This window comes from Mustela lutreola, chromosome 10 (genome assembly GCF_030435805.1).
Source record: "Mustela lutreola isolate mMusLut2 chromosome 10, mMusLut2.pri, whole genome shotgun sequence".
In the NCBI taxonomy this organism is placed as follows: domain Eukaryota; kingdom Metazoa; phylum Chordata; class Mammalia; order Carnivora; family Mustelidae; genus Mustela; species Mustela lutreola.
Genome location: NC_081299.1, coordinates 27,002,236 through 27,145,861, shown reverse-complemented (window position 1 = coordinate 27,145,861; position 143,626 = coordinate 27,002,236). Strand labels below are relative to the sequence as shown.

The window sequence follows — 143,626 nt, the reverse complement described above, 5'->3', positions numbered from 1 at the left end:
AGAAATGCGTGTCAATTGAAAGTTAATATTTGAAATAAATTGCCATTGTGTGTGGTATCTTTTTTAATAAGAATTTTAAAACTCTTTATTATTCTTTTTTTTTTTTTTTTAAGATTTTATTTATTTATTTGTAAGAGAGAGAGAGAGAGAGAGCAAGCACAGGCAGACAGAGTGGAAGGCAGAGTCAGAGGGAGAAGCAGGCTCCCTGCGGAGCAAGGAGCCCGATGCGGGACTCGATCCCAGGACGCTGGGATCATGACCTGAGCCGAAGGCAGCTGCTTAACCAACTGAGCCACCCAGGCATCCCGAAACTCTTTATTATTCTTAAAGTGAGAATTCACACACACACACACACACACACACACGCAAGGTTGTGGGTGGGGAGTTAATGTCACAAAGGTCACTGAGACTCTGAGGGCAGCCAAGTGTAGGCAGTTAGAGAAAGCAAGATTAAACATAAGAGAAACCAAATCAAGTTCAAATGACAACCAAGTCTAGGGGCCAGGAGCTAGATCAAGGAAAGAGATCACAGAGACTAGAGTTCAGAATAAGATAAGACAGGGGCTCCTGGGCGGCTCAGTGGGTTAAGCCTCTGCCTTCAGCTCAGGTCATGATCTCAGGGTCCTGGAATCCAGCCCCGCATAGAGCTCTCTGCTCAGCAGAAGGCCTGCTTCTCCCTCTCTGCCTGACTCTCTATCTACTTGTGATTTTTCTCTCTGTCAAATAAATAAATAAAATCTTAAAAAAAAAAAAGAATAATATAAGACAGAACCACTGGGAGAGCAAAACTTAGGGTGGAGGGTGTTCAAGTATTACCTCCTTAAATATCTGTGGTAATTTGTGGATTTCATGTGTGTAACATACATTAAAGAACATCTACTATGTGCCAGAGGTTATGTGCCAATTTCACAAAAATGAAAGACAAAGTATTAAGCAGGCTAAATATAAAGATACCTAGGCCCTTTTATAGTAAAAATGTTGAAAATAAAAAAAGAAAGAGAAGATACTAAAAGCAGCCAGCAGAAAAAGGGCAGTTACCTTCTTTATTAGGAAACTCCGGAGAAATAGAACTAACGGAAGATATATATATAGAGAGAGACAGATACAGGTATTATATATATAATAGGAACTATGTGTATAATAGGAATTACATATACATATAATAGGAACATAGGGCTCACGCAGTTATGGAGGCCCAAAAGTCCCAAAATGTGCCCTGTGCAAGCTGAAGAACCAGTCTGAGCTTAAAGGCCTGAGAACCAGAGGCCACTGGTGTAAGTCCCCAGAATTGGAAACTCTTATGTCCAAGAATGTCTTAGCTCAAGAAGAAAGAGAGTAAAGTTGTTGTTCTTTGCCTCTTTGTTCTATTTGGACCCTGAATTTATTGGACGACACCTGCCCACATTGATCAAGACAGGTCTCTTGGGGCGCCTGGGTGGCTCAGTGGGTTAAGCCGCTGCCTTCGGCTCGGGTCATGATCTCAGGGTCCTGGGATCGAGTCCCGCATCGGGCTCTCTGCTCGGCGGGGAGCCTGCTTCCTCCTCTCTCTCTCTGCCTGCCTCTCTGCCTACTTGTGATCTCTCTCTGTCAAATAAATAAAATCTTTAAAAAAAAAAAAATAAAAAAATAAAAAAAAAAAGACAGGTCTCTTTACTCATTCTATTGATTCAAATGCTGATCTCTTTCAGAAACACCCTCAACACACACCAAGAAATGATGATTTACCAGCTATCTTGGCATCCTTTAGTCCAAGCAAGTTGACACATAAAATTAACCAACAGAACTTCAAAGGAGTTGACAGCTGAATTCCCAACAAAACAATGGAAGATAAAAGACAATAAAATAACATTTTAGCAACTTCGCAAGAAAAAACTCATCAAACTATATATTGCCTATCAAAGTAGTCCTTCAAAAATTAGACGGCACAATTCAAAAATGGGCAAAGGACTAGAATAGACATTTCTCCCCAAAAGATACACAAAATGGTTAATAAGCACGAGAAGATGCTTGACAATCACTAATCATTAAGGAAATACAAGTCAGAACAACAATGAGATGTCATTTCATACTCATTAGGATGGCTATTATTTAAAAAACTAAAAAACAAAAAGAGATAATAACAAGTGTCCCCAGTATGGATGAAATGGAGAAATTAGAGTGAGAAATAGAGAAAGGAAATAGAAAAATTGGGACCCCTGTGCATGGCTGGTGGGAATGTAAAATGGTCCATATGCTGTGGGAAACAGTATGGCAGTTTCTCAAAAAACTACACACAGAATTACCGTATGATCCAGCAACTTCACTTCTGGGTATATACCTAAAATAGTTGAAAGCAGGGTCTCAAAGAGATATTTGTACATCCATGTTCATAGCAACATTACTCACAATAACCAAAAAGGAGAAGCAACCCAACTGTCTGCAACTTGGCTAATCGATGGTGGTATATCCATACAATGCACTATTATTTAGCAGTAACAATGACACAGCTCTGCTATGAGCAAGAACATGGACAAATATCATAACTACATAATTGAGCTAAACAAGCCCGAAACAAATGAGTACATTCTGAATGATCCCATTTATATGAACTCCAAAACAAACAGAACTACCTAGTCAAGATAGTGATTATCATTGGGGAGAATGGGCTCAGGTAATGACTAGGAAGGGGTTTTCAGGGGCTTCTGGAGCATGGTAGACTTGTGTTTTCAAATATGAGTGGGAGTTACATGAATGTGTTTGCTTTGTGAAAATTTGAGCTACATATAATTAAGATCTGGATACTTTGCTGTATTACACTTCAAAAAAGTTATAGAGGACTGTACAGTATGGCTTCCTCCCTCTCCCAGTTTTTTCCACTTGTACATTGGATCTCATTCCCTCCTACTTGCTTCCTGTTCTCTCTCCAACATTCATCTTTTTTCTTTCTAATATTGCCAATTTTTCCTTCTCCACTGACTCCTTCCCTAGGGTGTCAATGTGCTCAAGTCTCTCCCATTCTGAAAAATGAAACTACTTCTCACTCCAGCCAACATCAGAATTCATTTCTCTCCATAATCCAAATTGTTAGCTCTATATTCTACAGATTCTTCAGATCTCTGTGGTTGGGCTTCAGCCCCCTCCAGATGTTGCTTCCACCAGAGTCACCCATGACCTCCGTGCTGCAAATTTCAATGGGCACTTTTCAGACTTTGCCTTGCTATATGACATTGGATAGTTGATCATTTCCTTCTTTGTAGCTTACATCTAAGTGCTTCCAAGATTTTTACATATACTCACTTAGTACTTAAAACTCCAGAATGTAAGTACTAGTACTTTGTACTTCATGAATGAGAAAACTGAGGTTAGAAGAGGCTAAGTAACTTGTCCAGTGTCACACAGTAACTCCCTATCCTATGTATACTTAGTGAAACACTCTTTTCCTTTAATTTCTAGGACTAGTTCTTTTTTATTTCATTGTGCATTTCTTATCCTCCTTTGGATGTGCTTCTTCCTGTGTCCACACTTTAAATACTTGTCTTTCCTGGGAGTCCATACTTCTCATTTCTTCTTGCCCTGAATAATCTCCCTGAACACACGTGTGAATGGTTTTCATCACCACCTGTATACTGATGGCTCCTAAACTCTCCTCCAGACTGCATGCCCTGCCTTCAAATCCAATTTGTCCCAAACTGAACTTAACTTCTTCCTTCCCACAAATCACAAATTTGCTTCTTCTTCTTCTGCGTTCATGCTGTTAATGGCATTATTATATATCTGGCTATGCTAGCCAGAAACCTGGGAGTCCTAAGGAATCTGCCTTCTTCCCCTCACTCTCTATGTCCACTTTGAACAAGTTCTGCCTTTTCTACTTTCTGAGTATCTCTTGTGTACATTCTTTGTCTCCAAATGTACTACCACTGCTCAAGTTCAAGCCTCATCCCCTTCTGCTTGGGCTATTACAATAAAACTCCCCTTCAGCAAAATTTCATCTTCAACCTATCCACAGCACTACTGTTGGCATAACAGACACCAGTCAGACTGTGTTATAGCCTTGCACCTGTGGATAAACTTTAACCACCCCCCCCCTTAGGGTGCCATTAAAGTCCTGTCCTATCAGGAACTAGTGCTTGCCTCTATCATCCAACCTTACCATCCCCTCTTCCTCCCTCACCCTTTATAATCTAAGAGTACTGAAATCACTTATAGTTCATCCAAATAAGTCATAATCTCTCTTTTCTCTTTGTGACTTTGCCCATGACAAGAATTCTTAGAATGCCTTCTTCCACCTTGTTAATTTATAAAGCACATATTTATTCTTTATGGGTCAGCTCAGTCATCACTTCCTCCAAGAAGCCTTCCTTTATCCCCCATCACTAGGAGAGTTAGGAAACTCTCCTAGTGATACCACGGTTCCATGTGTATATTTCTCATGGCACTTAACTCTCAAAGCTACCTTGTTACATGTGTGGCCCCAAGATTACAAATGAACCTGTCCATGGCCAGAACTTGTGTCTTTCATCTTTATGATTTCTACTGTATAATAGGAGCTCCAGAAATGTTTGTTAAACTAATCTATTTTCTTCTCCAGTCAACTTGTGATATAGTTGCTACTTGCCTTGTCTTCCTTTGTCACTTTTCTCCTTAAATATTTGCCACTAGCTTCTGGAGAATAAAGTCAACATAGAGGAAATCAGAGCCAAGAAATGGAGAAAGAGAGAGGCATGTGGCTTGTAATGGAGCTGATCAGTCTGTGCCTCCTCTACTTAGTGGCTACACTGCCCCCCTCCACATACTCAAAGGAGTGGACACACCAGCTGGTGCACATCCCCCAGGGACTGATTCAAGGATGGACATGAACATAACACACATTGTGGGGGACAAGGTAGGAAGGTCATTTAGAATCACCTGAAACACACACACACAAATGAGATTCTCATAAGAGATACCAATCACCCAAAGGAGAAATAAAGGAAGGCATTTGGATAGACAAAAATTGTATCTACTACAATCTATAAGGGAATAGTGTGTTTAGCAACCCTTTATCCTCTCTTGTCAACCCAGCAAACTCCTGCTCACCTATCCCCAAATTCACCACCACTGTAAAAAGTCTTCCTTGACTCCCCAAGCAGAAGTTGTTTCCCTTTCTAAGTTCCCATCATTTTGTGCTCAACCGCAGAGGGTAATAATTCGATAGGCCTGGGTTCAATTCTAGGAAACTGTGATTTAACCTCTTTGAAGTGGGCTCCTCATCTTTAAAAAGGGGATACTATTATCAACCTCAAAGGACTGTTGCTGGGATTAAAGACATCAATATAAATTGACTGGTTATACTTGGCACTCAGGTAATGCTAATCTCATTGCCTCCCTGTCTCATGCCATATTCAAATGAACTCTTTGAGGGATTAAGATTTTACTCTTCTAGGGGTGCCTGCATGGCTCAGTTGGTTAAGCAGCTGCCTTCGGCTCGGGCCATGGTTCCAGGGTCCTGGGATCGAGCCCTGCATTGGGCTTCCTGCTCAGCGGAGAGCCTGCTTCTCTCTCTCCCTCTGCCTGCTGCTCTGCTTACTTGTGCTCTCTCTGTCAAATAAATAAATAAAATCTTTAAAAAATAAAAAAAAATAAAGATTTTACTCTTCTGGGACATCTGGGTGGCTCAGTCGGTTCAGCATCTGCCTACAGCTCAGGTCACGATCCCAGAGTCCCTAGATCGAGTGGGCTCTCTGCTCAGTAGGGAGCCTGCTCCCTCTGCCTGCTGCTCCCCCTGCTTGTGCTCTCACTCTAATAAATAAATAAAATCTTAAAAAAAAAAATGTTCCCAGCACCTAGGCAGAGCTTGGTATATGTACTGGGTTTATGATGTTTGGCAGTGGATAGATACAGAGAGGGGGATGTTGTAGGGATGGAAAAACCAACTACCTGTAGTAAAGTTAATTATACGCAGAACGTGCTCTCTGGTAAACCATAAATTCCCTGAGCGTAAGTGTCGTACCATGCAAATCTCTGCATTATTTCTGCTGTGACTCACCCTAATGTGGTGAGAATTTTTTAAAGACTTGTGACTGGATAGCCCCAGGTTGGGTGTATTTAGGGAGCTCCTCTGGAGAAGTCAGTCTTTTTTTTTTTTTTTTCTTTTTTAAGATTTTATTTATTTATTTGACAGACAGAGATCACAAGTAGGCAGAGAGGCAGGCAGAGAGAGAGGAGGAAGCAGGCTCCCTGCTGAGCAGAGAGCCTGATGTGGGGCTCCATCCCAGAACCCTGGTATCATGACATGAGCTGAAGGCAGAGGCTTTAACCCACTGAGCCACCCAGGTACCCTGGAGAAGTCAGTCTTAAGTATGTGGGCCATGTGCCCTCTGGAGACTGTAAATTTTTCTCAAAACTTCACTTAGATAGATCTTCCCATTAAGAGCTATACCCAGAACCCTGATGAATCTTATAAAAGTTTTCCTTTGTGAAATTTTGCTGAGACGCTCTTCTAAAATTCCCAAATATCAATTTCTAAAGATAAGAAGACCCAGGAGTTAAAAACACAAAGTTTCTTCTCTGTTCTTTCTCACATTTCTTAAATAGAGGAAACTTTTTAAAAGCAACCATGCATGTTACCATTACAGTATACTCCATATGTATTAGACAACTGACAAGAAAAACAACTTTTGGCACAAGAATGCCAGTTTATTCTCTTTTGGACACATGAACACAAAATATCCCTGCAGGCCAAAAAAAAAAAAAAATCGCAAAATTTAGACAACCATCATCTTATCTCAACATGGGGATACCACCCCTCCCTTAATAGTTTAGAAAGTACCTCGTATTGCTAAAGACATACATCCAGTCCAAAGTTAATAAAATACATTTTTAAAACATTACAGGTCTAACAATATAGAAACCAAAATTACACCATTAGTCAAATGAACAAATGCAAACATTTCAGCCACTAGACACAGAAAGAGCATGAATGTCAATAGCAAGGGATAAGAAAATGGTTAATTGATAATAAGATCTTCCCTTTAATTTTATAAGGAAAAATCCTTGGAGTTGAAGCAGTATTGATACAATGCCCTCAGCCTCCACTTCCTTAAAATGAAAGCAGAGCTACCACCTTGCTATTGAGCAAGAAAATCTTATAGCACATCCACAAAGGGTCACAAGGGCAGGGCAGAGAGGGTGAGCCTTCTTAAACAGGGGTTGCCTTTTCCCACTGGAAGGATAGAGAGCTAAGCCAGGTAGGGAAGCTCTGACATAGGCTGGGCACCAGATCTTAAAGTATAGACCATATAGAACCTGTCAATCATCACTTTGGAAGCAGCAAATAGAATTTACAGTAAGAATGAATATGTTCTACCTGCCCAGACTCTGGCTGCACAAAGCCAGCTAGTTCACTCTAGAAACCACTCAGGCTTCAACAGCTAACGACAATAAGAAAATGTTATTGGTTCAACATTTGGATCTTCACCACTCTCCTGAGGTCCCTACTCCTTATCCCCTAATTGTTACTCTTTAGCATTGCTACATTTCAATCTTTCACACCACATGACAGTGCCTAAACAGGCTGCATTAAAAAAAAAACAAACAGCCTAAATCTACTTCTAGAGAATGCACACCTCCCATTGATTGACACATGCATAACGATTCAGTCAGTCCCAAGGGGCTATCCTATTCAAATCGTCAAGCCAAATTCAAATTATGCATTCAGACTTGCTTGTAACAGTATTGCTGCAACTCTGATTCTGTAGTGATTACCGCTTCAAGATTCACCCCCTTTAGCAGGTTTTTTTTTCTCTCCCCAATAATGCTAGTTCTTCCATATTTCTTTCCTTTCATCCAAAATGAGTGCATTTGCTCCCCCGTTAAAGGTACTGTTTCCTATAAAAATAGGCCTCCCGGCTTTTCCTCCACCACCACGCTGATTTGCCCCAGTATGTAGGACTGACTGAGGTTGTACAAACTGTATAGTTCAAGGTCAAGCATATAGCCCAACTGCCGGCAAGCGAATCAGGGCTTCCTGGCACTCCACCTCACTTCCTGCTCCATACGTGCCAGGAGATGATGAGAAGTGACACTTCTGTGCGTTAACAAGTGAGCCCGAGGCACTCAAGGGCAGGTGTGGTGCCCGCTGGCCAGCCAGCCAGCCACCAAGAGTTCTTCACAACCTGGACGCCACTCAGTCCTCCTTCTCCTAAAGAAGCTCCGTTTTTCTTCCTCTTGGGTCCAGGGTGGCCATGCTGAAGGGTATTTTCTGAGATCTCCCTGAACAAGCGTGAATAAAAGTAGCAGCCAGCCCCTCGCCAACATGTCCTGATCTGTAGTATCCAAGTGAGGTATTTGCAGAAAAGGAAAATCGTAAGAAATTAACATCTGCCATCTCTTCACTCCTGCCTGTGTTGTGCCTCAATTACAGAGCTTGCTTTCATCCCACTATATGCAGAGAATAAGGATGTCTGCAGTCATCTTAATGAGCTACAGGACACAATATACATTATAAAACTCTTAGAGACCAGTCTCAGCAAAGACGGGTGGCGCCGCTGACCAACAGCACATGGAAATGTAAACTTCAATGTATTTACAAGCTTCTTTAAAAGACTGAAGAAAAAACAGTGCTTTGTATTGCTGGGATTTTGAGAAGGCTAGTTTAAGAGATTTGGACCGGCTAATGAGTTCAAGCAAACACCCTTCACCATCAGATCCAGTGTTCCCACACCAGCAGTGTCCAGGCAGAGGGGGCAAAACCGTTTTCCCACACTGTATCTGTCTCTTCCCTCAGCACCTTCCTCAGCCATAGGGACTGTGGCTCTGGGGATTCTACCCCCTTCCCTAGCTCTCACTTCTGAGGTTCCAGGATAGAGAATCACATGTCAGTAAAATCTGGGCTGGGAAACACTGGCTGGAACTACCAAGACTCTATGTAACTGTTGTCCATTCACAAAGTGTTATCTACACTAAATACAAAATGTGTTTTTTCCCTACACTTTCACTGACGCTTGCTTTAGATCAGCTCCCCTTGTTTGGACAAGAAAGGAACCCGTCTCCTTGTGAGCGGGATCTAGAATCTCTTAAGAAAAATCAACCTTTTCTATGCAGTTTTAGTTTAGTGAAAGGAAGGAAACCCCACCAACTACATTTCAGATTGAAAGAGAAACACAAAAATTTGCACTGCACATGACTGTGTGAGTAACCTTGATTCCCGGGAAAAGAAGTTTTAAATGCTGGTACATCTGTGCAGGTCGCAGCATCACTCAATATACCTTAAGGATTGGCAAAGCCTATCCGATAAGGAAGCATCCTGGTTCTAGCTTATTTTAAAACAAAGTGACAGGACACCAATGGTGACTATAAAACAGATAAAAACAATTCTTTAAAAAGTCATGGAAATATATGTCTTTTCTGACCAGTTTCAGAAATTGCCACATTATGATCTATAAGAAATAGCTGATAAAATCATACCGAAATCTCATCTAGAAAACTACACAGTTGGGGGAGGAAGAGAAGGGACCTTAAAAAATGCTTATTGCCAAAGTTAATTTTCTATGAGAAAAGTTTAAAAACTATTTAGATCTAACAAACCACACAGCAGCATAAAATGGGCACTTTTGAAAACTTTGAAAAATACTAAAAGCTAATTTTTTTTTCCAAAAGGGGGAAACATGAGTACTTTTACCATGGCAGTGTCATCTGTCACTGTGACATGGATTACATCTGTTTGTGCTACACATTCACAAAAGCCAACCAAATCAGAGAGCTGCTGGTCTGAATTTGCAGCCAAATATAGTGCAATTGCCTGGCAGCCTGTACTTGCACCAGCACGAGTCTGTAGAGATCAAGAAGATAAAGTAGGAAAACTAATAAAACTCTGTAAAACTTTTAAAAATTAATGCTCGTTAAAGGCATTTACAGTGGCGAAGTCAGAAATCTCCATTAAAAAGTTTATGGACCTACACAATTAAAAAGTTAACGCTGAACTGAAGCATATTGTTTGGTTTTTCTCTCCCACTTACGCAGACACCCCACTCAATGAGTACAGAAAACAAGGAGTGATCTTCTAAGACTAGAGGGATGCGGTGAACACCACAACGAGCAAAATATTCCATAGAAACCTTTCTTGTGAAGTCCTTAAGGAAGTTCAGGCTGATCAGCCTTTGCAAGATGAGGTAAAAATTCAGTCCAGTGCATCAGAAAAGACAATCTATGAGTATCTATTACTTTTAAAAAATGGCTCAATTTTGTTGATGCATCAGACAGTGCTGCGAAGTAGAGATTCAGTGCAACTATTCCAAGCTGCTCGTAGAAGACCACCTGAAGTCAACTTGGCTCTCTCTAGAGGCGGTAGGCATTTGAAACATTTTGAGGCTGCATGGGGTGCCCAGTTGGTTGAGTTCTTTTTCTGAGACTCTCAGGCAAAATACATCGTGTGCTGGGTATCATGGTGGATCTGCACTGCCTTGGCCAAGGCCTGAGGATCCCGGCCATTGCTCTGTCCTGACACATGACTGCCTTCCGCGCTGTAAAGAGAATAATGCAAAAAACCAGGTGTAACAAAAGATCACTTCAAACTTCACATGTTTCAAATAGCACAAATACTACTGGATTCAGGAAGACCTTAGGCTCAAGCTGTGGCTCCTTAAATAATTTGTTGTGTCTCTCTAACATGAGTTCACTCAACTAAAAAATACATACAATTTACTGAATGGGCTGTTGCAATAATTAAATAGAACAAGGTCTCCAAAGACCCAAATCCTTAACAGTGCTTATGTTAGGACTCCCACTGCCTACTATGTCTAGCTAATGCTTACTTGTCCTTTAGGCTTCAGTCAAAATGTCATTTCTCTCAAAGGAATCTTTCACTTCCAAAGTTCAGGTCAGAGGCACCTGAAACATACTTTCACAGAATCCTCTACTTTTCTTTCATGGTACTAAAAAGATTGAAATTAATTTTTTTTAAGATTTTATTTATTTGACAGACAGAGATCACAAGTGGGCAGAGAGAGAGAGAGGAGGAAGCAGGCTCTCCGTGGAGCAGACAGCCCGATGCGGGGCTCGATCCCAGGACCCTGGGATCATAACCTGAGCCGAAGGCAGAGGCTTTAACCCACTGAGCCACCCAGGCGCCCCTGAAATTAAATTTTTTTTAATTTTTATTTTATTTTTTCAGTGTTCTAATATTCATTGTTGAAATTAAATTATTAATTGGATAGTTATACATTCCCCCCCAGGAAATGTAAACTCAAAGAATGCAGTGACTATCTTACTCACCACTGAACCCCTGGTGCCCACACGTAATATAGTCTCAATAACCATTTGTTGAATGAATTCCTCAGCCTAGTATAATGCTGGAGCATACTATGTTGCTGTGCAAATGTTACTGTGCCAGGAATCTCTTCTCATTTCCTCACTAGCTACATGACCTTGAGGAAGTAACAACTCCTTCAAACTTTGGTCTTTTATGATAATAGTAACAACTTCTGAACATAACTCTTAAGGGTTCCATAGGATATAAAGGGCTAGGTAAATTGTAAATCACCAAACCTCTTCTGACTTAAATTATTACTTTAGCTATTTAATTATTTTACTAATTAAATTATTATTGCCCTTACCATCTAAGCTCACCATCTTAGTCGTCTTTAACTTCATCCTCTTTTCCCACTCATGCCCAATTAACAGTTAAGGGCTATTTTGGCTCCAAAGTAGCGTTTCACATTTAACAAAGAAAACCTGCTCTAACACTTTTCCAGCTTCGTGCCTGCTGTTCCCCTTTCATACACTCCAGCCAAAGAAAACTTGCTATTGTCTAAACATATCCCTTGCTTTCTCTTTATAGCCATTGTTCCCCTCTGCCTGGAAAATCCTTTTCTCTTCTTTCTAGAGCCAAATCCCACCCATCCAGCAGTGAAATCTTCTCTAACAACCTTCCTTCTGAAGTCCCACTGCACTTTCACCTATACTGCCTTGGGCTAATTGTCAGTGCTCTGTTTGCCTCTATTGTCTGCCACACTGAAAAAGAAAATCCCAGGAAACATGTCTTCCTCATCTTAGTATTTTTAGTACCTAACACAGTGCTGGGCACACAGTCAATACCTAATAAATGTGTTGAATGAATGAATGTGTATTACAGAATGGAAGGTATAAAGCCACAGCTGGGCATTTTCCTTCATAGCGTATTTTCAACCCTTACAGAAATAGACTTGCAATGGAATGTCTACTATTTAGCAGCTGAATTCAGACTTGGGGAAGAGCCCAGAAACTGCTACTCTTCACAGATGGTCATTTGGAAAAGGAAATTAATGCAGGGAGCTTATTTGGCTATTTAACAGTGCTCAGTAACAGGTCAAAATGTCTGATGCTTCTGAGATCCCTATTTGGGGGTGAAAATGGTCCTGGCACCTCTCCTCTGCCACACACATGCCCCAGATTCACTCTGGTGCATTTTTCCGAACTGTACTGAAAACAAAGTGAACGGTGCAGGACTTTCCCTCCCATGAAGCAGAATCCACGGGTCTTTGACTGCTCTGATTGGAGCCAGGGCACTGTGTGGGCCACTTCTGAGACTGCTCAGGACCTGAACAGAACCGAATGCATTTCACTCTATGGGAAAATCACAGGCAGCTCCAAATTAGACTCTTTTTCTTGGGCAGATGATAGACACACCATGCAAGTATGAGCAAACCCGAGCACTTCTTGGACCAAAAGTCACATTATAAGCTCTCAAAGGCACATTCATTTTTATTCACTTCTTGAAATTTAAGCCCTAAAAGAAGATTCAGCTCTTCCTAAAAGTTTCCTGTAGTAGCTCATTTTTTTTAAACATGTTAATTCAGACAAAAAGAGATTCCACTGTGCCTGAGAAACTTGCCTGTCATGATCTTTATCCACCAGATGATACCGTGCCCTAAAAGCTACAAGCCGGGCATAATATGCAGGGGCTGGAATGGAGACTGAGCGCGTGCACCGCACATAGGTGTGACAGAGCTGGTAAGTTAGTAGCTGGAGCTCATCTGCGGTGAAGCAGTTGTCATCCCACAAGACCTGGTAATGTGAAGGACGGCTGGTTCCCTGGAGAGAGACTTTTATGATTAACACATTTCTGACACGGGTTGGCTATCTGAGAGAAGAACTGAAATCCACTCCTTAAATTCAGAAGTACTCCTGCCTAGCACACCTACAAGCAGATACCCAGACCAAAAGATAACAGTTCTGGAATACAAGCACTAAATTAACCAAGTGATGCACAGTGTTGAATAACAAGTCTAGTCAAGCCAGTTGTTGCATTTGCAAACATCTCCCTATTAAGTCAAAGGTCTGAAACGGTTTCCAAATTACCTGAATTCCTGCATGACTACAGAGGTAAAAGTCGAACTCGGATGGATGTGTGATGGTGCTGTCCACCGTGGTGCCTGCTGGTACATTGCCACTTTTCCCCACCTACCAAAAAAAGAGGAGGGAGGAGTATAATGAGTAATCAAAATGCCAAGCTGGGCTCAGGCCATATTTTCCTTTTATGTACTCATTGGTAACAAGTTAGCAAACTGTTCTTAAGTGACATTTTGAAAATCAGTTTAATTCAACATGTTGAATTTTCTGCAATGTTCCTTAGCCCAACCACTTTATCCTTAAGTATTTTCTCAAACAAATATACTCCATGGTTTCCCTAGGGGAGTCCAGACAAAGAATTATTTTACCTGCGACTTTGGGTTGCATTGTTGTCATCTATTTATAGATGATATATTGGCATTGTTCTCAGAGAGAGAGAGGAAAAAAAAAGGCATTTACAATGGATAAGCTTCCTGAGAAAAAAAATAAAGTTTGTCCCTTACTTAGAGTAAAAAGATACGCACAACTTTCAGTGTAAGTTAAGATGAAGAAATCTTTGAGTGGGTACATGAGGCTCAGCAAAACTAATTCTTTTACAGAATCAATAAAAGAAGTCACCAGCACATGCATTATCAGGAAGAGTGCACTGAAATGGGAATTAGGAAAACCAGGGTTTCAGTTCTAAGCCTAGTCTTGTGACTACATACCTTAACAAAGCGTAGTATCTTTGGGTCTTAATCTGACCAGCTATAAAACTAGGTGATGATCCCTTACACTTTAAAATTCGAAACTGTAAGGCTCACTTACAGTAAAAATTCTAAAATCAAACTTCTAGGAAAGCAGGGAAGGGACTTTCAGAAACGCACTTATAAGGAAAGGAATTAAATCTTGCTATTTGGTTAATTTTCACCCTCATCTGCTATGTAGCAGGGTCCCATATGAAGAACTGTATTTTGTATAGAGGCATGAATTTGATGGGAGTTTATTTGGCTCCATTCTTACTACCATTACCTATAGCTTAATTGTATACCAATGTGTACAGGAACATCTATGGATAGAGAAAAGTCTCATTCCATCGAATTCAAATGTGCACTTGGGGACTGCACTGGACAAGAGGAAATGTAACTGAGTTATAGTAGTTCTGGCATCATTTCCCAGAGTGTGTTCTTCAGAAATATTAGTTCCGTAGGATGTGTTTAGATATTTCATGGTTCACACAGATTTGAGAAATACTGGGCTGAACCCAAGGTAAAAAGGTTTTTCTATTGTATGATTTCTCAGAACCTTTATTCAGTGATGTATAATCTTTAAGAGAGAGATGGAGTAAATAATATTTTCCAAACATATTTAACCACAGAATCCTTTTTAAAAAGATTTTAATTAATTTTATTTTATTTTTTTTTTTTTTTTTAAAGATTTTATTTATTTATTTGACAGAGAGAAATTACAAGTACATTGAGAGGCAGGCAGAGAGAGAGAGAAGGAAGCAGGCTCCCTGCTGAGCAGAGAGCCCGATGCGGGACTCGATCCCAGGACTCTGAGATCATGACCCGAGCCGAAGGCAGCGGCTTAACCCACTGAGCCACCCAGGCGCCCCTAATTAATTTTATTTTTAAAAAGATTTTATTTATTTGACAGACAGAGATCACAAGTAGGCAGAGAGGCAGGCAGAGAGAGAGGAGGAAGCAGGCTCCCTGCTGAGCAGAGAGCCCGATGTGGGGCTCCATCCCAGGACCCTGGTATTATGACATGAGCCGAAGGCAGAGGCTTTAACCCACTGAGCCATCCAGGTGCCCCTAATTAATTAATTTTAAAGTAGGCTCCATGCCCAGTGTGGAGCCCAACGTGGGTTTGAACTTACAACCCTGTGATAAAAACCTGAGATCAAGAGTTGGACCTTTCACCAGAGCCCTCCAGGTTATATTTAAGTAATCTCTGCACCCAGCGGGGCTTGAATTCACAACCCGGAGATCAAGAGTCACATGCTCCATGGGCTGAGCCAGCTGGCTGCCCCAGCATGGAATCCTTTTTAAAGCAAATCTCTTGGAATCTACAGATGAGAAGGGAAGGAGGTGATGCCCTGGGGAAAAAGAGATCCAGCATGTCCATTTCAACCACTACTGCTTGAGCACCCACGTGGAAGGCTCTGCAGATGCTGACGGGAGACAGAGGCGCAGAGAGAACTAATGAACATGAACCCTCCTGCCCTTATGCACACCAACTAAAATGAACTGCAATATAGTGTGATCAGAGTATTATGGAAAAAGCTGGTGGGAGGAAATAGTTGAGCCATCCTTTATAGGATAAGCAGGAGTTGAATGGGGGGATGGGATGAAAACCGGAAACACTCCAAATATCCCCTAAAGTCAAGAATAGATGAACTAATTGTGGTTCAGCCATATGATGAAATACTAAGCAATAAAAAGGAATAAAATGGTGATATACACAATGAACCTGGATGAACCTCAAATGCATTATGAAAAGTAAAAGAAGCCAGGCCAAAGGTTATGGTATCCCACTTATATGTCATTCTGGAAAAAAACACAACCGTAGGACAGAATGCCTGTCAGTGGTTGCTAGGGGCTGTAGGTGAGGGAAAAGGTTGACTGCAGAGGGCTTGGCAGAATGTGTGTGCATGATGGATTGTTCATGTCTTCTAGACATGATGCTTACACAACTACATGCATCTGTCACAACCTGTAGAACAGTACACTAAAAAGGGTGGATTTTACTATTGTCTATATTATACCTTAATTAAGAATAGTGGGGGGAGGGCGCCTGGGTGGCTCAGTGGGTTAAGCCGCTGCCTTCGGCTCAGGTCATGATCTCAGGGTCCTGGGATCAAGTCCCGCATCGGGCTCTCTGCTCGGCGGGGAGCCTGCTTCTCTCTCTCTCTGCCTGCCTCTCCATCTACTTGTGATTTCTCTCTGTCAAATAAATAAATAAAATCTTTAAAAAAAAAAAAAAAAAGAATAGTGGGGGGAAAAGAGTGGGACAGATGTGGTCATCTTGGGGATTCAAATCCACAAATATGTGGAAAATGGAAAGTGTATGAAGGTGTGGTGGATGGATGAAACTAAAATGTTCTGGCTATCTTAGGAAAACATTGAACAACAAAAGTAAGTATTTTGTAGACCATGGAGGATATGTGAAGGTTTCTGAATAATGGAATGGCAAGGTAAGATATGCATTTTTTAAAAAGATTTTATTTATTTATTTGACAGACAGAGATCACAAGTAGGCAGAGAGGGAGGAAGGGAAGCAGGCTCCCTGTTGAGCACAGAACCCGATGCGGGGCTTGATCCCAGAACCCTGGAACCATGACCTGAGCTGAAGACTGAGGCTTTAACCCACTGAGCCACACAGGCGCCCCTGCATTTTTTTTTTTTTTTTTTTTTTAAGTAAGCTCTAAGCCTAATGTGGAGCTTGAACTCACAAACCCAAGATCAAGAGTCACATGCCCCACCAACTGAGCCAGGCAGGTGCCCTGAGATCTGTATTTTTTAAACCTAGCCCTGACAGCAGAGGGAGGGTACATCTGTGAAGGAGGAATGCCGATGGGGAGACCAGTAGGAGTCTCCTGCAATATAGGAGGTTCTGCCTAGGACAGAGGTGACACAGAAGAGGAAGAATTGAGACAAGATATTTTAGGGCAGAACAAAGAAGATTATTTGAACAACTGAATATGGGGGGACTGAAAAGGGAGCAGAATTTAAAGACAACACTGAAGGTTCTAACTTGGCTGACTTAATGTACAATGATGCCAACTTACAGGAGAAAAGGAAAATTGGGGAGGAATAGGCTTTGGATGAGGATAAAACAGAAAGTAGGAGGTTCAGACGTGTTTTGCTTGAAATGCCTGTGGTAGATTGTATCACTAGTGCCAAATATTCCCGTGCCCCTCCCTGGGGGAGGATTATACATCCCCACCCAATTAACTCAGGAGTGGCCATGTAACTTGCTTTGGCTGATAGAGTGTGGCTTGCATGTATAACTTCTGGGTCGGCGCTTTAAGAGCCAACATATGGGGGCTCCTGGGTGGCTCAGTTGGTTGAGTGACTGCCTCCGGCTCAGGTCATGATCCTGGAGACCCAGGACCGAATCCCACATCAGGCTACTTGCTCGGTGGGGCTTACCTCTCTCCTCTCCTCTCATGCTCTCTCCCTCTCATTCTCCCTCCCTCTCTCTCAAATAAATAAATAAAATCTTAAAAAAAAAAAAAAAAAAAAAGAGCCAACATAGGAATTGTGCAGATCTTTCTTTCCCTCTGCTGCAATGACTGGTGATGTTCCAGATAGATTTTTCTCTGTCCGCCTAGGTTCCAAAAGGAGGACATCAGGGTCACAGCTGCAGCAGAGCCACAATGAGTGTGTAATATGAGCAAGAAATGCATCTCTGTAAGCCCCTAAGACTTTTTTTGTTTGTTTCCACAGCATGGCCTAGCTGATCTTGCTGATAACAATTCCTATAGAGCATCTGGGTAAATATGTCTGGTAGACGGTTGGAGGTGCAGATCAGGAACTGCACAGAAATGTTTGCAGCTGGGAATACAAATTTAGGAATCTATAAGCAGATCAGTGAACACAGAAAAGTGGGTGAGACTAAAGAGAGCTAAAATTCAGAAAAGAAGAGGGAGAAAAATGTATGAAATGCCTGGAAACATCAGTATTTAATAGCCAGAGAAGGAAGAGACGTCAAAGAAAGTCTGATTATAGAAGAGGGTAGTGAATCTGGAAAGTTGTACTGCTCAGGCAAAGAAGTCAGTGGAAGAACCTGACAAGGTAGCACTAGATTCGAAATGAGCAAGTCACCGAGTAAACAGCTTCAGTAGAATCACTGAAACTGAAGTCACGCTACAGAGAATGGATGTCTGATGTGAGAAGGTACAGGTGGAAAGTCAAGTCATTTTTCTTCTAAAAGCAGGGTCATGAAAGAAAACCAAGAAGGTGGCAGGTAGACTGAGGGAGAAACAGAGTAAAAGGAAGCTTACTGGGGGGGGGGATCTAGGAGGAATTGAGGAACTTTAGAGGGTGAGGTGAAGGAACTGGAGTTTTGAAAACCAAGGGTAATTAATGAAGTGTCCTTTGGGAACAAAAGCATAGGTGGAGAGATTAGGCTCTGAGATGTGAGAGGAAGGAGCGGAGAAAACACATTTCAGTACATTTGAAAGTAGAGGAGAGAGGGGTGCCCAGATGGCTCAGCTGGTTAAGTGTCCAACTCCCATTTTCAGCTCAGGTCATGATTTCAGAGTCGTGATCTCAGGGTTCTGAGATCAAGCCCTGTGTGTTAAGCCCCATGCTCAGCAAGGGAGTCTGCTTCTCTCTCCCTCTCTCTCTGCCCTTCCCTGAGCTCGCACTCTCTCCCATTAGAATGGATAAATAAATCTTTAAAAAAAAAAAAGAAAAAAGTAGAAGAGAGGAAGCTGAGAAAACTCATGCCTTCGAGATGTTGTTTTCTGGGGAAATAGAGGGTTGTTCTATTGCTGGCAAGGTAAAGCATTGCTAATAAAGGCATCACAGATTAGGGCTGGTGAGTTGAGGAGTGAAGGTTTGGAATACATGCTACGGGGAATTGGATAAATGGGAGAAATGGCAGTGTCAAAGGCTGGCTGAGATTTGCTATCATGAATCTGCAATGCCATTCATCATTAAACAAATGACTTTCTTACTCAGCAGTCTCCACTGGCCTAAGAGTCAAAGCAAAGGAAATGGGTAAGTGGACCAAACCAGAGTTGGAGACTGGCTAGAGGCATGATAAGACAAGTGGAGATGTTGGTAAGTGTCAAGGGAGCAGGGTAGACCAAGGACCAGGATTATCAATCTCTGGAAGGTTAGGAGTGACATGGTAGAGGACAAAATGATGAGACAGCCTGGGTTTCAGGAAGATAATCCAGCTCCTAGAGCTACACACAGACAGCAATTTGATGGAAGGATGGAGAGGTGATAATCCAGTTAGGGAGGGGATGGCAGAGTATTCTGTGACCAGAGCTCAGGCAAGAGTTTGGAGAATTTGTGTCCATGGAGGCCTACAAAGTACTACTGAGTTAGGGTTTGGGTAATTCAGAAGACAATAGTTGGAATCTGAGCTGACTGGTGGAACTGGAACCCTAGGAGAGAAACCTTAGTTTTTCAGTGCTGTTGAAAACAAAAAGCATTAGATTAGAGACAAAACCTAAGGGCATACTAGAAAATAATGGGAGTGACCCACAAGATTATAAGAGTAAGCAACAGAAAGAACTGGTCTCTCTGCGGGTGAATCAGGGAGGGCCTGGAAAAGATGAAACAACGTCACAGAAGATATCACAGAAGCAAAGTCACTCAATATTATGTACCTATAACTTAGCTAGTTTATTCATGAATAACACATTATAAACCAATTATGCAAAATGGCTCTTCACAAATGCTGGGAATTATACCCCAAATTAATATTCATTTATTAATTTAATCCTGTGAGATGGGAATTGTTCTTACTACATTTTACAGATGAGAACACTATGGCTTAGAGAAGTTAACTTGCCCACGGTTAGTAAGTATGACATTATAACCATTCAAAATGTGTACCCAAGACTCCTGCACTGATATAGGCACCTTTACAAAATCATTTAGAAGAGAAATTCTTCTTTATACCCTAGAACCATGCCTTAGGCACAGGTAGTAAGAAGTAGCAAATGATAATAAAGTCCAAATACATAAGCCATCCCTTCGGGGTTCGCCTATATCACCACAGTGTATCTTGGAATGTTTTTGACTCCCCCTTAAAAACTCCAGAAGCCAGCACTTCTGTCACACAAGCGAAATATTCAGTCTTGAAACCTGTATCATTCAGAAGTGATCATCAATGCTCAACTGGAGATAGTATATTAATTAAATTATTATTACAGTTGTTTTTAGGGGAAAAAATTATATGTATGCCCATTTGAAAATATATTCACTTGCATCAGATAATGAGGCTTCTACCATAGTTTCTTACCCTTTCTGTTTTATCTGCACAGAAAAGTCGTGTGTGATGTCTCTTCTGCACTACAATGTAGGTTATTCCTGGCCGGTAATCTTCTTCCAAGCTAATACATGCCTTACGAATTGCTATTAGCTCTGGCCAGGCGACCTAGGAGATAGAAACAGAATGACATTTAATTGAGAACTTACCTTGCAGCTCTCAGATCTGGTTCACCTGGAGTGTTAGATGGGAGGAAGCTCTATCAGACACCTAGAACCCCCAAAGGAAACCATGGGTAATCAGAGTACCTGTTTCATTTGTCCCTCTGATACCCCTCCACGGTAGTAGATGATCCGAGTGGGTTTGAAGCGTGTAGATTTGTAGAACTGGATCAGCAGCTCTCGAACCATGTTAGTGAGGTCCTGAATTACCTCCTGACTGTAGAGGAGCTCCTGGGAGATCTCCTGGCGGGAGGTCTGCACCCGAACGGTGGCACAGTACCGGCTGGGGTGGCCATCCATACTGCCAACGACAGCAGCAATGGAAGGCTTCTTCCCATCCCCTGCCGGGGGGTGTGTAACATCTGCTCCCAGGAAGATGACAGGCTGCTGGAACACCGAGGGCCTGCTCAGATTGAAGGAGACATTGACACTCAGACATACAGATGAAAATCTGTACTTTGAAGCTCAACAGATAGATTCAGATATAGTTTTACAAGACAGAATAAAGACTTGAACATATTGGGTGAGAACTCTAAGACCCATTGAGTGTCCGTGCCTCTTTGGCAATGAATCTGAATTGATTCAAGAAGTCAGCATGGTTGGGACACCTGGGTGGCTCAGTCGGTTAAGGGTCTGACTCTTAGTTTCAGCTTAGGGTCCTGGAATCGAGCCCTGTTTTGGGCTCTGCACTCAGTGATGAGTCTGCTGGAGATTCTCTTTCCCTCTGCCTCTGCTCCTCCCCCTGCTCTCTTTCTCTCTCTCTAAAAGAAGTAAATAAAATATTAAAAAAGAAATCAACATGGTTCTTCTGTAATAGTAGGAAGGGAAGACTAAAAGAGGACCTGAGCCAAATTTAATAAAATCCCTATGTGTGAAGGAAGACTTTCCCAGAACGAACTCTATTTGGATCCCAGGATTCTTACAACGGATATAGAATTGCAGAATTTACATGGAACTGGGACAAAACCCCTTATGCACTTTAAGATATGAGACTCAGAGAAGAGACTCGCGTCTATCTACTTCCCTATTCTATTTTTATTCTATTTTTATCTAGTATTCATCACTTATACCTCATATTTTACTTAATTATTTTTTAAAAGGCTCTATTTTTAAGTAATCTCTACACCCAATGTGGGGCTCAAACTCACAACCCCAAGATCAAGAGTCACACACTCTACTGTCTGAGCCAGCCAGGCACCTCACTTAATTTAAATTGTATTATTTTACACCCACACACACCCACCCACACACACAAGTGTAAGCTCCACTAGGGCAGGAATTTTGTTTTGTTTTGTCTTATTCCCTGCAGTATCCCTAGTACCTGGAACACTGCCTCACTCACAGCTGGCACTCAATAAACACTTGTTGAAAGAATGAACTCATTTATTTGGCACTGATTTTTCTAAGGAATCAAGGGGAAATATCATGCATGCTTCTCTGGCAAATTCTTAAAGGTGGGATTTGGAACTGAATATTGATTCTTAAAGTATAATATAGGAGACACCCCAAATCTGAAAAACTCCTGTAATAGAATAGATATCTCCATGAGGGCAGCAGCTGTCTTAGATTTCTTTGTACATATCATCATGCAACATGATGGTGCAGAAAGTACAACAGCAAACACCTCTATAACACACATATGCACAACATAGTAACAGCTTACATGTACCAGCCACTGCGCTAAATGCTTTACCTATATTAACTCCTTTAGTCCTCACAATAATCCCATGAGGTACAATTATTATCTCAATTTTCCAGAATTAAAATATGACACAGAAGCGATTAAGGAGCTTGCCCAAGCTCACATATCTAGGAAACAGTAAAGCTGGAATCCAAACCTAGGTTGTCAGACACTGAGGTGTGTGCTCTAAATGGTTATGTTGTCTCAAATATTTGGGGTAAAATTAAATGATTTCAGATTTTAGACTAATTTCCCATATGGCCTGCACACCCCATCCATCACTGATGTAGAGGCATGATTAGGATGTTGTTACCTATAAATTTTATTCAAGGGAAAATTAAGAATTGGAATATAATTGTACAAGAAGAGCAAGGTGCTCAATTTCATATTCTTGTCAAGTATAGTCATCACTAATACCACAGCTCTAAACTGAACTTTTCAAATCACTTTCACATACAGAATTTCACAGGAAAACATTTTAGAGTTAGCAAGTCAGGTATTATCTCAATAGTTAGGGAAAATACAAATTAATGAAAAAATGGATAATCCAATCCAAGAAACAGGTAAAGAACTGAACAAACCCATCATAAAAGAGGATATCCAAATAGTCAATAAACATACGAAATTGTGTTCCACATGATTCATCATCAGGGGAATGCAAATTAAAACCATGATGAGATACTATTACCCCAAACAAAATGGCTAAAGTTAAAAGGACTGATACTACCAAGTGTTGGTGAGAATACGGAGCAACTAGAAATCTCCACGGAAATGCAAACTGGTACAACCACTCTGGAAAACTATTTAACAGTACCTATCATGCTAAATCTGTGTACTTTCTATAACTTAGTAATTCTACTCTTGGATATATACTCAGGAAAAAGAGAATTTACATCCACCAAAAAGGTAGAAAAATTGTATAATGAATGTACAATAATATCCATCAATGGTAGAATAGATTCAAATTCTGTGGTAGGGGTGCCTGGGTGGCTCAGTCATTAAACATCTGCTTTTGGCTCAGGTCATGATCCCAGGGTCCTGGGATTGAGCCCCACATCAGGATCCTTGCTCAATGGGAAGCCTGCTTCTCCCTCTCCCACTCCCCCTGCTTGTGTTCCCTCTCTTGCTGCATCTCTCTCTGTCAAATAAATAAAAAAATATTTTTAAAAAACCATAAAATAAATAAAATAAAATTCTGTGGTATATTCATATTATGAAATAATATACAACAATGAAAATGAGTAAATTACTACTTAATACAGTAACATGAATGAATTCCAGACACATATGGATAAATAAAAGGTAGACATTATATATTATATACTGCATGGTGTCATTTATATGAAGTTCAAAAAGAGGCAAAACTAATCTATGGTGATAGTGGTTACCTTTGGGGGTTACCTATTGGGAGAGGTCACAAGGAAGCCTGACAGGGTATTGTGCTAGATCTTCACCTGAGTAGTTGTTACATGAGTGTATACATATCTAAGAAAAAGGTATTGAGATGCATGTTTAAGATATGTGTGCTTAGTGTAAATTACATTACATTTGATCTTAATAAAAACATGGGGAAAAAAAGTAGAAAAAACAGAGTTCAGAATCTTACCTTTGATGAGGTACAAGCACATTGTTAATTCCTCCGAGCTTTGCATTTATCTTCAGGCAAAGGTTGGAAAGGGTCTGCGGTGAGGTCTTCACTACATTTTTTACCTGGACACACTGTGTGGCCATACCCAGGAGGGTATCTCCAACACGTTTCACCTCCGCTACAAGGATAAATTCATTAATTAATTTTAAAATGTTTAGATATTCTCCTAATTACTAAGAGTAGAGACAAAAATCCGCACACAAACATTCACACAGCGCGCTGTGCTAGATGTGGTCATTTCATCAGCTAAACCCCTATGGCAATTTTTCCTTTTCTTCCCTCCTGCAGGCATTGAAGTTAGCCCAGTTCCTTTACTCCTGGATGCTGCTTGCCACCACCTCTGACTCAGTCCTTTAAGGTTACTTTTTCCACAGGACGGGTCTGGCAAAGGACTCCATCTCCCAGCTCCTCCCTCTCAGTATACAGGCCAGCTCTTTAACTTTAAATATTTTTCTTCCACCCTCCCCCTCTTTTTCCTCTAAACACCAGAGATAAGCAAACAGTAACAAAAGAAACAACTACAGAGGGCGTTGAAGACATTTTATAAAGTTCAAACAGCTGGTCTGGGGTTCCTAAATCCTTTATTTAGAGATAGACAAAAGAACTTTGTATCACTCTTGTTTATAAGAGACACAAACTGAACAGCTTCTCTTTGGGAAGTGGTGGACTCCCTCACTCTTCCCCATTCCAGTATTTCCAAGTATGTCACCAAACATTCCAGTTCTTCCTGCTTTGAGGACTATGGTAGAATCTCACTATATGCCCCATGCTCATTCCCGCTGAATTTCCTGGCCCCCATTCTCAATTCCCACAGGAAGGTTGGGAAAAGCCATGTCGCTGGTTGTGGTCAAGAAGCTGCAAACGTTGGGTGCCTCGGTGGCTCAGTGGGTTAAGCCTCTGCCTTCAGCTCAGGTCATGACCTCAGAGTCCTAAGATAGAGTCCCGCATCATGCACTCTCCTCAGAGGGGAACCTGCTTCTCTCTCTCTCTCTCGTTGCCTGCCTCTCTGCCTACTTGTGATCTCTGTCAAATAAATAAATAAAATCTTTTAAAAAATAAATAAATAAAATAAAATAAATGTAAAAAAAAAGAAAGAAAAAGAAGAAGCTGCAAATGTTAAGAACCTTCCAGAGCTCTCTTTCCTCTCTGCCATGGGGCCAGCAACTTTCCAAATAGCAACTACTCTGCCAGCCTGGGTCCCGGAGTGAAAATGATATGATGGCATAGAACAGAGGCCACAGTCCACCTCAACGGACACATAGCAGAAGCAAAAAAAATCAGCCTTTGATGCTCTGAGCCACTTAGAGTCTGGGGTTATTTGTGATGACAGCTTAACCCAGCATATCCTGACCTACTCATTCAAATCATCCCTCATTCAAAATTAAAGGGGTCCATACCATACACTGGTGTCTTCCCAGGCAAGATAACCACAATTAGCTGTAGGCCCACATAGGTCATTTTCAGGTGTTTGAACATGGGCTCCACACTGTCTGCACCTTGTGCGTACTTGCAGAAACATGGCTGACCCTGGATGGGCATTCCCGCATCCTTAGAGATTTTACGGAGTTGGTCAGTGAAACTCCTGTTAAAATAGAACCAGTGGCACAGTGCTTTCATTTCAGAGTACATTCGCAGAATTTATTTTCCACTAAGATACTTCTTTCAGTTCTGTACATTCTTAGCCAAAATTAAAAATAAACAAATAAACAAAGAAAAAAAACCTTTAAATGGTTGCCAAAGATGGGCTGGCAATTGTATCATGGCAATCACAATGCACAAGAATCTGTATTATTAAGCTATCAGATCATTGTTTTGAATTTTTAAATAATTCTGCTTCAACTGGGCTCCAGGAACTAGGAAGAGCATGTCTGTCCAAAGATAAATATATATATATATATATATATATATATATATATATATATATATATATTTTTTTTTTTTAAGCATTCAAGCCAGTAATTCTGAACCAAAGAAAACCAAAGTCAAAATTTCAGGTAATGTGTATTTTGGTTAAGCCTGGCACAAGAAAGGTTGGGTAACCTTGTGTTCAACTGAGAACATGGGAACACAAAATCGGTATATTTAGGATTACATGCAAACTTGTATCATATTTGATTTAATAACAATATCAAAATAAATCACCACTTTAAAAAAAAAAACAAAATTCATTGTGAAGTTTTAAATTCTGGATATGAGAAGTGACTTTAATCTACATATAAAGTTTTCAGAATAATTTCTTTTGTGCATTTGCCAGTATTTTGTAAGACTCCTTTCTTCCATCCAGTTCCCTTTTCCTGCCCTGATTTTTCCACCCTTCTCACTAACTTCCTTTCTATAGATAGCTGCATCTGTAAGACATGAACCAATGATCTCAGTAAGTGTGACCCTGCAGAAAACAAGCTCACTAGTAAATTATAATGATTAAAAATGGACGAGTTTTTATCTCAGCTGAAAAGATACAATTAATACCAAAGGAAGCTCCACTAAGAACAGTTTGCCAACTATCTCTGCTTCGGCCTTGTTAGTTACAGACTTTCTGCTCTAACCGTAAGGAAGCTGAGTCAGATTCTTAATGTCATTCCCAAGTTTGCCATTTACTATAATACAAGGTCTTTTTCCTGCAGTCAGATGGCGTCTCTACAGGAGTTAGGGGTTTAGTGGCAGTGTGCACAGCACATTCACGTCAAGATGGTATTTTCATATCTGGGAGGGATATTACTAAGCTGAAAATATGAAGATACTCACTTTAGTAAATCTTCCCTACATTGTTTCTGAGGCGCAAAACAAGCAACTGCCCAAACTTTAATTTCAATGCCAGCATAAAACTGCTTTCCTCGCATGTCCCAGACACCCTGGTTGGGTGTGGCTACCGTTTTATTCTTTAAAAAAAAAAAAAAAGGAAAAGAAAAGAAACAAAAGAAAAGAGAAAAGACATTACAATCTAAGGCCATGTTAATGTTGATGAGGGGATAAACAAAACTCTATTTGGTATTAGCCAAAAGACAAAAAGCAGTAAGGAGCAAAACTATGGGTAAATTCGGTGTGGTGTAGCAAAGAAATCCTGGATTATTCTCTTGTTGACTGGTTGTTGGAAGGAGCTTGCTGAATGAAATAAAACGCTTACCCGGCCTCCATATTGCAGCATTGGTGCTGGAAGTACCCTGCCTGTGAGCTCTGTCATTTCATTGTGGACAACAATACCAAATTCTTTAAGGTATGGATCCGGTCCACCCACCATGCTGTTACTCTTCACCTAAAGAACAGGAAAGCCTGCGTATATAAAAACCAAAGAGTAACTGTGTCCCACCAGGAGTTTTCTATTGTCTTGTTTTCTCATCTGAAAGCTAGTGTATTATGAAGACTACACCTTACTGACCAGTCTACTGATTTCTTCCTGTCTGTCAGGAGCCGATCTTGCTGTAGCTTTGATCATTGTAGAAGTCTGATTGTCTGTGAGCTTCTTTATACATCGCTGTCCTGCCACGATATTACAAACCTATAGAGAGGCAAAGAGAAATTCGTTTGTGTAATAGGTTTTTATAAAGTAAGCCTTTGCTAAACTGTATCTTACCTCTTCGATTCCCCAAAACATGAAAATGCTATTACCTAGTGAAGCTATCTGCCTAAAATATTTTATTTATTTTTTTAAAGATTCATTTATTCATTTGAGAGAGAGAGAGAGAGAGAGAGAGCAAGAACATGCAAAGGGAGGGGGAGGGGCAGAGGAGGAGGGAGAGAAGGAGACTCCCTGTTGAGTCAGGAGCCCAATGCAGGGCTGGATCCCACAAACCTAAGATCATGACCTGATCTGAAACCAAGAGTCAGACACTCAATGGGCTGAGCCACCCAGGTGTCCCTGCTCAAAATATTTAAAAAATTTATACTAAATTCTACTTCTAGTTTAGAACATGATTTTTTTTTAACTCATTCAAGAGATTGGCAGATTCGGGAAAAGAAAATTCAGTTTAGCTTACCTCAAGTGGCAAATATGTATGTTTTTGTTCTTGTCCCACTTGGAGACAGGGAAGATGGGGGTATTTCAGCTGCAGACTATACTTCTGCTTAAAGTACTGAGCTACTGTACATTCCATAGCTTGCCCATTTTCTAGCTGTAAAGGAAAACTATGGGAGAGAATATCTCTTTAGAAATGTCTTCAAGTTCTTTTTTTCTTAAACAAACAAACAAACAAAAGCCTAACATTTTCTACTTTGATCAGTCACTTAAAAAACAAAGGTCAATCTTTATTTGACCAGTTTCACTTAAGTCATTTAGTATTTAATGAGAAAAGTGACTCTTGGAATTTTCCATGTTTGTTGAAGCTAGGATGAGGAAAAATAGTAAATTAAAGCTTAAAAAGAAGTTAAAAAAGAAGAAGCTGCAGAACTGGAAAATACAAACTCACTAGAGGTCAGTTAATACCTACAGATACATATATAATCTCTAGCTGGCTTCCTACAAATTATTTAAAATCAAATAAGGACTTGGGATCATCCACATAGGAGTTTTATTTGCTTAAGAGAGCTTTTTATAAAATGAGTGTAACAGTTATTGGGGCCACATTTCCAGATCCCCAAACCAGGACAAATATATGTGGATTTAGAGGCAACAAGACCAAACACATGAAACTCAGACTGTGCCAGGATATTTGCTATAAACTGGAGAACATGATTTAAGAGATTCTCTTTCTTTAGCTCTTTCAGGGGGCAAATTATCTTAAATACTTGGTACAGTAATAACTTTAATACTTGGTACAGTAATACTTAAATACTTGGTACAGTAATAACTTTATCTGGCTTTAACTGTTACAGCCCCACAAAATAACAATGTAGCAAGGATTATCTACGTGGTATTTAAAACTACCTGCTTTCAATTTTCATGCGAAGATTATCTAAATCTATAAGTATAATTATTTTTACAGAGCTATGTAAAGTAATTAAAGAAAAAGATGAAGTTCTTGAAACAAAAGCTACACTTCTCAATAGGGATTTCATAAGGCTTCAGTAATGTTTTTCCTCCTAGAGAATGAAGTCAATAGTATAATATGAAGAATACATGGAATATCACTTTATAACTCTTAAGAAATTCACATCAGGTGCCTATTCAAATCATCATACTGATGAATTTATTCAAATCATACTGAATTAATATACCCCATTTATCCAGAGTTTACCCAAAAACTTCTACTATCTAGAACAAAGCCTTCCTGGTGATTTTGACATACACTAAAGTTTAAAAATCGAGAAAGGTGGAACTAAAACAAAGACTAGAATATAAACAAATAAACAAAAGGCTTCTGACTAATCAAAACAATGTAAAGTTTATATACGTTAAGTTCATGTTCTTTACTCGGAGGAGCCAATATTTATTTATGTGAGACATCAGTTTAAAGATCTTGATTATAAGAACAGAACTTACATCTATGGTAAATAAAAGCATTTTCATGTATATTTTCTCATTTTGCATAGTTCACAGTGGATTAGAAGTCAGGTGATTAAAAAATAAGACTGGAAAATGGAAATGAGTAGCTGCTAGAGGCATGCCATACGTACTGGCAGCTGGAAGAGGCTACAAAAAGAGAAAAATCCAAACAAAACACAAAGCAGTATCTTCTCATGACAGCCTTATATGACTTACAGGACTTAACAGATCCTTTGAGACATGCGTTGAGAATATAACAGTATAATAAATGATGACTCTGCATTGTTATATAAAAGTTGATCTGTGTTTGGCACCCTTTGTTTAAGAGGGGAAATGAATCAAAGACAAGAAGTATGTTTTTTAAAATGTCTCCATCAAAAATATTTAAAACATTTTTTAAAGGTGGTAGTTAAAAGTGATGATCTCAGTGATTTTGAAACTTGCAATAAGGGATACCATTTTCTCAAATCACAGCAGCTTCTTCTGTTACCAAAAATGTAATAGTATCATTTTAGGTGTGGTGAACATACGTTTGATGACTGGCTGGCCGTCTAGTCACATTACAAACTCGATATTTTCGTTTCATCTGTCCACAGTGGGTCACCTCAACTTTAAGACCTGAAGTTCAAAAAAAAAAAAAAAAAAAAAAAAAGGTCAAAACAAAACATCAGGTATTAATTAAAATCACAGTGACAAAAACAGGTTCAAATATCTTCAGAAAGGCACCACATTGTACAGGGCAAAAGTTGCAGAGGTAAGAGGACAATTTCATCATGTATAGGCAAAAAGTCTCAGCTAAGAAGAAAAACTTAGAACCCAGATGATTTAAAATGTGCAACCTACATAAATTTATTAATTTGTTCAATAAATAACTCCTAAATACCAACAATTCTAGTAATTATTATGGGGTCTAGAGAGAGCCCTCAGGAAGCTTATATTGTAGTGAGAGAAGATAGCTAATAACAAAAAGAACAGAAATTCCAGAGGAGAATAAACTTGTGTTCTTTTATTAAAATGCAAGTTTGAAAAATAATAATATACACAAATAAAATAAAATGCGTTTTTAAGTGGGTAAAGGGTAAGAATGCTTGATGTATGCCAGCTCCTGGATGTGAAGCTTTATACATCTAATTGCATTTAATTCTCACAACAAATATAAAGATACACATTATTTTCTTTACCTTAGAGATGAATAAATTAAGACTCATGGCAGTTAAGTAACTAGCCCAAGGACAGAACTGGCTGGGATGGAAACCCATCTGCGTCTGACTCCAAGACCCTGCTCCTTGCACCACACTGAGCCACCTTGCTGAGACTCCTGTAATGCAAATACCTACCTCTGATTTCTTTGGTAAACTTGACACGCTGGGAATCTGTTAGCGGTTTGGTCTGTTCATTGATGTTCTGAATGTCTAAAACTTCACACATGAACTCGATGATAGGCTGAGCCCGGTAGAAAGCAGTTGCTGACACTAACAAACAGAGAGGACAGATACTTAGCTTCAGTTCAGAGAAAGGGAAAGCACCAAAAAAAACTGGCCAAAAGAGTGAAAAAAGAATTCTATCATACCGTCAATATTGAGCATCATATTCCACATAGCAGGTCTCACAGACTGATGAAAGCCAAACCAAACCTCTCTGCCCCCTCCCAGAGGGTGGTAGTAACCTTCAGGAGGTGAGAAAAAAGAACGACCCACCGGAGTGTACCTGAAGAAATGAGTTTGCATGTTTCACCAACAAAAACTCGAAAGGTCTTTCCTTTCACTCTCAACTTTATTTTTTTTATTTTTTTAAAGATTTTAATTAATTATTTGACAGAGATCACAAGTAGGCAGAGAGGCAGGCAGAGAGAGAGGGAGAACCAGGCTCCCCGCTGAGCAGAGAGCCCGATGCGGGGCTTGATCCCAGGACCCTGAGATCATGACCTGAGCCTAAGGCAGAGGCTTTACCCACTGAGCCACCCAGGTGCCCTTACTCTCAACTTTATAAACAAACTCGAAACCAAGTTTGAACTGACTTATGCAGAAACTTTTCAATGGCTCCAATGCAACCTTACCAAAAAAATGTGACATTTGTGGGAATGAACTCGAACTAAGGTACTAACCTCATTGAGGGAAGGTGTCTTGTGATAACATCAAGTGCTTGTACTGAGTCATCTGGGACTTCATTCAAGTGCCCAGCCAAAGCTTCTAAAAGCAACTGAAGGCTCACAACTGATACCCACTGAACAGACACTTTAAAGGTTTGGTCTTTACCTTCACCTGGAAGGGTCACTTCCATATCAACCTAAGGGAAAAAAAAATCATAGCTACATATATTTATAGAGTTTGAAAGAAAGATCACAGGAATATTCAATATAGTATATTCATAAGGATATTTACTTTAAGACTTTCTGTAATTGTAAAACATTGGAAACAACCTAAGTGTCTATCAAGAAGGGAATAATATCATATTAACTATTACGCAATAGTTTGAAACTAAGGTGAATGTTGTAATGTGGATGAACTTTGAAAACATTATGCTAAGTGAAATAAGCCAGATGCAAAGGGACAAATATTGGATGATTCCACTTATATGAAGTACTTAGAACTGTCAAATTCATAGGGACAGAAAGACGGAGGGACAGAAGGAGAGGGAGAGAGAGAATCTTAACAAGGCTCCGCGCACAGTACAGAGTCCAACACAGGGCTTGATCTCACAACCCTGAGATCATGACCTGAGCTGAAATCAAGAGTCGGATGCTTAACCGACCAAGCCACCCAGGTGCCCCAAGACCTAAGGTAGAAGAGTGGATATCAGGAACTGGGGGAAGGGACAGGAGAACTTAATGCATAGTGGGTATGTACTTTCAGTTTGGGATGGTAAAAGAAGTTTTGGAGATCGATAGTGGCAATGATGACACAACAACATGAATATACTAAATGCCGCTGAATGGTACACTTAACAATGGTTAAATTAGTAAATTCTATGTTATGCATACTTTACCACAATAAAAAAGAATTTGAATTAAATAAATAATGAGATATTTAAATGTACAGAAATGGAAAGATCTCCCAGACATATTATTAAGTGAAAAAGCAAATCCTAGAATGATATGCAAACAAACAATACACATAACCATATGCATAAATAGCTAATGCATATAAAAATATCTGAAAGGATACATACTGAACTATTAGAGTTGTTTCCTCGAAAAAGGAAAATGGGGTTAGGGGATACAGGCAGGCAGGGAGACAGGAAATCATAATATTTCTTGATGTCTAAGTAAGTTTATAATGAGTATATGTTTACATATTGCTTTTCAAATTTAAAAACTAAACTTGTAAAAGAAAAAGTTATTGTGGTATTGTGAATATTTTCCTAAGTGGGTTTTAGATAATTTTCTATAATCTATAAAACTCCATTATTCAGATTCACATAGCAAATACATTAGCAATGTGAAACACCTGGAATATATGTAATCAACCTAATCTAATCTAACTCAAATAATCATGCTCAACCTAAATTCTAATACTAATCTCATCTTCAATTATTGATTAACTAAGGGGTAAGAGAATATGGACATAGTAACACATCTATCGTCACTATGTGAAACAACTCTAAGAATTAAGTTGTTATTAGAAAGGGAGACTTTTTTTTTTTAAGATTTTGTTTATTTATTTGACAGACTGAGATCACAAGTAGGCAGAGAGGCAGGCAGAGAGAGGGGGAAGCAGATCCCTGCTGAGCAGAGAGCCCGATGTGGAGCTCGATCCCAGGACCCTGAAATCATGACCCAAGTCGAAGGCTGAGGCTTTAACTCACTGAGCCACCCAGGCACCCCTGGAAAGGGAGACACTTTTGTCCTATGTAAATGACCTAAGTCTAGAATGCATTTCTGGCCCTTAACACTTACCCTATCCCGTCCAATTGGCAGTGGATGTGCTGTGTACATGTTTCTTTTGCCATCATAGCCAGGTTGCCGGTCACCAAATATCTGCATCTTGAAGTGCCGCACCATTGTATCTACTACCTCTCTTAACAGTAATAGAGAGAGTGACAGTTAGCTTTGAGAAATGGCAAGGAGTAAGAAAACTATCTCCATACCTTAATCACCTAAACTGAGTTCAAAATTACTCGGAAAAAGTAAGAGTTATAGTTATAATTGTCTTCAGTAATTAAAAAAAGTAGTTAGCAACGGTCAAGTAAAGAAAGGTAGCAACAGGTGAACAAAAGCAGCTATGAGATGAAAAGAGAATCAGGGACTAAAAAGAGAGCCTAACTTTTATGGCACCCTCTCAAACTCTTGCCTTTCATAATCTTCTCCCATGACAAATATAGCCTTATGAGAATAACCTATCTTAGGTATCTGAGTTTGGCATGAATATTCATAATTAAATCATGATAAATTTGTTAGCAAATAAACATCCTTATTCAAGTATCATGGCAGAAATCAAGAAATGTGAGGGCCAATAAATTCCAGATGTATCATACTCAAAGTGATGTCAATCCCTTTGCCTCATGCTGGTAATTTATTATCCTTCAAACTGTCTTGTTTTATCCCAAAGTGCTCCTGGAGCAGTGTAGAGAAGGAAATGTAAAATATCGTCATTCCATAAAGATTACCAATGTAGTTTCTTTCTAGAATGAATGCCCTTCCCTCAATCAAGCATGCAAAGCTTTACCTAAGTGTTCTTGTATACATACCAGACCATACCGTGTGCGGGCTCTGAAGTAAAGGCAGCTGCCGAGCAACTAGAGTATATGGTTTAAGATGAACAGATCTGAGTCTGTGAGATTGTGGAATGCTAGAATTAATGAAAACTGTATCTTACCAATGTTTGGTGAGTGCTACATGCAGAAACTATATCTTAAAAGCCAGAATATATCATAACTACCTAAGGCATTAATATTCTGCAAATAAAATCCATGGAAAAGATACACATTTATAAACCAAATCACGCAACTGAAGAAAATTGATGGAAAAATATAATATCGTATATTACCAATTAAAAAAAACTATAATAATACATTTTCATATTAGAAGGGTAATTTCTCATCTTATATTCTTAAATTACAACCATAAGTAGTTTTATAGTGAAGAGATATTTTTGCCTCTGTTCTCACCTAATCTTTGTGAGACAAATAGGCTGATGATTACTGTCTTCAGAGTAAAAAGAAAAAAAAATTCAGAATAGGCAAGTGATCTGCTCCTTGTCACATAGTGATTAATTGGCAGAGCTGCATGACCTTGGACAAGTTACTGAATTTTCCATTATCTGTTTCTTTTCATTTGTAAAATTATAATCATCATAATAGCTACCACAAAAGTTTGTTGTATTAAGTGAATAAATACACATAGAATATTTAGAACAATGTTGGTCACACAGTAAGCCCACTTACGCTCTGCTGTGTTCATGGGTATAACTCCAAGAATTCTCCTTTTTCCTGAATTATACATTTTTCCCTTCTTTATTAGATTATTTCCTTCAGTATACAGATATGTTATAGTTTCTCTCATCTTCAAAAAAATTAAATTCCCCTGACCTGACTTCCTCATTTGAACATCCCATTTCTCTGTTCCCCTTTGTGTCAAAATCTCTTAAAGGAGTTATCTCTAATTGTTCTTCTCCTATCTCTCTTAAATCTTCTCCACCTTCCCCTACCAATACTACTCTTACCAAGGTCCCCAGTGGGTTCCACAGTGCTAAATTGAGTGCTTCTTGGACATTAGGAAATAAACTCTTCCAACTTAACACATCTTGCCTTGCCTCCTTGCTCTGTCCTGGTTCTCTCCTATCCCAGTGACCTCTCCATGCCAGTCTCCTAATAAGCAACATCTCCCCAATTTAAAAATATTGGAGTGCCCCAGGACTCAGTTTTGGAGTCTTTTCTCTAACTACATTTACTTCCCATATAATCTTACCCAGCTCATGGCTTTACCACCAATATGGTGATGACTCTCAAATGTTTGTCTCTAGCGTAGACCGCTCCCCTGAATCCAACCTCATCTGTTCAACTCCCCAACCCCCACTCAACAGCTCCACTAGGATCTGCCAGCCGTGCTGACTTCTCCTATAGTTCTCCCCATCCCAATAAATGGCAACTCCATTTTTCCACTTGCACAGGACAAAAACCCTGGGATTGATCATGACTCATTTCTTCCCTCATACCTTATGTTCTATCCACCAGCACATCTTGTTGACACCACCTCCAAAAATTATTAAAAATATTTCAGTGGACCTCCCACCCCCATTCTCTATATTCTTTCCCTGATTTATTTTTCTACATAGCACTTATCACCAACTAACATGTAATATGTTTTGTTTCCTTATTGATTCATTTTTTATCTTCTCCCCTATTTGAATATAAGCACCTCAAGAGTAGAAATTTTTGCATTTTTTGTTCATTTTGTATTCCCAGGGCATAGAACAATACCTGGTACATAGTAAGCACTCAATAAAATATTTACTGAATGGTACATTAGCCATTAATACCACTTCTATTACAATTGATCTCAGTGATACAATAGCCAAGCGTTTATGGGCTTGCACGAGATTAAACTATATGAGAAAGCCATGTTATTGATTTATAACAAGAAACCAAAATCGAGCAGCATAAAATATTGCACTTGACAATAGGGGCATTCTTAGAAAAGCAAGAATCCTAATATTAAGGATGGTGTAACTATCATGACTTGAAAACAAAGAAAAGGTAAGCAGGTGTTCTTAGCATTATAAAAATATCTACTACAGGACTACATCTTCACACTTGGTAAATTCCTGCTACACAGACCACAAGCCTTGAATCATCTCACCCAGACCCCTCTTGGGTAATGTCAGATTTAACAGAGCTTCTCTCTAAGCTTATTTTTTTCAATATTCCAAGATGATTCTTCTGCCTTTACACTTACATTTTTCTCATGTCGGATACTAACACTTAATAATAAAGTTTGAATTTACAGATAGTTTTTTTTTTTTAATTTTATTTATTTATTTGAGAGACAGAGATCACAAGTAGGCAGAGAGGCAGGCAGAGGGAGAGAGGAAGAAGCAGACTCCCCGAGGAGCAGAGAGCCCGATGTGGGGCTCGATCCCAGGACCCTGGGATCATGACCTGAGCCGAAGGCAGCGGCTTAACCCACTGAGCCACCCAGGCACCCCTACAGATAGTTTTTTAAAGAGAGTTTATTTTTAAGTAATTTCTACATCCAACATTGGGGCTCAAACTCACAACCTTGAGATCAAGAGTTGCATGCTCCATCAACTGGGCCAGCCCCTGAATTTTCAGATAGTTCTAATTTCCCACAGACACTAATACTTCACCTACTTTTATTTATTTTATTATTTAAATTTCTGCTACCATTGGACAATGAGAGTGACTTTCTCCTTCATTCAATAAGTATTCAATTAAAGAACAATGACGTATCCAGCACTGTGCGACAATCTCCAGAGTAACCATGTATGAGACAACTAAGCTGCTATCGAGAAACTTACCATCTTAGAAAACAAAGCCTCTTATAAGTATGGTAAGAATTTAGAGAACAATATGATACATAATAAAGATGCATTTATATGCACTTAATGCATATATAAATATATACAATGCATTTATATACATTTAAATATATAGAAGTCTACTTTTTCTGATACTTACCTGTTGACTCTCCGAGGTCGTTTTTCTGGTTTAATATCCACATCATAGTGATACACATCTATTTTAGGAATCTGAACCTGAAAATGATTGGCTAATAGTCGAATTGGTTTTCCAACAGTTCCAAGGCCAGGGCGACGAGGTGGTTGAAACAGGCTGGTTGGAGGTCCTGAAAGAGATTCAAAGACATTTGATGTGCTATTTGGTCATAAAGGATAATATTCCCTTCGTGATCATGACAATGATAACAATAAGATATAATTATTGAGATCTTATTATTCACTGGACATACTCTGATACAAAGAGTCTGTGGTATCTTTTAACCCAAGGTTTTCTAGATTTCTAAATATTTTGCCATGTGGCTATCATTTCGAATCTGGGGAACATTAAAATTATATAGACGGCATGATGAACTCCTCTCAGATATAGTCTACTGTAGAAAACCTCTTATAAGTATTAGTAGATCTACAGCTAGGTTTACAAATTTATATGCATTTTTTAAAAGATTTTATTTTTAAGTAATCTCTCTACCCAATGTGGGGCTCAAACTTACAACCCTGAGATCAAGAGTCTCGTGCTACACTGATGGCGCCAGTCAGGTGCCCCCAAATTATGTGTATTTTAAAATAAAACCATCTCTGGGCACCTTGGTGGCTCAGTGGGTTAAGCCTCTGCATTTGGCTCGGGTCATGATCTCAGCATCCTGGGATCATCCTGCATCAGGCTCTCTGCTCAGTGGGGAGCCTGCTTCCCCCTCTCTCTCTGCCTGCCTCTCTGCCTGCTTGTGATCTCTGTCAAATAAATAAAATCTTACTAAATAAATAAAACCATCTCTAAGCTCTAGGGACTATCACCATGCTTAGGCTGGAGAAGATCCATTAATACTTTACCAACTAGCCTACATTATTATAATTTGCACAGACAGGAGCAGATTAATAGTAGTTATATTTTTATTAATTTACTTGCTAACTTAGATGGTGAAACAATATCAATAATGCTAGACTTTACTGTTAATAACCTAATGTTTATAGAAACTGGACAATGTGACATTTCTTGATCATAATGTCTAGCTTATTTATTTAACATTTATTCACTTACTACACGTCTAAACTCTGCTGTAGATTCTGGAAAAAGAGCTTCTGCCTTCAAAGAACTTACAGTTTAGACCAGTGTTTCTCAACCTGGGAGAGATATTATCCTCCAGGAAACATCTGACAAATGTTTGGAGACATTTTTGGCTGTCACCACTCAGAGGGAGCTACTGATATACAGTGGGCAGGAGCCAGCTAAACATCCTACAGTGCACAAGACAGCCCCCTACAACAAAGTATCTGTCCAAAATATCAATAGTGTTGAGGGTGAGAAACCCTGGTCTAGAAAGAGCAGTCATTCCAAATTATTCCATTGATGCTTCATAAAATAAGTCCACAAAAAGAAAGGATTCCATAAGCTAAAGAAACTGCACATTCTCTCCCCTTCACAAAATTCCAATGAACATTATTATACTAAATTCTCTAATAAGTTTTTTTTTTTTTTAAGATTTTATTTATTTGACAGAGACACAGAGAAAGAGGGAACACAAGTCGGGAGAGTCGGAGAGGGAGAAGCAGGTTTCCCGCTGAGCAGGGAGCTGGATGTGGGCCTTGATCCCAGGACCCAAAGGCAGACACTTAATGTCTAAGTCACCCAGGTGCCCTCTAGTAAGTTTTATAATAAATAAATCTGTTTAATCATTTACCCAACTTATTTTCCCCCCTCAACTCTCTCTTTTTAGAATCAAATATCTGCCAATATGCAGGAGGTAAGGATTAAGGAAACACAAACTGGGAAATATTTGACTCTAGAAAACCTTACTTCTTTCTGATGATAATGTCAAGTAGACAATGGCCTAAAAAATAAACATCTTTTCTGTTATGAATAGGTGTTGAGTAAATTACAGTGATCACAGTGGAAAGTTATAACAGGTTCTTACTGCTATGGCACTTTGCCAAGAACAAAGGCAATTCACTACGGAGAGAAAACTTTGAAGTAAGAAGCTATTCTGGTCCAACATCACTTAGGAAAATCAAAGCAAACACTTTAATGAGATGTGTGTTGACAGATCTCCATATACTAATTCTTTTTTTTTTTTTTTAAAGATTTTATTTATTTATTTGACAGAGAGAGATCACAAGTAGGCAGAGAGGCAGGCAGAGAGAGAGAGGGGAGGAAGCAGGCTCCCTGCTGAGCAGAGAACCCGATGCGGGACTCGATCCCAGGACCCTGAGATCATGACCTGAGTCGAAGGCAGCGGCTTAACCCACTGAGCCACCCAGGCGCCCTCCATATACTAATTCTTAAAGTTATGGAAAATCTCACATATTAAATTCACTGCTCAATCTATCCCTAAATTCTACTCATCCTTCAAAACTCAGGTTAGGTGTGACTTCCTTTCTGGAGGTCTCCCAGACTGGAAGATGCATTCTTGGTATACCCAAGACCCTCTGTACAAGGGAACACTCAGCACATGTACACAGAAATGGTATTTAATTATCGTCTCATTTACTAGCCTATATAAATTCTTAGAAGAAATTGCCCTTCAGTTCATTGTTATCTCCTCAATACCTCATCAAGGACTAGCACATTATAGGAGTTCAATAAATGTTGAACTGAAAAATACAGGCAAACCTCATTTGATTGCACTTTGCTTTATTGTGCTTTTCAGATATTGCATTTTTTACAAATGAAGGTTTGTGGCAATCCTGCATTGAATAAGACTATTGGTGCTATTTTCAAACAGCATTTGGTCATTTCATGTCTCTGTGTCACACTTTGGTAATTCTCCCAATATTTGAAGCTTTTTCATTATTATTATATTTGTTATGGTGATCTGTGATCAATGATCCTTGAGTTGCTACTGTAAATGTTTTGGGGTGCCATGAATTGCACCCCTATGAGACAATACACTTAACCCATTAATGTTTTGTGTTCTCACTGTGCCACTGACTGGCCATTCCCCTCTCTTCCTCTCCGTAAGCATCCCTATTCCCTGAGACACTACAACACTGAAATTAAGCCAGTTAATAACCTTACAGGGGGGGGGGGGCGCCTGGGTGGCTCAGGTGGGTTAAGTCTCTGCCTTCAGCTCAGGTCATGATCTCAGGGTCCTGGGATCGAGTCCCACATCGGGCTCTCTGCTCCACAGGGAGCCTGCTTCCTCCTCTCTCTCTCTCTCTGCTTGCCTCTCTGCCCACTTGTGATCTTTCTCTGTCAAATAAATAAAATCTTAAAAAAAAAAACAAACCCTACAAGGGCCCTTAAGTATTCGAGTGAAAGGAAGAGTCACATGTGTCTCACTTTCAATCAAAAGCCAGAAATGATTAAGCTTAGTGAGGAAGGCATGTCAAAAGTCAAGACAAAGGGCACCTGGGTGGCTCAGTGGGTTAAAGCCTCTGCCTTCAGCTCAGGTCATGATCTCAGGGTCTTGGGATCGAGCCCTACATCGGGATCTCTGCTCAGGGGAGAGCCTGCTTCCTCCTCTCTCTCTCTCTGCCTGCCTCTCTGCCTACTTGTGATCTCTGTCAAATAAATAAATAAATAAAATCTTTAAAAAAAAAAGTCAAGACAAGCTGAAAGTAGGTCTCTTGGGCCAGTCAGCCAAGCTGTGAATGCAATGGAAAAGTTCCTGAATGAAGTTAAGAGTGCTATTACAGTCAACACATGAATGATAAGAAAGCAAAACAACCTTACTGCTGATATGGAGAAAGTCTTAGTGGTCTGGAGAGATCAAATACACCACAAAATTCCTTAAGTTAAAGCCTAACCCAGAGCAAGACCTAATTCTCTTCAATTCGATGAAGCCTGAGAGAGGCGAGGAAGCTGACAAGAAAACTCTGAAGCTGGGGGTACCTGGGTGGCGCAGTTTGTTGGGCGTCTCACTCTTGATTTCGGCTCAGGTCATGAGCTCAGCGTCCTGAGATCAAGTCTCCCCAATCCCTGCCTTCTCCGGCTCCATGCTGAGATGGAGCCTGCTTGAGATTTTTTCTCTCCCTATCTCTTTACCTCTCAACCCCTGCTTATGCTCTTTGGCACATGCTCTTTAGAAAAAAGAGAGAGAGAGAAAGAAAAAGTTTGAAGCTAGAAGACGTTGGTTCATGCGGTTTAAGGAAAGAAGCCGTCTCTAGAACAGAAAAGTGCAAGGCGAAGCAGCAAGTGCTGATACAGAAGCTGCAGCAAGTTATCCAAAAGGTCTAGTGAAGATAATTAATGAAGGCAGCTACAGATTTTCAGTGTGGCTGAAACAGCCTCATATAGGAGGAAGAGATCATATAGGACTTTCATAGCTGGAGAGACGAAGTCAATGCTTGGGTTCAAAGCGTGCAAGGACAGACCAATTCTTGTTAATGGCTAATGCAGTGACTTTAAGTTCAAGCCAATATTCATTCTGAAAATCCTAGGGTCCTTAAGATTTATGCTAAATCTATTCTGCCTGTGTTGTATGAATGAAATAACAAGGACTGGATGACAGCACATCTGTGTATAACATGGTTTACTGAATACTTTAAGCGCACTGTTGAGACATACTACTCGGGAAAAAAGATTCCTTCCAAAATATTATTGCTCAGGAACAATGTACCTTGTCACTCACAAGCTCTGACAGAGGTGTACAAGATTAGTGTCATTTTCATGCCTGCTAACACAACATCCATGCTGCAGTCCAAAAATCAAGGAGTAACTTCAACTTTCAGGACTTATTATTTGAGAAACACATTTTGTAAAACTATAGCTGTCATAGAGAGTGATTTCTTCTGATAGATCTGGGCAAAGAGAATAGAAAACCTTCTGGAAAGGAGTCACCATTTTAGATGCCATAAAGAACACTCATGATTCATGGGAAGTGGCAAGATATCAACATTCACAGGAGTTGGGAAAAAGTTGATTCTAACCCTCCTGGATGACTGTGAGGGATTTAAGACTTCAGTGGAGGAAGTAGCTGCAGATGTGGTAGAAACAGCCAGAGAACTGGAATTAGAAATGGAGCCTGAAGATGTGACTGCAGGACTGCAACCTCGTGGTAAAACTTTAAGGGATAAGGGGTTGCTTTGGTAGATGAGCAAAGAAAGTGGTTTCTTGAGTCAGAATCTATTCCTGGTGAAGATGCTTTGAATATTGTTGAACTGACCACAAAGCACCTAGAATGTACAAACTCCATTGTTAAGCAGTGACAAGGTTTGAGAGGACAGACTCCAATTATGAAAGAAGTCCTATTGCACCTAAAATGCTATCAAACATCACTGCATGCTACAGAGAAATCATTCGTGAAAAGAAGAGTCAATTGATGTGGGAAACTTCATCGTTGTCTCATTTTAAGAAGTTGCTGTAGTCACCTCAAACTTCAGCAACATTACCCTGATCTGTCAGCAGCCATCATCAAAGAAAGAGCCCCCACCAGCAAAAAGATCATGACTCACTGAAAGCCCAGATGATGGTTAGTACTTTTTAGCAATAAAGGATTTTTACTTAAGGTATGTACATTTTTTAGACATAATGCTACTGCACACTGAGAATACAGTATCATGTAAACCTAAGTTTTATATGCACTGAGAAACCAAAACATTCATTGGGCTTGCTTTATTGTGATATTTGCTTTATTGTAGTGGTGCAAACTGAACCCGCAATATCCCCAAGGTATGCCTGTACCTGTCATCTTTGTAGCAGCTTTAGATAAAGACCAAAGAGAAACCCAGTCATTCTTAAAACCCAAGAATTGACTATTATTTTTCACTTAAGCAAAAGTACATGATTTATACTAAAAATATGGTTGCTTGGAATTGACTTCCACTTCCGGTATACAAGAGATCTATTCTGGGCGTGGTCAGACATTTAAAAACAAGGAAAGAGGTAAATAATAAATAATATCAGAGATGATAGGCATACTGAATTAACCCAACTAAACCATACTGACAAGTTAGCCCCACATAGTCTAAGGTACATTTAAATAATCATTGTATCATAAACCCAGCTTTATGATAGAAATTCAGAAACAGAAATGTGGAGCAAATGATAGGGCTTTGATTTTAAATTCTGACTAGAATTTAGGTTTCTTTTTTCTTTTTCTTTTTTAGATTTTATTTGTTTGACAGAGAGAGACACAGCGAGAGAGGGAACACAAGCAGGGGGAGTGGGAGAGGAAGAAGCAGGCTTCCCACCGAGCAGGGAGCCTGATGCAGGGCTCAATCCCAGGACCCTGGGACCATAACCTAAGCTGAAGGCAGACGCTTAATGACTGAGCCGTCAGGTGCCCCTAGAATTTAGGTTTCCTAATTCCCAGCCCAGTGCTTCTTCTTTCCCAATGTACTTCAGAGATATATAGATGCCTTAGGATTGTGAAGTATTTGATGCCAAAAGGATCGAGGCAAAGGAAATAAAAGAAGTGGGATTAATGGAGAAAGGTAAGTACTGTGTGCCTTTTCTTTGGTAAGAGAGAAAAGCTAGAAGGCAAGTGGTCATTTCTTTGAGTAAGTTTAGGAGATTTATTTAGAAAACTATGATCTAAAATTTTCCTAAGGCTGGTTTCTTTGAATTCAGCAAACTAGTTACAGGGAAATAAAGCACAATGGCTAAGGCAGAACCACACTGTGTAGGTTTCAATCACGGTTTTACCAGTCCTTAACTGCATGACCTTGGGCCCGTTTCTTAGTCACTGTGTGCCTCAGTTTCCTCATCTATAAAAGATGGGAGGTGTGGTAATACTAGCATCTACTTCATAAAACAATTGTCAGGATCCCATGAGATAATGTACACATAAAGCTTAACACAGTGCCTCATAATAGTAAGTGCTCAATAAATGTTAGCTGTTACGACTATACTTGCATACATGTTATAGTCAGTGCTCAAAAGTCCCTGGGCTTTATAATGGTCATATCTCCAAAAGTTGGTGAGAAAGTCAGAAAATTCTATCTTCCGAAGAGGGAATAAATATTATTTAACACCAATTGGATGAAGTTAGTCTTAAATGAAGAAGAGGGCAACAGACTAGGGGTCAGATGACCCAGACTCATCTGCATTTCACCACTCAGCCTTGAGATCTTGAAGAAGTCACTTAAGCTCTCTGAATCACTTTACTCATCTGTAAAATGGGACTAATGCTACCTTGCCTACCTCACAGAAGTTCAAATGAGTTAAGAGCTATGAAAGCACCTTCCAAACTGTTAAGCACTGTAAAAATAAAAGTTATCATTAATATAGCCAAAATAAATGGTAATCTGACTAACTATATTTCTAAGCTATTATAGTCAGAAACCAAAATGGGGTAAGAAGAGAGCACAGCAAGACCAGGAATGCGTCAGTGATTATTCAACTGAGGAGGGCACAAAGCACTAGACTGGTGTGCTTCAACAAAGCTGAAATGCTTCTCTAAGTTCTAAAACAGCCTGGATAAAATATCCCACAAGACTATCAACTCCCTTTGCTCCAATTCTATGCTCAGCAAGCAGCTTATTATTAACTGGGTTTCCAAGATACTGTGAGACCTGAAAAGGGGTTTGCTAGACAGCAGAAAGAAAATATTCTAGTTAGCAGAAAAGATCTATGTGACATTTTGATTTATACATTCATGTTAAAACTGTGCTTAGTGAGAATTAATTTTCCACAATCCTGAGTGAGCTAAGTCTTCAAATCTGCAAAAGCTAAAATCACCCCCACCCCCAAAAAAAGTCCCTAGGAGGTTCCTAACTACCAGGTTGATCTTTTCCATGACATTCAGTTTGTATACATGGTTAGTTACATAGTCTCTTCCAGCAGCAGCTCATAAATGCAACAGTTGCTTCAATTATGGATTACTAACAGGGAGGGAAGAAGAAACATTTGTTGAATATCTACAATGCATTAGTTTCCACAATAAGACTCCTCATATGCATTATCTCATTTCATTCTCACAACAATCTTGCAGCACATAATTATTATTACCCTCATTTTACAGATGAGGAAATGAAAGTTCAAAGGAATTAAGTAATTTGCCCAAGGTTATACAACTATTAAATGACTAGCTTGGATTTGAACAGAAATCTGTTACATTCCTAAAGACATGATCATGCCTGTGGCTGGGGGAAATAGCTGAAGTAACCCGGTATAATACTCAGATTCAGGTTTATCAAATAATATTAATATCACAAAGCCAATTTATTTTAAAAAGGCATATGAAAGTTGATTATGAGGGCCTTTAAAAAATACTTTAGGCAGCAAATTAAGGTGGGCTTTAATCATTCAGTTTTGTAAATGAGTTCTAAGTAAACAAACCTGCAGTTTCCAAACTCAAATGGTAAACTGAATTTTCTACATACTGAGAAAATGAAATGCTCTACAACTAAGTCCACTATGTAGATAAGATTTGATATTAAAGTTAATTCTATCACAGCCTTTAAACCCTGCCCTACTTAGCCAAGGCATTAGAAACCTGTTGGGGTTTGAGGAGGGAGCACCAGCTTCCCAACCTGCAGAACATTTGCTACAACCTGGAAAGTTTCCTCTGGCTTGGGCCGACTGGGAGAGTTAAACAGAGGTCATTCATGAAGATGGGGAATTACAGTTTCCAAAGCACTTTCACCTTCATTTAATCCTCACAACTACCTAAAACCCAGTTAGAAGAGAACTCAGGGCATTAAAGCCTGTACTAGAATGGGCTCTCTGATAACTTGCCTGTCACTAAGGTCACAGCCTCTGGGACTGCTGCACAGACTGACAAACGCATAGGACCGTATTTCTCGAGACTTCAGGGCCTTCGAGAAAGGGTGGGTACTTTTCCCCTTGGCCTTTGGGGGTCATGAGAAGTCTTTGGGGGAAGTTCTTCTTCCTTATTTGAGGGATCTGGACCGTCTACCAGTGCAAAGAAACACACAGGTGTGGCCCCATGCCAAGAATACCCCTGGTAGTAGGAGGGGGTCCTTCTGGGTCCAGTCCATCCAGGCCTCAGATGAACACCCGGCCCAGATCATTCTTTCTGAGGCCCAAACTCGCCTGCCTCAACCCTGAAGCACAGACGACCTCCCGGAGGTTGAGTTAGGTCTCCCGGCTACCTGGGGCTGGGGGTCACCATCCTGGGCCTGCCTCTCTTAGACCTCAAGCGGTGCCTCATCTCTCCAGGCTGGAGCGCGGTCTCCGCCCCTCAAGGCCCAGGTCAGCTCCCTCCGCCTTGTGCTACGGGGCACGGATCCCCTTCCCCCACGCCTGACGGCCCGAACCCAGGTAAGCAAGGGCCGATGGGGGGAGACTGGGAGCGACCCGCCCGCCGGCTCACCCGCCCACCAGTCCCCGGGCCGCAGCCAGCCCCGGCCCGAGCGCGCTCCTCACCCGGTCCCAGCGCCTCCATGGCGGCGGCGGGGGCCGCCTCGCCCCGGTCCCCGGTGCCTCCCGCTCCGGGCCCCGCCGCCGCCGCCGCCGCCGCCGCCGCCGCCGCCGCGTAACGCTTGATCTCCGGAATATTGGCGCTGGGGGTGGGGGCGCCGCGGAGACGCGGGCGCTGGGCAGGGGGCGGCGGCGGCGCCCGGCCCGGGGACAGGGACCCGGCTCCCGCGGCTCTTCCGGCCTCAGCGACAACAAAAACAATCCCCGCCGCCGCCGCCGCCGCTGCCAGCGGGAGCGGGAGCGGGAGCCAGCGCGCGCGCCCGCCGGGCGGGGAGGGGGCACGGGGCTCGCGCGGCGCAGGGTCCCGGCTCGCAGGGGGGGCGTGCGCGTCCCCGGGCGCCCGGTCAGCGGAGCCCGGCGGGGGGCGGGACGGGGTGGGGCGGGGTCGGGCGCGCGCCCGTAGGGGGCAGTGCCCCGAGGACGTGTCGGGCGCGCGCGCGCCTGTTCACACCGCCCTGTCGCCCAGGACAGCCAGCCGGGCAAGAGGCTGTGGGGGGCTTCTTGCGGTGGTCCCAGAGCCTCCAGGCAAACGGTACCCCGCAAAAGATCGGGATTCCAGACCCTGCTGATCCACAGACGCAGTTCGCTACTTCTGGCGGAGGAAAGTGCCCTGTGATTCACATCAGGCCCCTCTCCTTCTTCCTCCCACCTCAGACCCCTTCTTTCTCCTCTGTCTCCTCTTTCTCTACTGTCCTGGGACAGAGGACACTAGGGTCACCCAGACGCAGCCCCTTTCCCCCATTGCTTCACCCAAATTGTACACCCAGTTGTCCTTCCCTCCCCATGCAGCCTGAAAGCACCCGGGGAATGGACCATGATGCATGAGACAGTCTCTTGCTAGTTCCACCACAAGCACCTCTAGTCAGAAAGTCACCAGGCACTTCAGAAGGGCAAGTCTTGCTTTCTCACATGACTTCCTCTTAGCAGCCAAGAGCCAAGGGAGCAACACCCAGTCCAAGATAGCATGGCCAGCCCAGTGACACCAGCACCTTTGGGGCTTTTAGCTGACTATTTGAGTTGGAGAGCATAGCACTACAGGCCAAGAAACAAAATGAGGGAGCTTTTGTCCACCATTTAAAAAGGCACAATGTGGAGTACCTGGGTGGCTCAGTATGTTAAGCTTCTGCCTTCAGCTCAGGTCACGATCTCAAGGTGCTGGTATCAAGGCCAGCATCCTGCTCTCTGCTCAGCAGGGAGGCTGCTCCCTGCCCTCTCTACCTGCCTCTCTGAGTACTTGAGATCTCTCTCTCTGTCAAATAAATAAAATCTTTAATAAATAAATTAATAAATAAATAAAAGGGCATAATGTATGTGTTGTATTAGTTTGCTAGGGCTGCTATCACAAAGTGCCACAGACTGGCCCAAACAACAGAAATTACTTTTCTTGCAGTTCTGGACACTAGACGTCCAAGATCAAAGGTTGGTTTCTTCTGAGATCTCTCTTTTCTGCTGGTAGATGGCCGTCTCCTCACTGTGTCTTCACATGATATTCCCTCTGTACATGTCTGTCAAAATGTCCTCTTCCTGTAGGGACACTAATCATGCTGGACTAAGGCCCAATTTATAGACTTTTTTTAAAAGACTCTATCTTCAAATACAGTCACATGCTAAGATAGTGAGGGTAAGGATTTCAATATATGAATTTCATATGTTCAGTCTATAACATGTATGATGAGATATTCATCTGAGCATCAAGCCAGAGAGCCTGCTAATTTTTGCCTGTAATAATAAAAAAAATCTTAGGGCCACTCCTTGGCCAGACATTGTATTGTGTTTTTCACATGTCATTTAATCTTCACAACTACTATAAAGTACATATTTTAAAGGAAACAAGCTCAGGGACGCTAAGGAAGTCAGACTTTGCATTATATGATAACTCAGTGAAAGATGGGAAACTGGGAGTTCTAAATCCTGCATTCTGGTTCTGGCTGCTTCCATCCCTGACTGGCTATGGAAGTGGGACTTTTAACTGAGTGACTAGATTCTATAGTGAGGGATACTATATTCCAAATTCTTTCCATAGCACCATGCCACTTCTCTGTTAAACCACATATTAACGGGAAGCAGCAAGAGGGGGCACGAGTTTGAAGAGGAGGAAGTACTCATAAAATGAACAAACTGGTTTGCAGCTAAGAGGATAAGAAAAACCAAATAGAAGTCAAGCTTTGAGTTACACCTAGTAGCCACCTCCCTTCTCCTCTACTCCAGGCTAAATTCCTCCCATAGTTTAAACAGTACTAGTGGCTTCCAGCCTGTTGAGGCTGATTTTCCCTCTTGCACTTCCCAACAAATTTCCCCCATGTTCTATTTGGTACCCTGAACAAACATGATAGTTTGTTTCCTGTACCGAAAATAGCCTCAGAAACCTGAGTATGAAATGTAATTGCCCTGTACTTTCAGTCGGGACTGCAATACTTCAATCCCTACTCTCTCACCCCATCATTCCTGACCACTCTGATCTACATTATCCTTCCCAAACTCACTCTAGCACCCACTGCCCCCTTCCCAAAGACCCTTCGGACTGAACCCTCCCAAACCAAAGTCCTATAGTCAGTAAACTCCCCTAAGCCTTGGCCTGTTCAGCAAGCCCTCCCCCCACTTCCTGCTGTGGCAGAGTAGAAGCCATGCCCTAGAATACCACTTCCCCCTCAGCTCTCTCTGATGGTGGCTGCTCATTCTCCCGCACCCCACACATCTACAGGACAGGGTGGGGGCTGGGTAGAGAATTAGCCATATATTTGCCCCCATTGCCCCAAACCTTGAATTCTCATTCTCGTATTAAAACCACTTGCCATCTGGCCAAACCACCATAGGGCCTCCCTTGGTGGTATAACTACCTCAGCCCCTAGTCTTATGTCTCAGTCTAGGCTTAGCTCCCAATACGTTATAAATCCTTGAAGACAGGGCCTACGCTTTATTCGGGTATTCAGGTTTGTGTGTCTGTTGCCTAACGCATTATGTGGCACCAAATGCCTACTCAGGGAAAATTACGGGACAAATGAATGAATGAATGAATGAGCAAGTAATGTGCCAACAGTGGGAGCTAGAAGCGGTTCAATGGAGGGGCCTAGGTGAAAAATTCTATGTGAACTTCCAGCTTCTTCAGAGCACAGACTTTCACATCAGATGATCCCGGGTTCAAATCTCAGTTCTATAGCATAATAGCTCCAAGTATCTGGAACAAGTCCCTTCACCTACTGCTAAAGGAGTCAGTAAGGAGGAAGTTAAATCATATATGTGCATGTTCCTGTGTTTCTGACCCAATATATGTGCCCAATAGTCACTAATTTTCCTGCCTTCCCTCCTTCCCCCGGGCTAAGATCTGCTCCCCTGCCACTGTCTTGCTGTCCTTTGAGAGACAGTGTACCCAAGATCTCAGCTCAGTCCAAGAGAGGGGAGCAGAACCATCAGGGACTGAGCATGTTTTCACATCCTGTGCCTGAACCACCTGAGGACAGGGACTTGGCTCACCCATTTGGGGGTAAGAGCCAGAACTTGCTCTGTCAAGGCTTATGAATGAAACTAAACCTCTCCAATATGTCAATGCTCCCCTGAGATCAGAAAGAGCCAGAGGGATCCTTGTTAGCAGACGCTGTGCCAGAAGGCTGGGTTCCAGCCACCAGCGCTGTTTGTGACACTCCAACCCTTGTCTGGACCACTGGCCTCTGTTGATGTTTTGACTCCCCAGCCTCTCCTCATACTAACATTCTGCAAGTCTGGAGCTTTGAAGTCTGGGAGAAACTTCTTTGCAGTTTATCAGTTGGGCCATGGGTTTTACTCTTTTTTAGCTGGGGAACCCCTTATTCAAACAAAAATCTTAAGTGGCAGCTGAAGTGGAGCCACTTGGCTGAGGAGGACAGGGACCTGCATTGGACACTACCAAACAAGACTAGCTTGCCAAGAGACACCACCTGGCATCCAAATGGAATTTCTGCCCACCTGCTCTTACTCTACTGGCAGCCTCGCTCTTTTGCATTTTTTAAATTGAGATAAAATTCACATGATAAAATTCGTCATTTTAATGTGTAAAATTCAGTGGTTTTTAGTGTATTCACAAGTGCAATCATCACCACTATCTAATTCCAGCACATTTTCATCATCCAAAAGAAACCCTGTACCTCAGCCTTTAGAAACCTCTAACTTGCTTTCTGTCTCTATAGATTTGCCTATTCTGGACTTTTCATAAAAATGGAGTAATATAGTATGTGCTCTTGTATTTACCATAATGTTTTCAAGGTTTATCCATGTTGTAACATGCATCAATACTTCATTGCTTTTTTTTTTTTTTTTTAAATACACTTCATGCCCAGCACGGAGCCCGAGGCAGGCCTTGAACTCATGACCCTGAGATCAAGACCTGAGGTGAGAGCAAGATTTGGATGCTTAATTGACTGAGCCACCCAGGTGCCCCACTACTCCATTGCTTTTAATGCTGAATAATATTCCATTGTATGTATACACCATATTTCGTTGATCTATTCACTAGTTGATGGACATTTGGGTTGTTTCCATTTTTTGGCCATAATATTGCTGTTGTGAACAACCATGTGCAAGTTTTTGTGTGGGTACACATAAGTTTTGTGTGGATATATAATTTCTCAATTCTTCTGGGTATAAACATAGGAGTAGAAATACTCAGTTATATGGTAAATCTATGTTTAACTTTCTGACAAAATGTTTTCCACAGTGCCTATACTATTTTATATTTCCATCAGCAATATGTGAGTACTCTAATTTCTACACATTCTTGCTGATATTTGTTATTTTCAGATTTTAAAAAATTATCCCTATCCTCATGAGTATGAGGTGGTATCTCATTGTATATTTGGTTTGCTATTCCCTAAGGACGATTGATGTTGAGCATTTATTTATGTACTTGCTGTCTATTTATTTAACTTCTTTGGAGAAATGTTGATTCAACTCTTTGCTCTTTTTATTTTTTTAAAGATTTATTTATTTATTTGAGGTGGGGAAGAGGTGAGGGAAAGGGAGTGAAAGCCTTAAGCAGATTCCCCACTGAGTGTGGGGACTGACCCAGGGCTCAATCCCAGGACTCTGAGATCATGACCAGAGTCAAAATCAAGAGCTGGACACTCAACTGACTGAGCCATCCAGGTGCCCCTGAAGCACAAACATTTTTAATTTCAACAGTCTGAATTTTCTATGATTGTTTGTGCTTGTTATCATATCTCAGAAACCTAATCCAAAGTCATGAAGATTTATTCCTGTGTTGTCTTTTAAGCATTTTATAGTTTTAGCTCTTACATTTAAGTCTTTGATCTATTTTGAGTTTGCTTTTGTGTATGATGGGAGGTAGAGTTCAAATTCGTTCTTTTTCATGTAGATACACAGTTTCTTTTTTTTTTTTTTAAGATTTTATTAATTTATTTGACAGACAGAAATCACAAGCAGGCAGAGAGGCAGGCGGGGCTGGGGGGTGCTGTGGAGAGCAGGCTCACTGCCCAGCAGAGAGCCCTGTGCGGGGCTCCATCCCAGGACCTTGGGACCATGACCTGAGCCGAAGGCCTTAACCCACTGAGCCACCCAGGTGCCCCAGATACACAGTTTCTAAGCACGATTTGTTTAAGACTTCTTTCCCCTATGGTCTACAACCCTTGTCAAAATCAATCAACTGCCAATTGTAAGGGTTTATTTTTGGACTCTCAATTCTATTCAATCTTTGTCTTTTGTTATGCTAGTATCACACTGTCTTGATTACTACAGCTTTGTAGCTTGGAAATCAGGTAGTGTCAGTCCTCCAACTTTGTTCTTTTTCAAGATTGTTTTGGCTCTTCTGGGTCTCTTACATTTCCAGATGAAATTTAGAATCAGCTTGTTCACATCTGCAAAAAAAAAAAAAAAAAAGGCAGTTGGAATTTTGATAGGGATTATGTTTTTTTGTTTTTTTTTTCTTTTTTTGCCCCCCCAATAGGGATTATGTTTAATCTGCAGATTAATTTGGGGATTGTTGGCATTTTGACAGTATTAAATATTATATTCTATAAACACAGGATATGTTTTCATTTCTTTAGGTCTTCTTTAATTTTTCTCAACAATTTTTCAGAGTGCAAATTTATACTTCTTTGGTTAAATTTATGCCTGAGGAGTGCCTGGGTGACTCAGTCTGTTAAGCATCTGCCTTTGGCTCAGGCCATGTTCTCAGGGTCCTGGGATCCAGCTCCACATCAGGCTCCCTGTTCCTCATGGAGTCTGCTTGTCCTCCTCTCTCTCTCTCTGCCCTTCCCCCTGCTCATGTTCTTTCTTTCTCTCAAATAAATAAAATCTTAAAAAAAAATTATTCCTGAGTATTTTGTTATTTTTGGTGCTATTATAAGTGGAATTGTCTTCTTAATTTCATTTTTGAATTGTTCATTGCTAATATATAGAAATGCAATAGATTTTTTTAAATTAGTCTTGCATCCACAACTTTCCTCTAGCAGTTAATTTTTATGTGTGTGGATTTTTTAGCATCTTCTATATATAAAATCATGTTATCTTCAACTAGAGACAGTTATTGCTCTTTTCTAATGCGTATGCTTTTTCTTTTATATTCTTGCTTAATTGCCCTAAACCTCCAGTACAATATTGAATAGAAGTGACCACCTTTTTTTTCCTTTTTTTAAAGAAGTAGCCCTCTTCTATTTTTTTTTAATATTTTATTTATTTATTTGATAGACAGAAATCACAAGTAGGCAGAGAGGCAGGCAGAGAGAGAGAGAGTGAAGGAAGCCGTCTTCCCGCTGAGCAGAGAGTCCGATGTGGGGCTTGATCCCAGGACCCTGAGATCATGACCTGAGCCAAAGGCAGAGGCTTTAACCCACTGAGCCACCCAGGTGCCCCTGAAGTATCCCTCTTTTAACAAACTAATGGTTACCAGAGAGGAGGGGAATGGGGGATGGGGGAAATGGTGATGGCATTAAGGAATACATTTGCTGGATAAGCACCAGGTGTTGTATGGAAGTGTGGAATCAGTGTATTGTACACCTAAAGCTAATATTATATCATATGTTAACCAAATAGAATTTTAATAAAAACTTTTTAAAAAGGTGTTTTTGTTTTGTTTTGTTTTGTTTTTTGGTGGACTCAAGATGGAGGAATATATGTGAGAGCCTTGTCCTCGCGAATTGTGGATGACTGTGGGGGGGCTCTTTATCATGGATACCACAGTTGGTGGTATCTTTCAATCACTCAAAGGTTTTCACAATTCTCCAGTGGAAGTAAACCACAGACTACAAGGGAGTTTCACAGCTATTAAAACCGGGGCTCCACAGTTGAGAGGTAGCTTTGCAGTTTGTGGAGGTTTATTTTTCATGACTGACTGCATTATGGTTCAAGCCAGAAGGAAAGATTCCTGGAACTCCATCACAAGTGTTGCCTTAACAGGAGCCATACTGTCAGCAAGAGATGGATCAGTGGCCATCGTTGGGTCCGCAGTGATGGGTGGCATTCTAGTTTTAATTATAGGACCTGGTATCTTGTTGATAAGATTTATCTCTGCATGATTTCCCAATGGTCCTCAGTTTGCTAAAGACCCCTCTCAGTTGCCTTCTGCCCAGTTACCATCCTCACCTTTTGGAGACAATCGACAATATCAATAGGACTTCTTTCCCATGATTTCTTTAACAGAATGAGCTGTAGTTTAAGAGAGGATTTCAGAAGGTAAATTATGGTCTGTTTTTAAAACAATAGGTGGGACAGCTATGCCCACATAAGCTTTGAAGAGATGCTTGGGTCTTTTTTCTATTTAAAGGAACATGGTGGGGGCAGATGTTAAAAGATAATGCATGTATGTATTCACACTTGGATTGCATTTGTGATCAAAATAAATGTCTAATATCTATAAATGAAAAATAGTAAATGCTTAGAAGATGAAAGAGCAGAGGGCAAACAACAATGAAACATGTCCATCATTTCCTTGGGGGATTCTCTGCCTGATATTACTATCCTGTCAGTGAAACAATAAAACAATACCTGGAACTTAAAAAAAAAAATGGCCCTTTTTTGTATTTTGTAAGCAGTCAGCTTTCTATGTATTCATGATCTAGAGCAAGGAATAGAGACATTGGCAATTATATTTGATTTTGTCACCTTTACGAGATGGCATAGCTACTCAGGAGTGAGGTACCTACTAAGTGCATGAGGTTTGTTGTTGGTGTTTTTTTTTTTTTTTAAGATTTTATTTATTCAACAGAGAGAGACACAGTGAGAGAGGGAACAAAAGCAGGGGGAGTAGGAGAGGGAGAAGCAGGCTTCCCGCTGAGCAGAGAGCCCTATGCCTGGCTTGATCCCAGGAGCCTGGGATCATGACCTGAGCTGAAGGCAGACACTTAATGACTGAGCCACCCAAGCGCCCCAGTGTATGAGGTTTTGACAAACAAATCAATTAATATGTTTGCTTTTACTTCCAGCCTTTGCTTCTACTACACTTTTTAACTGGGACAATTGATTTTTTTTTTTCTCTCTTCTTCAAGCTGAAATAAAGGGAATGAATTAGGGAACGAGATAAATCTAGATTTGGATTCCAATTCTATAGTGTTATTCTCAAATTTCAGTTCTAGAGGCCACATGACATTTAATAAGTCACCTCATCTCTCTCAACCTCAGCTTTCTCATCTGTGAAATGGGGATGACACCCTTTCCTAGGGTTATTGAGATGACCAAAGAAGATGATTAATGGAAAGCACCCAACACTGTGCCTGGCACTTTAAGGGCTCCAAAAAAAGCCCAATCCCTTTGACTTCCACCCTAGCCCAGAACAAGCCTTCTTTATCTATAGGTTGGGGGTGGGGAATAACTGATTTTAGAAAGACCATTCTAATACCCAGACTTATCCAAAGTCTGGAAGGGTTTTCAGGAAGTAGTGAGCTCCAGGCCCCTGACGGTATTGAAGCAAGTTTGAAATGATGAAAAAAGTAAGGTCAGATGACTTTTGTGGTACTTTAGAGTCTATTAAGTTAATATGAAAATATTCATTGGCTTATATGTTACTGAATTTTTTCAGCAACTGTTTATTGAGGATTTGCTATGTGTCAAACCCTGGACTAGGTAATGGGGATCCAAGAATGAGCCAGAGAAGTGGGGTTCCCCTTCTCATGCAGTTCGATCTTGAAGTGAGACTAATAATAAACAAAAAAAATGAGTAAAAAGAATACGATAAGACCCGGGGTGCCCGGGTGGCTCAGATGGTTAAGTGTCTGCCTTCAACTCAGGTCATGATCCTGGGGTCCTGGGATCAAGTTCTGTGTTGGGCTCCCTGCTTAGCAGAGAGTCTGCTTCTCCCTCTGCCTCTTCCCCTGCTTGTGTTCTCTCTCTCTCTCAAATGAATAAATAAAAATCTTTTAAAAAAAGAAGAAGAAGATAAGACCAAGTTTATTGATCATAGAGAACTGTAAAACTCCAGCACTGGGGGAAAATATAGTATATAGAACTCATGGTTTGAATGGCTAAAGAATCTCATGATTCTTGAATCTTTGAGTTTAATTTTTTTCTCTTTCCTTTTTCAACCAATTTCTTATTTTACCAACTCTCTTGTATTTATTTGTTTATCTATTTATTTTTAAAGACTTTATGTATTTATTTGACAGATAGAGATCACAAGCAGGCATAGAGGCATAAGCCCGATGTCGGGCTCCATCCCAGGACCCTGGGATCATGACCCAAGCCAAAGGCAGAGACTTTAACCCACTGAGCCACCCAGGCGCCCCACCAACTCCCTTTTAAAAATATTTTTTAACTTTCATTCTTACATTTATATTCTATCCTTTCAATGTATTTAATTTTATTTTATATATCTATCTATATACATATATAAGTTTTCCCTTTTTTACAATTTTGAGATGTAGTTTCCTCTTAAAAACAAACCAAAATACTCAGGATATAGCGTATTGCTCTGTTCTGTTCAACCGTCTGTTTGTATTCCTTTTTTTTTGTCCTTTAATTTTCATTTTTATAGTTACAGTCTATCCTTTACATTTTGTTAATATAAAAGTTTTTTAAAATTATTTTTAAATGAATATATAATGTATTATTAGCCCCAGGGGTACAGGTCTGTGAATTGCCAGGTTTACACACTTCACAGTACTTAGTTTGTTTGTTTCTTTACAATTTGGGGATCTAGTTTTCTAACAAACAGGCCAAAATACACACAGGATCCAGTGTATTGCTCTGTTCTGTTCAACCTGTCTGATTATATTATCTCTCTCTCTTTTTTAAAAGATTTTATTTACTCATTAGAGAGAGAGACAGAGAGGGGCACCTGGGTGGCTCAGTGGGTTAAAGCCTCTGCCTTCAGCTCAGGTCATGATTCCAGGGTCCTGGGATTGAGCCCCGCATCGGGCTCCCTGCTCAGTGGGGAGCCTGCTTCCCCCTCTCTCTCTGCCTGCCTCTCTGCCACTTGTAATCTCTATCTGTCAAATAAATAAATAAAATCTAAAAAAAAAAAAAAAAAAACTTTAGAGAGAGAGACAGAGAGCACGAGCAGGGAGAGAGGCAGAGGGAGAAGCAAGCATACTCCCTGTTGAGCCGGAAGCCTGATAACATGATGTGGGGCTCTATCCCAGGACCTGGAGATCATGTCCTGAGCTGAAGGCAGACACCCAACCACCTGAGCCACCCAGGTGCCCTATATTCTCTCTCTTTTAAAATTTTAATTTAATTTTTTTTTTCATTTTGGGTCTTTTCTAATTTGTTTGGTATATAGTTCTCTGGGCTTGTTGTTGCCATTTTAGTATTTTGTTCTCTTATTCAACTTTTCTTCCCTGCACAGAATGGCAAGACAGAAAAACTCACCTCAGAAAAGAGAACAAGAGGCAGTACTGACTGCCAGAGACCTAATCAGTATGGATATAAGTAAAATGTTGGAACTAAAGTTCAGAATAACAATTATAAAGATACTAGCTGGGCTTGAAAAAAAGTATAGAAGACATTGGGGAAGCCCTTTCTGGGGAAATAAAAGAACGAAAATCTAATCAAACCAAAATTAAAAAAGGCTATTAATGAGGTGCAATAAAAAAATGGAGGGTCTTACTGCTAGGATAAATGAGGCTAAAGAGAGAATTAGTGATATAGAAAACCAAATGACGGAGAAAAAGAAGCTAAGAAAAAGAGAGATAACTACTGGACCACGAGGGGAGAATTTGAGAGAGAAGTGATACCATAAAGCAAAACAATATTAGAATATTTGGGACCCCAGAAGAAGAGGAGAGAGAAAGGCGGGGCAGAAGGTATATGGGAGCAAATTATGAGCAGAGAACTTCCACAATCTGGAGAAGGAAACAGGCTTTCAAGTCCAGGAGGCACAGAGAGTCCCCCTCAAAATCAATAAAAAATAGGTCAACAACCTAACATATAATGGTGAAACTTGCAAATCTCAGAGACAAAGAGAAAACCCTGAAAGCAGCTTGGGACAAGTGGTCTGTAACCTACACAGGTAAAATATTAAACAGGCAGTGGACCTATCCACAGAGACCTGGCAGGCCAGGAAATACTGGCATGATATATTCAGAGTGCTAAATGAGAAAAATATGAAGGCAAGAATACTTTATCCAGCTAGGGTGTCATTCAAAGTTGAAGGAGAGTTAAAAGCCTTCCAGGACAAACAGAAACTAAAAAAATATGTGATCACTAAACCAGCCCTGCAAGAAGTATTAAAAGGGATCCTTAAGTGAAGAGAGAGCCCAAAAGTAACATAGACCATAGAGGAACAGAGACAATACACAGAAACAGTGACTTTAGAAGTAATACAATGACATAAATTCATATTTTTCAGTGTAGATACTCTTAATGTAAGTGGACTAAATGGCCCAATCAAAGACACAGGTGTCAGTTTGGATAAAAAAGCAAGACCCATCAATACGCTATCTGCAAGAGTCTCATTTTAGACTCACAGACACCTCCAGATTTAAAGTGAGGGGGTGGAAAACCATTTATCATGTTAATGGACATTTTAAAAAAAGCTGCTGTAGCAATCCTTACATCAGACAAATTCATTTTTTTAAAAGATTTTTTATTTATTTGACAGAAAGAGACAGTGATAGAGGGAACACAAGTAGGGGGTGTGGGAGAAGGAGAAGCAGGCTTCCCGAAGAACACGGAGCCTGATGTGGGGCTTGATCCCATGACCCTGGGATCACGACCTGAGCTGGAGGCAGATGTTCAATGACTGAGCCACTTAGGCATACCAGACAGATTAGATTTTAAACCAAAGACTGTAATAAGAAATGAGGAAGGCACCATATCATAATTAAAGGGTCTATTCAATAAGAAGATCCAACAATTATAAGTATTTATGCCCCTAAGATGGGACCAGCCAACTATACAAACCAATTAATAACAAAATTAAAGAAACACACCAACAATGATACAATAATAGTATGGGACTTTAACATCCCACTCACTGCAATGGAGAGATCATCTGAGCAGAAGATCCACAAGGCAATAAGGGCTTAGAATGACACACTGGACCAGATGGACTTCACAGATATATTCAGAGAATTCCATATTTTCTTTTTTAAGATTTTATTTATTTATTTGATAGAGAGAGAGAGAGAGAGAGAGATCACAAGCAGGCAGAGAGTCAGGCAGAGAAAGGGGAGGAAGCAGGCTCCCTGCTGAGCAGAGAGCATGATGTGGGACTTGATCCTAGGACCTGGGATCATGACCTGAGCCGAAGGCAGAGGCTTAACCACTGAGCCACCCAGGCACCCCCAGAGCATTCCATCTTAAAACAAGAGAATACACATTCTTCTTGAGTGTACATGGAACGTTCTCCAGAACAGATCACATGTTGGATCACACATCAGGTCTCAGCTGGTACTAAAAGATTGGGATCATTCCCTGAATATTTTTGGACCACAATGCTTTGAAACTGGAACTGAATCACAAAATGAAATTTGGAAAGAACTCAAATACATGAAGGCTAAAGAGCATCCTACTAAACAATGAATGGGTCAGCCAGGAAATTAAAAAATAATTGAAAAAAGTCATGGAGGGGCGCCTGGGTGGCTCAGTGGGTTAAGTCACTGCCTTCGGCTGGGGTCGTGGTCTTGGAGTCCTGGGATCGAGCCCCGCATCGGGCTCTCTGCTCAGCAGGGAGCCTGCTTCCTCCTCTCTCTCTACCTGCCTCTCTGTCTGGTTGTGATCTCTCTCTGTCAAATAACTAAATAAAATCTTAAAAAAAAAAAAAAAGAAAAATCATGGAAACAAATGAAAATGAAAACACATCTTTTCAAAACCTTTGGGATGCATGGAGCGCCTGGGTGGTTCAGATGGTTAAGCGTCTGCGTTCAGCTCAAGTCACGATCTCAGGGTCCTGATATTGAGCCCTGCATCAGGCTGTGCGCTCAGTGGGGTGTCTGCTTGAGATTCTCTCTCTCCCTCTCCTTCTACCCCTCCCCTGAGCTGTGTCCCCACAAATAAATAAATAAATCTTTAAAGAAAGGAAGGAAGGAAGGAAACTAGACCACTAGAGATCAATGAGATCAACAAAGGAGTGAGAATTCAAGAGGACAGAGAAAGAAGTCCTGAATCACTCCAACATTTGGAGGTTGGCTTAATAAGAAGCCAGCAAAGGAGACTGGGAAGCATCAGCCAATGAGGCAGAAGTAAACAAGGAGAATGGTATATAATTGAAGCTAATAAAAGAAAATGTTTAAGGAAGTGGTTAACCATGTTGAAAGCTTCACAGAGGTCAATCAAGATAAGAACAACAGAGAAGTGAATTTGGCAAACTAGAGGTCAATGGTAGCTTTGACAAGTGCACATTCAGTGGAGTGAAGAGGTTAAAAGGTTGGTAGGATCATTATGAAAGGTTAAGAAGCAGAGAAAGCAAATATAGACAACTTTTCCGTAAGTTTTGCTATGAGTAGGTATAAGTGGAACCGTAGCTGAAGAGAGATATGCTGTCAAGGGAGAATTGTGTTTATGTGGGTTTTGAGATGAGACATCCTAAGGCCTGTGATTTTGGTGATGGAAATGATCCGGTAGAGAAGGAGAAATTGATGATACAGCAGAGAAGGAATTTGATCCTTGGGAAGACACAAGAACGTGGGATAGGTGTGTAGAGCCAGGTGAAAAAGCAATGACTAGGATCCTGATGAAGATCAGAAAAGTTGGTAGTCTCTCTCTTTCTCTCTTTGTCAAATAAATAAATAAATAAGAAAGAAAAGTTGGTAGGTTAGGTGGGAGGAAGATGAATCTGAATGCTTCTACTTTCTCAATGAGTTATAAACTGAAGTCATATGAGAGTGAAGGGGACAGAGTATGTTGGAGGTTTGAAGAGAGCAGAAAAGATCATATTGGACAGTGGGAAAATGAAACTATACCAGGGGAGTATAGCAACATTACTGGGCAGGATCGAGTTTCATTTAAGGTTTGTAGTCAGAAATTTCAGTTCATGAGGCCTGGGTGGCTCGGTGGGTTAAGGGGCTGCCTTTGGCTCAGTTCATGATCTCAGGGTCTTGGGATTGAACCCCACATCAGGCTCCCTGCTCAGCAGGAGAATTTGCTTCTCCCTCTCTGTCTGCCTCTCCCCCCTGCTTGTGCTCTCTCTCTCTCAAATATATAAGCAAAATCTTAAAAAAAAAAAATTCAGTTGAAGCAGCACATTTGAGTGATTTTCTCCAGCCATGTCCAACTGCTCAGACACAGACATGGACTACTCAGTCAGAGTTGGGTTTAGGAGGACTTGGAGTTCTGTCAGGGAATGTAATGAAGAGAAAGTGACAAGAGAAGTATGAATATGTACAATATTGTGATTGCAGTGATGTACCATGGAATCTAGACTGGGAGAGGGAAAAAGTGAGAACATGAGGAGAGTGGGATAATTAGAAAAGTGATGATTTTTTTTTATTTTTTAAAGATTTTATTTATTTATTTGACAGAGAGAAATCACAAGTAGATGGAGAGGCAGGCGAGAGAGAGAGAGAAAGAGAGGGAAGCAGGCTCCCTGCCGAGCAGAGAGCCCGATGCGGGACTCGATCCCAGGACCCTGAGATCATGACCTGAGCCAAAGGCAGGGGCTTAACCCACTGAGCCACCCAGGCGCCCCAGAAAAGTGATGATTTTGATGAATTAGGGGACTTCATGAGTTTTTGATTCAACGCTAATATATGTATTGATTTCATTCCTAACAGAAGTAGAATAAAGGAAGAAAGTCATACAATTATCCTGATAGATGCTGAAAAAAGCATTCAGTAAAATCCCACACTCCTGTTACACACACACACACACACACACACACGCACACACGCAATTATTAGTAAGCTGGGAATAGAAAGAGATTTTCTAAGTGAGTTAATATATGAAGAACTTTCAACAGTAACTATTATAAATATATAGTAACTTTTGGCTATTATTATTATCTTTCCATAATGTGATAAAAAGCATCTACCAGAAACCAAAGGTAAACATTGTACTTACAGTGGAAGTTCCCCATAAGGGGATGCCCACACGATCCCTATAAAAGCAATCATTCAAAGTTAAATGTATAAATATTATATAGAGATATACTTTATCAAATTAAATACTTTGGTTAAATGCAGGTGCATCCTATTAACTTGAACATGTTACTGTAATATGCACAATCTGTGCTACTTGTGCAAGGAAAGGGTATAAAAAGTAACAGGAAGTTTTTGGGCAGGTCTTTAGTCTCCATGAAACTCATCTCAAACTGTTAACATCTTGTTCCCCTGGTCGGGACATTTCTAGGGGACCAAGAGAGGTCAACTTCAGAATATCTTTCATGATGTCTCACTGTCTGTTGAATGAAGTAGCTCTAAGTCAACAATTTGTTTAGATAATACATTCATGCTTCTGCTAATTGAAAGTCTACCCACCAAATTACTTGTTAAAATAAAAATGGCAAATCCCACTAAGTTAAAGTACAACAAAAGCATGTCAATGATCATCTGTACTAGTCAACATTGCGTTGGGGTACTTAACTACTGCTGAGAGATAAGAAAAGATAAGGTATAAATATTGGGAAAAGAAGTCACAATGCAATTATTATTTGAAGAAGAAAAATAGTGCCTACAAAATCTAAGTGAACAAACTGAAAAATCATTAGAATGAATGAGAGTTAATAAAATGGTTATATATAAAATTATGTAGAATCAATATCTTTCCTATTGACCAGCATTAACTTATTAGAATATGTCACAGAAAAGAATCAATTCACAATTGTTGCAAAGTCTATAAAGAATCAAGAAATTTTAAAAAGTCAAGAAATAATCTTAGTGAGAAATGTGAAAGTCCTATATGAATAAAATCATGAAGTTTTACTCTAAGATATAAAAGAATATCCAAATAAATAAAGACATATGGGAGACCACTTATTTTAAAGATACCATTCTACTCAATTGATCTTTTTAAAAATGAAATTTGGCAGGTTGACAAAAAAGTGAGAGAATAACCAAAAATGTTCATTATATAGGAGGAAGGACTTACCCTATCAGATATCAAAATGTGCTATGAGGCTATAATTATTCAAATATAATATTATTAGTCCAGGAATAGATGAACATAAAGAAAAAGAATTAAGTGTCCAAGACCAGATTTTCTCCCTTGTCTATCTATTGGAATTTAGTATATGAAAAAGATGGCATTTTAAATTAGAGGGGAAAATAACGTCTGTAACAAATGTTTCCAGGACAACTGGCTATCCATTTAGGAAAAATAATATGCTTCAACCATTCCTCACACCATACACACAAATAAATTCCAGTTTGATCAAAATAAATAAACTCCAAACACAAAGTAGTACTAGAAACTATGGACTATTTCCAAATTTGGGGACACTTAGGTGGCTTAGTCAGTTAGGCTCAGCTCAGATGGTGATCTCAGGATCCTGAAATCAAGCCCCATGTCAGGCTCCATGCTCAGCATAGAGTCTACTTCTCTCCCTCTGCCCCTTCCTCACTCTCTCTCTAAAATAAATAAACCTTTAAAAAAAAGTATTTCCAAATTTTGAAGGGATAGGAAAGGCATTCTTAAACAAGATACAAAATTTGGAACCACATAAAGAAAAAGGCCAACAGATTTAATAATATGAAAAATTAAAATTTCTCATAAAAAAACCCATAAAACTAACTATAAAGGTCTCCTACAAAACCATCAGTGAAAGACTAACAATACAGTAGAAAAATTAGCAAATAAATACGTGAGGTGATGAATCTGTTAATTAACTAGATGGTGGCAATCCTTTGATATGTATATCAGATTACCATGATGTATGTTTTAAATATCTTACAATTGGGATGCCTGGGTGGCTCAGTCAGTTAAGCATCTGCCTTTGGCTCAGGTCATGATCCTGGGGTTCTGGGATCAAATTCTGCTTTGGATTCGTTGCTCAGCAGGAAGCCTGCTTCTCCTTCTGCCTGCTACTCCCCCTGCTTGTGCTCTCTCTCTCTGACAAATAAATAAACAAAATCTTTAAAAATAAATATCTTACAGTTTTCTCCATTATATTTCAATAACACTGCAGGAGGGGAAGAGAGTCACATTGAGAACTATTTAAAATGAAAAACAAGGCAGTTATTAACTCTAAAAAGAACACAAAGTTTTAATAGGAAAGGAAGTATTATCATAGCACATGGTAGCTGTGGATTCTGGATGTGTTTCGAAGACAAAATTTACTGATCAGCTGAATATGGGGTATAAAAGGAAGAGGAACATTAAGTATTATTCTAAGGTTTCAGTGCTGTTAGTACCCCAGGTGTCTACATCTCTGTGCATGAGGCCTTTCCCAGAACTGCAAAGGAAAGGCCAGTCTAACAATTCCTACCATAGGCTGGAAGTGCTGGGAAATTAACCCCAACTGTGGAAAGCTATGTCAACCAGTGATTCTCAGGAACTGGTGTATAAATACCTCAGCTCCTTTATCCCTCAGATGGGATAATTCTGACACATGTGTTTTACACCATTTCCCACAAGATTAAGCTCCAGCCGATCAGTGGTAACTGAACAACACATCTTCATTGGCCACCTTCTCTTCCATATGTCACTTCCCCACTCTCCTCCTAGTGGCTCCTTCTTCTGTAAAGTATAAACTATTTGTACTTGAATCCTTATCTCCGAGTCCGCTTTTGGGGAAATTCAAACTAACACACATGGTTTTCTGAGCAGCTCAGAAAGACATTTATTATTATTTATCAATGAATAAATTGACATTTATTAAGATGAGCAAGACGTTGGCAGGTGCAGATTCTTGGGAAGGAGAAGACCAGTAGTACATTTTGAACACATTAGTTTTGAGGTGTCTGTTAGGTCACCAAGTAGAGAGGTTGCGTAGTCATAGAGATACACAATCTGGATTCAGGGAAGAGATTGGTCTAAAGGTATATGTTTGGGAGTCAACGGTGTTTGGATATTATTTAAAGCCAGGAGGCTACACTCACTTAAGGAGTGAGTGTAGATGGAGAAGAAAAGAGATTCTGGGATTGATAAGGTTCTGGGTACTGTAACATTCAAGGTAAAGAAATGAGGAAGATGCAGCATAGGAGGTGGAGAAGAAAGAGGTAGGAGGCCAAAGAGGTAGGAGGAAAAGAAGGGTGTGTGAAATCCCAGAAATGAAGGGAGTCAAGTGTTGTATTAGTCCCTTTTTCAAAAATATTAGTCCCTTATTTTTTTTATTTTAGTCTCCTTCATTTAATTGGGGGGGGGCTTTTATCAAATGTCTGCTGATCCTTTTTTGTCCACTCACACTGAAGAATCAGATATTAAAAGGTTCATTTGCATTCTGTTTCTATGTGTGGAGTTTTGGTGGCTTTCATAATAGCAGCTGCAACTTTAGGTCTCTGAGGCCGTTCAGTCTCTCCAGAGAAAATGTCCTCATTTTCATACCCAGGGAGCTATTAACCTAGCTACCACATAAAGAGACTGGGAAATGGGGTGAGAGTAGACAGAGAAGTGTGTGTTCTCTTTTCGATATATAGACTTCCAATGAATTTCCCTTTTTCTAAGGAGGCACAGGTTCAGTTGCTCCACAGACCAACCCTCTAGACTCCTGCTGGGGAGGGGCAGTCATCTCACAGGTGCAAGACTGTAGATGGACCTGGAGGGCTAATGGATCACAGATTCTTTCATCCAACCCTCTTGTCTTCAATCCATTCTTCTCCCTGGGTCTTTCTTCCTGGGCTTCTGGGTCCTCTCTAGTACTTGAGCTTCACTGGAGTTCTGTGGCAGGAAATGCCTTGCTTCTCATTAACACCACCTCTGCAGACACTTGGTATGCAGCTTTCTCAGCCCTGCTAATTTTTTCACTTGGCTTTCCATCTTCTTATCCTCTGATGCCTCCTCTCCCACTCTCTTTATCCTTGTGGGTTTATTCTGGTTTTATTCACTTGCTGTCATTTTTGTGGGGCTCCAAGAAGGAGAAGAAATAAACATATGTGTTCAAACTACCAGTCTCCTTCTCAGCAAGGGTATTTTGAGATCATCAAATGTATGGCAATTTTCTAGGTTCTGGGACCAGAATTTTAGGAGGCATGTGAGTTCTTCCCTGGAGAAACCACATTCCTTAGAGTTCTTGGTGCCTCTGTCTTCCAAAGGATCTCTTGTTTTCTTTTTCCCAGGGACTAGAACTGGACCAGAAGTATTTTTGCCTGATCCATGCATTTATTTTCCAACTACCTGACTGTGGAGGCATTTCCTACTTGCCAACTCAAGTTGACTCTTCCATGTTTTCAAGGCTTCTATGTTCATAATAGCCACATGAGAGGAATATGTTCACAACTGTATTAAATCCTAAAAGTCATGATAGTCATAAAAAGGATTCTCCAAGTTATATGGCAAAAATATATAACTTTGGGCAGAGAATGTGTATGGAGTAGGTAGGGATTAATGAGCCATAAATATAATTTATATTATTGCTCACATAGTATGGGCTTAGGCTAGTCTTTCTATATCCATCACATTATGGATGTTCCACTTTATTGTTTAATGGTGGTGAAAGGAATTAGCACTTCTTTACTGCCTACTGCACACTAGTCAGTGAGTTAGGGGTCTGAACATTTACCGTTTCATTGAATCATTATTTCACTGGGGGGAAATTGAATCTGAGAAAGGGGAAGTAATGTTCCTGCAGTCAAAAGGCTGATAAATGGGAGAACCAGTACTGCAATGAGGATCTCTCTGATACCAGTGCCCAAGCTTGTTTCCTCTGACTCCCACCTCACCTGGGCTATAGCAACAATCTCCTCATTGCTAGTCCTGTCTCCAGCATTTCTCTTCTCAACCCATTCTTTAGATTGTAGCAAGCTGAACTTCCTAACACATGTGTCTACCTTGATTTAACATTGGTTGGCTTCCCTTTGGTAATGTGGGTCCAAATTGTTTGGTATTTAATGGTGGCAAGAATCAATTTGTTATGTGATCTTAGGCAAAATCATCTGTCCCATACCAAGCCAAGCCAATTTGCTCATTTGTTAATTATATTCTATTAATAAACTATTAACTGTTGGGAGCCGGTACAGGAGGCCTACTCTAAGAGCCGTAAGGGACTGAATATGATTGGCTGTTCATTTAGGTCCACTCTCGCGGGAGGTGCATGAGCACTGCATTGTGATTGGGTAACACTGCCTGTATAAAAACGCATGCGCCGAGGGTAAAGAGGAGAAGAAAAAAGCAATTAAAGAAGAAGGTTCGCCGCTACGTGAGTCTCTGAGTCGTTCTTGCGGGCCGAGAGCGACAAGTGGTGCCGAAACCCGGGACTTCGCCCGCGTCGCAAAGAGGTGATCGAGGTAGAGCAACGATAAGGTAAGGAGTGCACCAATAACTGTCTATTGACAGGGAGGTTCCCTGAAGACGATCGGAGGTAAGGTTGCTTATAAGGCTCTTCAGGGACGATAGAGAGAAAGTTTTCCCAGGATGGGAAACGAGATTGCTAGGTGCAGGATGGAGGGCCCTCTAAAGGATATCCTCAAGGCAAATGGCACCCCCTTAAAGACGAAAACAGCCCGCTCTTTCTTGAGAGAAGTAGGAGAAGTTGCCCCCTGGTTTATAGAGGAGGGGCTCCTGAATGTGCCACAGTGGGAGCACCTGGGGGAGGACTTGAAACGATGCCCATTTGTAACCTCGGGAACCCTTGCCGTGTGGTCCTTGGTGAGAGTGTGTTTACAATCTACTCGAGAGCCCTTGAAGCAAGCAGTGCAACAGGGAGGGGAGGTTCTGGAGCAGGTAAAGGAGGAGTCTCATAAAGGGTCTTCCCAAGACTCCGACTCTGAAAGTGAAAGTTCGGAAGGACTCTCAGATAGCGAGTTGCAGGAAATAGGGGAGAGAGAGGCAGATAAGAAGGAGAAATCTCCCAGTCTCCAGGCATTACAGGATTTGGAAGCCATAAGACAGCAATTCGAGAGTAAGGAGGTGGAGTTGCAGAAGGCATTAGAGGAATTAAGAATGCAAGGAGAAGTAATGACGCAGCTGAAAGCAGAAGCGGAAGCTGCAGCTGTGGCACAGATTGGGCCAACCTGGCCAGAGCGGTTTTAAGATCACGTAGGCTCTCGATTTGAAACAAATGTTACTTGCAATTGCACCTCAGCTAAGCACGTAAGTTACTCACCAATGCCCGTCTGTGTTAGAGCTCCCTTTCTCTTCATAGTTTTTAATGCTTCTACTATTAACAAGTCATCTAGTCTCTCTTGTGAGTCCCAGAATTGTCTGCTATCAGAATGTTAGAACGCCACGGTGGGAGACTCGGCAGTAATAAGCCAAGATACCGACGTATATCCCGATACCAGTACAGGTGAACCCCGACAACCTGCCGGTGCTGCTTCGACATAAACGAGACTTTGGAATAACAGCAGCCATCATTGCAGCTATCGCAGCATCCACCGCCGCTGCTACTGCTGCCGCGGTAGCGTTGACAACCTCGGTACAGACAGCAGCTGCGCTCAACAATGTCACAGGAATGGTCGCTGAAGCATTGGCTACGCAAGAACAAATTAATGGACATTTGCATGCTGGGATCCTTATTGTAAATCAAAGGGTTGATCTTGTACAGGAACAACTTGATATCCTAGAGTCAATTGTGTCAATAGGATGCATACATAATATGGCTGGACTTTGTATCACCCCTATAGCTCATAACAACTTATCCTTAGCAGCTAACCTCTCTAGACAGTTAGGAAATATGCTTAATGGTACCTGGAACTGTCAATTTCAAAATTTAACTAGGCAATTACGAGCTCAAATTATATCCATATATTCTACCAAAGTAACTATTGCACCTGTTAGTGAGTGGAAAAAAATGTTACAGCAATCTGTTTCGTTCCTCAAACAGTGGGCCGGACTTGGTGCCATGGCTGTTCTCTTAATCACAGCTAACCTACTAATGTTACGTTGGGTGTGTGGCCGTGTCCGTCGCAATCAACGACAATAACACCTCATGGTTCAAGCCATGATGGCTCTTGAAGCTGGTACCTCCCCCCAGATATGGCTAAGTATGCTAGATCGGTAGTCAAAGACGGGTAAGACTGATCACACACCATAGCAACCTAAGACAGTGGCTCTTCGACCAGGGAGAGTACCCGATGACGGGTAAGCATGTGTGCTGAGGATTGGCAACCTAAGACAGGCACGATCTCAGCCATTATAAATAAATAAAAAAGGGGGAATTAACAATTGAGTAGGGTTTTATTTTTTCTTTTTTGGTCATTTTTACTTTCAAGGGTGAAGGGCAGCTATTAGTAGCCTTCAACAGGAAGAGAAGGGCCACATGTTCTTTTCCTCAAACCTTACCACCAAGTGGTGTATTACAATGAAGGCAAGTCTTAGACTGACATCTGCCACATGCTCAAATATTTATTAACAAGCAGGCAAAACCAGTCATACAACTTATTAGCTCAATGAAGTCTTAGCTCCTGATCTTTTTAGACACTTTGCCAAGCACTTGGCATGAAAGGTTTACTTTAGGTAAATAAGAAAATATTCTAGCAGCAGAATTTATCTGACCCGCCAGTCAGAATCAGGTAACACAATTCTCCATTAAATGGGAAGGAAAAAACTGAATAGGTCCTAACCCATAACATCTCTCCAAAGGAACCTAGTTGTTGGGCACACTAGATTCTTATATTTTGGTTAGGTAAGGGTGGGGATGCTTGTACAATATAATACTTCTACCCAAATCACATATCTTGACCTCACTCATTTCACGCATGAGAAACTGTATCTAACACCTAACCATATTTAACAGCTTTTTTTTTTTTTTTTAATTTATTTGACAGAGATCACAAGTAGGCAGAGAGGCAGGCAGAGAGGGGGTGGGGGGAAGCAGGCTCCCTGGTGAGCAGAGATCCCAGGACTCTGGGATCATGACCTGAGCCAAAGGCAGAGGCTTTAACCCACTGAGCCACCCAGGCGCCCCAACAGCTTTCTAATGCTAATTAGAGACAGAGATAATGGAAGTTCTTGTAACTGCTACTGCAATGTAGCCTATTGACTAGCATTTCTCAGATACTAACTAACCACTCCTAAAGTATATTTCTTATTAGGGTACTTCCATGTTAACAAATAGCTTTACACTTCAGTAGGTTTACACTAAAGCTAGTTAATATACTTGAATATCAAACTTTCTCGTCTGAAACACTGTAACACCTATTAACACATAATATATCAGGTTCTATATTCTATATTATTGTATTTAATATAAGTAAATATCAACATAACGCCTCCTCTAGGGCTCAGTCTATTTACATGAGGAGATAGGAGGAACTGAATTCTAAAGTTTCTTCCATGATTCTATAAATGGAATCTAATGCAGTTGTAAGGATCTGGGTTAGGATCATGAAAAGAATTTACTGATAGGTGGTAGAAGGTCATCAGCATGAAAACCTCTTTTCTAGAACACTCAAGTTTCCTTCAAAGGATTTCTTCTTCTGGGGTGCCTGGGTGGCTCAGTGGGTTAAGCACCTGACTCTTGATTTCAGTTCAGGTCATGAACTCAGGGGCGGACGATCAAGCCCCACGTCATCGATGTATGCCCAGCATGGAGCCTGCTTAAGATTCTCTCTTCCTGTCCTTCTGTCCCCCTCTTTCTCTTTCAGCCTCTTTCTCTTCCTGAAAGACCCCCCCCCGAAAAGGATTTATTTTTTTAAAACAGCAGCTCTTCTCCTTATCCCCCAACCATACCCGTCATCCTCTAACCCTTCCTTTTTAATACACTTTTAAACACTAAGGTATAACTGACATACAACGTAATATTTGTTTCAGGTGTACCATGTTATGATTCAATATTTTTATACAGTTGACCCTTGAACAACATGAGTTTAACTGTGTAGATCCACCTATATGTGCATTTTTACAGTAGAATGCTGTAAGTGGATCATCTCTTATAATTTTCTTTTTTAATCTCTTATAATTTTAATCTCTTATAATTTTCTTAATAACATATTCTTTTCTTTAGCTTTATTGTAAGAATACGGTACCTACAGACTGCACTCCACTGTGTGGAGTCTGCTTGATATTCTCTCCCTCTGCCCCTCTTCCTGCATGAGCTCTCTCTCAAATAAATAAATAAGTAAAACCTTTAAAAAAAAGAATACAACACATTATGTATACAACTTACAAAATATGTGTTAATGTACTCTTATGTTATTGGGAAGGCTTCTGGTCAACAGTTAAGTTTTGGGGGCATCAGAAGTCTATGTGAATTTTCAACTGGATGGGGAGGTCAGCACCAATCCATTTCCCCACATTGTTCAGGGGGCAGTTGAATATTTCAAACTGATTGCCACAATCTGTCACCATGCATAGTTATCGTTTTTTTCCTTGTGATGAGAACTTTTAAGATCTACTCTCAGCAGCTTTCAATTATGCAACATAGTATTATTAACTACACTCACTATGATGCACAGTATATCCCCAAGACTTATTTATTTTATAACTAGAAGTTTGAGCCTTTTAAAAAAAGATTTTATTTGGGACACCGGGGTGGCTCAGTTGGTTGGGCAGCTGCCTTCGGCTCAGGTTGTGATCCCAGCGTCCTAGGATCGAGTCCCACATCGGGCTTCTTGCTCGGCAGGGAGCCTGCTTCTCCCTCTGCCTCTGCCTGCCATTCTGTCTGCCTGTGCTTGCTCTCTCCCTCTCTCTCTCTGACAAATAAATAAAATCTTAAAAAAAAAAAAGATTTTATTTATTTATTTGTGAGAGAGAGAGGGCACAAGCAGGGGAGTGGCAGGCAGAGGAAGAAGCAGGCTCCCCACCAATCAAGGAGCCTGATATGGGACTTGAACTCAGGACCCTAGGATCATGACTTGAGCCGAAGGCAAACGTGTAACTGACTGAGCCACGCAGGCATCCTAGAAAGTTTATACTTTTTGACTCCCTTCCTCCATTTCATACACTCTCCATTTCCCCACCCCTACCTTGTGAAAACACCAATCTGTTCCCTGTATCTATGAAATCTATGAATTTGTTTTTTAGATTCCATATAAAAGTGAGATCATATGGTATTTGCTCTTCTCTGACTTTTTTCACTTAGCACAATGCCCTGAAGATTGTGTTGTTGCAAATGACAACATTTCATTCTTTTATATGGCCAAATAATATTCTTCTGTGTGTGTGTATGTGTGTATCACATTTTTAAAAATCCATTCATCCATCAATGGATATTTAGTCTATTTCTATGTCTTGGCTATTCTAAATAATGCTACAATGAACCTGGTGGGGGGGTGGAACGCATATATCTTTTCAAGCTAGTGCTTTCATTTTCTTCAGATAAATACACAAAAGTGGAACTGCTGGATCATATGGTAGTTTTATTTTTAATTTTTTGAGGAAGTGGCTGCATCAACAGTGTACAGTTTCCCTTTTCTCCACATCCTCACAAACACTTGTTATTTCATGTCTTTCTGAGGATAACCACTTTAACAGGTGTGAGTGATAACTCATTGTGGTTTTTTTTTTTTTTTTTTTTTAGATTTTATTTATTTATCAGAGAGAGAGAGGGAGAGAGCGAGCACAGGCAGACAGAATGGCAGGCAGAGGCAGAGGGAGAAGCAGGCTCCCTGCTGAGCAAGGAGCCCGATGTGGGACTCGATCCCAGGACGCTGGGATCATGACCTGAGCCGAAGGCAGCTGCTTAACCAACTGAGCCACCCAGGCGTCCCATCATCGTGGTTTTGATTTGCATTTCCCTACTGATGAATGATGTTGAGCACCTTTTCAAGTACCTGTTGGCCATGTATATGTCTTCTTTGGAAGAATGTCAATTCAGAGTCTCTGCTCATTTTAAAAAATTTTAATTTATTTTTAAAGTAATCTCTATGGCCAATGTGGAGCTCAAACTCACAACCCGGAGATCAGAAGTTGTATGCTTCAATGACTAAGCCATCCAGATGCGTCTCGGCTCACTTTTTAATCGGATTTTTTATTGTTTTTTTTTATACCAAGTTGTATAGTTATTTATATATTTTGGATATTAAACCCTTATAGATATATGATTTGCAAATATTTTCCCCCATTCAGTAGGTTGCTTTTTCATTTTGTTGATGGTTTCCTTTGCTGTGCTTTTGTTTGATGTAGTCCCACTTCTTTATTTTTTCCTTTTGTTTCCTTTGGTTTTGGTGTCAGATCCAAAAAATCATTAAGAACAATGTCAAGGAGCTGACCTCCTATGTATTCTTTTAGGAGTTTTATGGTTTCTTAAATTCCAGTCTTTGATCCATTTTGAGTTCATTTTTGGGTATAATATAAGAATGTGGTCTAGTTTCATTCTTTTGCAGGTGGCTGTCCAGTTTTCCTAATACCATTTATTAGACTGTCCTTTCCCGTTGTTATATTTCTGTATTTCCTTAAAGCTTAGCCCCAGAAGCTGTATATACAATGTTACCTTCCCTACAGTTTGTTCATCACTGCAAGTAACAAGGAAGGCCCAGATTTGAGACTGAGAATTAGATGGGAGACACAAATCACCTTGAGGAAGGGAGAGGACAAAAAAGCTGTGATTATTCTAGCAATCCATCACAATGCTCAGTTAAGGTTTGTGAAGTGAGTCAATGACTGTCTAAAGTTCCACCTTCATATTCAAGTTCTGCTGTGATCATGCTTCCCAGAGTGCAGATTTCCTATCTTTCCCGTAACACTCATCATATTCTGCTCTGTGTTTTTTATCCTCAAAGGAAGTTACCTTGTCTCGTTCTCTCTCTATATTCCGAGTATCTAACAGACATTCAGTCTCCAAAAAGACATTCTATAGATCCTCGAGTTGAATTTAATTCAATAATCTTGACATCCTATCCCCTACCATCCATTCTGTCATCATGAAGTCACTGATTGCACAATTCCCTGAAAATCTTACCATCATTCCTATCTCAGTGCCCTTACCCATTGTATCTTCCCTGCCTAAAATACTCTCCCTCGGGGACCCCCGGCTGGCTCAGTTGGTAGAGCATGAAATTCTTCATCTTAGTGTAGAAGTTTGAGCTCCATGTTAGGTAGAGAGATTATTATTATTATTATTATTTTAGGTAGAGAGATTATTTAAAAATAAAATCTTAAAAAAAAAATTCTTCCTCCATGCTTATTGCATTTAGCAACCGTGGCCCTACCCTCTAAATTCCAGTAAAGGAGGGGGGCATTATAACAACTGTGATAAATCCCCTGGTTGAATATCACTAATAAAACCATTGTTTGGGGGGCGCCTGGGTGGCTCAGTGGGTTAAGCCGCTGCCTTTGGCTCAGGTCATGATCCCAGGGTCCTGGGATCGAGTCCTGCATCAGGATCTCTGCTCAGCAGGGAGCCTGCTTCCCCCTCTCTCTCTGCCTGCCTCCCTGCCTACTTGTGATCTCTCTCTCTGTCAAATAAATAAATAAAATCTTTAAAAAAAAAAAAAAAAACATTGTTTGGGCTTATAGTGGGAACCATGTTGTTTTGTCTGTCCAGTACCACCTCCTGTCTTAGGAGGTGTTCCTTCCCCACCTATATTGTGCTTGAAGGAGTTATTATATTAGTATAAGATTCTGCCCTTCTAGGTACAGTCAAATTATCTGACATGTCTGAAGTAGGCATTAGACTACCCAAAAGCAGGTGCTAAAATTTAATAGAAAACACAAGTGGAGCAGATCCCCTTTGTCCTTCTGTGGTGGAATCCTCTCCCCTAGACATACTTAAAGATGTAGAGTCTCCCTAGACTCGAGGAACATGTGATTGAGGTATAAGTAACCAAGTGCTGAGGATGCTGATGTCTGATTAAACACTCCTTGCAAACCAAGCAATTAAGTGTCTATAAGGTTTTGGAGGAGGGTTGGGTCACGAAAATCCTTGGGTTTTCACAAAAACTGAAGCCAAAAGCCTGAGGAAAAAAAGACAAACAGGGCAGAGGAATTTTTCTTACACTTTCCCTTTTCCCTGCCCCTGGGTAGGAAGCCAGAAAGGAAAAGAAAATTAAGGAGAAATTATACGAACAGGATACAAAGAGCTGCTGAGTTGAGGTTCTGGGTATTGCATGGAGAGGAGTTTGGAGATGGAATGGACAGAGGAGTCTGTGCCTGAGCAGTGCCTCTTCAGTCACCAGGAAAGCTAAGAGAGAGAGCTGCAATGTGGACAAGGTGTGGACAGGGGTAGCTTGGAAGGGGAAACCTTTTGTTCTACAATTTTATTTATTTATTTAAAAGATTTTATTCATTTATTTGACAGAGATCGCAAGTAGGCAGAGAGGCAGGCAGAGAGAGAGAGAGAGAGAGAGAGAGAGAGAAGCAGGCTCCTGCTGAGCAGAGAGCCCAATGTGGGGCTTGATCCCATGACCCTGGGATCATGACCTGAGCCGACAGCAGAGGCTTTAACCCACTGAGCCACCCAGGCGCCCCTACAATTTTTTTTTTTAAGATTTTATTTATTTACTTGATAGAGAGAGACACAACGAGAGAGGGAACACAAGCAGGGGGAGTGAGAGAGGGAGAAGCAGGCTTCCTGCTGAGCAGGGAGCCTAATGCGGGGCCAGATCCCAGGTGTGACCTGAGCTGAAGGCAGATGCTTAACTGACTGAGCCACCCAGGCGCTCCTTTTGTTCTGCATATTAACCAAGCTTTTGGGCCAAGCTTAAGTGAGCCTGTACTTAGAATTAATTATGTATATTTTCAATTTTGGTACATGGCACCAGAATTGGTCACCCACCAATCTGAAAACCTGAGAGTCACAAAAGTCACACTGATTCTACTGTCCCTTGCCCCTCAAGGTTAATCATCCAACAAGCCCTCCTCCTATTTGCCTCTTTGTTCCCAATCCATCTCCTTCTCTCCATTGCTGCTATCATTGACCTAGTTCAGTTCCCTCTAATCTCCCACCTAGACAACTGGTCTTCCTGCCTCCAGTCTAATCCCCTTCCAATCCAGCCTTCATACCCTGCCAGAATAATCTTTCTCAAACATATTATCAAACCACATTGCTCTCCTTCTTTACAACCCCCACGCCCACCCCTAGATGCCCAGTTCATTTTGTCTAAAAACTAGACTAAGCATAGCAAGCTAGACTTTTTTTGTTCCCTGTTTAACTTTCAACCTTCGTTCTGGCCATTCCCCTTTCCCTGCCCAAATGCATACCCTGGGCTCTAGTCATACTGACCTACTTTTAGCTCCCCAAGCACAACATGCTTTATCAAGCCCCTACAGATACCTAAATGCCTTCTCCTCCCTGTGCCAGCCGAGACAGCTCCAATCTTTCTTTGAAACTCAGTTCAGGAGTCATCTACCCCTGGCTTACCCCAGGCAAAGTCACTTGCCTTTCTCAGGCCCCCGCAGCTATCTGTACACACAGGCATATTTGTTTGCCTGTCTCCAACCAACAATGGGAAGTTCTCTGAGAACAAAACTGTATTGTATTTATCTTTAGAGTCTCCGTGTTTAGAATAGGTTTAACATAGATGCTCTGTTAAACGAGTGAAGGAATATTGGATAGATACTTAAGCTTGCCAAAAGTTGCAGTAAGGGGCGCCTAGGTGGCTCAGTAGTTGTGTGTCTGCCTTTGGCTCAGGTCATGATCCCAGAGTCCTGGGATCAAGCCCCACATTGGGCTCCCTGCTTGTCAGGAGGCCTCCTTCTCCCTTTCCCACTCCCTCTGCTTGTGTTCCCTCTTTCACTGTGTCTCTTCCTGTCAAATAAATAAAATCTTAAAAAAAAAAAAAAAGAAAAGAAAGTTGCAGTAAAGGAGCTTCTGAATACAAAATAGCAGATGGCCTGTGCACTGTCATGCCTTGGGAAGAGGCCCTGAGAGTTTTCGGTTTTGTTTTTTAGGCCATGGTATTTTCACCATTCATTCAACAATTATGTAGTAAGCAGTCCTTATGTGTCAGGTCCTGTGACATTTTTAAAGGTCAACGATTACTTATATGAAGCCAGAAAAAATAACCTTGGACTTACAGTGAGGCACTTGCCAAGAGAAGCTTAAACTATATGGAATTACTGCATGAAATGATTTTTTAAAAGATTTTATTTATTTATTTGACAGACAGAGATCACAAGTAGGCAGAGAGGCAGACAGAGAAAGAGGAGGAAGCAGGCTCCCCACTGAGTAGAGAGCCTCATACGGGGCTCAATCCCAGGACCCGGGGATCATGACCTGAGCCGAAGGCAGAGGCTTTAACCCACTGAGCCACCCAGGCGCCCCTGAAATGATTTTTTTTAAAGATTTTATTTATTTATTTGACGGAGAGAAATCACAAGTAGACGGAGAGGCAGGCAGAGAGAGAGAGGGAAGCAGCCTCCCTGCCGAGCAGAGAGCCCGATGTGGGACTTGATCCCAGGACCCTGAGATCATGACCTGAGCCGAAGGCAGCGGCTTAACCCACTGAGCCACCCAGGCGCCCCTGAAATGATTTTCGAAGGCAGATTTTGGGAGATGCAATTATTTCACTGCACCAAGGGAAAATTTAAACAATTCTGAATTTAAAAAAAAAAATTTTTTTTAAGAATGGAGTGGGTACAGGGAATAGATGGAATGATATGACCAAGGTCTGCCACTTGGTGGCAGTGCTTCTCCAGGGATAAAGGCTCAATGGCCAAGGACTTGAGAAATGCAAGCCATTCCTCACACTTACCACCAGAATAGTAGTGCTAAAACTTAAACATGGGAGACTTTCTCAATTTGCAGAAAAGGTGAAATAAAATATGGAATTTAATCCCAGCTTTCTCCCTCCAAACTTCCATAAGCCTTTGGAATCTGCTCTTGTCTTCCGGTGAGCAAATGTATATATAACTTTGGAATGGGCTGACAATGTTAAATCCTGCAGATTATTTTTTCATAGACATGTAATAAGGATTCCTTTTTTTTTTTTTAAGATTTATTTATTTATTTGACAGGCAGAGATCACAAGTAGGCAGAGAGGCAGACAGAGAGAGGAGGAAGCAGGTTCCCCGCGGAGCAGAGAGCCCGATGTGGGGATCGATTCCAGGACCCTGGGATCATGACCTGAGCCGAAGGCAGAGGCTTTAACCCACTCAGGCACCCCTAAGGATTCCTTTTTAATATTGATTTTGTGTGACATAAGGATAGATCCTAGAAGTAAAACAATTCCTAACTTCTATGACCAGATTAGGTGTGCTCAGTACTGAAAATATTTCCTGTAGAGTACCATCCGTGCAGGTGATCTGCCAATGAAACCCACTGGAGACTCCATCTGATTTGATTGGATTGGATCCAGTGTTTTCTACTTATAAATAATGAAAACAAGACTCTGAGAAGCTAAATGACTCACCTAAGTTTACAAAGCCCTTTACTGGACAGATTCAGGCTAATCTCTGCAAAATGAACGCTGCAGAGATTTCCCTCATCATCATCAACTTCCTAAACAGAGCTTGTTGGATGATTAAACTTGAGAGTCAAGAGACAGAAAGGAGTCAGGTGACTCCCAGATTTCTAAATTGGTGAGTGATGGATTATGGTGCCAACCACCAAGATTGAGAATATAGATTACTAATTCCAAATACAGACTTGTTTTAGATTAGCACAAGTAAATGTATAGAGTAAAAGGTTTCCCTTTCCTAACTCACCCATTCCACTCATTTTCCAAATCAAGGCTCTCTTTCTTTGTTTTTCTGGTGACTGAATAGATGTTCTTCAGAGAGGAAAATGCTAATTCCTTCTGAAAATGCTAATATCAGGAGTATTATCTCATTTATTCATTTCCAAAAGGAGTTCATGAATAGTATAGTTTCAAGTGAAGGAATTAGTTCAACAAATATTGATTTCCCTACCATGAGCCAGGTATGTTTTAAGTCCTTGGTTCTCAAAGTGTGGTCTCCATACCAGCAGCATTAGCATCATCTGGGAACTTGTTGGAAATGAAAATCCTCGGGACTTGGAGTGCCTGGGTGGCTTAGCCTGGTAAGTGTCTACCTTGGGCTCGTGTCATGATCCCGAGGTCCTGGGATTCATGATTCCAGGGTCCTGGGATCCAGCCCTGTCTTGGCCTCCCTGCTCAGCAGGGAGCCTGCTTCTCCCTCTGCCCCTTCCTCTTCCCTGTGCTTGCTTGCTCTTTCTTAAATAAATAAAATTTCTAAAATCTTAAAAAAAAAAAAAGAAAATTCTTGGGGCTCACATCAGACACATTGTCTCAGAAACTGCAGGAGTGGGGTTCAACAACCTTCTTTACCAGCTCTTCAGGACATTCCAATGGCTGTTCAAGTTGTAGAACTAGTTAGTGAGAATATGGTGTTAAAGGAAACAAAGTGCTTGTCCTCTTGGAGCAGCAATATACAAATAGATAAAAGTAAAATTTCAAGCAGATGTGTTGTTGGAAAAAATAGAACAGGGGATGGAAGGAGAATGGAGAAGGGGCTCAGGCAAGGTCTCTCGGAGGAGTATGAGCTCTGGAGTCAGACTGAGCAGGGTATGAATATTGGCTCCACCAGTTACTAGAATTTAAAGGTTTAGTCTCCTGTAAAAATGGAGATAATATATTAATTACCTTACAAATTTACTCTGAAGGCTAAAAATGATGTTTGCAAAATTCTTGCAAGTGTTTTGTCACAGAGTAAGCCCCTGATAAATGTTGGCTCTCCAAATATGAAGGAGAAGTACTATAGCTGTGTATTTGGAAATCATCAAGTAGAAATAGTGAAGTGGGTAGAAATGCGGCTATATGGATGGGAGAGAAGAGGATGGATAATGGGATCCGGGGGAGGGGGCAAAAGTGGGTTGAGAAGTGGTGAGGAGGTAAAGAAAGAAAGACGAGGAAAGAGAATTTTTATCTGAACCCAGCTAAAGCTAGAAACTTGGAAGAGGAGGCCAGTGGATATAGTAACTAACTATCCTGGTTTCCCTGGGACTGAGAATCTCAGGAGGTGAGATTTTCAGTGCTAAAACTGGGAAAGTCCTGGGAAAACTAGAAGGAGCCGGTTACCTACCAGTGGATAGGATCATGAGAGTGAAGTGGAGACGGTAACTACAGTGGCCTTTCTTTCTTGGTGCTCTCTGATCTCCTCCTTAACAGTAACATTGTAAAGTATCTTCCAGGAGTTTGACTCAACCAGAAGCCTGGGGTCAAGGGAACTTGGGTAACACAGTGGGGAGAAGTCAACCTTGCCTGGACAGAGCAGGATAAGGAATGACAGAGAATGGACCCGCGGGGGGGGGTGGGGGGATGTGACCAGCATAATGACAAGGGATTAGAATTGTCTGGGCTTAGTCTGACTCCAGATCTTTTATTCTTTTTTCTTGCTTTGTCTAAAGAGTCGAGGAATGGATAGGTAGGTGTTTTCCGCGTCCTCAAGTTAACTTTATTATTGTTATTTTTTAAGATTTATTTATTTGAGAAAAGAGAGAGAGCACAAGCAAGGGGGAGGGAAAGAGGGAGAAGTCAACTCTCGGCCAAGCAGGGAGCCCCATGCAGGGCTCCAGAGGATCCTGGGATCATGACCTGAGCCAGGGCAGATGCTTACCCCTCTGAGCCACCTAGGCACCCTCAAATTAACTTTAAATAAAATTGTAAAGTCTATCCAAGGATATTCTTTGGTATCTGAGCAGCCCACAAAACTCTTCTTTGTCGATGTCGGGTAGCGTGAATGCAAGGTACGAGAAGGAGCAGGTAGGATCTAGCTGCTCTAGGGATGGAGGGAGGTCTTGGAGAAAATCCCCACAGGTACCTTCGGTTGCCCTGGGATCTTCTCTTAGTTCACTTCCCGCGTGGAAGGCTTACTCCTCAAAATGCGCTGCGGCAAGGGCCAAAGGTCAAAGGCCAAAGGTCAAAGGCCACCACTCGCCTGGTACTGCCTTACGAGGTCAGAGGGCCCCTTCGGCCCGCAGACGCGATGCCCCCAGCCTCCTTTAGGTTCAATTGACTGGAGGAGCCGGGACCCGCCAACCCAACCCAGGTTATACGGGAGGGATTGGCCGAAGGCGCTTTGTGATTGGTAGGACAGTGTGGAGGGCGTGGCCTCATGTAGAAAGACTCCTCGGGATTGGTGCGAATCGCTAGGGCGGGGCCTCCACTCCGGCTGGGCGCGAAAGCTCGAACAGTGTCGCCTGACTGGAGACGGCGGGAGCAGCTGCACCCCGGCTAAGAAACTGGAGACCTGCTCCGTTACAGCGAAGCGCCGGGGAAGCCGGAGTCATGACCGGCGAAGTAGTTTCTGAGGTGAGTTCGTGCACAGATCCCCGTCCACGGCTCCAGAGGCCTGGCACCGAGGAGCGGTGTCGGGTAGGGGTAGAGCCGGGCGGAGCGGGTCGCGGACGCTGGAAGGACTACAGCTCCCGGCGTGCTCTGTGTAGGCGCGGCGCGCCGTCGGGCCTGGCGGGATACCTCCGCAGCCGGGTGGGCTAGCGACCCTGCCGTCCAGTTTCGCGCTGGGCTTCCCGCCCCTCGGTGAGCTCGGCGGCGTCGCTTGTGGCCCCTTCGGCGCGCTCAGGCGGCCGCCAGCGGTTCCTGAGCTGGCCCCGCCCGTCCGGCCTCCCCTTTGGCGCGTTTCCTGCCGCCGGGGCTCTTCCTTGTTCAGCTCCCCAAAACAGAGGCAGGCCGAGGCTGACCTGGGCCGCTGGGTTGCGGGGCTGGGTTCCCCGGAAGTGGACGGCGGGAGTCTCTGGGAACTCGGAATTGAGTTTGCAAGGGGGCTTTGAGGTCATCGTACGGGACCCGGAGAGAAGCTGCAGTCTCGGGGCTTCCCGGCTGGTGGCTGGTTGATCGCTGGGGGGACTGGGCATGGAAGCATCTGTTTTCAGACCCGTGTTCTTTCCTGGGGCGGGACTAGTGTGAGACACTAGCCTTGGGGGCAGAATTTCAGAGGGCTCCCCCAAACTCCGTAATTGACATAGTATTTTAATGCAGTATTTTTAAAAAATAAAGTAAAACCCTGCAGTTGCACTACTCCACCTCACCTTCCTCTAATCCTGGCCTTGTTTCCAATAAAACTTTATTTATAGAAGTAGTTGGCCGACCTCATGAACCATAGTTTATCAATTTGGTCTTTTTTAAATACTGCACTAAGATACTATCTTGATTACTGAGGTTTTTGAGACTTGACTCTGTCTTCACCCTGTTCCTGGCCCTGATTGTTGCTGATACTGGTACAGATTGCCTAGAATAAAGTGATTCAGAGCAACACCGTGTACTGAGTTATGTGGTTACCTAAACTCAGTTTCAGCATCCACAAAAAAAATCTTACTGCTTTGGATTGTTGAGAGAAACAGCAGCACATGCATGATGATCCTCAGTGATTTCTCAGTACCTGTTACCTTTGGTTATTATTTAAATAATGGTACCAAACATTTAAATCAATTTAATAATTGTTTGAGAAACCAATAAGATGGGTAGTGCCCTACTACTTTACAGATGTTAATATTTACCCTCCTATTATGTCGATTCAGAGCCCTAAGAACACCAAGGATGTAGGAGATCTGGCCTCTAGGATCAGCCTGGTCACTAACTGGTCAAGTCACCTAACACAGCAGTCCTACTTATATTTTTTACTTGTGACTTTTTTGAAACATTTTTTTTCTCTTTATTTTAAGATTTTATTTATTTATTTGACAGAGAGAGAACACAAGTAGGCAGAGGTAGGCAGAGAAAGAGGCGGAAGCAGGCTCCCTGCTCAGGACCTCGAGATCATGACCTGAGCCGAAGGCAGAGGCTTAACCCACTGATCCACTCAGGTGCCCCTTACTTGTGACTTTTAAAATGGTTTTATTTGGAAAATTTCAAACATAAACAAACGCAGAAAGGCTGGTATAAGGAACCTATCACCTAACTTCAACAGTTATCAGATCTTATCAATCTTATTTCATTTATAGTCCCACCCACTTTCCCCCCTCACTGGATTATTTGGAGGCAAATCCCAGACATCATTTCATTTACAAATATTTCATAATGCATCTCTAAGAGAAGAGCTTTCCAAAACAGATAACCAGAAATATTATTACCACACCTAAAAAATTTAGAATTGTTGCTTAATACTAAATATCTAGTGTTCATATTTCATTGACTCATGTATACTTCCAGTTTATTGGAAACAGGATCCAAAGTCTGCATATTACAATTGTTGATATGTGTGTGTGTGTGTGTGTGTGTGTGTGTATCTTGACTCTACATAGGTCCCTCTCCCTTCTCTTTTTTTCTTGCTGTTTACTGTTAAGGAAGCACAAGAGTTTTTCACATCTGGATTGCATCTCTGTGGTGTTATTTAACATGTCGTTTGAATACACTGAGCAGTAGTTCAGACAGAATATGTGTAAATGCTTGATTCTTTTTATTTACGCAAATAAAGCCATTGTTTCTATAGCATTCTTCAAAGGTGAACAATGAATTTTTGGTTTTTTGTCCAGCGATTTTTTTTTTTAAGATTTTATTTTTAAGTAATCTCTACATCCATCTTGGGGTTCAAACCCACAACCTGGGATCAAGAGTTATATGCTCAGGGGCACCTGGGTGGCTCAGTGGGTTAAAGCCTCTGCCTTTGGCTCAGGTCATGATCCCAGGGTCCTGGGATCGAGCCCCACATTGGGCTCTCTGTTCTGCAAGGAGCCTGCTTCCTCCTCTTTCTCTCTGCCTGACTCTCTGCCTACTTGTGATCTCTATCTGTCAAATAAATAAATAAAAATCTTTAAAAAAAAAAAAAAGTGATATGCTGCACTGAACCAAGCCAGCCAGGTGCCCCTTGTCCAGTAATTCTTTTTTTTTTTTTTTTTTTTAAGATTTTATTTATTTATTTGACAGAGAGAGATCACAAGTAGATGGAGAGGCAGGCAGAGAGAGAGAGAGGGGGAAGCAGGCTTCCCGCTGAGCAGAGAGCCCGATGTGGGACTCAATCCCAGGACCCTGAGATCATGACCTGAGCCGAAGGCAGTGGCTTAACCCACTGAGCCACCCAGGCGCCCCGTTGTCCAGTAATTCTTAATGTCACCCTTCGTTGAACCACTGTATTGGTGCTTTTCTTACTTCAGCCTTGCAATCCTATGATGATTTATGTATCATTATGTACTTAGAGGTTTTTGTCCCCAACTGACTAATGCAAAGTATGTTCTCATTTTCTAGGTTCACCTAGAAATCAGTGATTCAAAGCTCATTTCACAGGAAGAAGCCAATAGTCCTTCAGACAGTGGACAAGGCAGCTGCGAAACCATTGTATCCTTGAGTGACGGAGGTTTGTAATAGTGATTTTGTTTTTAGGAATAGAGTGTGGGCCTGGATTGTAAGTGGGTTGGAATTAATTTCATTATTCTTTTGGTTTGTTAAATTATTAATGCCTAACCTTGTTATCTTATTTAGTATAAAAACAAAATAGTAGTGCTTGTACCCTTTTGACATTAAGCATTTCTGTAATGGTATTGAATGTATAAAATGTTTAGAAGCTACCACATTGCCTTGTTGAATGCATTCGTCCTTTAATAAAAGGATTTTTAACACCTGCCAGAAGAATTAGAACAACTTTACACTTTGTAAATATATATAATTGTTTTTCTTAGTAAGAGACATTTTTCCAGGGAAAATGTTTTTCAAAACCTATTTTTAGATTTACTTTGCTACAGTCAGTTCTTAGTGGTAGTTACATAATTTCACAAGGTGACATAGCACATGGATAATTGGATGTTTTTGAGAAGCAATGGGACTAGGAGGCGGGCCAAATGACAGTAGACCTCTAAAAAAAATTATGTTTTCTCCAGATTCAGATGAAGAGATATTCGTGAGTAAGAAATTGAAAAGCAGGAAGGTGCTACAAGACAGTGATTCTGAGAGAGAGAACACAAATGCCTCTCCAGAGAAAACTCCCTATGACAGTGTTGAGGAAAATAAAGAGAATTTATATGCCGGAAAAAGTGGAAAAGTCAGAAGGATTCATAAAACTCTGGCAGACAGTGCTGAAAATGACATCGAGGAGTCTTTGTATCAGGAAAACCTTGAAACCCAGGTGATGCTTTGCTTAGAGCAGAGTCTCCAATCTGAAAACTCTGTGGACTCCCCAGTTGACAGAAAGATTTCCAAAAAACTCAAACATGATAAAGAAGGAACTGAAGGAAAAGCAAAAGTAAAATCAAGGAGAAGACTTGAGAAAGAGGAAAAAAAGATGGAAAAAATCAGGCGGCTAAAAAAAAAGGAAACAAAAAATGAGGTATATTCAAAAGAATACATTTGTTCTTTCTAAGACAGATGAAGTTAACATCTTAGAAAGAGTTGCTTTCAGTTCTTGGGTTTCTGCACTCAGAATATAGCTTTGAGTTGATTGTTTTGCATTGTGAGTAATGAGAAAAGTAATTTAAACTTGTTGGTCTCATTCTCCATTTTGGATAAATGGACACTTCCAAATTAATAGATTTCTGATTTTCTTTGTGAGCACATGGATTAATTGCTGCCTCTGTTCTAATGAAAATTAACTTTCAGAGAAGAGTTTTTTAGGTATCCATAAGTCAAGTCTTATTTGCTAACTAGAGAAACCATCAAGTTTTATAAAGTAGTTGCTTAATAAGTATTTAATTGATTCTTCAAAAAATATATATACTGTTTACTAAGTTAGTTTAGGACACTAAAATCACAGCATGAACCTCAAAGGAAAATTGTGGGTAGGAACCAGAGAGAATGTTCTAGAATGCCATATATTTGTCTACTGATGGAATATGGGCTTTCTATGCCTTGATCCAAATTACCTTATGATGTTGTGAAATATTGGAGTTTGGGTGATTGGATTTTGCTTTTTCTTTATGTATCATCCAGGAAGATGATGTAAAACAGCCATTTAATGACAGTGGCTGTCTTCTTGTGGATAAAGACCTTTTTGAAACTGGGCTAGAGGAGGAGGAAGAGGAAAATGACTCTGCATTGGAAGATGAAGAGTCATTAGAATCAATAAGAGCAGCTGTGAAAAACAAAGTAAAAAAATACAAGGCAAGTAAAAGATGATTGCAGAAGAGCTAACCCACTGCCTCTAACTTTTGCTTTATCTTCTGATTTACTGTTGGAACTTTTTTTTTTAACTGAAGAAAAACATGTGGCAATTGATGTAGGTTTTTTGGTTGTTAATTTTGGAATCAGACAGTACAGGGGATAGACATGCTAACTTGTGTGGAAGCTAGTATTTTTTTCTTTTCTTTTTTTTTTTTTAAGATTTTATTTATTTATTTGACACAGAGAGATCACAAGTAGGCAGAGAGGCAGGCAGAGAGAGAGAGAGAGAGGAGGAAGCAGGCTCACTGCTGAGCAGAGAGCCCGATGGGGGACTCGATCCCAGGACCCTGAGATCATGACCTGAGCCGAAGGCAGCGGCTTAAGCCACTGAGCCACCCAGGCGCCCCAGCTAGTATTTTTTTTTCTTAAGATTTTATTTATTTATTTGAGAGAGAAAGAGAAACAGCAACTGAGAGAGAGAGAGAAAAAAAAGAGACAGCATGAGCAAGGAAGGGGTAGTGGGAGAAGCAGGCTCTTTGCTGAACAGAGAGCCTGATGCGGGACTTATCCTAGGACCCTGAGATCATGACCTGAGCCAAAGTCAGATGCATAACCAGTTGAGCCACCTAGGCACCCCAGGAAGCTAGTATTTTGACTGCCCTCATAGGAATGTTAAGGGGAAAACGAGATACTTTATATTGTTGAGATATAAATTTTATAATCCTGTGGCTTTTAAGAAATGAACCTCAAGTGTTTCTGGAAAGGTATCAAAGGGAAGGAACAGTCAAATATTATTGTCCTGAGTGTTTGGAAGCACAGTTGTTCTTGCTAAGATTATCTTTAGCTCCCTAGGAGTCAGTGTTCTTCCTTAGGGAAAGATATAATAAAGAAATGTAAGAAACAGGGGCACCTGGGCCGCTCAGTGGGTTAAGCTGCTGCCTTCAGCTTAGGTCATGGTCTCAGGGTCCTGGGATCGAGCCCCGCATCAGGCTCTCTGCTCAGCAAGGAGCCTGCTTCCCTCTCTTTCTCTCTCTCTGCCTGCCTCTCCGTCTACTTGTGATCTCTCTCTGTCAAATAAATAAATAAAATCTTTAAAAAAAAAAAAAAGAAATGTAAGAAACAACAGCCCAACCTCCATTCAAGACAGTAAATTTTTTTCTAGGCTTTATAGGGATGCTGTATGTTTAAAACTTTTATTTGATAATTCTTGACTCATTATTAACATAGCATAATGTGATGTTGGGATACAAAACCAATCTTTTGAGTAGCCAATATCCTCTTATTTTAGTTTAATTTTTTCAAATAATTTTTTTTTTTTAATTTTTATCTATTTCCCTTAGAGAGAGAGAGTGAGAGAGAGCGAACTATATTGGGGGCAGGGGGAGAGAGAGAGAATCCCAAGCAGACTACCTGCTCAGTGCAGAGTGCCATGTAGAGCTGGATCCCATGACCCATGAGATCATGACTGGAGCTGAGATAATGAGTTGGTCACTTAACCGACTAAACCACCCAGGTGCCCCTTCATTTTAATTTTTCTCCATATTTTTCAACTTGTAATATTTTCTTCTAGAAAAAGGAACTGTCTTTGGAGAGTGGAGTGTATCCGTTTGGAGAAGAAACTGAGTCGTCAAAAGGCACCATAAGGAAGGTGAGATAGAGCTCTGTATAATTGTCATGTTGATTTCTTTCCCCAGGAGATTGTGAATTTCTGAGGGATAAATATTTTATCATGTCTGTCATATTTTCCTGGTACCCAAAATACTGCTTTGTATATAGTAGGGACACAAATATGGATTGTGTTAAATTAATTCTGTGATAGGCAAAATAAGCAATCTTGAGTTTATATTGTACTGAACTTACTGCTTACTTTTCTCTCTCCGTCCGCTTTTCTTGGAGAGGGCAAACTCTTGAAGCATGAATATCTTTCTGGATAATAGCATTAATGTAGTCTCACTTTTTGTTTTCTCTAAGGAAAGAAAGGCAGCCAGATTAAGTAAGGAAGCGTTAAAAAAACTGCATAGTGAAACCCAGCGCCTTATTCGAGGTAATGTAAACCAGTGCAGTAACTTTGAGGCAAATCACAATATTTCTTTGTAAGTTCAACTTGGCTGTTAGGGATTTTTTTTTTTTTTTTTTTAAAGATTTTACTTATTTATTTGAGAGAGAGAGTGCACACGTGCATGAGTTGAGGGGAGGGGCAGAGGGAGAAGCAGACTGTCCACTGGATAGGAAGCCTGATGTGAGGCTCAATCCAGGACCCTGAGATCACAGCCTGAGCCAAAGGTAGACATTTAACCAACTGAGCCACCCGAGTGCCTGAGATTTTTTTTTTTTAAGATTTTATTTATTTGACAGAGATCACAAGTAAGCAGAGAGGAGGAAGCAGGCTCCCCACTGAGCAGAGAGCCGGATGCGGGGCTTGATCCTAGGACCCTGGGATCATGACCTGAGCCGAAGGCAGAGTCTTAACCCACTGAGCTACCCAGGTGCCCCTCCGAGATTTTTAAGACTTTATTTTTAGGGGAGCCTGGGTGGCTCAGTCATTGAGTGTCTGCCTTGGGCTCAGGTCATGATTCTAGGGTCCTGGGATCAAGCCCTACTTTGGGCTCTCTGCTCAGTGGGGAGCCTGCTTCTCCCCTGCCTGCTGCTCCCCCTGCTTGTGCTTGCTCTCTTCCTTTTTCTCTGTGTCAAATAAATAAACATTTAAAAACAAACAAACAATTTCCTGGATCAGTTTGATTTCACATCTAGGTTTAAAAGCCACTGGTCTTTAGGAAGTTCTTTTGTACTTTGATCACATCTTTATTAAATCCAGGATTGTTTTCTGTTTCTCGTGATGACTTTTGCTGTACTGTTTAGTTAACTGAGTATGAAGTGACATTACAAATATACAGTATATGTATTTGCTTGTTTTGTTCCATTTTATAGAGTCTGCACTTAATCTTCCATATCATATGCCTGAGAATAAAACCATTCATGATTTCTTCAAACGTAAACCCCGACCCACTTGCCAGGGAAATGCCATGGCACTACTGAAGTAAGAACTCTCTTTCCTTGTGATTATAGTTTTTGTAAATATTCAGTTTTATAACAACCATCTGGTTTTAAAAGTTCAGATTACTCACTCCTAAAACCAATTTAATTGATATTATTATGAGAGTTTCACACATAGGATAGTTTTCAACTTCAGCTCATTTTCCCTTCTCTAGGTCATCTAAGTATCAGTCAAGCCATCCCAAAGAAACCACAGACACTGCAAATACAAGTGAGAAGAGTAATGACCACCATAGCAAAGATTCTGAGCAGACAACAGGTGTAGGATATGAAATGGAAATTCATGCCCTCCCTGCAGTTTCAAAGGAACCCCAGATGACTACTGGATCAGACGAGTCTTGCAGTAAGGATTTGATGGGAAGTGAAGAGCAAGAAATTCAGGAGAAACAGAAGCAGAGTGACAATAGACCTTCACCTGAGGACAGCTCTGTGGCACCACAGGAATCCAGCTTCCTCAGGAATGAGGACAAGGATTGTCAAGCCAGAGGGCTTGTGGCACCTGAACCTCATGCTCTGGTGGAAGAGGAAATCCTGAAGAAAACCGGAGAGGCAGATGAGAAGGTGGAGGAGCCTGGGCAGCAAACCAAATCAATAATTGTGCCACCTGAAAAAGTGAGGAGGTTCACTCTGGATAGACTTAAGCAACTGGGGGTAGATGTTTCCGTTAAACCTCGACTGGGTGCTGATGAAGATTCCTTTGTGATACTTGAAGAACCTGAGACCAACAGAGGTAATTCTTTGAATTGGGGGGAGCCTCTAGAGTAATTTATTTGCAACTTTCTATTATTTGCTACTATGGAGGATAGGGAACACAGGAGGAACCCATAACCACACGTGATTGTATTCTACAGACGTACCAGATATGGGTAAAAATCTATTTAGATAAATTTGGCAGGGCATCAGAGTGTTCTCAACCTTGTTTAAAATGGAAACCTGTTGGGGTGCCTGGGTGGCTTAGTCGTTTAGCGTCTGCCTTCCTCTCAGATCAAGATCCCAGAGTCTTGGGAACGAGGCTCACATTGGACTCCCTGCTTGGTGGGAAGCCTGCTTCTCCCTCTCCCACTCCACCTGTTTGTGTTCCTGCTCTCACGATCTCTGTCAAATAAATAAATAAAATCTTAAAAAAAAAAAAAATGGAAGCCTGTTGATAGGTTAGTATACAAAAGAGGTACGTCACTGTTGTATTATGGTATGACATCCAAAAAAGCATTATTCATTTTTTTAAAAGATCTTTTTAATTTATTTGACAGAGAGAGACACACATAGCAAGAGAGGGAATACAAATAGGGAGAGTAGGAGAGGGAGAAGCAGGCTTGCCGCTGAGCGGGGAGCCCAATGTGGGGCTCGTTCCCAGGACTCTGGGATCTTGACCTGAGCAGAAGGCAGACACTTAACTGACTGAGCCACAGAGGCACCCCCAGCATTATTCATTTTTTCACTATAAAGAAAAACATTTGGTTCAGTAAATTGTCTGCAAACTGAATTTCTTTTCTTTCTCTGCTCATTTAACAAATATTAAACTATCCACGACATGCAAGGTTCTGTAGGGCACACCAAGAGCAATCTAAAATTTATCGTACATTTAAGCTACTTACACTCTTGTAGGGGAGATAAGTATGCAAATAACAGTAATAACGCAAGAGAGAAGGTGGAAAGTGACATCTAGAATGAACGTGTGTCACTGATGATTGGAAAAAATTATATGAGGGAAAGGGAAAAGTAGTCTTTGCTGAAGGAAACACTTAGCATAAAGTGCTCTGACACTTTAGAGGAAGGATTGGTTTCTTCCAAAAGGTGGTTAAAAGAAGGCTTGAAGAGTAGGTGGATGTAATTACTTGTTCACTGCCTTTCCGTTTATACTTTGAATAGGGATCTTCTGGCTTGTTCCTTACTCTATCACCAGTGCTTCCACAGTGGATGACAAATTATAGGCATTTATGTTGGATGAGTGAATGATGAATGGTCCTTCAAGACAGAGTTCAGAGTTCATGTATTACCATATTAGGTAATATTACCATATCCTGAATAGTAGGTAGAACTGGGTGTTCCCTCCTCTGTACTGTACAGTATGGCATGATAATCAGCAAATAAGTCTTTGTAGCAAGACCAAGGTTTGAATCTGGACTATGCTACTTACTGTTTAACCTTGAATGTGCTATTATATGACCTCTCCAAGCCATCTTTTTTAAGGGGAAAAAAAAAAAAGGATATCCACTTCCCAGGGCTGTAGTGAAGATGTATTGAAATAAGGCCCAGAAATAGATGGCATAAGGAAACACTCAAATAATGGCTTCTATTTCTATTATTAGTGAAATTACTTACATCATAACCATAACAGCTTCTGGCGGGCAGGTGCTCTGTCATCCATGGTATCTAGTGTCTAAATTATACCCTGTGAGTCTTTGTTGACTAAATGGGTGGGGTTTTTGGAAGTGGAGGGAAGGACCTTCTTGGAAGGGACAGAGTGAGCTCTGCATAGAGCATATGGGTAGGATGGATAAGTCCGTTTGACCAGAGCAGGAGGTGAAGTGAAAAGAGTTGTATAACAGAACCAGTATAGCTCCATTAGCAAAGAAGCAGGGAAATAAGTTGTTGAACGTGGAGGGAAAGTTTCGTGATATGGGACCAGAAATAATCTGAACAGCGCCAGAGTAAGAGAGGGGGAAGAAACATTTCTTAAATAGTTACAATACTAGACACTGTGAGGGAATCTAGACCGTTCTGGACTGAGACAGGAACAGGAAAAACTTTTTCTTTTTTTTTTTTTTTTTTTTTTTAGTGCCTACTATATTAGACATTGATAGATTCTCTATTATTGTTCTTAATTCTCACAGCCCCAGGTATTATTTTGCAGTGAAGAGACAGAGACTTGGAGAGGTTGGGTCATTTTTTCCAACATTACACTTGGCTTATATAGGGAACTAGCACAGTGCTTGGCACGTCGTAGTCATTTATTTTTAACTCAAAATATGTTTTCCTTCAGAAATAGTATTTGACGTGAAAGTTGGGTTTCCATGCCAGCCAGTTCCATATGTATGAACTTAGGATCAACTTTTATTTATCCATGCAAGAAACTTTTATCTAGCCTGGTGTTGGCTGCTGTGTATACAAGCCATAGTCCCTGCTCTCAAGGATGTTCAAGTCTAGTAGGAGGGACAGGCAGGCACACAGACCGTTACATGACTGGATGGTAAGGGTGTATACTGTGAGACTAGAGGAAGGGTAGCTCCCTTGAGTACCTCGTTGGGAGTCAGGGAGGCTTCTGAAAGGAACCAGGACCAGAGCTAAGTCCTGAAAGGCAAGTAGGAGGTTCCAAAGCAGAGAGGTGAGGGAGGACATTCTTGGTGGAGGGAACAGACCTGCAAATGGCCCAACAGCGACAAGAGAGAGAACAGGGTATTCTGGTGAGCCAGAGTGAAGATTGCAAAGGCATTGCGGATGGGTAATGAGAAGCCAGGTCATGCAGGGTTTTTAGGCCCTGGAAGGAGCTGAGCCTTTTTCCTTTTGTTAGAAGAGAACCACAGACAGATTTTTAGCAAAGGAAATGACCCAATCAGATAGTCATTTTGGGAAGTTCAATCTGGTGGCTAGCTGGGTGGACAGGGGAAAGGGTTAAGAGTAAAAGCAGTAGGAACAGCTTAGTTTCCTTAACTTCACATAAAATAATATTTACATGAGAAAAGGCAGGTAGATCTCAACTTAGGGATGCTAGAAATGTAGGACTCCTGCTTCCCATAATAGTGTAGGGAATAATCTCTGCCCTTAATTCTATTTTCTGGACTAAAATATGAGAATGAGAACAGTTTTATATTCAAGCTGCTGCTGGTGGAGACCTGAGCTGGAGCAGACTTCTCACGGAGGACATGAATGGAGCTGGGCAGAGACTGATTGAGGGAGAGGAGCCTGAGCAGGGTTTCTAGGGTGAGGGGGGAGATGGTTGAGTCATGTAGTAAAAGGCAAGGAAAGTAGGTGCCAGGTACGTTGGAGTTGAAGAGCTTTAAGGAGACTGACTTTCTCTAGAAGAATGAAGGCAACTCCTCTGCCTCACTATTATTTTGGGTCCCAAACATATCTTCCTCCACATCCATTTGTTCTGTTCTGTTGGTGCCAATAACAACCTGCTTACTTCTGTTACCTTTCCACTTGCATTTCCCCATTGCTTCCAGCCTTACTGAACTGCTAGAAAAGCAGGTGCAAACTTACATCTTCTCTTCCTAGACCTTTGTTTATTATTCATTTTTTAATTTTTTAAAAGATTCTATTTATCTATTTGAGAGAAACACAGTGAGAGAGGGACACAAGCAGGGGGACACAAGCAGGGGGAGTGGGAGAGGGAGAAGCAGGCTTCCCGCTGAGCAGGGAGCTTAATGTGGGACTTGATCCCAGGACCCTGGGATCATGACCTGAGCTGAAGGCAGATGCTTAATGACTGAGCCACCCAGGTGTCCTCAGGTGCATTTTAGAAAAAGAATCAAACTTGGAGTGTTCTGGACATTTTAGATGGAAGAGAAGGCACGTGAAAATATCTAACAAACCTTAATCCCAAAGGAATCTTTTTATAACTGTCAGCTCTCTTAAAGCAGCCCACTGTGGTGTGAGATCTTAAACAGAGGCAGAAGGTGATGATGCCAGGTCACAGCTAGCTGAAGGAGAAAGGAAAAAGAAATTCTGAGCTATTATAGCAATGGGGAAGTGGAGAGAGATCCTATTGTCATTGGACCACTGAACTAACTGCTCCCAGCATATATATTCCCCTTTGTATACTAGTTGGGTGTGTGGTATAGAGACCACATGTAAATAGGATTTCCTTCCGGATGATATTGATCTTACTAGTACAACAGTTTCACCAACAGACTTTTCCAGTCCTGCTGCTGAGTTACATCACTAACTGGATGAATTATCATTTCTCTCCCCTTTTTAATTGATGTTTTCCGTATTTAATAAGATTGCTAATTAATAGTGAAATGTTCAGAATAGGTAAATTTTTTTTTAATGATTTTTTTTTAAGATTTTATTTATTTATTTGATAGAGATTACAAGTAGGCCGAGAAGCAGGCAGAGAGAGAGAGGAGGAAGCAGGGTCCCTGCTGAGCAGAGAGCCTGATGCGGGGCTCGATCCCAGAACCCTGGGACCATGACCTGAGCCGAAGGCAGAGGCTTTAACCCACTGAGCCACCCGGGCGCCCCTAGGTAAATTTTTAAAAAGAGGCTGGAATCTATGAAAAACTAAGCCACTGAATGACTGATAATTGTGGTGCAGTTTCTACCAGTTCAGTACTTTTTTTTTTAAGAATTGCCTACATTTGGGCACCTGGGTGGCTCAGTGGGTTAAGCCTCTGCTTTCGGCTCAGGTCATAATCTCAGGGTCCTGGGATCAAGCCCCGCATCGGGCTCTCTGCTCAGCAGGGAGCCTGCTTCCCTCTCTCTCTGCCCACCTCACTGCCTACTTGTGATCTCAGTCTGTCAAATAAAATCTTTAAAAAAAAAAAAGAATTGCCTACATTTATCTGAAACTACTAATATATGTTAATTAACTAAATTTAAATTTTAAAAATGAGGAAAAGAAAGAATTGTTTACATCTAGAAACTTCAGTTATAAATTTCTACTGTAAAATGATTTGTGAAGTATACTGGGGAAGAACAATTGCAACATTTTATTAGTTTGGGTTAAGTTATATGGGTATGAATTTGACATAGGTGTTAGTAGCAAAGCAGTGATTGGTGTCTTTAGGTATTTTTTTCCCCCCGGGGCAACTTTTTGAACTTAAACAGAACTGGAATCTTAAAGGAAAGAATTTAAGCATGGCAAACTGACATACTTGTTGGTGTTTGGATCTAGAACTGGAAGCCTTGAAACAGCGTTTCTGGAAGCATGCTAACCCAGTGGTCAAGCCCAGGGCTGGTCAGAAGGTGAATGTGAACATCATAGTGAAAGGCATGGATACTGATGGAAAGGAAGAGCTGAAGGCAGATGTGGTACCTGTGACTTTGGCCACTGAGAAGCTGGATGGAGCAGGCCACACAAAGCCAGGTATTTGAGTTCATGTTTTTGTTCATTTGATTCCTTATGCTTTGTACTCGGGCAGGTATTTATGGCGACTGAAGACCCTGTCATGAAAAGTTCTAGAATCTCTTTCCTTGGACACTTTGGAGATTGGATAGCAGTACCTATGGCATGATTCTCATGTAGCATTGCTTAGATGTGTGGGGTGGGTAGGATGACTTTATTTCCAATTGTCTTTGTCTTATAAAAAACAATAAGTAGAAATGCCTGGCTGGCTCAGTCAGAAGAACATGAAACTCTTGATCTTGGGGTTGTGAGTTTGAGTCCCCACAGTGTATAGGGATTACTTAAGTAAAAAACTTTAAAAACTAATATATTAATTTAAAAAACTATAAATATTCATGTAGAAAACACAAAGAATAAAGACAAAGCTTCTATGATCCTCTATCAGAGACACTTATAACTATATTGTATCCTTTATTTTTTAATTTGTTTATTGTAGAGAGAGTATGAGCATGAGTTGGGGGAGGGGCAGAGAAAGAGAGAGAGATTGGGAGAGAGAATCTCAAGCAGACATCCTCCTGAGCCCAGGGCTTGATCTCACAACCCTGAGTTCATGAACTCAACTGAAATCAAGAGTCCATCCCTTAACCGCCTGAGCCACCCAAGCATCCCTATTGTGTATCCTTTTAATCTCTCTTTCCATGTATATGTTTTTAGAAACAATAGGATGATCAGACCATGCATTCGGATATTTTTTTTTTAATTTTTTTTTAAGATTTTAAAAATTTATTTGATGTAGCGAGAGAGAAAGGGAGAGCAGGAACACAAGCAGGGGGAGTGGGAAAGGGAGAAGCAGGTTTCCCGTGAACAGGGAGCCTGATGCAGGGCTTGATCCCAGGACACTGGGATCATGACCAGAGCTGAAGGCAGACCCTTAACGACTGACTGAACTACCCCGGTGCCCCTGCATTCTTATTTCTTATCTGCTTTTTTGTTTTAACAATGTTTGTAGTCCCCACTTCTACTTTGAAAATACAATTAATATGACACAAAGAAAAAAATTAAGACACTGAGGAAAATGTATGAAATGCAAAGTTATTCTTCCGAAAGGTAGCTGTTCACAGTTTTTTGTGTGTTCTAGGAAGAAAATTCATAATGTATATGTATACCATTGTGTGTGTGAGAGAAAGAGACAGACAGTCATTGGATACTTACTCTATGCCAGGCACTGCTTTAGGTACTTTACTGTAAATACATCATGTCTTTATTTTATATATGAAGAAACTGATATACAAAGCATTTAAGCCACTTGCTCAAGTTTACACAGCCTGTGAGTAGTAGAACCAGCAGCCTAATCCAGACCTTGTAACTTCAGAGCTCAAATACACATTTTATTGCTTTTGAAGTTTTTTTTTTTTCTTCCCAGATTTATTTATTTATTTATTTGACAGAGATTACAAGTAGGCAGGGAGGCAGGCAGAGAGAGGCGGGGAAGCTTCTAGCTGAGCAGAGAGCCCGATGCAGGGCTTGATCCCAGGATACTGGGATCATGACCAGAGCCGAAGGCAGACCCTTAACGACTGAGCCACCCTGGTGCCCCTGCATTCTGATTTCTTATCTGCTTTTTTGTTTTAACAATGTTAAAACAAGAATGGGAGAAGGAGAAGCAGGCTTCCTGTGAATAGGGAGCCCGATGTAGGGCTCTATCTCAGTACCCTGGGATCATGACCTGAGCTGAAGGCAGAGGCTTTAACCCACTGAGCCACCCAGGCACCCGCTTTTAAAGTGTTTTTTAACAGCTGCATAATATTCTATTGTGCAACTATAACATGATTTAACTATACTCCTGTTAATGAACATCTTGTTTATTCTAGTTCTTGGCATTTTATACAGTGTTGAACTCCATTATCAGGTGTATATTGGTGTACCTGGATGCAGAATTCCTTACTCCGTGGAATTATTGAGTCAAATTTTGATATGTATCATCCCATTGTCCTTCAAAATAGTTGTACCAAGGGCACCTGGGTGGCTTAGTCAGTTAAGTATCTGCCTTTGCCTCAGGTCATGATCTCAGGGTCCTGGGATCGAGTCCCATGTCTCACTCTCTGCTTAACCAGGAGTCTGTTTCTACCTCCCCTCTGCTACTCCCACTTGTAGTGCTTTCTCTCTCTTTGGTTCAAATAAATAAATAAAATCTTTAGGGTGCCTGGGTGGCTCAGTGGATTAGGCCTCTGCCTTCGGCTTGGTTCATGATCTCAGGGTCCTGGGATCAAGTCCCGAGTTGGGCTCTCTGCTCAGTGGGGAGCCTGCTTCCCCCTCTCCCTCAGCCTGCCTCTCTGCCTACTTGTGATCTCTCTCTATGTGTCAAATAAATAAAAATAAAATCTTAAAAAAAATATAGTTGTACCAATTTACACACGGAGTCACAGTGTGTAAGAGTTCCTGTATCCTCTTGTTAATAAGAGATATTATCAAACCTTCTAATTTTTGCCAAATATGTCAAGTTATTTTGACAAATTATTTTGATTTGTATCACTTTAATTAGAAATGAGGGGAGGGGTGCCTCACTGCCTCAGGTGATGGAGCGCCTCACTGCCTCAGGTGATGGAGCATACAACTCTTGGTCTTGGGGTTGTGAGTTCAAGTCCCACGTCTTTAAAAAAAAGAAATGAGGTTAAGCATTACTTTTGTTTATTAACCACATATGTTCATTTTTTTCTTTGAATATACCCTTTGCCCATTTTACTCTTTTTTTTTTTTTTTAAGATTTTATTTATTTATTTGACAGAGATCACAAGTAGGCAGAGAAGCAGGCAGAGAGAGAGGAGGAAGCATGCTCTCTGCTGAGCAGAGAGCCCGATGCAGGGCTCAATCCCAGGACCCTGGGATCATCACCGGAGAAGAAGGCAGAGGCTTTAATCCACTTAGCCACCCCGGCACCCCTGCCCATTTTACTCTTGAGTTGTTTCTTTTTTTCCTTAATATTATCAGTGTTGTCCTTCATGGTTTCTGAGCCAGAGCCAGAGTCCTGCTCTTCCACCGTGTTTTTGCTCTTTAATAACTTTATAATCTCTATGTGGTATATTATTCCAGGGTGTAGAACATCACTGTGAAAGTTCTCTTTTACATTTTAGTTCTTTATACTCCTTATTTGTTAAGGTAACAAAAGCCGAGAGTACTAAAGTCTCTGGAGTTGCCTGAAACACATGTCTGAAGTGTTTCTCCTTATCTCTGTTCAGGTGAAAAGCTTCAGGTGCTGAAAGCCAAACTACAGGAAGCGATGAAACTCCGTAGGCTTGAGGAGCGCCAAAAGCGGCAAGCATTATTTAAGTTAGATAATGAAGATGGATTTGAAGAAGAGGAAGAGGAGGAAGAAATGACGGACGAATCAGAGGAAGATGGAGAAGAGGAGGAAGAGAGAGATTTAGAGCAAGAAGAGGAAGATTTAGAGCAAGAAGTGGAGGAAGAAGGCAATCAGGAGGTTCTGAAAATTATTTAATTTTGTTACTTGGTCAGGATGGATAAGAGAAAGAGAAAATCAGATTTGAATCAGAGCAGAGTAAGCATGTTCAATTGTATAAGAGATTTTAGGGGCAGAGGTGATGTAACTAGCTCAGAGGTACTGAAGTCCTAGTGCATTCAGTTCTCTCAACACCTTTGACTACCTGCTGTTCACAGGGCCCTTAGCCTTGGCTTCTACCTGTTAGTCTGCTTGTTGAACATAAGGCTAAAATGGAAACAGCTTTGTATTCATAGTTGCTTTTATCTTGTTGTTTACATAGTTTTCTCTATTTAGGATGAACAGCGGTCTTAACCTTGGTCAGGTGGAAGTCTGGAATAAGTTCTCAGGCAAGCTGAGACCTCCTGAGTTTCTTTCTTTCTTCACTGGGTATTTTTAGAAGGGCCTCTTGCCCTTGTTTCTGGCTAGGTAAGACAGATGATGATAGGGTTTTGGGTACTGAGAAAAAGAAAAAAGCCACCAAAGGAAATACATACATAATTAAAAAGAAAAGCTCCCTTGCTGGAACTCTGCAGTCATTGTGAGAGTTGGCTCATATTTATCCTTGGGTAAGGAAAAAAGAAAGAAGGAAAGCAAAGGCCGAACTAGGCAGCATGTCACAGTCTGTTTTTGGTCTGAGGCCACTAGTTGTCCTTCAGTCTCAGGCTAATTATTTAGCCTCTTATTGCTTCAATAAAATGATAACCCAGTCTTTCAGTCTTTTAGCAATTTGGGGAAGATAAACGGTAAAATAAGTATAAAAGAGCTCTAGAGGTGTCGGAAAGTTATGTTACTGCTAATGGTTAGACCGAGCTTCCTTCAGATTTACCTTTTCAGATCTAAGATGTGACCTGTAACCAAGCAGCCATATATTTGGCCAACAGCATATTTGCTTTTGAATTTTCTGACTCTTTTTGTTTTTGGGTGGCGTGATTGGTGAAGATTGCAGAATTCCTTCTCGGTAGTGAAGAAATAGAAACCAAAGACGAGAAAGAAATAGATAAAGACAACAGTGATGGCAGTAGTGACATTGGGAAATCAGTTGGACTTCTGTCTGTCCCCAAGCCTCTGTCATCCGATTCTACCTTACTTCTATTTAAGGACAACTCTTCCAAGATGGGGTAAGTAATTCTCTCCAGTGAAAGATAAGATTCCCTTGGGTTTGCCCTCTCATAAGAAGCAAAAACATGGGGCGCCTGGGTGGCTCAGTCGGTTAAGTGTCCGACTCTTGATTTCTACTGAGGCATGAACTCATGGGTCATGGGATGGAGACTTGCGTCTTACTCCAGGCTCAGTGGGGAGTCTGCTTGGGATTCTGTCTATCTTCCTCTCCCTCTGCCTCTCCCCTTATCTGTGTGCACTCAGCTCTCTCTTTTTTTTTTCTCTCTTTCTAAAACAAATAGATGTTAAAAAAAAAAAAAAAGCAGAAACAAACAATTTACTTTCTTATTTTATAGTTACTTTCCTAGTGAAGAAAAATCAGAAACAGATGAAATCTCAGGCAAAAGGTCTAGCAAACTGGGTAAGTAATGACTCTTACACAGAACTTGATTTTTCTTAGCTCCTCTAGCTTTGGTACTTAAGGACTACAATTCCATAAAATTCCATTTTTTTGACTCTAGTAGACTTTTCTCAGTCTTCCCTGTGGCAATGAAAAGCATTTATGAGTTAGAAAATTTTTCTAAAAGGACTTTGTAAATTAAGATTTTTCTTCGTTCTGTTTTTGAAAGCTTATATTCAGTTTCCTTTCAGGTGACTGTGGACATATAATAAGTCCTTAGCAGTATGTGTTGATTAAATGAACCATGAAACATTTCTGTCCTATGTAGATAAAAAGATGAACACATGATTGGATAACAGGGAGAGTGATGATAGGTGTTAGGCAGGGTGAGAGAAAGATGGGAACTTTCAGGTGTCACTTAGCTTAGTGACAAACCCCGATTGTATAATGCTATTTTAGTACCATAATTCACCTTCACCTTCATGCTTTAGAACTTATAACTTGAGAGGTTTGCCTATGAATGTTACCTGACAGTTTCATTCTCAATTCTTTTTCCTAAACAGACCCCCCTTATTTCTGGACCCATGCATTTAAGTTATTTCTCTTTCTTTAGATGAAGATGATTCATGTTCATTGCTAACAAAGGAGAGCAGCCACAATAGTAGTTTTGAGCTGATTGGCTCCACGATTCCATCCTATCAGCCTTGCAACAGACAGACAGGACGCGGGACCAGTTTTTTCGCTACACCAGGAGGATTCAGATCTCCTTCCCCTGGGCTATTTCGAGCCAGTTTGGTCAGCTCAGCTTCTAAGGTAAGATGGTAATGGTTTTCTAATCTCCTCCCCCTTTTACTTCCCACACTGCTAAATTGTGTCCAAGCCAAGCAACTCCCACCACATTATGTATGTTCAGTTTAGAGAAACCACCCCCTTTGTGTATTAAAAACAAGCCTCATCCAATGTTCTTAATTTCTTGAAGACGTTTTTTCTTTATTCTTCTCTTGGCTATGCATTGTCCTCCTCAACTGCAATTGCCTGAGAGTAGATAAAATCCTGCAAATAGCAACTTCTGTTGTTGTCATGACAGTGAATGACAATTATAAAATGTTTTGTTTTTGTTTGGTTTTGTTTTGGTGCCAGAGTTCAGGAAAGCTGTCTGAGCCTTCACTTCCCATAGAGGATTCCCAGGATCTGTATAACGCCTCCCCAGAGCCCAAGACACTTTTCCTAGGAGCCGGAGACTTCCAGTTCTGTTTAGAAGATGACACTCAGAGCCAACTGTTGGATGCAGATGGGTAGGTAGTTTTATGTTTCTGTGGGTGGAATGGTACTGGGTACTGCTTAATTTTGTTTAAAAATAAAGTGAGCGTCTGTTGCTCCATCTGTGCTTTCTCTTCTGAGAAAGAGAAGGTGTACAGACCATTAGTATTACATTCTGCAAGTTTGAACAAAAGCTCTCCAGAAAATAAAACGTAAATAGTCCTTGCTGGCATTCTGATCCTTCGAGCTCTGCTTTCCTTGAAAAGCACAGCTCTTGTAAGGGCATCAAATTATCTGTCCTGCTGTGTTAGGATTGAAGTGTGGGATTGAGGGTGGACAGAGCTGTGGCACATTACGTGGACATAGCACCAAGTTCTACTCTGGCACTGTCTGAAACCTAAAATTATCCTTTACCCCTTTACCTTTCTAATAGCATTTATTCTCTTACTAAACTCCCTCCCTCTTTAGATTATCACAGGGCTGCAGTTTCAATCCTTTGTCTCCTGGTTTGGGATCCAGATTTTTTTTTTTTAATTGATTTATTTGAGAGAGAATGAGAGAGAACACAAGCAGGAGGAGGGGCAGAGGGAGAGGGAGAAGCAAGCTCCCTGCTGAGCAGGGACACTGGCACAGGGCTTGATCCTAGGACCCTGAGCTCATGACCTGAGCCTCCCAGGTGCCCCTGGAATTCAGCTTTTAAGATTAGTTTTAGAAACATCAAATTTTGGGGACACCTAGGTGGTTCAGCTGGTTAAGTATCTGTCTTCGGCTCAGGTCATGATCCAAGGGTCCTGGGATTGATTTCCACATTGGGCTCCTTAACTCAGCGGAGAGGGTACTTCTCCCTCTCTCTGCAGCTACCCCTGCTTGTGCTCTCTCTCTCTGACAAATAAATAAATAAAATCTTAAAAAAAGAAAAGAAACATCAATTTTTTTTACCCACAGTATGCCTGGGTGGCTCATTCAGTTAAACATCTGACTCTTGATTTTGGCTCAGGTCATGATATCGGGGTCATGAGCTCGAAGCCTGCCTTGAGCTCTGTGCTGGGCATGAAGCCTGCCTAAGATTCTCTTTTTCCTTCTCAGTTAACCCCTCCCCCACCTTCTTAAAAAAAAATCCTCTTCAAAATTTTTTACTCACTACTTTGTTTTTTCCCCTAGAGAATGTCTTATATTCTTTATTGTGCTTGTAGGTTCTTAAATGTTAGAAACCACAGGAATCAGTACCAAGCTCTGAAGCCAGGGTTGCCATTGGCCAGTATGGATGAGAATGCCATGGATGCGGACATGGATGAGCTGTTGGATCTGTGTACTGGAAAGTTCCCATCTCAGACTGAAAAATCTCTGCCCAGGAAGAACGACAAGAAAGAGAACCTAGAAGAACTTCTGAATCTTTGTTCAGGAAAATTCATTTCTCAGGGTAAATAGCCAAGAGATCAGGCTCACCATAGTAAATATCTTTAGTCAGTGTCCTTGAAGAGAAGCCTGTTACCCTTGGGTGAGAAATTCACAGAAGGCAGGGCTGTGATGGATTCTTGTGGGTGGTTTGAATTCTTAGCTTCCTGACATTTGGAGCCCTTACTTTCTTAACGTGATAAAATGTCAACTTAAGCTTCGATGATTTCTTAACTTAACCCATGTGATTTCTCATTTATGGTTAATATGCATGCAAAGCTTAGAAGAGAGTTGGTGTATAGTTAATTTCATATCAATGCCTACTTATTTCCACCTGCGTGTTTCTTCCTCCCCGATGCTAGAATGTCAGCTCTCTGAGAGCTGGGATTTTTGTTTTGTTCACTACCATATCCCTGGTGCCTGGCACATAGTAAGCACCAAATAAGGATTTGTTGAATGAATGGATGGTGAGCTCTTTTTGGCAAGCTTACCTTAGAACTGTATTGAGCTGGGGAAAGAAGACAGAGCTGTTATTTCTTGATGACAAATCTTTTTCTTTGTTGTGGTATAGACGCCTCTACTCTGGCTCCATCAGAGTTAAATAAACAGGAGAAGGAGAGCAGCTTGGGGGATCCCATGGAAGAAGCACTTGCTCTTTGCTCAGGTTCTTTTCCCACAGACAGGTGAGTCTCAGTGACTGGAGGGAATGGAGGAAGGCCCAGACTTCAGATAAAATCGTGAGGTCAGCAATAAGGAACCATCTTAGGCGCTTCTTATCCTGAGAGTCTTACAGTACATTTGTCTTATTTGCAAAGTAAGGAAATTAAAATACTTTCCTTTAGTTGGTGTTAAAGAAAGCAAGAATACGGAGTGCCTGTTTGACTCAGTCGGTTAAGCCTCCGCCTTGGGCTCAGGTTGTGATCTCAGGGTCCTGGGACTAAGCCTGGTGTCAGGCCCTGAGTCGGGCTTCGTCCTGAGCAGGGAGTCTGCTTCTCCCTCTCCCTCTCTCTCCACCACTCCTCCCATTGGTGCTTTCTCTCTCTCTCAAGTAAAGTCTTTTTTTTTTTTTTTTAAATATTTTATTTATTTGTTTATTTGAAAAAGAAAAATCGAGAGACAAGGCATAAGTAGGGGGAAGAATAGAAGCAGATTCCCTGCTGAGTGGGGAGCCGGATGTGGGGCTCAATCCCAGGACTCTGGGATCATGACCTGAGCTGAAAGCAGATGCTTAACCCACTGAGCCACATAGGCACCCCAATAAATAAAATCTTGGAAAAAGCTGAAAAGGGCAAGAATAGAAACTTAGAGCTAAAGCTGGGAGGCAGAGAGTGCAGATGACCGGGCATTGCTCATTTCTTTGGCTCTGATCTACTGTTGTGCCAGGACTCCAGTCAGGTCTGTGTCTGCCTCCTTGAGTAGGCCAGGATCCCATTTAAACAGCCTCCTAGAGCAACTCCCCACTACGGGAGCCCTGACCAAGTTCCAGAACCAGCATTGTCTCCTGGGACATTGCCACAGCAGCCACGTTTATTGGTGCTGAGGCTGCCACGGTTAGTGGGGCTCGTTCAGGGGCTGGCTCTGGAACAGTGACAGCTTTGATCATTGGCTATGCTAGGAACCCTTCTCTCAAGGGGCAGCTCTTCTGTACCATTCTGGGCTTTGCCCTGTCTGAGGACAGGGGGCTCTTCTGTGTGATGGTCGCCTTCCTCATTCTCTTTGGCATGTGAGCCTTCATGGGGGTCACCTACCTGTCCCTGCTGCTTCAATTTAAGGCCATGGCTGGTACTAAACGTGTGCCAAGCTTTACCATTAAACACATTTCTCTTTAAAAAGGGGGGAGGGCAGGGCGCCTGGGTGGCTCAGTGGGTTAAGCCGCTGCCTTCGGCTCAGGTCATGATTTCAGAGTCCTGGGATCGAGTCCCGCGTCGGGCTCTCTGCTTGGCAGGGAGCCTGCTTCCCTTCCTCTCCCCTGCCTCTCTGCCTACTTGTAATCTCTCTCTGTCAAATAAATAAAAAAATCTTTAAAAAAAAAGGGGGGGAGGGCAAGAATAAGCACATGGAAGTGTTCAACACTAATAATTAGGGAAATACAAATCATAACCACAATAAGATACCACCTCACACCGATAAGGATGGCGATTATAAAGAGAAAAAAAAAGCCCATAAAATAATAAGTGTTTGCAAGGATATGGAGCAATTAGAACCCTTATCGACTGATGGTGGGAAATGTAAAATGTGGAAGCTTCTGTGGAAGTCAGAATGGCAGTGTCTCAAAAAATTAAAAATAGAATATGATCCAGCAATTCCACTTTCAAATATATTCACAAAAGAAGTAAAAACAAGGTCTTAGATGTTTGTACACCCATATTCATCCTAGCATTACTCATGATGATCAAAAGGTGGGCACATCCCAAGTGACGAAACAAAATGTGGTGGACACACACACGATTATTCAGCCTTAAAAAGAAAGGAAATTCTGACACATGTGACAACAGGGATGAACCTTGAGGACTTTATGCTAGGTGAAATAAGCCAGTCCCCAAAATACAAGTGCTGTAGGATTCCACTTACATGAGATACTGAGAGTAGTCAAATTCCTAGAGACAGAAAGTACAAGGGTAGTTGCCAGGAGCTGAGGGGAGGGAAGAGGGGGAACCTGTTGTTTAAAGCGTAGAGAGTTTGGGGGCACCTGGGTGGCTCAGTCAGTTAAGCGTCCGACTCCTGATTTCAGCTTGGGTCATGATCTCAGGGTCTTGAGATCAAATCCCACGCTGGACTCTGCATGGGGCGTTGTGCTTGTGATACATGTATTTTGTTTGTTTGTTTGTGTCCTAGGCAAAGAACTTTATTAAATTAACATTGCTTCAAACTTTGTTCCCAGACTTCTTCAGCTTAATTCACTCCAAAGAATGAATTGTACATAAGCAAAATCTGAAAAGAGCTTCAGTGTCCAAGGGGCTTGGGCTCAAAAATATTAGAGATCTAAATTTCATCAGATCCATGAACAAAATTTTTAAAAAGCTGTTATAATATAAAATAGCAGCTCCTAGTAACTTCTTCAGGTTTTATCTTCTTGAGAAGTTGACTCCATTCCATTTGCTTCATTCTTGGAAGCTTCATCCAAATTCTCCACAAGAACTAAAACCTCATCATCATCATCCCCTCTGGTAGCAAGTGGGGCTTTTCCATTCACAGGTTGTGTGGACAGAGTTTCAGCCAGTCTTAAACTAGTCAGACTGTCTGCACCAAGCTGGTTTAAGACAGCCGGTATTGTTTCTGTCAGCTGCTTTGTCTCAGCATGGCCTGGAATGGTGGAAGTGTTCACCGCCAGTGATGCCTGAACTTTGGGGTTGTTAGAGCGGGTCACTGCTCTTCTTGGTGAACATTCATTCAGTACCAGAGATAATTGTTTATCCCTAACTTCTCTAAGGAGAACCGAAGTTTTTTATCATCTGCTATAGCCATTCTATAAACCACCTTCTCTCAGCAAGCAGTTCCTTTCCCACCAACGCGCACTTGTGCTTTGCCGTTTGGCAAGTTTTTCCTGGTTCATGAGAGTTTCTTTCATCTTCTTGGAGCAGAAGTGGGACCGAGTTGGAGAATAGGGTTAGCACTCAGGGGGTCTCGGGCAGGGCAGCTGAGATGAGGCGCCTTATGTGTATTTTATCATAATTAAACAAAAAAATTTTTAAAAGCAAGGCATCTTGTTTCCTGTTTCTTGAAGAGATTGTTGGTGGCAATAAAATACTTTCAGTTTCTAAGTTGACTGAATCCCTATAGTTTGCTTTCAACAACTTACTTATTGATTTCTTTGTTTTGCACCTTAGGGAAGAAGAAGGTGAAGAGGAGGAATTTGGAGACTTTCGGCTTGTCCCAAATGATAATGAGTTTGATAGTGATGAGGTGAGTTGGAAGGGAACAGAATAATCCTAACCGATTTCCAGGTGTTGCGGCTGTTTGTCTTTTTCCTAGTCTGAATTGTTGAGAATTCTGAGTTTGGCATATTATCCGAAGCCATTTCCTAGAATGAGATGTTTGGGCAGAAGTTTATAAATCCTGTTTTAGTTGAGGACTAAAGTTAGGCAGAACAAAGTTAAGCAGAACATGTTTTGTTCCGCTAACCCCATGTGCGATACTCTGCATTTTTTCAGGACGAACGCAGTAACTCTGATAATGAAGATCTGGCACTGGAAGACCATGAAGATGGTGATGAGGAAGAGCTCCTGAAGCAGTCTGAGAAGCTGAGAAGGCAAATGTAGGTGTTAGGACCATTCCTTCCACTGCTAGAGAAAGTTCTCCTAATGGTTAAGTTGTAGCTTGCTATTGTTTTACCTAAGTCTGCTGGTTCTGTTGCTTTTTGTGGCTAACACAGATGAAATAAACCCTATTCTCATGCTATCTCTTGAGTGTTCAAAGATGGTATGTACTCTTTAAGTGAGTTCTATACTAAATATCTCTAGTTCCTTCAGCTATTTCTCATATAACGTTGCTTGCCGACTCCTCTTGTCCTGGATATTCTCTTTACCTCAGGTGTGGTCAGACTCCAGCTGAAGGTAGCAGTATAACCACATCCTTGTTCTGGGCGCATATGCCTTACAAAGTAACCAACAATCCTAAGAGCAGAGTCACTGTAGATCCTGAGGATTTAGTAGACGATGAAACTTCCTTGTCTAGGACTAGGGTCTTTTTTCCTATGAATTACTGTCATTTCAGGTTTTCCTCATCCTGGTCTTGGGCAAATGACCTCCTGTTCATTTTTGGTTATTTTTTGTTTTTTTCTGCTCATGAAAGTAAACCATTTATTTTAGAATATTTAAAAGAAGATAGGAAGCCAAAAATAAAAGCTTATCTGTGCTCATCATTCAAATATTTAATGAATGTGTGGATGGTAGCTTGCTCCATAACCATTTTTATGCATATATTTTCATATAGTTGAGATCTGTGCTTTTTTTTTTTTTTTTGTATGTTCACTTTTGCGTCTTGCTTCTTTCTCACTTGGGATATCCATAAGCATTTTCCTGTGATGTGACAGTTTTATAAAGACCATTTTAATAGGTATTCAGAATTATATTGTACATGAATGACTTTTGGAATTCACATATAGGATATCATATTGATTCCTACTAGCTCTATATTATCGTCTCTAACCCATCATTCCATTCTATTAAGATCACTTTGGGGCTTTAATTTGTCACTTGTCAAATTAACTCTTGGGCACCTGAGTGGCTCAGTGGCTTAAGCCTCTGCCTTCAGCTCCGGTTGTGGTCCTGGGGTCCTGGGATCGAGTCCCGTTTGGGGCTTCTCTGCTCAGTGGTGAGCCTGCTTCCCCCTCTCTCTCTGTCTGCCTCTCTGTTTACTTGTGATCTCTCTCTGTCTGTCAAATAAATAAAATCTTTTAAAAAATTAACTATCTCTTGCAAGTTTGGGTCATCTATAGATTTTTCTACGGTGGTTGTTCTTAAACCTTATTTAACAGCAGAGTCCTCTGTCCAAATGAAATCTTAGGAAGAATGACAGCTAAAAGTTGAGCAGCTCCAAGTGGGTAAATGGGAAGATCAGAGAACTCAGCTGATAGCCCTCGAAGGAATTCCCCAGGAACCCTGAGATTTAGAGGAATTCAGCTTTAAAAAAGTAACATAAGTCTGGGACACCTGGGTGGCTCAGTTGGTTAAGCTGCTGCCTTCGGCTCAGGTCATGATCCCAGGGTCCTGGGATTGAGTCCCACATCGGGCTCCTTGCTCAGCAGGGAGCCTGCTTCTCTCTCTACCTCTGCCTGCTGCTCTGCCTGCTTGTGTTCTCCCTCTCTCTCTCTCTGACAAATAAATATATAAATAAAATCTTTAAAAAAAAAATAACATAAGTCTTTGATAAAAATCAGCCTTCCGAAAGCCATTAGACTTCTGCCACTCATGGCCATAGATGACAGGACTTTGAACACAGAGTGACAGGAGACTTGTTCTCAGTAGGAACTGAGGTCATAAAAACTAACTAATAGTGGTTTTACTTACCAGTAACTCTGCGCCTCAGTCATGGCCCCTAACTTGGGGGTCAAGATATAGCTGTAAGGGATCCCAGGCTATTTTGTTCCTGTACCGTACCATCTCTAACCTGTCTCCCAACACTGGTGAGCTTAAATACAGAACAGAATAATCTGAACCTGCCAGCGGGTATGTCCCAAATGTATAAAGGAGATCGGGTGTTCTGGCTTTAAAGAACCTCATTGAATCCAGGCTCTATTACTTCCTAGCTGTGTGACTTTGGGTAAATTATTTACTCTCTCGGTCTCAATTCATTCAACTGTAAACTGAAGGGAATAATAGTCCTCCCCTTAAGATAATGCCGTGATGCCTGGAAAGCGCAGTTATTGGCATCCAGTATGTATTAAATGACAGACTTTATCTTCAAAATGTATTATTAAAATTTAAGTGGCTCTATGTTCTGCTTTTCTCACTTCATCCCTAGTCTTTGTATGTTTGTTGCATTTCTGATCTTCACAATTCTTTTCTAGGAGATTGAAGAAATACCTGGAGGATGAGGCAGAGGTGTCAGGGAGTGACGTGGGAAGTGAAGATGAGTATGATGGGGAAGAGCTGGACGAATATGAGCAGGAGGAAATTGATGAAGTGCTTCCTTCTGATGAGGAGCTGCAGAATCAGATCAAGAAAATACACATGTCAGTATCCCGACAAGCCCTTTTGTGTGATGGGATGTTTCTACGACCAGCCAGAGTGGTCCTGGTCTTGAACGCTGTAATTTTCCTGTAGGAAAACGATGTTGGATGATGATAAGCGACAGCTACGTTTATACCAAGAGAGGTACCTCGCTGATGGGGATCTGCATAGTGATGGTCCTGGCCGAATGAGGAAATTCCGATGGAAAAACATAGGTATCTTGGTCATTGCTTTCAGAAACAAACGGTACAGCGACCGTGTTTGTCCAGTTTGAGATGGCAAGTGGAAATCCAAACTGCAGCAGACCTGGCTGTCATCATGACTTTGTGTTAGTGAGTGGGGAAAGGTTGTGTCGATGTATGAGGAACAATGAGTACCTTGTGTCTGTCCGGGCACCTTCTCCTAGGAGAATGCTGACAACCTTGACTCTTTGCTTTAGATGATGCTTCCCAGATGGACTTGTTCCACAGAGACTCTGATGATGATGAGATCGAAGAGCAGCTTGATGAGACAGAAGCCCGTTGGAGGAAGGAGCGAATTGAACGAGAGCAGTGGCTTCGGGACCAGGTAGAAAATCCGCTCGGAAGTCCTCTGTTCTGGGGCGCCTGGGTAGCTCAGTGGGTTAAAGCCTCTGCCTTCAGCTCAGGTCATGATCCCAGGGTCCTGGGATTGAGCCCCACTTCTGACTCCGTGCTCGGCGGGGGGTCTGCTTCCCCCGCCTCTCTCTCTGCTTACCTTTCTGCCTACTTGTGATCTGTCAAATAAATAAATAAAATCTTAAAAAAAAAAAAAGTCCTCTGTTCTGTCCCTAGTTTATGAATAAGAGAGGACCTACTCACCTCACTTGTCAGGATAGTCTCAAAACCTTGGGCAACTTATCGCTGTCCCTTTTAATCCAGTTTTCTTTTGCGCTTTGAGAAGATGACCATGAGCAGTTCAATTCATGTTTGTCCAGTACCGATTTTTTTTTTGTCTACAGCAACAAAGGTTGCAAAAAGGAAAGCAAATGATATCCCAGGTACCTTAGCTTCCCAGTCCAGGCTCTGCTATCTATTTGGCGGCAGGGTAGACTTCTGTTAACACTGATTTTTATTTTCAGGCACAGCAGGGAAAAATTGCAGCTGAAGAAGAAGACATTGGGGAAGACAGTCAGTTTATGATGCTAGCCAAGAAGGTTACAGCCAAAGCACTACAGAAAAATGGTGAGCTACTGGCCGTCCTCAGGTTCCAGCCCCCTGGATTGTTTGTGCTGGAGCCTTAAAGTGACTCCAGCCTTAGGGACTCTTGTGGCTTAGGCATGGGCCTGTGTCTAACATTGTCTTAAAGAGGCCTTCCAAGATGGGAAAGGATAGTGTTCTTGGATCTTAGACTATTGGGCAGTGGACATTGTACTTGTGAGTATATGTAGTTGGTCTGACTTCATCTTCTAAGGCCTCTCAGAGTAAGAATTCTGCCTTCTTTATTTAGTTGCCCAGGATTGTGTTAGAGGTGGACTTTGAACCCAGATATATCTAATTCCAGAATGAGGCTCTAAAACACTATTCTATACTCTTACCATGCTTGTTTTTGCTTATTACTGTCAGCTATTTATCAATGTTCAAGTTGGTTGTCTGTCTTCCTTCCTGCTGCTCCTTATTATAGTTTCAAGTCACTGTTATAAAATAATCTAAGTTCTTAAGCTTTAGTTTACTGGTCTAGTTACAGGCTTCTTTACTTGTTTAGATGTAAAGGTAATTCTATCAGCTTTGCCCAGAACAAGCCTCTCTGTCTTGTCTTTTCAGCCAATCGCACTGTGGTTATGCAAGAACCAAAATCTTTACTCAGAAATCCTTTTGAATCCATCAGTCCGGAAAGTGCCCACCAGGTTGGTTGGGGAGTTCATGACCTGCAAGGTTCTACACGCCAAGATCAGGCTAAGGGAGTACTCTGTCATTAGCAGAGGGAGGTGGCTGCAGGAAATGGAAGTAGATGTTCAAAGGAGTCTGCTCTTTCTTTTCTACTTGAGTGGGTTAGGAATATGTCCCCTCAAGACAAGGGGGAGGCAGGGAGGGACTGGCTTCTTGTTCTTCCCTTGGCACTTGGGATCTGATGCCAACTGACTCCTCTCTTTAGCCGAAGACAGGCTCACTGCTAAACCAGCCCAAAGCTGTGCTTCAGAAACTGGCTGCCCTCTCTGACCTGAACCCCAGTGCACCTCGAAATTTAAGAAACTTTGTCTTCCATACACTTTCTCCTACCAAGGCTGAGGCAGCGAAGGAATCGTCTAAGGCTCAGGTAGGGAATTTGAGAACTGATTTGGTGGCTGTCCAGAGCGAGATTGATGGATGATTGATTTTTAAGTAAAAAAATATAGGTATTTCTGGCTTAAAGGCTTACACTGTGGTGTTAATCTTGTACCCCCCAATGAAATAGAAGAAGACTGCTACCCGCAGTAGGTCATCAGCTTTGAAACTTTCCCGGAAAGTTTATATTTCTCTTTTTCCTAAACATCCATGATTTAACTCTACGTTCCTTAAGAGCTAACGGAAGTTAAGGACTTGTATGAGGGTCTTGAGCTGGTCCTGACTCTTTCTGTGCTCTCTAGGTAAGGAGAAGAACTCCATCTTTAATGACATCCCCTTCACCTAAGCGCCTCAAAACAGACGATAGCACTTCAGGATTGAAGCAAAGCATCTTCAGATACTTGGAAAGCTAACATCATCAAGGGTGCTGGCACCTTTGCTGAGACTGCTTTGAGAAGTTCCTGGTGCTGAAGATTGGAATTGGAATTGATGCTCACATAGATGATCTCCACTCCCCACCCTCCTTTGTAATCAGCGCATTAAGATTACAGACAGAGATTCCAATTCTTTCCACTGCATCGCTCTGGACATCTTTTTCCTTTCCTAATATTATTTCCTGGGTTGGCCACTAATCTTAATTCTGCAGTGTTTACAACATTAACCCATGGCTGCTTGGGTGAAGGCTCACTTCCTCCATTGTGTATTTGGCATTTTAGCCTAGCAGACTCTTAGGTTGATAGCTCTTTGTGAAATGGGTGGTTGGAGGAGGAGAAGGAGGAAAAAGTGTGGCATTACGGAAAATTCCAAAAAACAGGGAATGTTGATACCAGAAGGAATCCTTCACACCCTAAGATGTACCCCACAGTGACCTGGACTCAGTAAAAGAGAACTTCTTGGAGGACCTTGGAACCCGCTGATGGGCTGTTATATTTATCTTGCCCCTTCCATTTTCCCATATGCCTCTTCCCAAGGCAGCCTCAACTTGCCAATTAACTTATGCTTTCCTTATGGTAAGGATGCAAATCGGTACCTTAAGTCAGAAAGATGTTGACCCTTATTTTCTGGATTATGAGGATGAAGATAAAGGGTTGCACACACCCGGTGTCTATCCACATTACCCCATGGGACAGAGAGAGCTCTCTCCTCCAGGAGCTACATTCTCAACATGGAACAGTGTTGCTCAATGACCTCCCTTCTCATCCTGGCAAAAAGACATATAACCATTATTTATTGCACACAACGGGGTTTGTTTATTACATTGCTCTAACCAGAGGACAACACTTCATCGCTATTTAGAGAGAAAACCACTATCAAGTTTATAATCAAAATATTGTTGAAGAGAATGGTTCCCCACTCCCAATTTTCCCTGAACAATCATGAGGCTCTCAGAATTCTAGATAGATTTTTTTCATCCCTCTCAAAACTGAGTGTCACTGCTACTTTGGAAAAACATTCCATGTGAATATGGCGGACTTAAGAAATTGGATGAATTGTGCCAGTTTGTTACAGGCAGATAGGGAACACCAATTTAATTGCTGGAGTTAGGGCATAGGTTTTCTACAGTTGTTTCTAATATACAAGATGCTGACCTTGAATGTGTATATTTGTAATCTTGTAATGGGAAAAATGTATATAAAGATGTTTTAATATGTATGTAGCATTTCAATAAAACTCAATGCCTAAAGGCAGGGTTTGCCCTCCAGATTGGGTGCTTGTTCTTAGGTCAGTGCCTGTCTTGTGCTCAGAAGCATTGTTTTCAGGCCTCTTCCCTCCCAGGGGAGCCCCCTGTGTCTAAAGAGAGAAAGGCCCCTGCAGTTGCCCCTCCTGGCCTCTCTGCTCTGGTGAATCGATCACATTAACTCCCCAAGTGGTTTGGGTTCAATGCAGGTGAGGAGAATTTACACAAATGGTACCTGGGGTTATAGCTCTTTGATTGGTAGCCTAAGGTCCAAGGTGAGGGTTAATGCACCCATACCCCAGCCTTCTGAACAGGGCCCTAGGCTGGCAGCCTTCGCCACACAAAAGAGCTGGGAAGGAGGGCCAGCTATTTCTCCCCTCTTGCTTTCTGAGATGCTTTTTGGAGGGGGAGAAGAAGAGGGTTGGAATTGATCACTGAGGATAAGAAAAGCAGTGCGAAAGATGGCCAGGGAGCCAGTGGTTTCTGTTTTAGGCTCTGGAAAGAAAGCACTCTTTGGAGAAAGCGAAGTTGGGTCTTCAGCTCTGGATCACTTTTTCCCCATACGGGTATAGCTGTCATAGGGCAAGCCAAGCCTTGACCTTGCTAACAGGATTGGAGAGTTGCCTCCAGACCCAGAGGCCTGTGCCCCAAACACTGAGCCATCACCTTCAGCGATGTACTCATGAATCAGGCCCCAGAGCCCACTGCGACGACGGCTCCTGCTGGGACTCCTCCCTGGAGGTGAAAGAGCCCGGGTGTCTGTGAGAGAGATACGTTCAGTGTCGGCCCTCTTACCTCCTGGTTCTACACAGTGGGGTAGGACACATGGTTTTACTTCATGCGAACAGGTCTCTGATCTTAATTCGGTCCACAGTTGTACAAACTACACACCGTTCTAGGGCTAGTGCGTAAAGCATCAGATTCTGTTTACCAAAGCACCATGGGGACAAGCCGCTTTGCCCTCTTGGCAATCCCTCATCTCAACTGCTTCTCCACAAACTGCCCTTTGAGAATTTCTAATGGTCCGGACTGGACATCTGTGGTCTTTATGTCCTGTACTTGTTTAATAACTCCTGGGGTTTCCTGTCTTGTTCACCTAAGGATAGGGGAGCATATTTCTGGGAGGAGTGTCATGCTATCATCACATCATACTTGAGACAGCATTCTATCTTCTACCTTGTATTTTTTTTTTTTTCATAAAGACTTCATTTTTAAGTAATCTCTACACCCACTGTGGGGCTTGAACTTACAACCCTGAGATCAGGAGTAGCTTCCTCTACTGAGTCAGGCACCCCTCTCCTTATTCCTTGACTTGCATCCTGGAATGTAGTGCTGCCTAGTAAAGGTTGAATGAAAAAAACCACACCTTTCAGAGCCTCCATTTATAGCTATAAAATGAGGATCGTCATTCATGCCTGTCTCGGAGTTGCTGTGAGGTATAATTTGGAAAATGAACGTGAATGCATTATGTCAAGTGTTTCTCTACAAGCATAAGAAATCACCACTGTCTCAACTGTATCACATTTTGTGGACAGCTTCTTAAAAGGCCTGTTGTCTCATAGGCATCTCAAATGTTTGATGTTAAAAAGCATCTTAAAAATGTGATCTTCCCCATGGCACCTGGCTGGTTCAGTCAGTGGAGTGAGCGACTCTTGATCTTGGGGTCGTGAATTCAAGCCTCATGTTGGGCCCAGAGCTTTTTATTTTATTTTATTTTTATTTTTGTTAAGATTTTATTCATTTATTTGACAGAGATCACAAGTAGGCAAAGCAGCAGGCGAAGAGAGAGGAAGGGAAGCAGGCCTCCAGCAGAGCAGAGAGCCCGATGCGGGACTCAATCCCAGGACCCTGAGATCATGACGTGAGCCGAAGGCAGAGGCTTAACCCAATGAGCCATCCAGGTGCCCCTGGCCCAGAGCTTTTTTTTTTTTTTTTTTTTTTTTTAAGATTTTATTTATTTATTTGACAGAGATCACAAGTAGGCAGACAGACAGGCAGAGAGAGGGGGAAGCAGGCTCCCTGCCAAGCAGAGAGTCCTCCATCTCAGGACCCTGGGATCATGACCCGAGCCGAAGGCAGAGGTTTAACCCGCTGAGCCACCCAGGTACCCCCAGAGCTTTTTTTTTTTTTTTTAATATACATAGATATATATGATCTTCCTTCCTTCTAAAAACCTGCTCTTCCTCAAGTGTTTCTCATTTCAGTAGAAAGTACCTCATATACCCAGTCATTCAGGCTGGAAACCTGAAGGGCATAATTTTTTTTTTTAAGTTATGAGGATCTTATTTTGTTTGATCATTCCTTCAAATCTGAGTCTAAAGGATTTTCTTTTTTGTTGTAATTGACATATAATGTTATATTAAGACATACATTATAATGATTTGATATTTGCATATATTGTGAAATAATCACCTCAGTAAGTCTAGTTAATTAACATCTGTGACCACACATGGTTACTTAGGCATTTTTTTCTCATGATAAGAACTTTTATGATGTACTGTCTTGGCGACTCTGTAGTATGCTATACCATATTATTTTTTTATTTTAAATCATTTATTTATTTATTTATTTATTTATTATAAACATATAATGTATTTTTATCCCCAGGGGTACAGGTCTGTGAATTGCCAGGTTTACACACTTCACAGCACTCACCGTAGCACATACCCTCCCCAATGTCCATAACCCCACCCCCCTTTCCCACACCCCTTCACCCCAGCAACCCTCAGTTTATTTTGTGAGATTAAGAGTCACTTATGGTTTATCTCCCTCCCAATCCCATCTTGTTTCATTCATTCTTCTCCTACCCACTTAACTCCCCATGTTGCATCTCCACTTCCTCATAGCAGGGAGATCATTTGATAGTTGTCTTTCTCCGACTGACTTATTTCGCTAATGCTATACCATATTATTAATTATAGTCACCATGCTGTAGAGTACATCTCCATGACTTAGTTAATTTATAAGACCATTCTCTCTTTTTAAAATATTTTTCTTTATATTTTCTTTTTTTTAAAGTATTTATATATATATATATATATATATTTTTTTAAGATTTTATTTATTTATTTATTTGACAGAGAGAGATCACAAGCAGGCGGAGAGGCAGGCAGAGAGAGAGGGGGAAGCAGGCTTCCTGCCAAGCAGAAAGCCCAATGCGGAACTCAATCCCAGGACCCCTGAGATCATGACCTGAGCCGAAGGCAGCAGCTTAACCCACTGAGCCACCCAGGCGCCCTTAAGTATTTCTTTTATATTTTAAGCCCAATGCGGGGCTTGAACTCACAGCCCTGAGATCAAGACCTGAGCTGAGATCATGAATTAGATGCTTAACTAACTGAGCCACCAAGGTGCCCCAAATATTTTATTTTTAAATAATCTCTATACCTAACATGGGGCTTGAACTCACAACCCCAGGATCAAGAGTCGCCCACTATACCCACTGAGTCTCCAGGTGCTTCTGTAAGGGCATCGACCCCTCCTTCCTTACTTCCATAATCAAACACTCTGAGACCTGTTATTTTGACTTCTACATTGCCATTCAGCTGTCTTGCCATTCCATAGCCAGTGCCCTAATCCAAGTTTCCTTAATTTCCTGCCAGCGGTCTGTGGCAGCCTCCTGAGCTCTCCTCTCCTAAAATATTTTAGCTTGCCTTCCATCTTATCTATGTACAGCAGCCAGAGGATGACCTTTGTATAAACATAAACTGGAGAATGCCACTCCCTCATATGAAACCTTTCAGTGCCTTGAGTGCCTGGGTGACTCAGTTGGTTAAGTGCCTGCCTTCAGCTCAGGTCATGATCTCAGGGTCCTGGGATCAAGCCCCAAGTAGGCTTGCTGCTCAATAGGGAGCTACTTCTCCCTCTCCCTTTGCTGCTCCCCCCATTTTTTTTTTTTTTTTTGCTCTCTCTCTGTCAAATAAATAAAATAAAGATTCTCTCCTCCCTCTGCCCCTCCTCCCTCTAAAAAAATAAAAAAAATAAAACCTTTCATTGTTTCCATTGCACTCAGAATGAAGTTCAAACTCCTCATGGCCTACAAGGCCCTTCATTATATAGCTCTGCCTCCCAACCTCCTGTCCACTCTCCTTCCACATTACACTTAACCTCAGAGCCTTCCAAAGTGTTCTCCTCTTTTCCTGGCATGCCTTCCTCTCCACCCTCCTTTTTTGTCTGGCTAGTGTATAATTCTCCAGATGTTAGCTTAAATTGAACTTCCTCCGAGAAGCCTTCGATTACCATCCCTTTCTGAATGTGCTTACCTCTGTTAGTTTCCTTTTCTTTTGCATCCTTTATCACAATTTAAAAAAAAACAACAACATTTTATTTATTTACTTGAAAGAGAGAGAGAGAGCACAGAGGGAGAGGGGAAGCAGACCCTCGCTGAGCAGGAAGCCCGATGCAGGACTTAATCCCAGGACTCTGAGATCATGACCTGAGCCAAAGGCAGACACTCAACTGACTGAGCCACCCAGGCACCCCCTTTTGTCACGGTTGCCACCTTAAATGTTTGTGTAGGTCTGCCTCCCCTGTTAGACTAAATTCTGTAAAAGCAGAGACCATATCTGTTCTGTTAAAAAATATAAAGAAAGGGGCCCCTGGCTGGCTCAGTCCATAGAGTGTGTGATTCTTGATCTCAGGGTTGTGAGTTTGAGCCCAATATTGGGTATAGAAATTGCTTAAAAAAAAAAAAAATCTTTTAAAAAAATAAAAAAAAAAAAGAAGAAAAAAGCATAGGTATCACCATACCCAGCACCATAGAATCATTTAATCTTCCTGAGCAAAGACTGATTTAAAGCCTGGAAGAGCTAATGGGGAGAAGCTTGGAGCTGAACTGCTTATAAAGTAGCTTCCTAGTGTGGGATAGAATATTGGTGGTGACTAAAGCCTTAAATCCTTATTCTGCAACTTACAAGGGGCATGACCTTGAATAAGTCATTCTCTGAACTTCTTTCCTCAACTGGAAATGAGGCCTGTGTGAAATGACTGGGTTTAGCTCACAGGGTTGTGTTGGGATCAGAGGCACAAATTAATCTGAAATGATAGACAGAAGAGGCCACACTGATGGCTACGAGCCCGCTGCTGAGGACAGGCTGGGGGTCAGGCTTCATAGGATTCTGGCTGAGTGGGGAGGAGAAGCCAAACCTAGCCAGAGCCAGCAGTCCATGGACCGTGAGCTGGTCGTGCGCTGGGACCTGTGGGAGGGGTTGGGATGAGCGCTGGCCGTGTACCCGGACTCTCGCAGCAAGCTGAGGAGATCAGCACGACTTTGTGGATGGTTGGGGTCACCTCTGTACCTTTGGAGACCCCGGCACCAGACCTCTATCCCTAGTAGCTGTGTCATCTGTCTGTACTATCCACGTCCTTCCCGTCCCCTCTTTTTGTCCCCTCTTCTCTCACCTTAAAGGTTTTCATTTTCAGTGTATTGATCTAGCTCTTCCCTGTGGTGGGATACATAATGGGAAAAGGGGGTTTGAAGTAGCTCAGCCTCAGGGTGTTTGGAAGAAACTCTGGGGCTGAACGCCTGGGTTCTTTCCCTTTATTTTAGAAAGCACCACGTGCTGGTATTCTTAAGGGCTGGCGGGTGAGGCGAGTGGGGGTGAAAGGGAGGCCCCCAGTTCTCAACTTGGGGAATCACAGGGCTGAGTCTAAAGGGTGGAAAATGCTAGGGAAGGGTTGGGAGTGAGTCACGGTGTACGTTTTTCAGCCCCTGTCTTTCTCTCAGAGGCTGATGGAAGGAAAAAAGCCGGCTGCCCACCCCTCTCTTTGTTTGTCTTGTCTAATTTAACTTGTGTTATTTATCAAAAAGACAGGTTATTTAGAAAGCCAGATGGACCCAGGCAAAAATCATCTGGGTTTTCCAAACGTGAAAAATTAGGTTCTAGGGGCCCAGGAGGAAAGGCGTGTGTGGTGTATGTGCATACATGTGAACGTGCGTGCGTGCGTGTGTGTGTGTGTGTGTCTGTGTGTCTGTGTGTGTGTGGTTGGGAGGGGTGAGGAATATTGAGAGTACTTTATGTCTCTCTGCAGTCAGACCCAGAAGTTGCTTGACAGCCAAGCTTCCTCCCGACACACATACATGCCTCTTTTTCCTTCAAGGTCTTTATGATTAGAATCTAAATGAGAAAACTAAATCTTTATGTTGGTGACAGGGAGACTTAACTGGCCAAAGATGAGAACGGGTCAGGGCTATAACGGAACAGAGGCTGACAGGTTCCTCTATCTGTCCAGCCCTCACCTCCTACAGTTGGGTTATGAGAGCTACAGAGTACAGAGAGGTTTTTGGAGCAGAAACCTCCACCTAAGGGTGCTTGGGTGGCTTAGTCGTTAAGCATCTGGCTTTGGCTCAGGTCATGATTCCAGGGTTCTGGGATCGAGTCCTGCATGGGGCTCCCTGCTTGGCGGGAAGCCTACTTCTCCCTCTCCCACTGTGTCTCTCTCTGTCAAATAAGTAAATAAGTAAATAAAATCTTTTAAAAAAGAAGTAGAAAAAAGAAACCTCCACCTCTTGTCCCTTCAGGGGTCTCCCCAAATGATCATGTAGTTAAGGAAGTTAGGTATCGGAGGTAGAACTCACCCTTTCATGGATTTTCTAGTGACCAGATGACCAAAGAGCAGCAGGGTTGCAGAGTGGTCTCTCCCTTTAACCAGAGAAGAAGCCAGTTCTGTAGTTACAACCAGGAGTTTTTATTTATTTCTTTTTAAGATTTCTATTTGTGAGAGAGAGAGCATAAGCAGGGGAACAGCAGGCAGAGGGAAAAGCAGACTCTGTTGAGCAGGGAGCCTGACACGGGACTCGATGCCAGGACCCTGGGATCATGACTTGAGCTGAAAGGGGACGCTTAACTGACTGAGCCACCCAGGTGCCCCACAATCAGGAATTTCTACAGAAGCTCATGCTTCTGTAGAAAGGAATGAAAGCAAGAGGCCATGGAGGCACGACTCTTGGCTATGATCTAGGAAATATTCTGGCTAAAAGCAGGGAGAAAAGCCACCTCTCTCCATACAGGCACGCAAACACACAGAACAGAGCTGACACCCCTTTGGGGCCCGAAAGAACTGTGACAGCAGCAACAGCACTTGTCCCATTGTGTCTTTTTTTTTTTTAAAAGATTTTATTTATTTATTTGACAGACAGAGATCACAAGTAGGCAGAGAAGCAGGCAGAGAGAGAGAGAGGAGGAAGCAGGCTCTCCGCGGAGCAGACAGCCCAATGCGGGGCTCGATCCCAGGACCCTGGGATCATGACCTGAGCCAAAGGCAGAGGCTTTAACCCACTGAGCCACCCAGGCGCCCCCCCATTGTGTCATTTTTTAAAGTGTGATTGCATGGCAAAAGCCACTTAGTAACTTCATCTCACGTGACTAATCTAAGTTAATACCAGCCACACAGATGTGAGGATTAAATAAGAAAAACATTGGTAAAGTGTTTCCCTCCAGACCTGGCATACAGTAAATCCCAGTGAGTGTTTGTTGAATGAATGGATCCACGAGTTCGAGCATTAAGACTCCCTTAACCATTTCCCAAGATCAGTTGCTTGAATAACAGATTTGGAGGCTGCCCCCATTGAGCCTGGAGCCCGAGGCGGGATCGAACCGTGCTGCTCCTGTAACACACGTTGGATGAGTATCTGTGGGGTGAGGGGTAGACGGGAATGCGCTGTCCCATCCACTTCCAGGAAGACCTTGTTGGCCCAGTTTTTGGGAACACTTTCTGCAGACAGCTCTCAGTGGTCAGCCCCTTGAAGGCCTGCCTTTGCAGCAGAGAACCCCTTGCCTGAGGTCATGCCCCTTTCCAGCATGGCCTGCATGCAGTGACAGGAGTATGAAGGGCTGGCCATCTCTGATCATTTGGGGACAAATTTGAAGGACCATCCAACCTTTAGAGTTCCCTGAGGTGTTGACTGAGGCCATTGGGGGCCTGAATGGCGGTTGGGCTTCTGTCCCCTCTCTTCCACAGATGTTGATCCTACGGGCACTTCTTTTTTTCTTTTTTTAAGATTTTATTTATTTGACAGACAGAGATCACAAGTGGGCAGAGAAGCAGGCAGAGAGGGAGGAGGAACCAGGCACCCTGCTGAGCAGAGAGCCAGATGCAGGGATGCAGGACTGGATCCCAATACAGGACTCGATCCCAATACCCTGGGAACATGACCTGAGCCCAAGGCAGAGGCTTTAACCCACTGAGCCACCCAGGCACCCCTCAAGGGCACTTTTTAGCTCCATATGCTAAACTGCCTCAGCATCTGCTTCCTGGGGTTTGCTCGTCCTGGTGGCCAAGGCTTTAGAACAGAAAAGGAAACAGACTGCAGTTTCCAGCAAGTTTCCAGTCTTGGAGGTGTTAAGACTGTCTTTTTGCCCACCAGAGGGCAGCAGCAGCATAGCAACCTGCCCTCCTGGGCTCAGAGAAGGGGGCTGGGGGACTTCTCCCTCTAACTTCCCACCATTAATGTTCAGTATTAGGCAGGATCACCTTCCTTCATGCGTCTACCCTCCTGTCTCAGGGAAGAAAACTTTTTTGGAACTTTCAAGGCCTTAATTTTTGTCAGTCCCAAACCATCCCCTTCCTGTCCCAGCACCAAAAGCCAATCTGTTTTCCTACTGCAACTCCCTTCCCCCTCCTGAGCTGGGCAACTTCCTTGCCCAGGATCTCCCATCTCTCCGCATTTAACACCCACATAGATTTGTTTTCTGTGTGACAGGGTAATTATGAGCTTGGGGCCAGGAGGCCCAGGGGCCAGTCTGAAGATGGTCACTTCAATCTGGTTCTCCTTGTTCTGCTAACATTATTGATTTTTAGTTTTATTTATTATTATGTTGTTGTTGTTTTCTTTTCTTTCTTTTTTTTTAAAATCTGGCTCTGGTGACATGAGGTGTGGAGGCTAGGAAGCAAAAACAAATTTATTTTTGTCACAATTTAGCTTCTCGAAACCTCCTACCCACCCAACATTTTTTTAAATATATATATTTTTAATTTTAAGTACAATCTGCCCCCTATGTGGGGTTTGAACTCGTGACCCCAAGATCAAGAGTTGCATGCTCTACCTTCAGTCAGGTGCCCCCTCAAAATATATATTTTTTAAATCTACTGGTTTTAGCATCTCTACTTACCTGTCTTCCTTCTCTCCCCTAATTCCCAACATTCTCCCTAAGATCGTTCTGAAGAATCAGAGGCAGATATGGCTGGAGGGCTGGAGGATGGGGGCTAGAAGTGTGGACAACAAATAGGATACCTTCTGTTAGCAAGCCTTTACTGCATGCCCTTTTTCTGCAGGCCATCTCCAGGCTGAACTCCCAAACCCTGCTTTTTCTGGCAGCCCTTCCCCTAGGGCAGTCCTGAGAAGGGTCATGCTATGTGCCTTTTTTTTTTCCTGCCTCAGTTTCTCTGGCTGTGAAATGGGTTTGAGAAAAACCTGACCAGGAAGATTTTAGAGAGCGTGAGGTTGAGATTGGGTGGAGCGAGTTCAGAGAGCAAGCCCGCCTGACCTGCAGGCTGCTCAAGGCATCCTTTACCTTGTCACGCACTCTACTTGCTGACCGGGAAGAGGAAGGGCTGCCTGGAGGCAACGCATTACAAGTGGGAGGGGGCGCTCTGAGCTGCTTCATTGCCTCCGGAATCAGCTGAGGTCAAGGGCGATTTGTGGGGCCACGTTCCCCCGCGGCCCCCCCCCCGCCTGTTTTTTCTGTGTGTGCCAGGAGAATGAATAAATCATTGTTCGGGGGTGGGATGCAGCTGCCGGGCTCCTCCCCTCGGCACATGCCCCGACTCCCGCTCCTCCATTGAGGGCTGCTGAAGCAGAGCGGTTTATACACCCAGCTCCCCAAATCCTATTGAGGCCTCCCCTTCTGCACGAGCCACCGGCTCCAAGCCCATTCAGCTAGGCCCTTTGTGCTGGGGGTTAAGTGGTTACATGTGGGGGGCACCCAGAAAGGACCTGTCAGACCCTGAAAGGCTGTGCTGATACCGTGGCCTCCTACTGATGAATGGGGTGGGTGGAGGAGAGGTGGGCGGCCAGAGGGTGCGGAGGGGGAGGGCGCATGGGGATTACGGAGCCCACGGAGGCAGCTGGTAGGAAGGGGGTGGGACAGGCAGGCACTGCCTTCTCCCAGTCCTCCTTCCCATCAGCTTCTCTAGCCCGCTCCCTCTGTTGTGGACTCTAGCATTTCCCACAGCCTCGGGACCTCGGATTTGCCTTTCTGGTCTCACGGTGGGAGAGGTGTTTGTAAGGGGCCATTTACCACTTACGTACACTAAGAGAAAGAGTCTACACTACCGTTCATTCCTCCAGCAGCTCCAAAACACCCCTCAGCTTCTTCTTGTCCCTTTGGGGGGGAGCAGGGGTGGTGAGTGGGGATTGCACCTCCTAGCACATTTGTAACTGTGCCCCATCCCAGCTTTAAAAGCTTCCTGGGAGCTCCTCAGGAGCCATTTAGGGTGGAGGGTTCCAGCAGAAGACGAGATCTTGGTCTGGATATACTGCATAGATTTTGTTTGGGAGAAAAAAAAAAAAAAAAAGATTCCAAGGCTTAGGGGGGAAAAAAAAAAGATTTAAAACTTCTGATTTGAGGGTGCCTGGGTGGCTCACTCAGTAGGTTAAAGCCTTTGCCAGGGTCCTGGGATGGAGCCCTGCATCAGGCTCTCTGCTCAGCAGGGAGCCTACTTCCCTTCCTCTCTCTCTGCCTGCCTCTCTGCCTACTTGTGATCTCTGTCCAATAAATAAAATTCTAAAAACAAACAAACAAACAAAAATCAACTTCTGATTTGTTGATGATGGCACTCCCCTCATTTTACAGCCGAGAAAACAGCCCTATTGGGGGTGGGGAATGGACATGTCTTACCTAAAGTGATCGCACAGCAATTTCTTGAGAGAAGAGAGCGACACTTTACCTTTAAAGGGCAGCGGAGAAATGGATGAACAAAACAACTAGGTCATCAGCTCTGTAGGCCTTCTTTCCCAGGATGAGCTAATTCTGGGGGATGGTTTTCCTTCTCATCGGCCTTAAGGACTCTCTGGGATGCCAGAGGTCTTCCAGGGCTGTGTCTAGTGCTGGGAGTCCAAGGAACCCTGTTCACAATTACAGTGTTATTTAACCATGTTCAAGGCACAGTACCGTTATTTAATCTGGAAAGTTTGAAATGCTTTGATTTGCCTAAGTTCCCAAAGCCCTGTGGGGAACCTGGCAGATGCCGTGAGCTCAAGGAAAGAGAAGAAAGTGGGTAGCAATAGAGTTGGCCCTCCAGGGGCACAACTGTGCTTTGGTCTGATGAGGAAGCTTTGGGGGCGTGCTCAGGTTTTCCCTGCTGCCCACAGGACGAGGCTCAGGCTCCTCGAAACGGTGGGTGGTCAAGGCCTTTCACAGCCGGGCCAACTTCACCCTCTAGCCTCATCTCCTACCTTCATTTCCTCTCAAGTCCCAGTCACCTGGGCCACAGTCGGAGCATACACACAGCATATAGTCTCCTTGGCCTTCCCCCACTTTCTCTTGGGGAGCTTCTTTCTATTCATCCTTTAAAGCCTGGCTGAAATATCCTCTCTGGGACGCCAGAGAGTTCCTTACCCTCTTTTGCACTCATTACTTTTGCCTCGTAGCTCTGTTGTAGGGCCTGCCACCCTGTACGGCCCACTTTTTTCTATTTCCCTTTCTAAACAGGGAGTCGCACAAGGCCCCCACCAGTCCCGATTCTGCCCTGAATCCCCAACAAAGCCTGTGACCCAAGGTGAGCCCTCTGCTGGGTGTGAGGGAGTGAGGGAAGGGACAGGAAGGGGCAAAGTCTTTGAGGCTGAAACACCTTGATCCTGCCCCCCCACCCCTTTCTTCCTGGGAGTACTGATGCTGAGAAGTTCTCCACCTGTAGAGGAACTCCTGCCTGTCCTATTTCCTGGGGTAGAAATACCTCTCCTTTCCCTTGTCTCCTCGCCTGATACTCCAGGCCCTTAGGACCTGGGTCTGGCTACTCACTGTTAGCCTCTCTTAGTTCTGACATCTGTCTGTCTGCCAGGACACCTGTCTCCTGTCCTGGGCTGGCCTAGTCGGGCTGCTACTGGCCCTCTCTGATTCCTATGTCCCTGCCAATTACATCCCTGAAATCTATGCAGGTAGGCGGATGCTTGCTTTACCGCTCTACCTGGAATGACTGGTTCCTTGGCATTCTAACTGGAATCTTCCGGTGAATGAACCACAGACATCTATATATCTGCTTTTCTGTGATCATGTGGGCATGGATACCCCTGCCTTCCTGGGGTTTTTTGTTCTCAAGGCTCCGGGCTTTTGAAAATTATTGCATGCCCAGGACCACTGTCTGAACAGTCACTGCACTGATTGTCTGAACAGTCACTGCACTGATTAGCTAGGGCTGAAGATCCCACACAACTTTGCCCTTGACTAAGAGAAGAGAGGCTGCAATCTAACGCCCTTGGAATTCCTGTGCCTTCTCCCAGATGATGCTGTTTAGAAACAACTAGCTTAACAGGACAATGGAGAAAGCGATTGATTATGCAGCTACCCCAGGTGGTGGGCTGCCCCGCAGAGCACCATAGAGGCTCCAAGTCAACAGTCAGCATAGAATTGGGATCTGGAGCCAGAATACACCGTAAGAGGCAGAGGTAGGCATAGCACGTTTCGAGATTGCACGTGACGCTTTCTCCAAGACTTTGTTTGCTTCCTGTCTCCGCCATTCTAACCTCTACAGGTCAGGAGATTTCGGAGTCTGGGGAAGAATGTCTCATTCCTCTCCAGAGGGAACACTGTGGTGATTCCATTGCATCTCAAAGGAGGTCACCATGTAGGCTGGGTTGATAATGGCTACCGTGGGGAGACAGAGTTGCTCCTCCTTAATGAGGGCTGAGAGTATATGAGAAGAACCCTTGGGTCACCACCTTGTGCCCTTGTGTTAATCAGGATTTTTTGATTGCCGGTGAAGGAAATTCCACTCAAGTTAGGCTTGGCAACATAGGGGCCTTATTGGAAGATAGCGAACGGCCTCAGGAAGCAGGGACCAGAACGTCGCCAGGACTTCCGTCTTTTGTCTCTGCTTCCGTGCACGAGCATCATTTTCTCCTGCTATAAACTGACTCCCGCTTGGCAGGGAATGTGATTGCCGCAGCCCTGTCCATCTATCTTCCCTGCTTTGCCTTCCTTTTATTTCAGAAAGTCCCAGAGAAGGATGCTAACTCCCCTGGGATGGGTTCCCATCTGGGGACGCATCAGGTTCCCATTTGGCCCACACGGTTAGATCTGGGAGAGATGGAGTCCACAGGAGCGGGGTGTAAGGGGAGGAGAAGCTCTGGACCCACAGAACCACTAACTATCTGACACAGCTGTAGGATGCAGGAAGATCGGCAGAACTCGAGACCACACCGGCTCAGGGTGGCTTTAGGAGGATCTGGGTCACGTCATTCGATCACTTGGCTAAAGGCAAGAGGAACTTGCAGTGGGTAAGGGAAAAAGGGAGACTAGTTAGTGCCTGATGTAGCAATGGGGCTGAGGTCTTAAAAAATAGCAAAAGATGGGAGGGGGGAGCAGAAAGAGATGAGGAAAAGACAAGAGTATTTTTAAATGTTTTTGAGCCAAAGATAAATTCATATCAGTTTTATTTTTTTAAGATTTTATTTATTTATTTGACACCGAGAGAGACACACAGTGAGAGAGGGAACAGAGGCAGCGGGAGTGGGAGAAGCAGACTCGCCGCGGAGCAGGGCCCGAGGAGGGGCTTGATCCCAGGGACCCTGGGATCATGACCTGAGCCGAAGGCAACCGCTGCTTAACAACTGAGCCACCCAGGCGCCCGGTTTTATTTTGTTTTTAATGGGGGAAGAACGTGAAGAAGGTTGCAGCCAGTTGCTTGCTTTACTCGGGGAAGTGAGGAGTACGGAAGGGATCTCCTAGAATCTCCTGTGGGTGTCCTGAAGGCTCAGTTTGTCCCAGTCTCCTTTCTAGGGCTGCCTTAGGCAAGAAGTTAAATTTAAGAAGCGGTAACTTCCCTAACACCAGCCAGTCCTGGAGTGCTTTCTTCTCATTAGAGTCAGAATCAGCTCCCAATCCATTCTCTCTTATTGCAAACCGAGGCTCACCCCTTCACATTTCATCCTAGAAGGCAGGGAGTGAGGGGGTCAGGCTTTAGTAAGCAGGAACTGAGAAGAGCTCACTGCACAGACACCATGGAGAGGTTCTCTGCCCCTGCAGAGAGGAAGGTGCCAGGGCTTAGGTTCGGGACAGGAGGCCCAATCCTGTCCCGGAGCAGATTTTCTTTCTTCTCTTCAAACATAGCTTTCATTAAGTGACTTTCATGAAATAGGCACAAAATAAATATATCATTTCAAACTGCCATAGATTCAATGAAGGAAAGGAACGAAGTGCCCTGGGGTAACATAAAAGGGGAGACGGTCTAGGAGGTCAGAGAAGGTTTACCCAAGAAGAGAGCTGAAACATGAGTAAGTCGAGAATGGGAACAGAGTTTCAGGTACAGGGGACAGTGTGTGCAGAAGTCGTGTGGCAGAAAGGGTCGTGAGGCCCAACTGCAGAGACGGAGGGCAGAGGATGAAGCTGGGTAGGTAGACAGGACGGGTGGCTCAGAACCCTGTGGCTGCTGCCTTCGGGATTTACCCCGAAAAAGGGAAGCCATTTGAAAGGCTTTAAGCAGGAGGCAGGTGTCATGATCAGATTTTCATTTTGAAAATGTCACTGTATTTGCAGTGACGCAAAGCGATCCGAGCGACCCAGTGGATGCAGTTAGAAGATAAACCCCTCACCCGGCAGGCCTCGGTCGAGGCTGCAGGAGGCGGGGAGTCGGTTCGGGCACTCGGGCTGCGGGAGCCGCCAGCTCGGCAGAACCCCCGAACGGACCCACGTGGGCCCGGCCGCCCCGCCCCGCTGCGCTGACGCCACGCGACTCCGGAGTCCGGGCCTGGGGCTTGGCCGCGCCGCGCGGGAACCCCACACCCCACGCCGGGCCCGCGGGGCCGCCCAGGTCAGGCCGAGGGACACCCCCTTACCCCACCCCGCCCCGAGGGACGAGATCCCGCCACCGGGTCCGCGGGAGCAGAGCCAACCGCACTGGGGCGGGCGCGTCCAGGCCGTGAGTCGGGCGGGGAGGGGAGGGGTGGCGAGGGGAGGGGTGCCGGTCCAGGTCTGGGGGGCGGGGAGGTGTCGCAGCCTCCGACTGGCTGCCTCCTATGGGGAGCTTAGGGAAGGATGGTCTCTATCCTCTGTCTCCTGGGGAGGTCCTGTCCCTCAGAGCTAGGCAGGGAGGCCGTCTCCCCGACCCTTACTGAGCCAAGCGCCGCCCCCTCCACCCCATCCCGCGACCCCGGCCGACTTGCAGATTAGCTTGGGGGGAAGCCTGATGCCGGGGTGTCTGGGTTCCCATTTCACCATCTCAGAGAACCCCGGGAGCCTCAGTGCCGCAACCACCGCATCTCTGCTTGCCTTGTGGCCCCGCCCAGCTTAGGAAAAAGAGAAAACATTTGGGCCGGCGAGGATCTCCAAGACGGCTTAGAGGGATGGGAGCATGTAGGTCACTAAGGGACTCCCGGACTTTTGCCCACTACTGGATGTAGGGAGGGTCCCTGCTACCTACAAATACCTCTTCAGTGCGTGCTGTATTTCCACTATCCCTTGCTCTCGCTGATCCTCTATTTTTCTAATCCTAGCAATATGCGGTCAGTAGAATCCTCTTGTGGATTCAAACCCTAATTTTGGTAGTCGTGGTTAGTGGCCAGGGAGGAATGCTGTGATTGGCCCTCCCTCTGGGGCCTCAGGATGGAGCGAGCTAGGGCTGGGGCACGCAGGAGATAGTAGTTGCAGAGGGAAGGGGACAAGGTCAGGAGAGAGGCTTGTCAGTGGGGTGTGGGCGCAGAGCATGGAGGTGCTCCCTGGGGCAGAGGAGGGAACTGAAGCCAGCTCTTCCAGCCCTGGGCAGCCAGCAGTAACCTCCTGCTACTGCTGGCTCCCTCTTTCTGAGCACAGACAGCCCACTGCAGTCCCCCTCCTGCGTTCACTCCCTCAGCATCTGTGTTCTGTGACACCGCTTAGTGCCAGGCTGAGTGCTGGCTCCAGGGAAAGGACAGAGGAGATACAGAAGAACTCCAGCATTAGTCACGTACAAGTTGCTAGCACAAGATAGTCCAAAAACAAAACAAACCCCCAAAGGACTGCATAGAAACATTTATTGACCATCAACTCCGTTCCAGGGACAAGGAATAAATACGGATAAAACAGTGTATACCAGTGCAGTTGGGGACCCAGGGAAGCCATGGTTAACTGTGCTTATTGATGTTTGCTGGGGTGGGCAGGGGGAGGTTATCAGGAAGACCTCAGCGAGGAGGAGAGTTGAGAGCTGGGAAGTGAGAGCTGGGTTTGGGGTTTGTTCAGAAAGGAATTTGCTGGGAGAACAGAGGAGCTTAGAGGTGAGGGGAAGGGGAGGGTGTGTGTGTTGGGGAAGGGAATTGTGTGAAGTGAATGGTGGCATATTTTGAGGTTTCTGAGCAGTTTGGGGGTGGTGAGAGGGCCAGAGTGGAAGAGGCCCGTCTGGAGGGGTGAGCAGGGGCCAGGTGAAGCACAACCTTGTGGGCCATGTGGAGGTTCAGCAGCTTAGAGAGGGCACCCAGGGCTGTGACAAATCAGGTTTACTTTTTTAACTGGAGGCAGGGAGATCAGTGAGAAGGCTGTGGCCATCGGTATTCAAGGGAAGAAATGGCCTGTACCGAATGAAAGTGAAGGTTGATGGCTGTGCATACAGGCACAGGGTTTCATGAGGAAGATTTGTCATATGTCACCATTTGTCATATGGTGGCCAGTGAGATGGGGGAAGGAAGCTGGCGAGGAGTCGGGGCTGCTTGCAGGTTTCTGGCTGGAGTGACTGAATGGGTAGTGGGCCATTTCGCGGGGCACACTGGGGAGGGAGAGCTGGTTTGGACGTGTAGAATCCGGGGAGCCTGTGGTTGGTTGCAGAGTTGGACAGCAGTCGGATCTGAGCTGGAGACACATCTGAGAGTCACCAACACCTGACGGTTCTTGAAGCTACAGCAGAGGATGAGGTCCTTTGGGGATACAGTCAGAGTGACATAGACAGGCATAGAGAAGACAGGCTGCCTCAGAGGGCTGAGAAAACCCTATGTGGGAAGGACACTGAGTTAACAGAGAGGGAGGAGGAGAACCACAAAGGGAGGTGTTACCAGAGGGCAAGGGACCGAGACTGCCTGGACCCTGCCACTAGGTTGCCATGACTTGGGACATGCCCCCCCACCACCACCCCTGGAACACCTGTCCTGCTCTAACTCATTCTTCTGCTTCCTGTTTACAGACCAAATGTTCACCATCCAGCCAGGGCTAGCTGAGGGGGGCCAGTTCCCTGGGGGCCCACCGGGAGTATGTCAGGCAGAGTTCCAACCAGACAGCAACTCTAACTTCATGGCAAGTACCAAAGACGCCAATGAGAATTGGCATGGGATGCCTGGCCATGTGGAGCCCATACCGATGAGGAGCTCCTCTGAGTTGCCCTCTGACAACCAGGCCTTCCAGGACCCCGGACTCCCTAAAGGGGAGGTACGCAGCCCCCCAGAGGGGGCAGAAATACCCGGAGCTAAGCTTGAGAAGCTGGGTGGCGCCAGCGCGGTCCGCTCCCCGCTGGAGGACAATGGCTATGCCAGCAGCTCTCTAAGCACCGATGGCTCCAGCAGCAGTCCTGAGCCGGCCTGTGGGACCCCCCAAGGCCTGGGCCCTGCAGATCCCCTTCCGCCCTCGGTGGCCCGGGCTGTGCAGCAGTTGCAGGCCCAGGAGCGCTACAAAGAGCAGGAGAAGGAGAAGCACCATGCACACCTAGTGATGTACCGCCGGCTGACCCTGCTGCAGTGGATACGGGGCCTGCAGCACCAGCTGGTAGACCAGCAGGCCCGCCTGCAGGAGAGCTTCGACACCATCCTGGACAACCGGAAGGAGCTGATCCGCTGTCTCCAACAGAGGGCGGCCCCCTCTGGGCCCCAGGAGCAGGGCTAAGGGTGTGTCTCTGCCGGGGTGTAGGGGTGTATGTTCAGATTTGCGCGCATGTGTGTGCTTGTGCTCAAGGAAGTATGTGATTATTTGCTGGTATGAGCGCAGGCAAGCAAATGTGAGTGTGTGCGCCGACCTGCAGGCAGATGCGTCCGGGCACGGACCTGTGTGTACACGCCAGCTAACTTGGGTGCAGGCCTCTGTGTGTGAACATTGGGTGTGTGGAGCATGTAGAGGAGAGGGAGTAAGTTTGTGTAAGTGTGCATGAACAGGTATCCAGCAATGTGCGTATGTGTGCACGAGGGAGGGTATATATACAGAAGGTGTGTGTGCATATGTGTGAGTTTGAGGTTGTGGGAGGTGTATATGAATATGTCTTTGTGTGTGCAGGTGCGGGCATGGGAAGTGTGTATCAGGGGCACGTGTATTTGCAGGCAGACTCACAAGCAGGTGTATGCAAATACATACCCAGCTGTTTATGTGGGGGTATCCACACCCTGTGTTACCCCATGCCAACCCTAGCCTTCTTTCCTCTGCAGGGTCCCATTGCTCCGGAGAGAGGGCTAGCCTGCAGTATTTATCTGAGGGTTGTGGCTGATCCAGTCCCCTGAGATTTCCCAGGCCGGCTCTCCACCCTCTCCCCATCCCTCCTCTCAGACTTCGCTCTGCTAAGGCTATTGTCCCTGATGGTGGATTTGCCTTGGGAAGTATGGTGGCCGCTCTGGCCTGCCGTGGCTTTTTGGCCACAGTTCTGCCAGGGCACCTGGGGCACCTGCTAGAGAATTAGTGTGAGGGAGGGGAGCCAGGGGTGGTGATCCACACTGTGGCCGGGATGGAGACAGGTGGGATCAGAGAAGAAGATAAAGGACTTTCTCACTTGAACTCTGCCTTGGGGCACATGGGAGATGGGGATGGGGGAGAAGAGAGTGCAGAACCCTGTGAAGAAAAGGAGAAAGGGAATTCTAAAATATCACTTTGAAACAAAGCACACTTCTCCACGGCAAAGGAGCTGTTGCAGACCATATTGATTTAAGCTTCTGATGAAAGTGAATGTGTGCTTATTCGCTTGCAAGGAATGGACAAGGTGTTCCAAGACTGCTGCGGGAAAAAAAAAAAAAATCTCACTTTCTTCTCTGTGCCTCTACTTGCTGTGCCTCTCTGGTTTTAGCGACACTGGATGTTAAATTAGGTTGGTCTGTTTTCCTGAAATCAGGCTGTCTGGGCACAGAGGAGCCATAGTCGACTTTCCAGGAGGAGCAGGGGGCGATGTCAGCCTATAACCCTGTCTGTCACTGCATGGTCCTTTTGCTGGGGGTTGACAGGCTCCAGGCGAGGCTACGTGACATGGAGAGTGGATGAATTCTGGGGAGAACCAAGAACTACAGGAGCCAAGCTCTCTGCTTTGCTTTTGGGAGCCATTAGGATACAAGGTCTTGGTGGGTGAGCAGTGGCATGATGCTAAGTCTCCCTCTCTTCAAAATGGGGGTGCTCTTCCTTTCTCTAAAGTGTTCTATCCCTGACAGGTGGGTGGGTGAAGGGCATAGGAAGTAAGGTTGAAGTGACTTTTGTGTCTAGCCCTTGCATGTTGAGTATGAACCAGGCCTCTGGGCCAAGCCAAGGAATAAACTGGGGCAGAGAAATGCATTTCTTGAGTTTATGTTTCTATTCTGCCCATTGTCTGGTGGTCTCTTTTCCACACCGTATGAGCTGCCCTTTTGAGCAGAGTTCTAGGTTGGGAGCTAGGGGACAGAAGGGGAGAAAGTCACTGGGGAGGAGGAATTCAGCCTGCTGTGGCTCTTGGGGGGTAACAAGAAGTTCTCCCTGGGGGCCTCTTGGTCTGAGAGGGGAGACTTGGCCCCAGCCCGAGAGCCTTGTATAGGATTGCCCTTGTCCTAAGGCACCTTTGGATTTGAAGGTGGGGAGTGGTAGGCATTGATGGTAAGGGATATATATGCTTCCTCCCCCGCTACCCCCACATTCCTACTCACCCCTGCCTTAGAGCCACCACTTCCCTGGAGGGTGCCCTGACTGCGAAAGACTGAGTTAAGGGGCGCCTGGGTGGCTCAGTGGGTTAAGCCTCTGCCTTTGGCTCAGGTCATGATCTCAGAGTCCTGGGATTAAGTCCCGCATTGGGCTCTCTGCTCAGCCAGGAGCTTCTTTCCCCCTCCACACCCCGCCCTTCCTCTCTGCCTACTTATGATCTCTCTTTCTCTGTCAAATAAATAAATAAAATCTTAAAAACAAACAAACAAACAAACAAAAGACTGAGTTAAGCTCCTCAGATGGTTCTGGCAGATGTGGTTACAGTGCATGTCTATGACTTCAGATACTTACTGCCAGTGTAGACTAGACCTTCTTTTTTCATGGGTTTGTATGATGATTTATTAATTCATTTCTCAAAAATTCACTTGTATAAAAAAGGTATCTATTGCTGTATAACAAATTACCCTAAAACTTAGGAATTAAAATAATACACATTTGTTATCGCACGATTTCTGTAGGTCAAGAATCTCTCACAAGGCTGCAATGAAGATGTCGGTTCTGGGTCTGTGGTCTTATTTGTTGGAAGCATTCAGTTCCTCAAGGGAGGTCATTTTCTGTTCTTTGCCATGTGGTTCTTCCAACATGGCAACTCACTTCAAATCGTCCAAGCCAAGAAAGTGACAGAGTCCTAGCAAGTCAGAGGTGATGATTTTCTGTAACCTACTCATAGAAAGGCTATTCCCTCAATGGTGCTGTATTCTACTGGTTAAAAAAGTTACTCAAGGGGCGCCTGGGTCACTCAGTTGGTTAAGTGTCCAACTTGTGATTTCAGCTCAGGTCATTATCTCATGGGTCATGGGACTGAGCCCCACACTGGGGAGTAGGGGAGGGTGGTCCATGCTCCTAGGGAATCTGCTTGAGATTCTCTTCCTCTGCCCCTCTCCTCACTCACACACCCACATGCATGTGCACCCTCTCTCTAAAATAAATGTATAATAAATAAAAAAAACAAGTCACTGAAAGGGAGGGTATTATGTAAGACTAATTACCAGGAGGTTGAGGCTGCCTACCACAGAAGGCATTTTTTGATTGACTAAATAAAGGCGTATTTTTTATTGTTTTTTAATTATACAAACAAAAATTATGTTCTACTTCAATAAATTGGAACATTTCAGAGAAATCTAATGTCCCCTTGTACTTCTCTCCAATAAGATTAATATATTTTAAACCTCACAAAGTGTACTTTTCACTGAAACAGTGATCCAAGGCATTTTTGTTTTGTTTTGTTAAAGCTTTTATTGATTCATTTAAGAGAGAGTAAGAGAGAGGAAGGGGGAAGAGAATCTGAAGTGGACTCTGTGCTGAGAGCAGAGCCCAAGTCAGTGCTCGATCCCAGGACTCTGAAGTCAAAACCAAGAGTCAGCCTCTCAACCAACTCAACCACCCAGAAGCCCCAAGGTATTAATAATTCTTGTCACCTTGACATATGCCATTTAAACAGAAACAATACTGCATCAGTTTTAACAAATTCCACTTATTAAGAGATGTTCTAGCTAAGAGCTATAGCTTAATGAGAATAATTGAAAATTAATACAAGGAAACCTCATTTGAAAAGCAGTAGGGAGAGCACCTGGGTGGCTCAGTCGATAAGCGTCTGCCTTTGGCTCAGGTCTTGATCCCGGGGTCCGGGGATTAACGCTGGCATTGGGCTCCCTGCTCGGTGGGAAGCCTGCTTCTCCTTCCCCCACTTCCCCTGCTTTTGTCCCCTCTCTCACTGTGTCTCGGTCAAATAAATTAAAATCTTAAAAAAAAAGAAAGAAGCGCAGTAGGGAGGCCAGAAGGGGGAGCTCTCACTTCCCATCACTCCTAGTCAATTGCATAACCGATGAACCGGGACTACTTTGCATTTCCAACAGGAAAAAGCTAATTCTTTGCTGCCAGAGCAGGAGCAAGAAAGGTTTTCTCCTTGCCGGGCAACAGCCCAGCCAATGAGAATCTGTCACAACTCAGCTGTGACCACCACTACACTTCAAACTCCTGGGTTACTCCTACATGGACTTTTTGTTTATAACAGCTCCTCCCAATTCTCCTCTTTTCTCTATAAAAGAGCATTCTTCTCCTTTGTTCTCTGGACTTGCTATGGTTTGCTAAAACTTGTTTATTCTGAATTGCAATTCTTTGCTACCCTCAAATAAACCCATCTTTCCTGGTAAAATAACTGACAGTTTTATTTTTAAGGTTTTCAACTTTAACCATGGAGATGTCTAATAAGGAGACAACGTCAATCTCTCAGAGCACAAGATAGTGAATTTTTAGAAGGGGTTCTTTCCTAAATGTGTGAAAGCTCTTGTGAGCACAGCCAGTGGTTAAGATCACAGACTCTGAAGCCAGACAGACCCCTGGATTTGGATATTGGCACCATTGCTCTCTGTCTCTGTGACCTGGGCAAGTCAATTAACTTCTCTGTGCCTCAGTTTGCCTCATCTTAAAATGGAGACAATAGTAGTAATTACCTCATAGGGTTGTTGCAAGGATTAAATGAATATATAGTATGCAAAATGCTTAGAACTCTACATGGCACATAGTAAACTGCATTAATGAGAGTTATTTAAATAGTGCTTTTGTGATACACAATTAGATTTTTTTAAATTAAAATTTTCCTTAAGGAATTTGAATCTAAAATTCGAAAGGCATCTTTTTTTTTTTTTTTTTTTAAGATTTTATTTATTTGACAGAGAGAGCATAAATGAGCAGAACAGCAGGCAGGGAAAGAAGCAGGCCAAGGGAGAAGCAGGCCCTTTGCCAAGCAGGGAGCCTGATGCAGGACTCGATCGCAGGACTCAGGATCATGACCTGAGCCAAAGGCAGATGCCTAACCAACTGAGCTACCCAGGCACCCCTAAAAGGCATCTTTTAAAAAGAGCTTTTAAAAATAAAACTGGCTAGTATTCCTTTCCATAAAAGAGCTGTCTGAACCAAGGAAAAGATAAAGCCAGACCAAGGAACTGGTGTGGTGAATTGTATGGACCTTTGCCAGTCACTGAGGGTCTAGGGGCAGGCTCAGCCCCTGGTGTGGTGGGGATCAAGGGAAGACTCCAGACTGCCTCGGTTTCTTCACCTGTGGCAATTGTGCAGCATGAATGAGGAAATGAACCTGGAGATGCTTTGTACACATTAAAACCCGCAAGGCCCTGTGGAGCCTGCCGCTGCCCTTGAGCATGCCTTACCTGAGCAGGCAGAGGAGACTTGCATCTCAATCTCCAAAGACTAATGCATAAACCACTCTGGGCCTAGGAGAGGGGAGCTGGGGTGATCCTTTGCACAGGTCTCCGCCAGAGACTTCTTTACTCCGGAGCTTGTTTGAAAGTCATTGGGTGGGGATTAGTTAGTCCCTGGGACTGCAACAGGAGTAGGGAAGGTTCATGCCCAATTAGCCACTTCCCCTTCGAGCCGGAATGGGATCCCATGACCAGGAGCAAGGAAGTCTAACTTGGTTTTTGGTACTACCTGAGGAGTCTTGCTTAGCAGGAGGAAGGAGGGATGAGATTCACAGGGTCAGGGCACACAGCAGAGGCCTGAGCAGGGCCCACGGACAGGGTGAGGCATAGAAGGGATTGGCGGGAAGGCAGTGCAGGGCTCATCCTCTGGGGAGAGAACTGGCTAGTTCCACAAAAACTTTCTCTCTCCTAGGAGAGAAATAGGTCATTTCCATTAAGTGTCCCAGAGCTGATGGGATTAAAGCCTGAGGTGCAGGTAGTGACCTGGGAACTGAGGAAGAGTGTTTTGAGTTTGGCTCATGAGGAGGCTTCAGAATGTGCTGGGTGAGCTCCCCAACCTGGCTCATCAGGGCTGGGTATGGTGGCTATCTCTGAGGAGACTGAATGCCCCCTGATGGCAGCCTGTGACCTGTCTACCAGCCTCTGTTTCCTAAAAGCAGCTCCTAATCCCAGAACAGGTGACAGGAACAGAAAAGTGATGATATCTGAGAACACCTGATCTAGAAAGGCTCCCTGGAGGAAGAAGTGCCTAGAGAATGAGTAAAAGTTGAAGCAACAGAGGATAGTGATTTCTAGTATAGACTGCACCTAGAAGTCTTGGATCCTCCACTTACTAGCTGCGCCTCAGTTTTCTCAACTGTCAAATGGGGATAATTAGTACTTCTTTCATTGGATTATGTGAGAGACAGTTTACACATGTAAAGCGCTTACACCTGAGCCTGGCACAAAGAAGTGAACCTGAGCTGTTATTAACTGACGGGGAGAAGACGGGAGCCAGCACTGGTAGGAAATACAGCTGGGCCACTGTGCTGTCTATTAGCACAAAGGCTAAGGGACCTTGAATCCCAGACCCATGAGTTTAATGAAATGGTGGTGGTTAGAAGAGAAGCATGAGATGGGGGGCGTTCTGGGGGTCTGAGGCAGACCTCAAACACACAGGGCCCCAGATACAACGGCCCACACCAATGCATGAGCGCGTGTACACACACACACACACACACACACACATTCACTCACACTCACAAACGCACACTCCTGGCTACGGACCCCACATGCTTTCTCCCTCCTCCTCTTCCCTCAATCCCTTTCAGAAGTAAGACTGCACCCAGCCAGGGGAGGTGTCCACACTCCCGCCAACCCTGAGACTCTCCCAGGCCCAGTACTGGACAGCCAGAAATGTGTCTGCTTTTCCTCTCCAGGCCTGGAGGCTTCTCTGGCTAAACCGCATCCTACGCGCCTGGCTCCTTTCCCTCCAACAATCTCCCCAACCCGTCCCCCGCCACCCCCCCGCCCCAGCTCAGAACCGGTCGATCCTCTAATCGCTCCATTCTCATTTATCACCAGTAGGTTTGAGAAAAGATTCATCCGGTTATGGGACTAGTGGGTGGAAAGGGGGAGGTGGCGCGCGAGAAACGGGGGTTCATCCTACTAAGGTCAGGGCCCTTAGGGGATGGGTCCCCGGAGGCCTGTACCCGCCCCCACCTGGGAGGAGAGAGGGCTCGGACTGTGGGGTGGGAGCTGTCCGAGGGCCTCCGGCGTTGCGGGGGTGTGGGGGGGGGGTGACCTTTCCCCAAACAGGCGGGGGTGTCAAGGTGGAGCTCCGTGCTCCGCCCCTGGGAAGAAGGAGAGGGCTGGAGGCCCGCGTTCAGCTGGTGTTCTGCGGGCCCGGGCGGGGCTCGTCCCCGAAAGGCGCAGACAAAAGGGCGGCCTCCCCGGAGCCGGGGCTCGGCACAAAGCGGGGGGCGGGCGGGGCCGATCCCGCCCCACGCGCCGGCGCGCCCCGGACTGCTGATCCGCACGACTGGGAGCGACGTTTCCTGCGCTTAATCCCAACAAGCATGAAAACGGCTCGGGCCGGCCCGCCAGCAGGCCCTTTGTCCCGGCCTCCTCGCGGGACAGCTGCAGCCGGGGTCCCTCCTCCTCTTTGTGTCTCCTCCCCGCGCCCCACTCCGCCCTCCCCCACTCAGCTGCCCCGACGGCCGCGAGCCTCCCAGGGCTTTCGCCTCCGGCACTTGGGCGCACAAAGCGGGGCAGCGCCCCTAATCTGGGGGAGGGGAGGATTAACCCCAGGGTCTGCAGGGAGGGGCATGCCCTGGGGGAGGAGCAAAAATGGGCTGCGGGGTCTGCCCTCCTCTTGGAGTGCAGGGGTGTGCAAGTGAGAACACAGGTGTGGGACGAGACCTGTGGGTGGGAGCTGGTGCTGCCTGCTTCAGACAGCTCTCAGGGCAAGCAACTCCCTCGGTGCGCCCCTGGGCTGTCCTGGGACCGGTTCTCTCCATACTCCTTATGGCATCTCCTCCATTCTGTGACTTCAGTCCTTTCCTGTCCTTGTGACTCTCTCCCCAACTTCTGTCTCCAGCAGGGCCTCGCCTCCCCCCCCCCCCACCGACCCCATAGTCAGCTACCTACTGGACAGCGCCACCCAGATAACCCCGAGCACCCTAAACTTCCCAAGTCCCAAACTGAGCCTTCTTCTCCGTACCCACAAACTTGCTCCCTCCATTCAGTCATCTGGGGCCCTCCTCCGGCACACTCTCTGGCTCCCTCCCTTCCGTTCAGGGCACTGACCCTGCTCTTCCAACTTCAGACCAGGGACTGCACTCTCTTAGCCTGGCTTGCAAGGCCTTCTCTGGTTCCTGCATGCCTGCTGGCCGGATCTTTCTCCAGAGTCTGGTGTTTTGCAAGTTACTGTCTAGTCCACAAACACCTTCCTCAAGAGGCTCCAGGGAGATTGTTTCCCTCTCAGGCAAGGGAATGAAATCGCTGGCTTAGGCTCATTCCCCACAGAACCATCCCTCAGTGCATAGATACAGGGAATGACGGGGCAGTGGCTGAGTCTGGAAAGCTGGGCTCTCCAAAGATGGTGTATGTGGGCCCAGCCTCACCCACCCTGTGCCTGCCCTCCGCAGGACAGCCAGGCTCCTCCCAAGCTGATGAGAACCTGCCCTTCCTGGGGCTCTCTCAGGCCACTGGGGCCACAGAGGCCTCTTCAGGTGCTTGAATCCCCAGAGATGTTGGACACCCACATCTCTGTCCCACATCCCTCAGGATGAATCATATCCCTGGAAGGCCTAGGAACCAACAGTCTGCAAGCGTATCTGTGTCACCTTGCTCCTGTCACTACTGTCACAAGACATCTCCTCCGAGGTGCTGCCAGGAACCTGCCTTCATGCCTCATCTTAGTCCCAGACAGGAAATTCCTGCATTGAACAAATATTTATTACTATGTTCCAGACTCTCTGCTAGGCACTGGGGATCCGGATGAATCCCAGCCTTCACAGTCTCTCCAGGGAGCCAGACCCAGACATGAGTAATCAGAGTGCAGTGTGATAAGTGCTAATGGAAGTCTGTACACAGTGCTATGGAAGCACTTTCCAGAATAATAGGCAGGAAGTAAAAGATTTCCGAGACCAAAGGGTTTGGGTTTAACATGCGAACTAGAGTTCTTTTTTTAAAAAAATATTTTATGGGCGCCTGGGTGGCTCAGTGGGTTGAGCCGCTGCCTTTGGCTCAGGTCATGATATCAGGGTCCTGGGATCGAGTCCCGTATTGGACTCTCTGCTCAGCAGGGGGCCTGCTTCCCTTTCTCTCTCTGCCTACTTGTGATCTCTCTCTGTCAAATAAATGAATAAAATCTTAAAAAAAAAAAGGTTCTTCCTTTAAAAAATATTTTATTTATTTGAGAGAGAGAGAGAGCAGACATATGAGCAGGGGGAGGGGCAGAGGGAGAGGGAGAAGCAGAGGAGCCCCATGATGATGGGGTGCGATGATGCCATGCTCGGGGGCTCAATGGGATCATGATCTGAGCTGAAGGCAGACACTTAACTGAATGAACCACCCAGGTGCCCGTTTTTACTTTTACTGCAGGACTCCTCAAGGCCTTTACTGTGCCACTATGTGTGTGAGTTCCTGAGAGGAGAGCAGCGTATGAAAAGGGCTTCTCAAACTTATTTGAGCATGGAACCCTTTTCTCATGGATCATCTTCAAGATTGAGTGTTCCAGAGATCATATTTGGGAAACACATTGCTGTGGGAACCTAGAGAATGGAGAGATTGCTTCTGTGTCTGCGGTGGAAAGAGGAATGAGGGAGGTAAGGGGCGATCAAGAAAGAGTGCACAGAGGAGCTGGTGTACCTGGGAGGATGAGGAAAAGAGTATTGTAGGAACAGGAAGCAGTCTTGTCCTGGGGAGGCAGGAACCCAGGGACTCTGGGCAGGGCACTGCGCAAGAGACAGAGGTGTGTCCTTTTGAGCCAGCAACTGCACTGTGGAAAGGGCTTTATCTATATATCTGCGACAGATGTTCTCTCTGATCAGTTTGGCCTGGGACATCACATCACTTCCTGGGACGCTGGGCAGTATAATAAGGTCAGTAAAACACCCCGCTAGTCTGTGAGCCAGACATACCTCTGTCTTCAGGTACACCCAGGACTGTCGCAGTTTGGGTGCATATGGGGTAGTAGTGGGTGCAGACTGGGAACCCCAGAAGCCAGTCCTCTGTAAAGAGGTGTTCTACACCAGGGTCACTAGGTGGCATCAAGGGAACCCACAAGATCCCCTCAAATGGGTCTACTTTGTGTCAGCTGAATCCGGTCCTGCAAGAGCCCAGCATATGCTCCATCTAGAACATGCAGGTGTATACAGATGAAAATGCATGTCTAGACTCATGTGAAGAGACCCAGAGCATCTTTTCTCTGGCTGCTCTGGCAGCTTTCCATGCTGTGCTCTCTCCGTGTGTGGGGCTCCATGTGGGGCTTGATCCCAGGATCCTGGGATCATGACCTGAGCTATAGGCAGATGCTTAACGACTGAGCTACCGAGGCGCCCCATGCTTTACGCACGTTAACTCACCTAATCCTCACAGTAACCAGAGGAGGAAGATACTAGTATCATCCGCATTTTGTGAATGTAGAAATGGAGGCCCAGGGGTGTGAGCAACTCGCCTAAATTCACACAGCTGGTAGGAGACAGAGCCACCCAGATGGTGTGGCTGCAGGATCAGTGCTTTCACCCCCTCAAACTCCTCACTGCCCCACTTCCACCCCTACCTGCCTCTGTACATTTCTTCATTTCTTCCTACTCATATTCCCACCCCAGTCTCCATGCCCAGATGCCATTATCATCCTGTCCTGAGAGTATGACTCCCGCCCCATTTCCTCTGGGTCCGGTTTCATCCCATTCAGTTCCAGCAGCCTCATTCTCTGTTCCCTTCCTCTTCCCCAGACCCTTCAGAAAACTGTAAACTTTACAGCCTCTTCTCAAGCTCCGTAGCTCTGTGACCAAGAGAGAAATTCATTTAGCCTTTTATAGCCTTAGTTCCCACATTTGTTAGAAGGAGGTAAGAAAGCAAGTATCATCTACTTTATTATTATTATTATTTTTAAAGATTTTATTTATTTATCTGAGAGCAAGAGAGAATGGGGTTGGGGGAGAGGGAGAAGCTCCTTGCTGAGCAGGGAGCCTGATCTGGGTCTTGATCCCAGGACTCTAGGACCATGACCTGAGCCAAAGGCAGATGTTTAACTGACTGAGCCACCCAAGGCACCACAAGTACCATCTACTTTACAGGATTATTGTAAGTATTTTAAAAATGCTCTTGTAATTGCTTTATAAATTGCAAGATTGTTACAGGCCAATGTGTTGTCCTTTTTGTTAATTTGTTTTGATATTATTTTCCAACCTTTCTAGGAGCAAATGTCTTTATTTCAGCAGTTGACCGTTTGTTTTCTAAACAGTGACATTTTTTATGCCGTTCTGAAAATAATTGTATGAAGTTTACTGATGTGGTAATCTTTATTGTTTGTGATTAGTAATTTTTTTTTTTTTAAGGGGTGCCTAGGGGCATCTGAGTGGCTCAGTGGGTTAAGCTTCTGCCTTCCGCTCAGGTCATGGTCTCAGGGTCCTGAGATCGAGCCCCACATAGGGTTCTCTGTTCAGCAGGGAGCCTGCTTCCCCCTCTCTCTGCCTGCTTCTCTGCCTACTTGTGATCTCTCTCTCTGTCAAATAAACAAATAAAGTCTTTAAAAATATTAAATCCTTTAAAAAGTGATTTAAAAAAAGATTTTATTTATTTGAGAGAAAGAGAGAGCATGAGAAGGGGGAGGGTAAGAGGGAGAAGCAGACTCCCTGCGGAACAGGGAGCCTGATGGGATGTGGGGCTCAATCCCAGCACCCTGAGATCATGACCTGAGCCAAAGGCAGTCGCTTAACCAACTGAGGTACCCAGGCGCCCCTGTGATTAATAATTTTTTAAAAGAAAAGGTTGCTTTTATTCGCAAGTTTGGGAATACTTTCCATGGGAGGTTCTGCTTTTAGTATTCCTGAACATGGAATGGTTGTGAGTGAAAGTGGAGGTGAGATGGGGAATGGGGGATGGGGATGGAGCCGTTGGTGGGAAGAAGAAAGAGATACAGAGCCGACAAGAGGCGTGGGCACCGTGTTTCAGGCCTTCCTAGTGAGGTGCCTTTTTTGTTATCCCATTTTACAGGTGAATACACAGAAGTTACTTTAGGTGGGTTCCACTTCTGGGAGGACCCAGAAATACTCTACATTCTCACATTCCCCCTCCAACCCTGGCCAGGAAGAAACGAGGTTATAGACTCCTTGCCAGAGAAAGAGGCTCATCTGTATTCAGAAAGGGTCTGTAAGTTAGGGAACATCCCCACCAACCACCTGGGGCTGAGTGAAACTGAGCAGGAAAGAGGGGGGAGCTTGCCATTGGAATGGAAAGGGGAGGGAGAAATGATAGCTGGTGTCTGTCTCATGGTACAGTTTCATAGTTAATGCCCTAGATTAAAAAAAAATTTTTTTTAAAGATTTTATTTATTTATTTGACAAAGAGAGATCACAAGTAGGCAGAGAGGCAGGCAGAGAGAGAGAGAGGAGGAAGCAGGCTCCCTGCTGAGCAGAGAGCCCGATGCGGGGCTCCATCCCAGGACCCTGAGATCATGACCCGAGCCGAAGGCAGAGGCTTAACCCACTGAGCCACCCAGGAGCCCTTAAAAATATTTTTTTTACTTAATTTTTTTTTTTTTTAAGTAATCTGTATACCCAATGTGGAGCTTGAGAACTAATGACCCCAAGATCCAGAGTCACTTGCTCTCCTGACTGAGCCAGCCAGGCGCCCCTATAGTTAATGTTCTAAATGATGGCTTCCTCCTTATGGGAAAATGGAGAGAAGGGAAGATGTTACTTATTCTGCTTCCTGTGCTGAATGCCTAGAATCCTCATTCGGCCTCCCGGGACTCCCAAACCACCTTACCCTGAATTCCTTCCTATCCCCAAACTGAGGCAGATAGGAACAGACTCTTCTATTGAT

At 43.0% G+C, this 143,626-nt stretch overlaps 4 protein-coding genes across 6 annotated transcripts; 3 read left to right on the top strand and 1 right to left on the bottom strand.

Annotated features, from left to right (window-relative positions):
* Positions 1–6,629: 6,629 nt before the first annotated feature.
* On the bottom strand, positions 6,630–46,281 carry LOC131809005 (protein argonaute-4). Of its 2 annotated transcripts, none has more exons than XM_059135439.1 (18): positions 46,149–46,281; positions 36,825–36,990; positions 33,085–33,205; positions 31,294–31,475; positions 30,760–30,896; positions 30,527–30,661; positions 29,720–29,807; positions 27,745–27,892; positions 27,147–27,266; positions 26,895–27,023; positions 26,516–26,649; positions 25,168–25,352; positions 23,729–23,888; positions 20,529–20,844; positions 20,254–20,388; positions 13,294–13,395; positions 12,827–13,026; positions 6,630–10,478 (listed from the first exon to the last, which is right to left on the bottom strand). In XM_059135439.1, the coding sequence occupies exons 1-18, from the start codon at positions 46,165–46,167 to the stop codon at positions 10,370–10,372; spliced, it is 2,586 nt and encodes an 861-aa protein (XP_058991422.1). In that variant the 5' UTR covers positions 46,168–46,281; the 3' UTR covers positions 6,630–10,369. The 2 variants fall into 2 exon arrangements, with proteins under 2 accessions (XP_058991422.1, XP_058991423.1); XM_059135440.1 differs by lacking the exon at positions 46,149–46,281 and adding an exon at positions 45,875–46,019.
* A 6,358-nt stretch (positions 46,282–52,639) lies between these two features.
* On the top strand, positions 52,640–53,704 carry LOC131809536 (mitochondrial import inner membrane translocase subunit Tim17-A-like). Its single transcript, XM_059136716.1, has one exon. The coding sequence runs from the start codon at positions 53,333–53,335 to the stop codon at positions 53,702–53,704; it is 372 nt and encodes a 123-aa protein (XP_058992699.1). The 5' UTR covers positions 52,640–53,332.
* Positions 53,705–80,623: 26,919 nt separating this feature from the next.
* On the top strand, positions 80,624–112,866 carry CLSPN (claspin). Its single transcript, XM_059137220.1, has 25 exons — positions 80,624–80,761; positions 83,651–83,759; positions 84,280–84,725; positions 85,325–85,495; positions 87,066–87,143; positions 87,467–87,539; positions 88,424–88,532; positions 88,705–89,279; positions 94,389–94,580; positions 97,796–98,037; positions 98,998–99,176; positions 99,513–99,577; positions 100,170–100,369; positions 100,697–100,851; positions 102,010–102,236; positions 102,783–102,894; positions 106,039–106,114; positions 106,363–106,466; positions 108,720–108,884; positions 108,976–109,097; positions 109,322–109,449; positions 109,982–110,084; positions 110,664–110,746; positions 110,995–111,156; positions 111,467–112,866. Exons 1-25 carry the CDS (start codon positions 80,738–80,740, stop codon positions 111,575–111,577), a joined length of 4,011 nt encoding a protein of 1,336 aa, XP_058993203.1. The 5' UTR covers positions 80,624–80,737; the 3' UTR covers positions 111,578–112,866.
* Positions 112,867–127,679: 14,813 nt separating this feature from the next.
* On the top strand, positions 127,680–134,593 carry C10H1orf216 (chromosome 10 C1orf216 homolog). Of its 2 annotated transcripts, none has more exons than XM_059137235.1 (3): positions 127,680–127,809; positions 130,144–130,837; positions 131,369–134,593. In XM_059137235.1, the coding sequence occupies exon 2, from the start codon at positions 130,149–130,151 to the stop codon at positions 130,833–130,835; it is 687 nt and encodes a 228-aa protein (XP_058993218.1). In that variant the 5' UTR covers positions 127,680–127,809; positions 130,144–130,148; the 3' UTR covers positions 130,836–130,837; positions 131,369–134,593. The 2 variants fall into 2 exon arrangements, with proteins under 2 accessions (XP_058993218.1, XP_058993217.1); XM_059137234.1 differs by having other exon boundaries at positions 127,684–127,917.
* The last annotated feature ends 9,033 nt before the right edge of the window (positions 134,594–143,626 follow it).

Excerpts from the sequence above, each read along its gene's own strand:
- LOC131809536 (XM_059136716.1), top strand. The coding sequence starts at position 53,333 with ATGACTGTGGGGGGGCTCTTTATCATGGATACCACAGTTGGTGGTATC.
- LOC131809005 (XM_059135439.1), bottom strand. Across the intron at positions 29,808-30,526 it reads GTTTACCAAAGAAATCAGAG|GTCTTAAAGTTGAGGTGACC; the intron begins GTAGGTATTTGC and ends TTTGAACTTCAG. Across the intron at positions 23,889-25,167 it reads TGGGAAGACACCAGTGTATG|CGGAGGTGAAACGTGTTGGA; the intron begins GTATGGACCCCT and ends TTATCCTTGTAG.
- C10H1orf216 (XM_059137235.1), top strand. The coding sequence starts at position 130,149 with ATGTTCACCATCCAGCCAGGGCTAGCTGAGGGGGGCCAGTTCCCTGGG.
- CLSPN (XM_059137220.1), top strand. The coding sequence starts at position 80,738 with ATGACCGGCGAAGTAGTTTCTGAG. Across the intron at positions 88,533-88,704 it reads AATGCCATGGCACTACTGAA|GTCATCTAAGTATCAGTCAA; the intron begins GTAAGAACTCTC and ends TCCCTTCTCTAG. Across the intron at positions 99,177-99,512 it reads GACAACTCTTCCAAGATGGG|TTACTTTCCTAGTGAAGAAA; the intron begins GTAAGTAATTCT and ends CTTATTTTATAG.